This window comes from Cervus elaphus, chromosome 15 (assembly GCF_910594005.1).
Source record: "Cervus elaphus chromosome 15, mCerEla1.1, whole genome shotgun sequence".
NCBI classification, from domain to species: Eukaryota; Metazoa; Chordata; class Mammalia; order Artiodactyla; family Cervidae; genus Cervus; species Cervus elaphus.
In genome coordinates, this window is record NC_057829.1 from 26,337,351 (window position 1) to 26,478,550 (window position 141,200).

Genomic DNA, 141,200 nt, shown 5'->3' on the forward strand with positions numbered 1-141,200 from the left:
AGGTCAGAATTATGGCTTCCTTACTCTGTCCCACCTGGGATCCCTGCCCTTTCCTCTTCCTCCAGGTTCCAGATAGACATCTAGCTCAACCAGGAGCAGGTGGAGAAAGGAAGCTGTGGATACCAGCGGCTCTCAGGCAGGGTGCGGCCCCACACTGGCCCAGGAGGCTTCAGCTCCCCTGGCCCTGTGCAGGCTTCCAGGATACATCCAGATGGCCTCTGGGAGCACCCCTGGCCTTATCTGGCAGGGCCTGTCTGGAGAGTTAGCCTCTGAAAAGGTACTGGGTACTGGGAATTGCTGGAACAAAAAGGATGAGTGCTAGTGGAAGTCTATGGGGACCTGCTTCAAATACTGAAGCTCCCTCCTGGAGAAGACAGAGGGCAGGAGTGACCAGGATGAAGGACGGAATTCTCCACTGGAAAAGAAAGTGTTCAGAAGCTGGAGCCCGGGGCACAGCTAACAGGGTGATCCTGGCCCACTCTAGGGGAGTGTCTGTGATGGCATCAGGATCTTCCTTCACAGATGCCCTTGACCCCAGGGGTTTCAGGAAAAAGGTGTTGCCTGTGTTGTCAACGTCCTGCAGTCCCTGCCTCCCCTGGGGACTCAGTTACCCCAGAGACCTCGATTTCAGCTCAGGGACCCTCACTTTTTTCTCTCTGGGCCCTGCTTTCCTCCTCTACACTAGAGTAGTCCTGGTCTGGCCTCTGTTCAGCTGGAATTCCCTGTAAAGAAATGTAAATCTCTGCACCCAGCTGTTCTCCACACCGGAAGCCTTCCCCGCCCTCCCCTCCCCCCTCTGCCCTAGCCCTGATGTGCGGTTATTAAAACTACGTGTGGGCTTCCTGGTGACTCAGACAGTAAGGATCCGCCTGCAATGCGGGAGACCTGGGTTCCATCCCTGGGTTGGGAAGATCCCCTGGAGGAGGGCGTGGTGACCCACTCCAGTGTTCTTGCTTAGAGAATCCCCATGGACAGAGGAGCCTGGGGGGCTCCCTGGGGTTGCAAAGAGTTGGACATGACTGAGCAACTAAGCACCTGCCAGGCACACGTGGGCTTCTTTCACAAGATGCCTTCAGTTCCAAAGAGCCGCAGGCTCTGCCCTGAGCGGGTATGAGACAGTGGAAGGAGGCCCAGCAGGCTCAGCTAGGAGTTCTAAACCCAAGTCTGGTGGAAGCCGGCCTAGCCAGCAGGAAAGGGTCTCACCTAGGAGAGACGTGGGTTGTAGACCCTTGCTGACTTTGGGACCAGGACAATCTCCTTAACCAGATGCCTGTTAGTTCCTTTCAAAGCTAGAAAATGTCTTGTTCCTCATGATCTCATCATGATGTCATATTTGAGATTTTAAAGAATCTTAGCTGAGTAAATTAATCAGTGAATGGCACTGTGCCCAGACTTTCCTAAAGATAAGTATCACCTGGGGTGTGTGTAAACTACCAATTCCTGAGTCCCAGCTAGGCCTTCAGAATTAGAACTTGGAGAGAGACCTTGGTAATCTACATATTTAACAAACACCCCCTTGATTCTTCCCAGACAACTTTGAGAACCTGGATGAGTCTAAAATCTTGTTGCAGTTTGGAACTGACCTCTCTGCAATCAGTTTCCTCATCTATAAACTATGACTAGAGATACCTCCTTCCATGCAGATTCAATAAAGCAAATGGTAAAATCCTTTGCTAGCCCTTGTTTTTGTAAAGCCTTAAGCATACAGATATTATTATGGGTGCTCTGTGGTTGTCATTCAACTTCCCCAACCTGGGGGCTTGCAGGATGGGGACTGTCTGCCCTGTCCCTCTGCATCAGACTTGTCCCCAGAGGCAAAAGATGCCCTCACCCAAGTGATGAATACATAAAAAGCAATAAGGGACTTTCTGGTGCAGAGGGCACAGGTTCTATCCCTGGTCGGGGAACTAAGATCCCGCATGGCTGGAGAAAAAAAGAGAGAGATTGTGGTTACACAGAGGTATAATGGTCAGCCTGCCTCAAAACCCACGTGTCCTAGAATCCAGGTGGTCCCTGTTTAAACAGGGGCATTCAGCACCAGGACTGGGAAGGAACAAAACAGATGATCTCTTTCCCATACTGGACCAGGAGCAAGAAATTAAGCTTTATTCATTCCGTGTCCCCTCATACTATGTGGTACCTAGTAGGTGCTCAGTAAATATTTCAGTTAAAATAAATGATAATAATAAAAGCTAACACTTACTGAGCACCAAATACAGTAGGCATCCTGACAAACACTGCATTGATTTTATTCTCATCCTCACTTCAGAAATGAGAAAATGGAGGCTCCGAGGGAACCAGGTGACTTGCTCAAGGCCACACATTTACAAATGAAAACAGCCAGTCTGTGAAGGGCAGCTCTGCTGGTTACCCAAACCCATGCTTTTAGCCCTCTGGCTTTCCCAAAGATGACGAGGTGGACATGGGCTTGTGAGTGTGTGTGTGAGCGCTCAGTCACTTCAGTCTTGTCTGACTCTTTGCGACATCATGAACTGTAACCTGCCAGGCTCCTCTGTCCATGGGGATTCTCCAGGCAAGAATACTGGAATGGGTTGCCATGCCCTCCTCGGGCCTTGTACTAAGACTTAAGAAGAAAGAAAACCTCTCAAAGTTTTGTTTTTTCTAGAGTCTGGGAGCTGCAGACAGAGCTCATTTCTGATGTGTATTGGCCCAAAGCCGTGTGGGGACCTGCAAGAGGGATTCTGTCAAAGCCCGTTCATCACTGGATTTTTCCAGCTGGGGCACTCTTCAGGACAGAGGTTAACAGTCATTCTCATTTGTAAGAGGTATTTGTTCATCCAGAACCAGTTTCCTGCAAGAAGGACCAGAAGTGCCTTCTTCCCAGGAGGGGAATGACACCTTCTTGCTTCCCCTGCCCCAGACGAACTGACCGGCAGATCACCTGACCTGGGAGATAACCTTTGAGGGTCAGCCCAGCTAACTGGAGGGTGAGGAGCCAAGACCCTCGAAGTTCTCAAATGCTTTGCATCGGACCTTCTGGACCCTTCCTCCCTGTGAGCAACAGTGTGCTGGGTTAAGTGCTGGAGCTTTGAGGTCAGGCCACCAGGAGGCAAAATCTTGGACATATTAGATCAGTTACCATCTTGAAGATTTTGCTTGTCAGCTGTAAAATGGAAACAAAGAATAGTATTTACTTGACAGGAATGCTGTCAGCAGTAAATGTGTGTAAAGTGGCAGATTGGTCATTTGTTTATTCATTCATTGAACAAACCTACTTATCTAGGAGTCTCAGCAAGATAACTGCAGGTGTTAGGTTCTCAGGAAGTCAAGACAGGAAGACATTTCAGTCTGCACATATTTTTCCCCCTATTTATTTATTTTTGCCTGCGCTGGGTCTTCATTGCCGCACGTGGGCTTTCTCTAGTTGCCGTGAGTAGGGACTACTCTTGTTGCAGAGCACGGGCTCTAGGGTGCTGGCTTCAGTAGTTGTGGCACATGGGCTTAGTGGTTCTGCAGCATGTGGGATCTTCCTAGACTAGAGATTGAACCTATGTCCCCTGCATTGGAAGGCAGATTCTTATTCACTGCGCCACCAGGGGAGTCCCTCTGCACATATTTAATGAGCATTTCCTATATGTCAGTGTGACCCTGACTGTCTTGGCATATATGTAGCCTATAGAAGCCCATGTAATCCTAGTCACCCCTCCCTGAAGTTCTAAGGCATATAAGGTATTTCAGAGGTGGGGAAACTGAAGTACATAGGAATTAAATAGCATCATCATTTTGAAGGTGGAGGGTGTCTGCTTTATGATGCACCTCCCATGCCAGGCGCAGTCCCTGGTACACAGAAATCAGTAAGGATTTGTCATATGATTGAAGGAGGTCCAAATTCTCGAAACAGGTTCCCAAATCACACCTCTGCCTTTCATGTGTTCCTTCTCCATGCAACCTCCTGCTGTTTCCACTGTTATCTCTGATAAACTCCTTCTCACCTATCAAGACAGGGCTTAAACATTGTCACCTCATCTACAAACCTGTCACTAGCTCCCCAGGTTTTGGCAGAGTCCTCTTCTAACTTCATGGAGCAGTTGTCCAAGCTCTCGTGAATAGCTGCCACCAGACTGTGAGCTTCTGTGAGCAGGATGACTCCTGACTCTCTGAAGCTCCGGTTCCTGGTTCCGAATTGACCGTTGCTTGCTGTGATCCTCAGCTTAAATGAATGGATGGAGTCCTGCAGATGTGGAGGTGGGAGTAAGCACAGGTGTCTGGCATCCACCTCTAGTACTTGTCTCCAGTACTTTCTGGACCCCACACTGCTGGTCTTGGAGGGACTGTCTAGGTGCCTCTGTGGGCACACTTGGCTGTCTCTCTGTGATCTGAAGACCTCAGCTCTCTGCTACAATTCCCTTGTACCCCAAGTGCACCCTGGCCCCATGGAAATGCCTACCCTTCCCCTAAGTTCAAAGCGGTTCTTTCTCTGCCCAGGATGCTTCTACCTCCTCTTCCTTCACACAAGCTACACCTAGTTATCCCAGAAAATCCAGCTCAAGGGTCTCCTCTTCTATGTGGTCTCCTTCCCCCTTTAGGCTCTGGTCCCTGGAGCCCCTAGGAGTTTTCCACCAGGAACCTGCTGTCAGCTGGCTCTGTATTCTGCTCAGCCAAGGGCCTGGCCTCGGTAGATGGAGCTTGAAAACCTGCCACCAAACTACCTTGGCTGATTTGCAGTGTTTTGCCTGCTCATAACAGTGTTTTGAAAGGTTTTTATTTAGTTTTTGGCTGTGGTGGATCTTCATCACTACATGTGGGCTTTCTCTAGTTGTGGCAAGCGGGGGCTACTCTTCATTGCAATGTGCAGGCTGCTCACTGTGGTGGCATCTCTTGTTGCAGAGCACAGGCTGTAGGTGTGAGGGCCTCAGTAGTTGTGGCATAATGGGCTTAGTTGCTCTAGGCATGTGGGATCTTCCCGGCCCAGGGATTGAACCGGTGTTCCTTCCATTGCAAGGTGGATTCTTAACCACTGGACCACCAGGGAAGCCCTGAAAGGTTTTTCATTTAAATCACCAATGCTGAAAGTTCATAAGATTTCGCAAAAAATATTGAGTTAGCCAAAAAGTTTGTTCGAGTTTGTCCATTACATCTTAGGGAAAAACCCAAACATTTTCGACCAACCCAATAGTTTGTTTCCATCATTTGAAAAATGGAAAGGTCTAGGCCCTCATTTTATCAAGGCAAGTATTCCCTTAAGTTGAATAGGAACTACTTCATTTAGGCAGGGTCTCTTCTCTAAAGAGCACCACAGTCCCCACCACGCCTTTTTTCTTTTTTTTTTTCGTTTAATAATTTCATTTATTTATTTAGGCTGTGCTGGGTCTTCATTGTGGTGTGAGAGAGCAGTAGTTGTGGCACATGGGCTTAGTTGCCCCATGGCATGTGGATCAAACCCATGTCCCCTGCATTGGCAGGCGGATTCTTAACCACTGGACCACCAGGGAAGTCCCCCCGCCATTCCTTAACATACTGCACCCATGTGCCTGGCCTAAAGACAAATTACTTTGAGACCCCTGCTGTATGTTGGATGAGAGAAAGACAGTCCAGAATCAGTTTGGAACTGTAGACTCGGGAGTAGTCCACCTCATTGTCCTTTTCCACTGGGACTAACCCATGGATTGTGGGTACCTGGCCCAAGCTGGATGAAATAGAAATAATCTATTATTTAATAAGTACTTTCCATAATTGCTTGAATTATCTAATTTACCCTTCCTATCACTCCCACTAAAGAGATTGGATATTTACTCCCATTTTACAGATGTGAAAACTGAGGCTCTGAGGAGTTCGTCACTTTGCCCAGGATGGAGTGCCTTGCAAATGGTAAGGCTGTGATGGAAACTAAGTCATTCTGACTTTGGAAGCCAGACCAGATATTACCATGTCCCAGTACGGTCATTTATCACCTCCCTCACACGATGAGGCCTTTCCCCTGTCTAAATGGACCTCCTGCCCTCTGTCACGTCACCCTGCTCATTTCCTTCACAGCACTTCCATGGCTGGAAATTACATTGTTTACTTTGATACTGTTTGTTGATTTTTTGTCTGTTCCCCTCCCCCAGCACCGGGCTTTCAGCCAGACTCCTGTCTATTCAGTTCAACACTGAACTCCCAATGCTTAGCTCAGTTCTCAATAAAAGAACTCGGTATGTATTTGTTGAATGAATACTTTTAACCCAGTCCCTGGACTGGGGGACATGGAGGTGCGAAAGAGAGTTCTTTCTCCATCCAGTGGCCATCAAGACAATGTGAGCCCCGAGGGTTACCAGCTTTCTCTGGTTTCAAGTTCTTCACTCTCCTGTACGCATGTGGGGTACATAGTAGGTGCTCCATAAGTGCTCAGTACACCTGCTCTGGCATGCAAATGTCTTGACATCAGCGAGAGAACGCTTCCCTAGCGCTCCGGACTCCTTATGAACACAACTCACATCATTACACCTTCTGTGTGCGTTGCTCATGCCGCCCTTTGGCCTCCATCCTTTCCCCTGATCCTTGCAGGCTGGTCTAACCCTCTGAGAGAGTGCTGGCTGTGGATGGTGGAGCTGGTAGGGGCCAGGCCTGAAGCTCCTGCTCCCTTCAGCTCCCGTGACCAGACTCTCGTCCCTGGCCCCTTCCTGCAGGCCCCTTCCTGGGTGGAGCCCAGGCCCAACTTGTGCTTCCCACAGGGTCAGGAGGTGAAGGCTCAGCCTGCCCTGGGAAGCAAACAGGGAGACCACCAGGAGCTTCTCAGAGATTCCCACAGCACAGTCCGCTTCCCCTGCCTCTGCCTTCCCACCGCCCGACTGCCCTTCCGTGGACACTCAAGGCTCCTGACTTTGCTGACTCAGCTGAGCCTGTGCTGGGAGAAGGCTCTGTGCCTGTGTGCGTGTGTGTGCGTGTGTGTGTGTGTGTAGAGGGCAAGGAAAAGAATCACAACTAAGAACACTTAGGGGAGTGCTTACTGTGGGAGTAAGGCGCTCTTGGGGAGTACTTAGAGCAGGCCAAGTACTGATTCTGCTCAAGCATTTATGTGCACTATGAGCTCAGTCTCTCTCCAAATCACTTGACCATAATAATCTCCTGGGGCACTTATTAAAAGGAAAGGGAGTCCAAAAGGCATCGTGTACTATTTTTAATGCTCTTTTAAGCTGTAATAGCCTCAAAAGTCTAAATGATAGAAACTTACAAAAACCATCCGTTGATAGTTTAATTCAAAAAATTCCTTTTACACTTATTTAGTTTTGTGAATTTAGTGATATATTTTTAATTAGAACGATTCCAATCATATCATCATCATCTTGATTAGAGTGGAGGTTGTATATACGACTGGGTATAAGGAATCATTTAGCCACTAACCTCAGGGTTGGAGGGACCCAAGGCTGGTCCATCCCCCATTCACATCAAAGAACCCCAGACTTCAAAGGCAGCTTGAAGGGAGATGCACATACCTGGCTGGGCATGCAGGGGAGCCCCAGAGAGCTAATACAATTAACCAGAGACCCAATGGGGCAGATAATTCAATGGAAGCAGTTTGAATCCATTCTCACCCTCAAGCCTTTCATTCTGTGGCTACTGACAGAACCTCCAGACACCTGGGAATTGGGGGTGAGTTGGGGACTGTGCCAGATATGTGTCCATTTCATAGAGGGAAAACCACGTAGAAAGTCAGCTGTTACCTTTGTTCCTGGCATAGTGCTAAGTGCTGTGGACCCATGCCTTATGCACGACTCTAAGGAATTCCTTTCACACTGTGTTCTATAGGAATGGTGGTGGTTTAGTCGCTAAGTCGTATCCAACTCTTGCAACCCCATGGACTGTAGCCTGCCAGGCTCCTCTGTCCATGGAATTCTCCAGGCAAGAATACTGGAGTGGGTTGCCATTTCCTTCTCCAGGGGATCTTCCCGACCCAGGAATTGAGCTCGGGTCTCTTGCGTTGTAGATGGATTCTGTAGGTTTATTGATTCCTATTTTACTGATGAGAAAACTGAGGCCTGAATTGCTTAAACACTTGTGTGCATTCCAAGTTGCTTCGGTCATGTCCTACTTTTTGACCCTAAGGACTGCAGCCCGCCAGGCTCCTCTGTCCATGGGAATCTTCAGGCAAGAACACTGGGGTGGACTGCCATGCTCTTCTCCAGGGGATCTCCCTGACCCAGGGATCAAACCCAAGTCTCTTATGTCTCCTGCCTTGGCATGCAGGTTCTTTACCACCAATGCCACCTGGGAAGCCCAGGGTCAAGCTGGTGCCAAGCAGCTGAGCTGGAATTGGAGTCCAGATCTGTTTTGACTTTAACCTTCACTATCCTCCCTGTCACTCAGAGGAGAACAAATAGCTGCGGCCCCAGGTGTCCTCATCTTTCCTCCACTCTAGTGTGAGGGCAGGAGGTGTAGAGTGCTTTGGTTTGCCCACTTACCACACTCACATCTCGAGAACAGGGACTGACTGGGCAATCCAGTGCTGAGAGAGTGTGCCCATGATTCGAGATGTTATGTGCACAAGCTCCCCAATTCCCTCCATGCCCCTACCTTATCCTGTGGCTCTTCTCTCCATCCTCCATCCCCCAATCACCCTCGACAGGGAGCTGCAACCCCCTCTGCTGTTTCAGAGCCTGAGGACCAGGGTCATGTGGCTTGAGGGAGGCTGTGACTCCCCAGATCCAGTCTTGGCCACGCTGATTCCCCTCCCAGGGAGACCCTGGCCCGATGCCCCTTCCCGGCCTACTCCTGGCTTCCAGCACTTTGCCCTCCCCACTCCCACCCCAGCCCTCAGCTCCCCTTTTCCATCCTCCCTGTGGAGTATACCCCTCAGAACCGTGTTCCTCCCCACTGGTAAGAGGGCCCTGCTCAGCCTGGGAGATCAGTCAAGAAAACTCCCAGAGAGCAGGGTGGGAGGGGGAGAGGGTGTTGAACTAAGTCAGTACCATTTAGACTTGACAGGGGTGTGTGTGTGTGTGTGTGTGTGTGTGTGTGTGTGTGTGTGGAGGGGGGAACTAGGCCCTCCTCTCAGCTCAAGCCGGACCAGCATGTGACCTTGGCCACGCCGAATGGCCAGGCGGCCTCACTGAGCCTCAGTTTCTACATCTGGGATGGCCCCTGACTCTGTCCCCCACTTGGCCATCCTGGACTTGGTGGAGCTCTGAGCCCAGTGGGTGAAAGAGTTTCCTGACATTCAGGTCCTGCCCTGGGGGCTTTGCAGCATCTTCCTCCTCCCCTCATCCTAATCAGCTGATGAAATGTTAACAGAAATTTCCCCCTTAGTTCTTATATATTGTACCTGTAATATACATTAACTAATGTATAGTCACTGAAGAAAATTTACTACATAACAGTACACAGAGAAAAAGAAAATTCCTCTCTTATCCTGCAATCCACATGTAACCCTGGTTAGTATTCTGGGTATGTCCTTCCGGTCCTCCTCCACCCTACCCCCACCTCAGGCATTTATGTACACATATATCTTTCACTTAGAACAATCCACTGTGTGAACTGTTCTGTTCTGTAAACAGCTTCTTTCATGTAATCTGAACATCTTTTCAGGCCAACAGGCATCCTTCACCACTATCTAGAAGTAAATATTGCTTACTTTAAAAGACTGCCTCCACCGGGAAGCCAGCTGAGATTTCTCAAGTCCCATCAGCCCTCTCTCAGGACCCTCATATCATGCCACCTATTACCCACCTCCTCTTAGATTATGAGCTTATAGGGGACAGAAGTCTTCTCTGGACCCCTGCGTTCAGTGCCCGGTGTACAACAGGCGCTAATAGAGTACTTTTCTTAACAGAGCTTGCTTTCCCAAACAGGTTGCTTGCCGTCACTGGGAGGCGGCTGAGGCAAAGGAAAGGAGTACTGGACTTGGCTTCGAAGCCGCGCCCTTTACCGTGGGTGCCTGCCTCTGGTTTTGCTCTCTTGTTCGTGGAGGACAGTCCTAAAGGGATGTGTGCGGGGCGGTGCCCAAGTCTTGCCGGCGAGCCTGGCCGCTGCGCCCGCCCTCGTGGGAAAGCCGGCGGAGGCGACCCGGAGAAGGGCTAGGCAGCCAGTGAGCAGAGCGGCTGAGAGAGGAGCGAGAAAGGAGCGAAGAGAAAGGCCGCGGTGAGTGAGCGGAGGTGAGCCGAGCAGCGGGGCGCCCCCTCCCTAGGCCCGGTTCTGAGCGCCTCGGGTCCACCACTTGGCGCCGTTTCCGGCAGGTCCCTGGCTCTGCGCATCCTGGGGTCCCGGACGGGGACGGGAGCCCCACGAAAGAGGGACCCTCCGGAGTGAGCCCCCACCTGGGCCGAGTGGTCGAGGCTCTGGGGTCAGCGGGATGTGTCCTCTTCCCATCTATCCCGTCCCCTCTCTGGGCCCAATTCTCCTGCTTTGGGGGTGGGGGATGGGGGGCCGGCATGCGCCCACTCTCCAGGGTGGGGGCCCTGGAAGGAAGTGACGGCTCGGCGACGTCTGCACAGCCCCTACTTGGTGCCAGGCTGGCTCTGGGGTGGGGGCGAGACCAGTGGGGTGGGTCATCTGAGACTCCCGACCCCAGGGGAGCCCGGTTGACATTAGCTACCACCACGGTTTGTCAGAGCTCACCTGGAGACCCACCAAGAGAACACTTTGCACAGTTATCTCCTTTAGTTCAGGGCAGGTACTGAGTACTGACAGGTGAAGGCAGCTGGAGGTAAGTTACCTTGAAGCTAAGGAAGAGTAAGTTGCACACCCTTCCAAGGGTGTACCCTCAGTTGTATTTGTATTTTTGTGTGTTCTTTCCTTCAAACCCCCTCCCCTGACCGTTTAAGGTTCAGGCCCCATAACAAGTGGTCTGTCTGCTTCCTCTGCCACACTGCCCAGGGCGGTGGGGGTGGAGGATTGTTGGAGCTGGGCTCATCTCTCGCCCGGGCCTCCTGGCTGGTTCCTACAGTCCAGTCCTCCCAGGAGCGGCAGAGGTGCGCACAGGACTGCAGCACTTCCCTCAGTAAAACCCCCAGAGCTCCCGCTGCCTTGGGATCAGATACAAGCTCCCGAAGCCTGGGTCTCAGGCCCCCTTGCCCTCAACCTGAGCTGCCTTCAGCCCTCTTTGAGTTCCTGGAATCTGATGAGCCTTTGCCCTCACCTTCCCCTCTGCCCCAATGCCCTTTCTCCCACTCTGCCTAGCAAACACCAAATAGCTTTCAAGTCTTTGCTTAAATATGACCTCCTTGGAGAAACCTTCCCCTGCCACCCTATCTAAAGGTGACCTCCTCACACTCCCTCAGGGTGCCTTGTATTTTTCCTTCAGGGCACTATGGTCAGCTATGGTTACACCTTTCCTCGGGGGGCTCTTGGTTCATGTCTGCCTCTCCCGGAAGACTGAAAGCGCCACCAAGGGTGTTGGGTTTAACATCTGAGTTATTCTGTACCCCTGCACTTGGCGTGATGCTAGAACACCCGGGAAATAACTGTCGTGAAGAGAAGAGGCCAGCCGCTGAGGCCCCCCTGCTGCCATTTGTCCAGCAGGTGGCGTTCCAGGGCCGAACTTCATCAGTCCCCTGCCTCCAGGAGCTCCCAACTCCATTCTCCAATCTCACCCGCCCCGGCCTCGCCAGAGCTCTCTGAACTCCGCTCACTTCTCTGAGTCTTGGGGTTGCGAATCGTGGTTAAGTTTACCCTCGTCTCCTGCAGGGGGCTAGTGGCAACTCTCCTGCTAGAGGCCTTTCCTGCAGAGGCCAGATCAAACCCCTTTCTTTTCCCTTGATGCCTGCACAGAACTCAGAAAACTGAATGACCAGTGGGAAAAGCAAATGACTCAATCCCATGGAGAGAGGGTGCCCCTGGAGGTGAACATTACGGTTTGGAGCCTGACTGCCGTTCCAAGTTGCTTCAGTCGACCCTGTGGGCTGTAGCCTGCCAGGCTCCTCTGTCCATGGGATTCTCCAGGCAAGAAAAATGGGGTGGGCTGCCATGCTTTCCTCCAGGGGATCTTCCCGACTTAGGAAACGAACCCACGTGTCTTATGCCTCCTGCAAAGGCAGGCTGGTTCTTTACCACTAGTGCCACATAGGAAGTTAAGGTTTTGGCACCTGATTTCTGGGTTCCAATGCTTGCTCTACTGCTGACTAGTGTGAGACTTTGGGTGGATTACTTAACCACTTTGTGCCTTCTTTTCTTCCTCTGTAAAAATGGGAATAGTTCCTGCCTCATAGGGTGTTTTGAGACTAGAATGAGGAAATACACAGAAGTATTTAGGATGGTACCTGTGTGTAGTAAATGCTCAGTGAGTGACAGTTTTTACTATTGAACAATTCTTTATCCACTATGGAATCCCCATTCCAGATGTGGGAGAGACTGCCCGTGCTTGTGCATAGCGTGTGCACACACACACACACACACACACACACACACACACGCAGAGAAAAACACAGCAACAACACACACCTCTTCCAGCTGTGGGCTCAGGCAGGCCATGGTGCCTCCTTTGCCGGGACAGGGGAACCCAGCAGATGCCCTGTCGTCTTCCTGGCACTCTGCCTCCCGCATTCAGCGCCAGTGGCTTGGCAGGACAGTTGCCATGGCAGCAAGTGACCAGGCCTGCAGGCAGGGACAGTGGCTGGGCTTTGGCTGAGCTCTCTGGCTCTTTAAGGGGGTGGCTTCCTGCCAAAGCACAGGCTCTCCTGCTGCTCAGACGTCCAGCTGGCATGAGCAGCCATGGCCACACCCAGAGCCCACCAGTCTCCTTGCTCTGGGAACTGGGAGGCTGAGCCAGCCGCTCACCCTGGGTCTTCCCTCAGAAGCCCTGGAGGGTCGTGCCGGCTCCTCGCTGGCTTCTGTCTGTTTGTGGGGTGAATGAAAACACACAGAAATGAATTCCCTCTCACCACCTTGAAGGGTAAATTTTTGAGACATAATCTGACCTTCTCTGAAAATGGCCTGGTCATCCCACAAATTTTCATATCTACTGTGTGCCAGCCGTTGCTCTGGATGGAACCAAGATTTGAACCCAGATAGACACGTTCTTGCTGTCAGGTGCTGCCATCCTAGTAGGGACAGAAAGTCAGTAAACAAACAAACAGCCAGAACAAGGAAAGTATCAGTGATGGGTACTGGGCTGAGAATTTTAACAGGGGTACGAAATAGCAAGAGAATGAGAGGTTGCTCTAGGTGCAGACAACAGGAGCGGCCTTTCCAAAGAGATGACAGGTGAGCAAAGACCTACGTGGAAGGAAGGAAGATCAGGACGAAGAGCATCCTAGGAAGAGGGATCAGTGAGTGCAAAGACCCAAAGGAGGGACCACAGCTGGCCAGTTTGAGGAACTGAAAGAAGTTAGGCTGGAACTTAGTGGATGAAGGGGATGATGAAACATAACACATAAAGTGCACTGATGTGAAGTCATAACTGGATGAGTTTTCACAGATGTATACATCTGTGTAACCCCTATCTAGAGCAAGACATAGAACATTCCCAGCACCCCAGAAGGTGCCTGCAGGCCCCCGCCCAGTCACTGTTGACATTTACCCAGAGGTGGCCACCCTTCTGCCCTCGATCATCATAGGCTAGTTTTGCCTGTCCTAGGAGTTTGTTCAAACAATGGAGTCTTATGCTACCTTTTTCATTTGATCTAGCTTTTTTCACTCTCAAGTCTGATGTTCGTCCATGATGCTGGTGTATCAGTAGGTCATTCATTTTATTTGTTAGGAAGTCTTCCTTATGCCATCACACCACAATTCATCCACTGTTCTCTTGATGGACATTGGAGTTGTTTACATATGAATATTTGGGGCTATCCTGAATAATGCTGCTAGGAACATTCTTGTAAATGGCATGCCCAACCAGGTATTATATACATCCTTTCGGGATGTTATATACACTGGTGAAGGGTCAGTGAACTCTTTCATTTTGCAGGTGGAGAAACAGGCCCAGATAAGGGAATGGACTCACCAGGCAATCAGTGGGAGGGTGGGTGAGTGGGGAATGCTGCTGACCACTTTTTTTTTTTTAAAGGGTAGCTTTATTTATTTTTAAAATATTTATTTGTCTGCACTGGATCTTTTTTTTTTTTTTTTGCACTGGATCTTAGTTGCAGCAAGTAAACTCTTAGTTGCAGCATGTGGAATCTAGTTCCTTAACCAGGGATTAAACTCAGGCTCCCTGCAGTGACAGCACAGAGTCTTAGCCACTGGACCACCAGGGAAGTCCTCCTGCTGACCATTCACCACTCATGCTAGACAGAAGGCTCTGGGCCCCTGGTGGGGAAGAGGAGAGAAAAAATATTTTTAAAGCACCCACTATGTTTTAGGCCCTTCAAATGTATTATATCATCTATGCTAATCCTCAAAAGAACCTTACAAATTAGACATTATTGTGCCCGTTTTACAGATGAGGGGCCTAGTCTAGAAGCATATATATAGAGGCAGAATCAGGACTCAGGCAGGCTTGTCTGATGCTGAAGCCCTATTCCTCCATGGCATGCCACCACCCAGGGTGGTGAAAGCTCCATGTGCCAGGCAGGGCTGCAAAGGCCAAGTGCAGAACCTGCAGAAATGAGAAACTTGGGGGAGCTCCTCACATCAGCAGGATGTGCCAGGCAGGATGGGAAGCAGTGGGGAGAAATAGCCCAGGGCCTTCTGTTTTAAGCCCCCTGCAGACCCCAGCTGGCCTGCACTTCCCTGCTGAGGACAGCTCAGGGTTAGGTCAGATCACCAGACCTCAAGCCCCAACTCCATGGTTATCTTCCCTGTGATCTTGGGCCAGGCACTGCCTCTTGGTGCTTCTGGTAACTTCCTACCCTGCCCAGGGATTGGGACTCAGGATTTCCAGGCTTTCACTGGCCTGACAGGTGCCCTTTTTTCCAGGGGTCTCTGTCTCCCACACAGTGGTCTTCCTACTCAGATCATGACCTCGAGCTTCTTGGGAAGCCCTTTTGTGTGTGTGGGGGGGGAAGGGGTGGGATGGGGCAATTATTTTCCCCATTCTGTGTTTATTATTATTGTGGTAAAATATACATAACATAAAATTAACCATTTTAGCCACTGTTTTTTGGCCATGCTGCATGTGGGATCTTAGTTCCCTAACCAGGGTGGAACACAACATTTCTTGTATATTGATATGGCAGGAGAAATGTTCATTTCACAGAAGCATGGAGTCTGATGGGCTATAGTTCATGGAGTCGCAAAGAATCAGACATAACAGATCGACTAATACCTCACTTTCAAGTGAAATTCCGTACTCGTTAAACACTAACATTTTGAATAGTGGTTTTTGGAGGGAAGTTGGGAGGTCGGCGTCTCTGAGTGACCAGGGAGGAGCTGTGAGAGGAAAAAAGAGAATGTGGAACAAACGAGTGAGGAAGGCAGGGATTTGTGGCAGAAACTGGGGCGCCTAAGCAGACCCTGCCCTGTCCTGATCCTGCTGTCCTGATCTCCTGCCCTGGGAGCAGGGGGGTGGTGCTTTATTTCTTTCCCACCAGCCTCTAGCTGCCTGCACCACCCCCATCCTGGCCTCTCCCTCTCTCTCTACAGATAGTGGGCATTTTTAACTGCTTCACTGCCTCCTGCCAGCAGCAGCTCAGGCTGCACCCCCTTCAGAGAGTTGAAGGAGGGGGCGGTCACAGGCTGGAAAGTGTGGGGAAGGGGAGGCTCCAGAAGGAGACCTGTCTGCAGGTTTCTGACCTCAGATATCAGCTAGGTGTGAAGTCAGAGCCAGGAGACCAGCTTGGGGGTGGGGGAGTGGGAGGTGCTGAGTGATGAGAGAAAGAGAGAGAGAGAGAGAGAGAGAAGGGTTTCATTCTCTTCTGGACTCCCTTGGGAAAAAGCCCTGGGGTGGGGGTTGGAGGTAGAATAATAGTCAAGGCCTTTTTGGGTCTTGGAAGTTCCCACGGACCTTTGAAAGCCCTGGAGTTGTTTAGCTGGAGAAGTCTGTGGTCAGGGTCTGAGATGGCATTTCTTAAACATTTGAAAGGAAGAGCTATGTACCTGTGTACTGGTGTCCCAGGGTTGGGGAGACAGGACCAGTTGGGGACTGGCCGGGAGGTGGAGGTCAGATTCATGTTAGGAGGAGGAGGAGGGATGCTCTTAAGGCCAGCATAGCTCTGCAGAGGAGTCTCCCTAGAGAATGGGCTCCCGTCCCTGGGACAGTTAAAGTCAGGAAGTACTCAGGAGGCTGAATTCAAGGGCTCTGGAGTCAAAGATGGCTGGGGGACACTGGGCAAGTTCCTCAGCCTCTCTGTGCCTCAGTTGCTACATTCAAAAAATGAGGATGATGGTGGAATATGCTTTTCCACAGTGAGGCGTGGGATTGTGGATCTGAAGTCCAATATAGTACCTAGCTCTTATCACCCAGTGAAGGACTGGAGTATTGTGGGGAGCACTTGTGAGTGAGGTGGGGAGTTGGGTTAATCCCTACGAAGAGCCCATTAGCCCTGTTTTTCTGTGGAAGGAGAATCATGTCAGTGCCCTAGAGCTGTCTGAAGTTTGTCACTTGCTACTAAATGGGCAATTTGTCTCACCACAGATGGGGTCTGAGAAGAGTACCTGTGTTTATGTGCAAGGAAGAATTATTTATCTCACTTTACAGATGAGGAGACTGAGGCCCAGAGAGGCTCCTTGACTTGCCCAGTATAGACTTGGTAAGGCAGTATCTCGATGAGGGCTCGAATCTCCAGAAGCCTGGTCAGGGGCCCTGTCCACCCCACCTGCCCGGTCACAGCCCTTACCAAGCCTGGCCTCTAGGCATTCCGCTCAGTTGGAAGGGTTGCCTGCCTGTCTTGCTGGAAAGAAGGTGGGGTGAGGGGTACCAGGCAAGGTTAAGGAACTTCTTTTCCCCAAGGCCCAAGTGTGGACCCCCGCTTCCTGCTCTTGCCCCCAGAGAGGTCCCTGCCCAGGGCGTCTTGTGGACTTGTTACAGGGGACGGGGTACAGCAGGCTTTGGGGTCAGGAGAGCCACCCTGGGAGGGCGTGACATCACCACTCTGAGCTTCAGTGTCTGGGGAGATGGGAGGGACATCTACCTCTCAGGGTGGCTGAAAATGGCCAGCACCGTGATTCTGAGCATGCCGTTTGTAACCCAGAGCAGACTTGAGTCCAAGTGTGGTGTGGTGCAGAGGACTGGACTTTCTTGCTTCCTCTGCCCAAGGCCACCTCTCACAGTGGAAGCAGCTGTCCTGAAGTGTTTGGAGGGTTGGCCTGGCCAATTATACAAGCACTTATTAAGCTCCCAGCATATGCCGTGCCCTGGGCTGGGACGCAGTGATGAACAGTAGGCGTTCCTCTGCCTTCTGGAAGCTCACTGCCTAGTGGTGGAGGGGACAGGCAGGCTGACGGGCCACACAGGGGTGGCAGCCTCGAGGTGCGTTGCTCTGAGCTCCTTGCAGAGAACTTCCTGCAGGATGCAGTTAACTGACTGCCCTCAGCTCACTCCCCGACCCCCCACCCTTGGGATCCACTGCGGCACTCACACGGAGGCCGCCACCTCCCTGGGATCCTGGTCAGTGGCTGAACCCAGTGGGGTCCCTGAGCTTTTGTTGGGGATAGGAAAGGGGAACTTCATTTTTTAAAAATTTTTATGGGAGTGTATGTGTGTGTGTGTCAGTCACTCAGTCATGTCCAACTCTTTGCAACCCCGTGGACTGTGTGACGCTAGTGGTAGAGAACTTGCCTGCCAGTTCAGGAGACACAGGAGATGCGGGTTCAGTCCCTGGGTCAGGAAGATCTCCTGGAGGAGGAAATGACAACCCACCCCAGTATTCTTGCTTGGAGAATTCCATGGACAGAGGAGCCTAGCGGGCTACAGTCCATTGGATCGCAAGGAGTCGGACACGACTAAAGGGATTTAGCAATAGCTGATGTACAATGTTGCATTAGTTTCTGTTGCTGCTGCTGCTGCTGCTAAATTGCATCAGTCGTGGCTGACTCTGTGCGACCGCATAGATGGCAGCCCCCCAGGCTCCCCCGTCCCTGGGATTCTCCAGGCAAGAACACTGGAGTGGGTTGCCATTTCCTTCTCCAGCGTTAGTTTCTGCTATGCAGAAAAGTAGATCAGTTGGTCATAGACACATCTCCACTTGGAAAGGAGAGCTTTGAAGTTGGGTTGCCTGTTGTGAATCCCAACTCGGTCCCTTACTGGCCATGTGCCCTGGGGCAGATCATTGCCCCTCCCGAGCCTCCATTTCCTTACCTGCTAAGGAGGAGGTAAGGAAGGAGGAGGAGAAGACGCCTCCTGCCTCATGGGGCGGGGTGAGGCTGCAGTGGGTTCGCGCATGTGAACTGTGGCACGAAGGGACACTCAGCGTCTCCCTTCCCCTGTAGGGGAAAGACCATGCGGGGACGGTGGCCAACTGCCATCTCTGAATCTGTGCTCCTGGCTTCAGAAAACACCCTGGATTGGGGGGATTGTCTATGCCCCTCTGAGCCTTGGTCAGCACACTCTTGAGAATGGATGGCATCACCTGTTCCCCTGCCGTATGCAAGTGGGAACACTACATCCTGGCTTGGTCAGGGGGCAGGCCAGAATCTCAGCACAAAGGCAGGCTGCTGAGAGTTGGATTGGCCCATGGAAGTGGAAGAAGGCCTAGGAGTCATTTGCCCCAGTGGTTCCCAGACGCCAGACAGTTGACTGTTGCCTTAGAACCACCTGGGGGGCTTTCCCAGGCCCCAGGCCTGGACGCACTGGCTTAGGAGGGCGGGAGTGGTGCCTGGGAATCTGTGGTCAAGCCCCTCCCGCGGGTGATTCAAACGCACACATAGGCTGGCTGGGAACACCTGCCTAGTTCTGGTCCCAGCTTTACCCCTGACTGCCCAGACAGTGAATGTCTGTCTCGGATGGCCTGGAGGGGGCGGTTGTGGGGGGCGGGGGGTGTCCGGAGAGGCCTTCTAAACCAGCAGGTCTTCAGCGGCCTCCAGTTAACGGAACTGTGTGTAGCGTGCCATTATGCTTCTGAGTTTGTTTTGGAAAGGAAGGGACTCTAATGAGCTGGGCTATTACTCTGTGGCTTCGAGTTGCTCCTGCTCATGGCTGGTTGCCTCCAAGACAACAGAGGGAGTGTGGAGGGGGGCGGTGTCTGCCACTTCTGAGAAGCCTAACTCTAGGCCGTTAGGACAAAGAAGGAAACTGGGTCAGGAGTGAGCTCCTCGTCTCTGGGGACAGTCAAGCAGAGACAGGGACCACTAGCCCTCAGAGATCTTGTATGGGGGGGGGGGTCCCTCTAGGTCTGGTCTCGGAGACTTCATGTCTTTAAGATGTGTTTATTACATCCATCATATTCTGATGGAGGATGGAGTGAAATTGTATGATATCTGGGGGTTGCTTTAAAATACTCCAGAAAGAAAACCAAAAGAGAAAAAAAAAAAAAAAAGATAATGGTAAATGAAGCAAGTGTGGCAAAATCTTGATAACTGTCATATGTGATAGTGGGTATATAGTCGATTATGCTGTTTTCTACTTTTGTGCATATATAAAGTGTTCAAAATGAAAATTTAAAGTGACATTTATGAGGAAATTCTCTGGTGATCTAGTGGTTAGAACTCTGCACTCTCCCTGCCAAGGTCCCAGGTTTGATCCCTGGTCTTGGAACTAAGATCCCACTAGCTGCATGGTACATACAAAAAAAATTTATGAAAATGACAATTACTAGACTTTATCATAGATGCCCAGGGTTAAGAAAAAAACAAAACAACTGTACCAAAGAATAGTGAGTGGAGGGCAGGGCTGCTTCCCCTCCCCAAGCCTCCTCCTTACCTTCCCCAGGCCTCGACTATCCTACGAGGGCTGAGCCCTCTTCCCAGCATCTTTGGTAGCCTTCCAGAGATTAACCCCATGTGTACAACCCCATGTGTACAATGACTCTTTGCCATGAAATTCTCCAGGCCAAAATATTGGAGTGAGTAGCCTTTCCCTTCTTCAGGGGATCTTCCCAACCCAGGGATTGAACCCAGGTTTCCTGCATTGCAGGCAGATTCTTTACCAGCTGAGCCACAAGGGAAGCCCTGCAATACTGGAGTAGGTAGCCTATCCCTTCTCCAGTGGATCTTCCCGACCCAGGAGTTGAACTGGGGTCTCCTGCATTGCAGGCTGATTCTTTAGCAACTGTGCTATCTGGGAAGCCCCAGATCCCTGGAGGTGACTAAAATCACCAGTTTCTTATTTGTCCTTCAGAGACATTTAAAGTACAGTTGACTCTTGAGCATTGCAGAGGTTAGGAGTGCCCACCTACATGCAGTCAAAAATCATAGTGTCATTTAATTTATAGCCGGCCCCTAGCGGTATCCCCTGTTCTCCATCTCCAGATTCAATCAACCATGAATCTTGTGGTATGTATTCATGGAAAAAAAAATCTGCATATAAGTGGTGCCCTGCAGTTCAGACCCCTGTTTCAGTGGTCAACTGTAGTTTATGTGTGTATGTATATATAGGCTGCTGCTGCTAAATCACTTCAGTGGTGTCCGACTCTGTGCGACCCCAGAGACAGCAGCCCACCAGGCTCCCCCTTCCCTGAGATTCTCCAGGCGAGAATACTGGAGTGGGTTGCCATTTCCTTCTCCAATGCATGAAAGTGAAAAGTGAAAGTGAAGTCGCTCAGTTGTGTCTGACTTTTAGCGACCCCATGGACTGCAGCCCACCAGGCTCCTCCGTCCATGGGATTTTCCAGGCAAGAGTACCGGAGTGGGTTGCCATTGCCTTCTCCGGTACATATAGGCAACCCTCCATATCCACATGAGCTGATACTACTGTATATACAGCTGATATGTCTGTTACTATATAAGGGACTTGAGCATCTGCAGATTTTGATACCCAATGGGTCCTGGAACCAATCCCCTTGAAGGACAGTATCTCTGCAGCTCCTTAAGTGCTAGAATATGAGAGACTCTGTCCTGCAAGTTTCTCTCCTCCCTCCCCCCATCTCTCCTTCCTTCTCACCTCAACTGCAGAGTTGAGTAAATAATTTTCCTTAAAATATCATCATCAGTACATACAAGGCCTTTCTCTTACATTGTCCTCTTTGTTTCATTTCCCCTTCATCGCATTCCTTTTACTCATAGGCACCCGCGGTAGCATGTCTGGTAAATGTTTTTGCATAATGCACACATTCTCATTTTAAAAAAACAAACTGTGGTGATTTTTCTGTGTATGACTGTGGTTACTTTACATCAATGGGTATTGCATGGCTAATCCAGCTCTATTATTTTATCACAGGATACTGTGTTTTCAAGCTTGTTCCACATTTCTCTGTGTGCACCTGGATTGTTGGGTGTTTCTGTTGAAGGGGATTCTGTGGTTGGAATCCACGTGACTTATCTATTCCCCTAGAGATGGATGCCAGGGCTGGCTCCAGCACCTGTCCAGACCACAGCGCCCCCACTGGCTCTGTCAATGTCCACTCCTGAACTTCGCTCCCAGCTCTAGAGATCACTTTGTCAGCCCACATACATCTGCCTCGTGTTTTCAAATATCCGTATGGCATTTCCAGTTTCCTGGATGTTCTAGAGTTTTTCTAGCCTGTCATCTCTCTGTCCACAGACTTTTCACTTGTTTCCAATCTTGCACCATCTCAAACGAGGAATAACCCTCTGTGGTTGTTAATCTGCCAGTTGTGTGGGCACATCTCTAGGCTAAATTCCTAGAAATGGAACTGCTGAGGTGAAGAGTCTGTGCATGTGACATGTGGACAGACGCTATCAGAAAATGTGAGTACATCCCTTTCCTATCCTCTTTTGGCGTGAAGATTTCTTTGAGGCTCAGAGAGGGTGGGTGACTTGGTTGGAAAAACACAGCCTGTGAATTTTGGCACCAAGACTAGACCTCAGAAGGCTGGTTCTGGGCCAATTATCTTGCCAAGGCACTTCACTGGTTCCCATGTGTCCCAGGCTTTGGGGAGACTGGGATCTTCCCTGTAAGTCTGGGAGGTCTTGGCCTCTTATGGAATGTTTCTGGTAAGCAAGACACCTCCCTGCCCACCGATCTGGTGAGGGATCAGCCCAGGAGCTCTGTTCCTGGGGACCAGGTCTCGTCACCATACGAAGGCCTTGGGAAGACGCTGTCTGGCTGCTGTGACTCCCTTGACCCATGCCCCGCCTGCCCTCCCCTGCAGCATCTTCATAAATGGCTCTGTCAGAGTGAGACATCCTTGGGAGCCTGAGTGGTGTTGCTTGGATACAACTGGGCAACAGATCTGGGTTATTTAAGGGAGAGGGAGAGTGGGAGGGAAGGGGTGACAGCCTGTTTATTCAGGGATGGATGGTCTTCCTGCTGCAAGGTTTGGCAGACCCCCTCGCGCCCCCCCATCCCACCCCGCCTCATTAGTTTCAGTGTCCAGGGCCTGGGATTCTGCAGTGAGACCCAGCAGAAGGCCACTGGGCACTTCTTACTGATAGCAGTGGGGGAGGGGCTTCTCTGGTTTGGGAGGCACTAGCAGCAGCAGCAGCATGCAAGTAGGGGAGGGGGAGAAGGGAGGAGGTGAAGGCAGAGGGAGACACCTCGGAGGGGTCTTCTTTTCTCCCTCTCTTTTTTTTAATATTTATTTTTTATTTACTTGGCTACGCTAGGTTTTAGTTGCGGCATATGAGATCTAGTTCCCTGACCAGGGATCAAACCTGGGCTGCCTGCCTTGGGAGCTTGGAGTCTTAACCACTGGACCATCAGGGAAGTCCTTGGAGGGGATCTTCTGATGATGCTAGCAGCCATAACTACTGTTATGTTACTGAGCTTCTTCTTGGACAGCTAGTAAGGGCTTTAAATTTGTTAGTTCACCTAATCTTCTCTCTCTTTCTTTTTTTTCAGTTCTACTACTTTATTGCTACCAACCCATCTCCCTCCACCCTCATGCACACATGCTCAGTCATGTATCCCCATGGACTGCAGCCCACCAGGCTCCTCTGTCCATGGACTTTTCCAGGCAAGAATACTGGAGTGGGTTGCCATTTCCTTCTCCATAGTTCACCTAATCTTAAGTGAAGTTGCTTAGTCGTGTCTGACTCTTTGTGACCCCATGGACTGTAATCTGCCAGAGGAACCTGGTGTGGGATTTTCCAGGCGAGAGTACTGGAGTGGGTTGCCATTTCCTTCTCTAGGGGATCTTCCTAACCGAGGGATCTAACCCGAGTCTCCTGTGGTGGATGTGCGGAGTCTCAACCATTGGACTGCCAGGGAAGTCCCAATCCTCATTTTCTTTTTTTTTTTTTTTTTTTTTTTAATGTTAGTCACTCAGTCGTGTCCGACTGTGCAACCCCATGGACTGTAGCCCGCCAGGCTCCTCTGTCCATGGGATTCTCCAGGCAAGAATACTGGAGTGGGTTGCCATTCCCTTCTCCACCAATCCTCATTTTCTAGATATGGAAACAGAGGCTCAGAAAAGCTCAGAAACTTTCCTGAGTTCATATAGCTCAGAAGTGGCAGAACTGGAATTCAAACTCAAGTCTGATGCCAAAGTCAAAACAGAGCTCTTTACATCAATGAACTGGTAGGACATCCACTTCCACTCTGAACTAACTTGATCCCCCAGTACCCCAGTTCCCACTCCACCCTGCAGGAAACACATCATTTTGAAATATCAGTTTACTGGTCTGCCTGCCCTACAGACCTGTGAGCACCTCTGGCAAAGTGGGGTCTTCTCCCTGAGCCCAGGTTCAGGCACATAGTAGGTACTCAACATTGCTGCTTGGAGCTCAGATGCTTGAGCAGCTCACCTGGGGCAAATCCTCACTCTCTCCCTGATAGCCTTGCGGGGACCAGGAGACAGTGTCCTGCCACTGAGCCTTCTCTACTCCCACTGAACAGACCCAGAGCCTTCAGCGTTTCCTGGGGCTGGGCTCCAGATCTCTACTCCTGTGCAGTCTTGCTGGGAGTCAGCACACATGTTCCCCGGGCAGGTGTGACCTGATCAGCAGGCATCTACAGAGGTGTAGGGTAGGGTGGTGAAGGCTGCTAGGTATCTGTCCCTGTGTGGCTTGGGAAGGAAAGAAGCTAACTCTTTTAGTGCCCCAACTTTTCGAGGTTACAGCTACAACTGGGCTGGGCTGAACTGTGCGGGGAGGTGGAAGTAGGGAGCTGTGGCTTGGGAAACGGGGAGAGACAAGCTAGCTGAGCTGTGCAGAGGGACAGGTCAACACATGCGTGGGTCCTGGGCTTATGCGGTAGTCAGCACTGTCCCCTCATCCTCCTCTGAACCCCAGTGCAACCTTACACTTTGTGGAACATTATCACAGCCTGCCTTCAACCACGGTTATCCATCTAATAATGATGAGTACAAAAGCTACTCTGTGCCAGGACAGTGCCAAGTACTTTGAAGTCATCATCCCATTTAGGTCCCTCAACCAACCACCAGCTCAGGTGAGCGAGGAATACATCATGGGCTACCTGAGGGTTAGAGACGCCCATCATTTCCAAAGCGGCCCCACCAGTACACTTTTCTTTACTATTCTATTGTATTTTCTTCCTAGCTAAGTCACTTAGGAATGATCTTGCTTCTGTTGTTATTAATATTTGCTTCTTTATTGTATCCCCTGCCCCCACTCTACTAAAATGTCAGCCTCATGAAGGCAGGACCTTGTCTGCCTCATTCACTGCTCAAGGCCAAGGTTTTGGAATATAGAAGGGGCTCTGTGTATGTTTGTTGATTGACAGTGAATGAATGGGATATCTGTTGAATGGATGAACCAGGATTCTTTCTCCCTTTTCTCTCTTTTTCTTCTGATGGAGCACTCTCCTTGTAGTACTTGAGGAATGTTCTGGAGATAGAATCACCCTCCTTTCACCTGTTCTGGGCTCTCTTTAGTCAGGCTCTGAGTGGTGCTGAGGTAAGCCTCCAGGTTCTCTTGCCCTTGGGACCTCATTGTTCTCTGAAGCATTTTTGAACTGCAGGTCACAGATAAAATCAGTTTTGTACACTGTAATCAGTAAAAACAAAAAGAAATAGGATAGAATAGATTACAAAGTATCAGCGTGCATCACACGTAGTAAAGCTAAGCATTTTTAATATATTTATGTCTCTGTGTAGCTGGTGGTCCCAAAGTAAAAATATATATATATATATATATATATATATATAGTCCTAATGAGATGGATGAAACTGGAGCCCCTTATACAGAGTGAAGTAAGCCAGAAAGATAAAGAACATTACAGCATACTAACGCATATATATGGAATTTAGAAAGATGGTAACGATAACCCTATATGCAAAACAGAAAAAGAGACACAGAAATACAGAACAGACTATTGAACTCTGTGGGAGAATGTGAGGGTGGGATATTTCAAAAGAACAGCATGTATACTATCTATGGTGAAACAGATCCCCAGCCCAGGTGGGATGCATGAGACAAGTGCTCGGGCCTGGTGCACTGGGAAGACCCAGAGGAATCGGGTGGAGAGGGAGGTGGGAGGGGGAACCGGGATGGGGAATACGTGTAAATCTATGGCTGATTCATATCAATGTATGACAAAACCCACTGAAATGTTGTGAAGTAATTAGCCTCCAACTAATAAAAAATTAAAAAAAAAAAAAAAGAATAAGACAAACTTAACACTTAATTTATTCCTAAATATTTGAATGCCTATTCTATTCCAAGTACTATTAATGGATATAAAACACAACTCTTGCCTGATGTAATAGATCTCAGTCAAGAGGGAAGATACAACATTGTATATTTATATAATTATTTCTCATTGAAATTAAAATATTTCTATAGGGGAAAAATATATATATATATATATAGTACGTACATATGTGTATATATATTTGTGTATATATATGTATAATTGATTTACAATATTGTGTTGGTTATAGGCCATGATAATCTTGTGTTAATACAGCAAAGTGATTCATCTATATATATGTTTTTTTTCAGATTCTATCCCACTATAGGTTATAAGATATTGAATATAGTAGATCCTTGCTGCTCATCTATTGTATGTAAAGTAGTTTGAATTTGTTAAGCCCATATTCTTAACTTGTCCCTCTCCCCGCCCCACTCCCCACCATAGTTTGTTTTCAATGTCTGTGAGTCTGTTTCTGTTTTGTATATAGGTTCATTTGTATCATGTTTCAGATTCCATGTATAAATGGTTTGTCTTTTTCTGACCTCACTAAGTATAACATTCCATCCACATGGCTGCAAGTGGCAATTGTTCATTCTGTTTTATGGCTGAGTAATATTCCATTGTATAAGTATACATCTTCTTAAGCCAAATATTTTTTTTTTTTAATTTAAGTTTTTGAGTTTATATTATGACGGTGCTAGGTCTTTGTCGAGCTTCCCAGGTGGCTCAATGGTAAAGAATCTGCCTGCCCAAACAAGAGATGCAGGAGACTCTGATTCAATCCCTGGGTCAGGAAGAGGGATTCCTCTAGAGGAGGAAATGGCAACCCACTCCAGGATTCTTGCCTGAAAAATTCCATGGACAGAGGAGCCTTGTGGGTTAAAATCTACGGGGTCGCAAAAAGTCAAACACGACTGAGTGACAGCACGCACATACGGGTCTTCATTGTTGTAGTGACGGGGACTTCTCTACTCGTGGTGCAAGGGTTTAGTTGCTCCACAACTTGTGGGATCTTCCTGTACCAGAGATTGAACCCGTGTCCTCATACTGGCAGGAGGATTCTTAATCTCTGGACCATGCGGGAAGTCCCTAAGTGTGTGTTGATGGGCATTTGAGTTGTTTCCATGTCTTGGCTATTGTAAACAGTGCTGCTGTGCACATTGGGGTGTGTGTATCTCTTCAAATTAGAGTTTTCATTTTTCTGGATTTATACCCTAAAATGTATTTCTTACATTGAATCTCTGTCAAAAAAGTTTGAACCTATTGTGTGAATTTGGGAGGTAGGAGATGCTCTCCTTGGACCCAGACCCAAAGGAAAGCCAACCAATGAAATTAATAATCCTGCTGGTAATTATTAATATGATGTCAATTATTGGCCATGTATCCTGTGCCAAGCAGGAGTGCTCAGGTCCCAGCTTCCTGCACAGAGGTGAGGGGAAGGAGTCTGGAGCAAACCAAGATCCTGGGAACAAGGAAGGCTGTCTGGAGGAAGAAGAACCTGAACTCAGCCTCGAAGAACCCCTTGGTCCTGGCAGGTTTGGGACTGGGTCAGAGTGTGAGTTCAGGTGGCAATAATAATAATGATAACAATAGATTCAGTCAGTGAGCTCCGGCCGAATGCGAGCTCTGCCTGAGTGCCAGGCACTCCTTTAATCTTCCAGACATTTTCTGTTGGCATGAATAGCTCTTCATACCATTTTACAAACAAGGAAAAGAAGACTTGGAGAAATATGATGACTTTTACGGTAGGGGTCTCATAGTGGTAAAACTGCCAAGGTTAGGTCCAGGGCAAGTCAGCCCTCCTCGGAGCCTGGGTCTTTCAGCCTTGCACTGCAGAGGGAAGGGCCTGAACAACTGAGGGCTGCTGCATGCTGGTGGTGGGACAGTGGGCCTGGAGGGGCAGCCAGGGCAAATGGGAATGGTTCTGTGTTGGGGCTCAGAGACTTCCTGGCTCTCAGGGAAGGATGCAGGTTCCAAGACACCTGTCCTGGAGGGCCCATGTGGGTCCCAGTCTTGGCAACAAGGGGGAGCAGAGCCAGAACAGCACCGTCCCTGACTTTGTCCATTCCCTGGGCCGAGTGTACTCCAGCCTGTGGTGGGCTTGGCACACAGGGAGGAGCAGAAAGAGCAGTAGGGCCTGTTTCTCATCTTTTGTCAAGTCTCCTCTCTGTTGATTTGAACTCAGCTCCTCTGCTTTCCGGCGAATTGTTTCTGCCTGTCAGGAAATAATTCTTGGCTTGAGTGTTCCCACAAGGGAATTGGATGTTTGCACAGCTTATGGTTCTTTGTAGGGACTGAACTTGGGACTTGCTTGCTTGGGCAGAGGGGCTGTGGATGGCCACTGGTGATTCTCTTGGAAGCGTGAGTAATGGGGTGGTTTACTATCCTCTGCAGTCGCAGCTTGCCTGCTTTCGGATGGTGGTGAGTGAGTCTGTGTGTGTGCTACACTTGCCCACATACACACTCATGCTCACTTGGACAACCACACTCATGCCCACTAGACATACCCACACAAACATGCACATTCTCATTCACATCTCTGCAAACATACATGAGCAACACAAGTATGTATGTGTGGATATGCGTGTTCACATGCAAGCACACGGTTGTTGCAGGGCCACCACTTTAGATGATAAGGGGGTGTTCTGGGTGTTTGTGCATCTGGGGGTGGGTGGTGACAGTGATGGTGGGGTGCCGGGTGAGTAAGGGTGGGTCTTGAGCCATCTAGTTTCTGAGATCCTGTTCTGGGACCACTGATCCTTTATCAGGGGACTTCTGGGCTTCTGCTCTGAGCGTCCAGACCACTCGGGGGGCTTCTGTGGCAGTTTGCACTGAGAGCGTTGGCTCAATTGATGCTTCCCTTCTGCCTGGGGCTGGAGAGTGAAGGCAGAGTGGCTCCTTGTGGGTATGCCTAGGGCTGCCGTGTCCTTTTCCTTTTTCTCTTCTTCGACATTCAGTCCCTGTCCCCCTCCCAGGTGCCAGGGGTAGGGGGTGGGGAAGGAAGAAAGCCTGCAGGCTCTCTTGTGGTTGGGGGGAACCCCTAGGATGCTGCTCTGAGCAGGGACTTGGCAGAACCTTAGAGGCTGAGGGTGGATTGGTGAGGCTGGACACTGTGGTCTGGACACCATCTGTACTTGTCTCTGAGATAACCTCGAAACTCTCATCCTTTTACTTCTGGGGTCTATCAGCTGAGCCCGGAGGCTCTCTATAGGAGCCAGAAGGGCCGTAGTTCTGGCTCTTCTGGGGACATCTCTGTCCTTGGCTTTTTGTTTGATTCAACAAGAACACCTACTGTGTGCATGGTGAACACAAATGAATGAATCACCAATGTGCCAGGCACTGTGCTAGGGACCAAAAGACAATTCAGAGATGGACTTTTATCCTCCAGGAGCTCAGTCTAGAGAGGCAGCCAGCCACGGATCCCAGCACCTGAGGGAGGAGGAGGGATGTGTGTGCATGTGTGTATGTGTATAGGTGTGCGCTGAAGCACAGCCTTAGTACACAGGCGCACCCCTACCAAGGTCCTTGCTGCAAGGGCACATTATCCTGGAACTCAGCACCCTCCACCTGATGCAAAGTCTGAAAAAGATTTTGATGCTGGGAAAGACTGAAGGCAGGAGGAGAAGTTGGCAACAGAGGATGAGATAGTTGTATGGCATCACCTACTCAATGGACATGAGTTTGATCAAACTTCAGGAGACAGTGAAGGACAGGGAAGCCTGGCGTGCTGCAGTCCATGGGGTAGCAACATGGACTTATATGTTTGGTTGGTCGCAACAACTTTGTACATGACTTAGCGACTGAACAGCAGCAGCAGCACCCTCAGAATGGCAGGGCATTGGATGGGGAATCTGCAGGGGCAGGGGGCGGGGGGTTGGGCAGAAGAGGAAGGAAGGGAGCAGTGCCTAAGGATGGAGCTATAATGTGCCACGTGCCACACCAGGGCATCACACACCCCAGCTCCCTGACTTGTCAACACTTCTTTGAAGGAGGACAGGCTGTCCTCTGGCTGAGGAACTTGAAGACAGATTATGTCACAGACCACACAGGCAGTAAGGTATGTATCAGCCTGAGCCTTACTCTATTGGTCTCTGAAGGTAGGTCTGCTTCCCAAGACCACTTCTGGGCTTCCTCTGCTCCTCTCCTCTTCACACACCTTGGATGGGACAGGAGGAAGCCTACGCATTAAAAGAGGGGTAACAAAAGTAGTCATCTCATAGAATCATCCAGTGAAGTACTTGAGACCTAGGTGCTGGAGGCCTGGTAAGAGCACCATAAATAACAGCCATTCCTCCTGTCTTTGTTCTTAGGGCTCACAGGGGCTGCAGGGGCTGCATGTCCCTCTCCTAGCCCCGTGCCTTCTGGCCTGACTTTGGAGAGAGGGCAGGCCTGCACTGCCTTCATCACTGGGCAGACCTGGACTTCACTGACTCCCGCTCCATCCCTGATTGTGGGCCAGGCAGGTAGCCACAGGTGAGGAAGGCCCAGGTCCCCAGTGCAGGGCAGAGAGAAGGGGGAAGTGACTCACTAACCACAACAAATTTCGTCTCCCTCAGAAAAACCGTGGTGAGAGAGTGAACGCACGTGGGTGCCCTTGGAGGCGCGCTCCAGTGGAGGGCTGGCAGGGACTGCTGGGGCGTTCGGGTGGGCCGGGCTGGACTGTCTCCCCCTGTCAGCGGAGGCGGAGACAGGCCCTGCTGGGGGTTGGGATTGTGCCTGTCACTGCGGGGACAAAGGGACGTCTCCCCTTGCGAAGTTTCTGCCGGGTTTTTCCCTTTTTGTCTCCGGGTACTGAGGGTGTCCAAGGTTTGGGAGAAGCCCACCCCTGAGCGGACAGTCTGCTCTTTAAGGGCTCAGCCGTTGACTCCAGTGGCGGGGAGGTCCAGAGAGAGCAGTCGCCTAGCTCAGGTTGCACAGCACAGCGAGGATTCTTCCGGCGCCCGCCGAGGCTTGGCTTGGCTTTAAAAAGCAGAAAGCGGCGAGGGCCCGCCGATCTCCCGGGGAGCTGGAGTCTGGGCGGGGGTGTGGCGCCGAGAGCTTTTGCTTCTTTCTCCTGCCAGGGAGGCTGGATGTAGGGTTTGGGCTTCTTCCAGAAAGAGCCGAACTCTTGACAAGGGAAGCGGAACTGGTTTCCCAGGCAGTGTCCCCCGCCCCAAACTTTTCTTCCTAGGCGGAGGGTGGGCTGGCGGAGGGAGGAAGCGGGGCCGAAAAAGGTGGGGCCAGCCCTTCCTTCTCCACCAGGCTGCAGCGGCTCTGGAATGCCAATCCGGACGCTGCTTGGTGAGTGTGTCTTTAAATCCGAGACCCCCGCCCCCTCGGCGGCTGGGGCCGGGGCTCTGGCTGGCTGGGCGACGGCGGGCGCGGTGATTGGCGGCCCCGCCGGGTCCGCCCTCGGCGTGGGGGTCGCGGGGCACCCGGAGCCGAGCTGCGCGCTCCGGCTGGGGTGCGCGGCTCTCTACCGGGCGAGCGCGGCCTCCTGCGCTTGTGCCCTCGCCTCGTCGCGCCCGGCCTGCCAGCCTCCGGAGCCGCCTCTGCCCACGGATGGGCTGGGGAAGTTGGGAGGAGCGAGCCGGAGTCAGTACCCGGCGCGATCCGCCGCTGCCTAACTCGGCGCCCGCAGTTCGGGCGCCGCGCGTCTGCCGCAGGAGCGCGGATGCCCCCCGGAGCCACGGGCTGGCAGGTACCGACGCGTCCGGACCCGCGGCGGGCGAGGGAGGTCTGATGAGGGACTCTTCTGGGCACTCCCGGGCCGGGGCTGCTCCGACCACCCACTCCCCATTCCCTAGATCACAAGCTTCCCTAGGCTCTGTGGAGAGGAGAGATCCTGGCCCCTCCCACCGAAACCCGCACGGGATCGGTGCCTGGGAGAGAAGCGGAACCACACATATCAAACAGGAGTTATTGAGTCGTTCTGTCAGTCTGGCTCTGGGCTACGCACTTTCTCCAGGAGCTTTCTCTCCGACTGGGGTTAGATGTGGGATGGCGACACCTCCACCCCTGATGGCTGGTCCTTGGGCGAGACCTGAAAGCTGGGCTTCCCGTGCAGCTGCGGGAGGCAAGCCGTCTCACGTTCCACACCTGAAGTCCCTGGGCTCCTCTTTAGGCATTTGAGGTCCATGGAACCGGGAAGAGTCCAGAGATCCCAATGGGTGCAAGCTTTGATGTTGGGCCCCATCTAGTTCTTTCCTTCTGTAGGCCTGGGTCTCCCAGGGGAGCCCCTTTTTCATCTTCAAAGGTTTTTCTTGAAGGGGCAGGAGGCCTATCAGAAAGCAGAGTGCAGTGTCAGGAAGACTGCTGCCCTGGACTCTTAAAAGCAGCCAGGACGGTTGGAACATGTTATTACCTCTTAGGGAGTCAGAAATGGAAGAAAAGCTCCCCTGACTTCAGGAAGCTTCCAGCTTCTTGCTCTCTCCACCAGAGTTCCAAGCAACAACTCCTTGGCTTCCTGCAGAGCAACCTGGACCCAATGACTGAGCATCTCTTAAATGCCAGGCACTGGGCTCTGCCAAGGAGGATGGGAGTGGTGGAAGGAGTTGGGGGGTTCTCCCCTTAGGTGGCTTTGCCCCACGGGTGCGGCCAGGTGGGGGGCGGTGAGGCGGGGTGGGACACAAGGCATAAACACAGAGAAATTTCGTTACTATAGGGTTTCCATACCAGTCCTGGACTAATAGTAACAGTGGAAATACCAAGAGAATACACATGATTAATTGCTGAATGAGGGACACAGGCTGTAATTGCCAGGGAAGCTGGGATGCAGTTCTCACGCAGCCATGCGTGAGATATTCTTGTTCTGCCTCCATACCCCTTTCTGATTACCCTGCTGCTTAGGACCTCTCACCACCTCCAGGGACAGGGAGCAACAGGAGTGTGCCCCAGCCTCACTCCCAGTTGTTGTTTTTTTTTCCTGCTGACTGAAGCTATTCCGGACTTCAGGAGAAGTGTGTTTGGTTTTGGGGTCAGGCTGACCATAGGACCTTCCTAGTTTCCTTGGGGCTTTTGAGGTTTGGGGTCTAGATCCAGTCTTACAAGAGGAAGTCCTCACTTCCTTTCTGAAGAGCCTCTGTCTCTGGGGGCTGGGGATGAGCTTGGCAGGCTGGAGCCAGACACTGTTTCCTGTGAGTGCAGACGGACAGTCTTCCTCTTGTTGGCCATTGGGGTTGGAATTGGGGTGTTGGAAGTGGACAGGCCCGGCAGAACTGGCTTGAGGTTAGTGGTACCTGGGGCATCTCTGACCTCACCTCTGAGGTTCTCCTGTGCCTTGGGCTCTGCTCCCTCCCCCATCATCCCTGGCAAGATGTCCTGGAACACTTTGCAGAGGTGGCAGTGAACTCGTGCCTGTGGCCTTGGACACTGTTCTGGGAGTGGGAGTTGCTGAGCTTACCCTTTAGCCCTTGGCCGGCACTGTGAGTACTTGGGTGAACACATACCCACCTGCCTCCAAACAGGTGGCACCCATGGGGTCACCCAGGAACAGGTGGGGAATGCTGGTGTGGGCAGAGATGTGTGCGAACGTGTTCAGGTTTATAACTGCGTGGGCTGGGATGGTGAGGAACTGGATACAGTGGACATGAGAGCAGACACAGGAAGACAGTGGAGGTGGGCAAGCAACTCAGGGCACAGACACGTGCAGGGGCAGACAGCGGGGACAACAAATGGGCTGCAGATACTGCGTGGACAGATCTATGCCATCATGGAGACTTGCCTGGCACAAGTGGACAGATGTATTGTTGGGCCCAGAGGAGCACAGACAGGGATGTGAGCTGACATTCACTGACGAGAGACATGGAGCCACATGGATGTGACTTGAATCCCTGGGTAGACATGGAGTTGGCTGTGAGCACTTGGAACTCAGACACTTAGACCTGCTGAGTCACCTGGCAGCAGAAGGCAGAACACAATCAGAGGTGGGTACCAAGAACTGTGGTGCTGGAGAAGACTCTTGAGAGTCTCTTGGACAGCAAGGAGATCAAACCAGCTCATCCTAAAAGAAATCAACTGATACTGAAGCTGAAACTCCACTACTTTGGCCCCCTGATATGAAGAGCTGACTCATTGGAAAAGACCCTGATGCTGGGAAAGATTGAGGACAGGGGGAGAAGGGAGTGACAGAGGATGAGATGGCTAATGGCATCATCGATTCAATGGACATGAGTTAGAGCAAACTCCAGGAGATAGTGAAGGACAAGGAAGCCTGGCGTGCTGCAGTCCATGGGGTCACAAAGAGTTGAACACAACTTAGTGACCAAACAGCAACAACCAAGGTGTAGTCCAAGGCAGGCACTGTTGAGTTATTCCTGTGACTCTGTGTGAAAGCTGACTTGTTTGGGTTAGTGGCTGTGCAGGAGCTGAGTGGTGTGGCTTCATTTCTAGACTCCTGCTTTGGGGTTTGGAGACCCCAAAGGGCTCAGTATCCTCTGTTTAACCCTGAGAATTCTTTGACCTCCCTATCCCCTAAGTTGCAGGGCAAGGTGCATGCCTTCAGCACTGGCAGGGGCTCCTTGAACTTTGAGGTTCATCTCCTCTGGGTCTGCAGAACTTCCTGAAGTGAGACCGTGTGGCCAGGGTAGGGGAGGAGCCTGCGGGGGACTCTCCTTTTTGGCCCAAACCTGAGGGTTTCTTGCAGGGAAGGGACAGTCCCAGGAGGGGAGAGAAAGAGTAGACTTGCAGTTGGATCTTTGGTGAGACCTTTGCTACTAGTGTGGACTGCCCCTCCCCCAAACCCTGGACTTGTTCAGGGAAGGGCCCTGCCCTACCATTTGGCTATGGCCCAACCTGGAGATGGGAGATACAGCTGACACTAACTCACTGTGTTACCTGGGCAAGTTACTCAATGTCTTAATTAACTCGTCTTTAAAGTGCAACCCCTCACCTTTAACTGGGGCCAGTAACCCCTCACCCTTGGGGTGCGGTGAGGGTTTAATGTGAGTGGAAAGTGTGTGGCCGAGGGTCTGGCACAGAGGGAGCACTGTTGGTGGAACTTTGGTGACTGGACTTGCTCTGTGGCCAGGACTCCCCAGAGCTGGTCAGCAGCCAGGTGGCCAGGCCCTGGGAGGGTGAGCAGGCCAGCACCTCTGATTTGCTCTCAGCCCTGTGGGACCACTCCACGCTTGCAGGAGGCAAGCTGTATGAAGCTTGGGCCTGGCCTGCTGGCTTCTGGGAGGGGAGCCAGTGGTTTGCTAAGAATAGCCCCAAATTATGGCTCTGCCTCCCAGCGGACAGTTGTGTACCTCCTCAGTCTGGGCCAAGGGGCTGGCAGATGGGCCTTTTGTGTTTCTTGTAACTGGCACTCATCTTAGGGATGAGCTTGGGAGCAGCAGGCTGGATCTGGGCAGAGGCCTTGCAGTTCTTCCTGTCTTCTGCTGGGACTGGGGAAAGAGAAGGCCCAGGGAGAACTAGCTTTTAAAATCCCCGAGTTCCTCTTCCACTCAGAGCTTGTCCTGACAATTGACTGTCTTCATACCTCCAATACATCTTAGTGATTAAGATTACTAGGTCCGGAACCAGACCACTAGGATCTGAATTTTGGCTTCCGCTCTCACTGGCTCTGTGGCATTGGGCAACTCACTTAACTTCCCTGTGCCTGATTCCCTTGTATAACAGGATTAATAATAGTAATGCCCTTAGAAGAATGCCACAAAGATGAAAGGAGGTAGCATATGGAGTGCCCTCGCGGCAATGTGTGGCTCATAGTAAGTGCTCAGTAAAATTCGGTGCTGCTGTTACCATGATTACAGTGATTTCACCAGAGCGACAGGCCTGTGAAACCACAGGGGCCAGGCTGTTTGCACAGTGCCTCAAGGTGGGAGGGCGCTGGGATGCTATCTTGGTTCCAATTCCTGGCCTTTCATGCCCCAGGTTCAGTGTGAGGTGCAGGGGACCAAAGGTGAGTGAGACTCGGTCCCTGCCAGGTGAGAGAGGCACCCGGGTACATTCTACCATTGGTACCTTCTGGGGGCCGTGTCTGCTGTGGTTGGAGCTGAAGGGAGGGAAGGGCTTGCCTGGGCGTGAGGTAATGCTTCCAGTGGACTTTGAAGAGTGGCCAAGAGTTTGCAAGGATGAGCAGGGCTTCCCAAACAGAATGAGCAGCCCATGCAGAGATGTGGCATCTTGGCATGTTTAGGGAACATGAGCAGATCCACAGACCTGGGGGGTGGGGTGGCCAGGCTCAGCATTCCCGGCCTGTGATCTGCTGTCCCTCCCACACTGGGCTCAGAGGCAGTCCTGGCCTCCTCCTTTGGACAAGAGAGGCCTGGAGGCCCCTCCTTTTACTTTAAGGAATCACCTTTGCTGTCTGTCTCCCCATTCTCCAGGGGACCTCCCTGGCCTCTAATGAATGCCTGCCAGCCCTCCCTGTGTGTGTGTTGGTTGTTCAGTCGTGTCCGACTCTTTGTGACCTCAGGGACTGTGCCTGCCAGGCTCCTCAGTCCATGGGATTCTCCAGGTGAGAATACTGGCGTGTGTAGCCATTCCCTCCTCCAGGAGATCTTCCTGACCCAGGGATTGAACCTGGGTCTCCTGCATTGCAGGTGGATTCTTTACCATTTAAGCCACTGGGGAAGCCCTGCCAGCTCTCCCTGGGGCCCCTCATTTTTGAGCTGGGGGCTCCAGACTTCCCCCATTGCAGCATCAACCTGGCTGTTTTTGCTCTTAGCTGAGATTCCTATAGGTTAACAGATCCCCTTTCTCAGGAATGAACTGAGGCCTTTGAAACCTCTCCTAAGGAGTGAATGTCTAATAGTGGAATTCCTGGACCTTGGAAGTTGTTTTATTTTCTATACCTGACATGTGTACTGGATTTTCAGCCCCTGCTTGGGCTGGAGCTGAAGCATGCTGATGAAGGAGAGACATGGGGCATCTGGGGTTACCTCCATGCCCGTGGCAGGCAGTAGGGAGCATCTGGGAACTGGGTGTGCCGCTCCTGACCCTGTGGGCTCCCAGGGAGTAGGGCTTTCGGAAATTCCAGGCCGAGGGAGGGTGTGGTGTTAGGACGGCTGTGGGTCCATGGCTGGGCTTCCCGCCCTTGCCCATGAGAAACAGGCCCCACTGCCAAGAGGCTGGTGCAGGGGCATTTAGGGGGGAGAGAAGTGGGTGCCCTCAGACGACCCTGGGCTTTGCCGGCCTCTGCGTGCTGCTGGGACCTAGGTTTTGCATGTCTGCAGGCAGTGGCCTCTCTCCGGGCCCTGCCCAGAGTGGAGGACAGGGCCTCTGGGTGTTTTTGAAGATTCTGTTTAGAAAGCACAGAGGGGAACCTCTCCTCCTCTTTTCTTTTCCTGCAGAGCTCAGGAAGGCGTGAATCCCTCTCCTGCCAGTCACAAAGAGGCTGGTGGATGTGTCTGCTCTGACTGCTGTCCTGTAGTTGCTGAGTCCTTCTCCTGGGTCCCTGAGGTTGGTGCTGACCCCTCATCTCCCTAGGGCCCTGATTGGCAGGGCCCAGAAGACCTCATCCAGCCTGGATCTGATTGGGCCCATCCCCACCCCCATCCTGGCTTTAGCCTTGGTTTGACCACTTTCTTGCTGATGCTCGGCCCCTGCCACGGCTGCAGCCCTGTCTGTTGATGGAGTTCAGAGCCTTCGGGAGTCCCTGCAGGTGCTGCTCCGCTGGCTCACTCCGGGGCCTGTGGGGAAGCTCTGGTTTTCAAATGCCCCAGAGAAAAACGCCCAGAGCCCTCCCTGGAGGTAGAGGGCCAGCATTGCAGAGCCTTCTGGGGAAGTCCGGAGCAGGTCTCTCACCTCTCCTGGGCTCTAAATCAGGTCTGAGGTGCAGGTGGATAAACCCGGGACTAGCAGTTGACTGCTTCCTCTGAGCCCAGTTTTTCCATCTGCAAAATGGGCATAACAATTTTCCTTGTCTACTTAAAAATGAAAAAAAAAATTGAGGTGTAATTCACTTGATATAAAATTAACCATTTTGAAGTACAGCTGCAGTGGCATTGAGTTTATTCCCAATGTTGTGGCACCACCTCCGTCAAGTTCCAGGACATTTTCATCACCCCAAGGGAGACCCCTTCCCCATTAACTGCTGACTCCCTTCCTCCTGCCTCACTTAAGTTTTATTGGGGTGTGCATACCATAACATTCACCCACCCTACAGGTGCAGCTGGCTTGGGTGTTGGTGAGTGTCATGGGCATGCAGCCCCCACCCCAGTCAAGTGTGGGAATGCTTCCATCACCCAGAAGTTTTTTGGGGCTCCCCTGCAGCCAGTAGTTACTCCCATGCCTGGCCCCAGGCCACTTACCTCCTGTCACTCTGGTTTTGCTTTTTTCTAGATTTTCATGTAAGTGGACTCATCTAGTTAATAGGTATTTTTTAAAATTCTGCCTATTTTATTCAACATGATGTTCTTTTTTTTTTTTTCAATTTAGTTTTGGCTGCACTGGGTCTCTGTGTGGGCTTTCTCTAGTTGCAGTAAGTGCAGACTTCTCTGTAGCTGTGGTGCCTGGGCTTCTCATCACAGTGACTTCTTTTATTGTGGAATACGGCCTCACGGTTCGAGGGCTTCAGTAGTTGTGATGCTGGAGCCTAGGTGCCCCAAGGCGTATGGGATCTTCCCAGACGGGGATTGAATCCTTATCCCTTACATTGGCAGGCAGATTCTTTGTTTTTGTTTTTTTTTTAATTAATTTATTTTTTATTGAAGGATATTTGCTTTACAGAATTTTGTTGTTTTCTGTCAAACCTCAACATGAATTAGCCATAGGTATACATATATCCCCTCCCTTTTTTATCTTCCTCCCATCTCCCTCCCTCCAAACCCTTTAGGTTGATACAGAGTCCCTGTTTGAGTTTGCTGAGCCATACAGCAAATTCCCGTTGGCTATCTATTTTATGTATGGTAATGTAAGTTTCCATGTTACTTTTTCCATACATCTCACCCTCTCTTCCCTTCTCCCCACGTCCATAAATCTATTCTCTATGGCAGGCAGATTCTTAATCAGTGGACCGCCAGGGAAGTCCTCAACGTGATGTTCTCAAGTGTCATGTCATGTGTTCTAGGAGTGTATTCCTTTTTTCGCTGCTGGATATGTATCCCAGTGTGTGTAGGGCCCATAGCTTGCTTACCAAGTTCCCAGCTGATGGATGTCTACCCTGCTTTTGAAAATGTTTTCAGTTAAAAAAAAAATTAAGTAGTTATCTTTACAAAGGATTCGGGTAGTAGCTTCCTAGAGAGAGGGAGTGAAATGTGAAAGCCCTTCCCTTCCTTACTTCCTCTCTTGGCCCGAGGCATCTCTCTCAGCAGTTTGTGGATATCCCCCAGTCATCTTTTCCGTGCCTCTGTGTGCATTTGTGTAGTTTTTATTTGGGGACATAGACAGAATTGCACTTGGTCCATGGCTCTGGGGCCCACTTCTTCACTTAGCGCTTTGTCTTGGGAGTGTTGCCAGCACAGTTATCCAAGTTCTACACCTTCTCTGGGAGCCATCCCTGAGCTGGGGTCCTGGGCCAGGCAAACAGGTGTCTACTCCTCCCCCTCCTCTGGCTCCAAGCTGGGGCTCGATCAGCCTTTAGGGGAGACAGAATGAAGGCTTTGTGGAGGTGGTCGATTCCAGGCAGGTTTCTAGAGGAGGAAGGCATTGGGACAAAAGGGGTCAGCCTGTTATGGGTAGACGTGCACTCCCGCTGGCTTTACCAGGCCTCCTACGCAGCAGCTGCCAGCAGGGGCTTCCTCTTCCTGTGTCTGTGAAGTGTCGCTGGAAGGACTAGGCTGAAGGAGAGGGAGGTTTGCCGGGTGGACAGAAGAGGGACTGAGGCCTCCCTTCTTGTTGCAGCAGAGTTGCCTCTTGCTGAGGCTGGCTGCAGGCAGCATGCTTGGACAGGGACGCCCTCCTGCGCTGCAGGCTGTGCTGGGCGTGTGTGGGTGGAGGGCGGGGATGGCAGCTGCCTCCCCAGGAAGGGGGGCTGCCAGTGCTCCTGCCTCCACCACATCCCAGCCAGCTGGGTCACTGAGGTGCTGAATCTTTATTGTCATGCATCCTCCCTTGACGCTGCCTTTGATGTATACAAGAATCACATTCCCTGCATACTTAGTGACATTGGTTGTATTCACTGTTTTTAAGTTTTTCCCAATTTAATAATTCAAAACAGTGCCTTCATACTGTTCAGAAGGTAGGGATCTTAAGTTGTGGTGTCCTAGGGCAGCCACCTGCTCACCTAGGGAGGGTTTAGCTTGTGACTTAGGGTTCCCTCTTAGCCTCTTCTGGCTCCAGAGCCCTTGGGGGCAGTATAGGGGGAGGGAGATGTGGAGTGGGCCAGGCAAGGAAGCCATGAATAGGTGGATTTGTTCATTTCTCTGATTTCTCCAGCCTAATGCTGTTCAAACCTGGGTAATAGGTCGACTCCCCTTCCCCTGCTCTTAAAAATAGCTTTATGGAGATTTAACTCACATACTGTACAATTCAGGCATTTAAGGTTTACAATTCAGTAGCTTTCAATGTATTCACAGAGTTGTACATATGTCACTACAGTCTCATTTTACAATATTTTCATCAGCTCAGAAAGATAACTTGTACCCATTAGTCATCACTCCCCATCCTACAAGTTTACTTTTTCTGTCTATAGATTTGCTTATTCTGGACATTTCATATAAATGGAATCATAAGTATGTGGTTTTTTTGTGGCTTTTTAAAGGAAAAAAAGCCTCACTGTTTATTTGAATTTTCTTAGAATATAACTTAAAGGTACAAATATAAAACTAGGTGTAAGTGCCTTAGACATGTTTACATGGTTTTTACATAACTATAAAGCGAGCATGAGATAAAACCAGAGTGAAACTAATAAAACCAGAAAGCCAACCCATTTCAAATGAACATTGTTAATTTAATTGGAAGGATGTGAACTGAAACGAAATTGCCATTGTTGGGTTGATGGCAGAGAGCTGGCGCCTTCTGTTTCCCCTGCTTCTGTCTCTTGTGCCTGCTGTGCAGAGGGGCCTTAAAAAAGGGGCTGGCTGGCTGGTTTGGGGTAATTCTGATTACAGTTGTCCCTCCACAGCATCTTTGGCGGTGGGATTGGTTTCAGGACCCCCACCGATTCCAAAGTTGGATTCTGAGGTCAAAGGAGCTGAAGTCCCTTATGTAAAATGGCATAGTATTTGCATATGACCTATACATATGCTCCCCTAGCTTTTAAATCATCTCTAGATTACTCATAATACCTAATATAATGTAAATGTTATGTAAATAGTTGTAAATAGAATGTAAATACTATGTAAAAGTTGCCAACACACAGCAAATTCAAGTTTTGTTTCTTGTAACTTTCAGGAGTTTTTTTTTTTTTTTCCCAAATATTTTCCGAGGATGCAGAACCCAAAGATATGGCTGGCTGACTGTACTAACATTTGAGCCTGAACTGCCAATGAGTAATCCCCAACTGTCTGTTTTAATAGAGCATCACTTGATAACCTGGAATGCTGGCTCGTTTGATCAAAGATAAGGCTGAAATAATGGTGTTATCGAAATCTACGCATTATGGCTCTTCAACCCACTCCTGGTGGGAACTTAGCACAGAGGTGGGCTTTGCTCTGTTGACGTGGATGAGCATAGCCCTGACTGCCAAGAGACCAGGCTTTTGCACTGGGCACGTCCAGGCCGCTATGGGCTAGAGGTGGCTCAGTTCTCCACCCTACCCCCCTTCTCTTATTTGAACCACAACCTTTGTTTGTGCAGTGATGTCATTTGGCATTCACAAAGAAGGAACTGAATCGTGAACGCAGGAGCAGGCTCGAGCCCTAGATTGCACGGAAGCACTTGCCTGGGAGAGATAGTCATTTGGAAGCATGGACATGCTCTCAGTACTTTTCCTATGAGGTGACATTCATATAACATAAAGTTAACTATTTCATAGTGTGCAGTTCAGTGGTATTTTGTGTATTCACAAAATTGTGCAAATGTCACGTCTACCTAATTCCAAAATGTTGAAAAAATTTATTTTATTGTGGTAAGAATACTTAACATGAGAACTACCCTCTTAACAAATTTTTCGGTGTATCATATCATTTTTGACTATAAAGACAATGTTGTGTAGCAGATCTCTAGAGCTTATTCTCCTTGCTTAACCGGAACTTCGTGCCTGTTGATTACTAACTTCCCATTTCCGCCTCTGTCCAGTGCCTGGCAACCCCCATTCCACTCTGAGTTTATGAGTTTGACTATTTTAAAACAATTTTATTTTATTTATTTATTTTTGGCGGGGCTGAGTCTTTGTTGCTGCGCGGGGGCTTTCTCCAGCTGAGGTGAGCAGGGACTCCTCTTCCTCTGGTTGTGGAGCACGGGCTCAGTAGTTGTGGCTCGAGGGCTTAGTTGCCCCACGGCATGTGGAATCTTCCCTGACCAGGGATCGAACCCATGTCCCCTGCATTGACAGGCAGGTTCTTATCCACTGTACCACCCCTGGAAGTCCCGAGATTGACTATTTTTGATACCTCACGTAAGTGTAATCATGTAGTATTTGTCTTTCTATGACTAGCTTATTTTACTTTGCATAACAACCTCAAGTTTCATCCACGTAGCATACTGCAGAATCTCCTTCGTTTTAGTATATGTGCTGCCAAAGTGAGCACAGCAGAATCTCCTTCATTTTAAAGATTGAATAATATTCCCCTGGGAAGCACCGACTGGCTTTGGTGGTAAAGCCAGTGGTAAAAGAACTGGTGGTAAAAAAAAAAAAGAACTGGTGGTAAAGTGGTAAAGAAGTCGCCTGCCAATGCAGGAGACATAAGAGAGGCAGGTTTGATCTCAGGATCGGGAAGATCCCCTGGAGCAGGGCATGGCAACGCACCCTAGTATTCTAGCCTGGAGAATCCTATCGACAGAGGAGCCTTGAAGGCTACAGTCCATGGGGTCGCAAAGAGTCGGACATGACTGAAGTGACTTGGCACACACGCACGATATTCTCTTGTATGTATGTACCACATTTTCTTTATCTGTTCCTACATCAGTGGACATTTGGGTTGCTTCCACCTCTTGGCTGTTGTGTCTAGTGCTGAAGTGAGCATGGGTGTTATGCTGATACCTCTTTTGAGATTCTGATTCAGTTCTTCTGGATAAATACCCAGAAGTGGGATTGCTGGATCGTCTGGAAGTTCCATTAATATTTTTAATTTTTAGGAACTTCTGTGCTATTTTCCATTCCCACTGACAATGTGCAAGGTTTCCAATTTCTCCACATCCTTGCCAACATTTTGTTGTCTCTTTTTTTGATAATAGCCATCCTAACAGGTGTGAGGTGATATCTCATTGTGCTTTTGATCTGCATTTCCTGGATGATTAGTAATGTTCAACATCTGAGACATATTCATCACCTCAAAGGAAACTCTGTATCTATAAAGCAGTCACTCCTGATTACCCGCTTCCCCCAGCCCCTGGCACCACTGATCTGCATTCTCTCTCTATGGATTTACCTATTTTGGACTTTTCATACAAGTGGAATCATACAATATGCGACTCTTTGTGTTTGGATTGTATTGTATGAATATGCCATGCTTTGTTTATCAGTTTATTATTTGATGGACTTTGGATTGCTCCTCCCTTTCAGCTGTTGTACCTAGAACATTTGTGTACAAGTATTTGTTTGGATACCTGTTTTCAGTTCTTTTGGGTATGTGCGTAGGAATGGAATTACTGGGTCATATGATAATTGTATGTTTAACTTGTTGGGTTTGATATTCCTGAATTGGGGCTTCCTTGCTTGCTCAGACAATAAAGAATCTGCCTGCAGTGTGGGAGACCTGGGTTCAATTCCTGGGTCAGGAAGGGACCCTGGAGAAGGGAATGGCAACCCACTCTAGTATTCTTGCCTGGAGAATCCTGTGGACAGAAGAGCCTGGCAGGTCCGTGGGGTCACAAAGAATCAGACACCACTGTGCGACTAACACTTTCACTGTTCTGGGATTAGGTATCTGTGATGGTTGCACAATAATGTGAATGTATTAAATACCACTGAGTGGTATAATTTATTTGTTTGTTTTAATATTTTTATTTATTCATTTGGCTATGCCAGGGCTTCCCTGGTGGCTCAGTGGTAAAGAATCCGCCTGCAATGCAGTAGACCTGGGTTTGATCCCTGGGTTGGGAAGATCCCCTGGAGGAGGGCATGGCAACCCACTCCAGTGTTCTTGCCTGGAGAATCCCGTGGACAGAGGAGCCAGGTGGGCTACAGCCCTCGGGGTCTGAAAGAGTTGGACATGACTGAGCACAGTTCAGCCCCCTGGTCCCTGATTGGGATGGTGGGTGTGAGCTGCCTGCCACCCCACCTTACCTCATCCTGGCGCTTTGCAGCTTCTAAAAGAGAGGTGCTCACTGTGAAACTCAGTTCCCTCAGTTTCCCCACCTGTGAAATGGGTCTGTGAGCAGCCAGTCATGGCCGTGGCCCGGGCTCTATGGGCAGCAAGGCCTGTAGCGGGTCATACATGCAGCCGTGACTTCCCTCTGGCCCCCCTTCCCCTCTCTGGCTTTCACACTGCTTCCCAGAGGGAGCCACACAGGCTCTGGATCAGCTCTTCTTTCTTTTCAGGTCCCCAGGCCCTGTGGCTTCCATCTGAGATTGAAGTAGAGACTGCAGCCCCGCACCCCTATCCGTCCGCTCACTCCTTGCTGCCCGTGGCTTCCCTATGTCTCATCTCCGGGAGTGGCGGGCCCGTCCTCTAGTTGTTCAGGCCAAACCTGAAGTTGCCCATGGTTCCTCTGTTTCTGTCACACCTCAGTAAGTCCTCTTGGCTTCACCTTCAGAATGGGTCCAGAGCCACACTGCAGGTCCGAGCCATCAGGATCACCTGCGTGGTTGTGGTGGACTCCTAACAGGCTGTTGGGTTCTGCCCTTCTCTTTTGCCCTGTCTGCTGAAAAGACTGTTTTAACACAGCAGCAGGGTGACCTTGTTGGAATGTCAAAGTCAGATCAGGACAGTTCTCTGCCCCAAGAGCCCCAGTAGTTCCTCATTTACCTGCAGTGAAGGCCAGTGTTCTCCCTGTGGCCTCCATCTGGTACTCACCTGCTCGCTCCCACCTGGCTCCAGCCGACTGGCTGCCACATGGCTCCCTCACCACAATGGGAACCTTAACCGCGGGGCATTTGCATGGCTGACCCTGAGCAGGGATGCTTGTCCTCCCCAGCGTCACAAAGCTTGCCTTGTCACTTCCTTCTCCTCTTTACTCAAATGTGAAGCCTGCCCTGGATACACTAAAGTTTCATACCTCATCCCCAGAGCCTTTTTTTTTAATCACTCATCACCCCCTGATATACCATATATTTTACTAATTTATAGTTTATTTCTGTGTGTCCAGCTAGCATGTATGAAGCAGAAATTTTATTCTGTATTGTTAACTCCTAGAACAATGCCCTTTATATAATAGTTGTTGTTGTTCAGTCAGTCCTGTCTGACTCTTTGAGACCCCATGGACTGCAGCGCGCCAGGCTTCCCTGTCCTTTACCTTCTTCTGGAGCTTGCTCAAACTCATGTCCATTGAATTAGTTATACCATCCAACCATCTCATCCTCTGTTGTCCCCTTCTCCTCCTGCCTTCAGTCTTTCCCAGCATCAGGGTCTTTTTCAGTGAGTCAGCTCTTTGCATCAGCTGGCCAATGTATTGGACCTTCAGCTTCAGCATCAATCCTTCAATGAATATTCAGATTGATTTTCTTTAGGATTGACTGGTTTGATCTCCTTGCAGTTTAAGGGACTCTCAAGAGTCTTCTCCAGTATCACAGTTCAGAAACATCAATTCTTCAGCATTCAGCCTTCTTTATGGTCCCACTCTCACATCCATATATGACTACTGGAAAAACCATAGCTTTGACTATAATACGAACCTGTGTTGACAAAGTAATGTCTTTGCTTTTGTAATATACTGTCTAGGTTTGTCATAGCTTTTCTTTCTCGGAGCAAGTGTCTCTTAATTTCATGGCTGTAGTCACCATCTGCAGTGATTCTGGAGCCCAAGAAAATAAAGTCTCTCGCTATTTCCATTGTTTCCCCATTTACTTGCCATGAAGTGATGGGACTGGATGCCATGATCTTTGTTTTTTGAACGTTGAGTTTTAACCCAACTTTTTCACTCTCCTCTTTCACTTTCATCAAGAGGCTCTTTAGTTCCTCTTCACTTTCTGCCATAAGGGTGGTGTCATCTGTATATCTGAGGTTATTGATATTTCTCCCGACAATCTTGATTCCATCTTGTGCTTCATCCAGCCTGGCATTTTGCATGTTGTACTCTGCATATAAATTAAATAACATACTCCTTTCCCAGTTTTGAACCAGTCTGTTGTTCTGTGTCCATTTCTAACTGTTGCTTCTTGACCTGCATACAGGTTTCTCAGGAGGCAGGTAAGGTGGCCTGGTATTCCCATTTCTTCAAGAATTTTCCATAGTTTGTTGTGATCCACACAGTCAAAGGCTTATAGCGTAGTCAGTGAAGCAGAAATAGATGTTTTTCTGGAACTCTCTTGCTTTTTCGTTGATCTAGCAGATGCTGGCAGTTTGATCTCTGGTTCATCGGCCTTTTCTGAATCCAGCTTGAGCATCTGGAAGTTCTCTGTTCACATACTATTAAAGCCTAGCTTGGAGAATTTTAAACATTACTTTGCTAGCATGTGAGATGAGTGCACTTGTGTGGTAGTTTGAACATTCTTTGGCATTGCCTTTCTTTTGGATTGGAATGAAAACTGACCTTTTCCAGTCCTGTGGCCACTGCTGAGTTTTCCAGATTTGCTGGCATATTGAGTGCAGCACTTTCACAGCATCATCTTTTAGGATTTGAAATAGTTCAGCTGAAATTCCATCACCTCCACTAGCTTTGTTTGTAGTGATGCTTCCTAAGGCCCACTTGACTTCACATTTCAGGATGTCTGTCTGGCTCTGGGTGAGTGATCACACCATGGTGGTTATCTGGATCATGAAGATCTTTTTTGTATAGTTCTTCTGTGCATTCTTGCTACCTTTTCTTGACATCTGCTTCTGTTAGGTCCATACCATTTCTGTCCTTTATTGAGCCCATCTTTGCATGAAATGTTCCCTTGGTATCTCTAATTTTCTTGAAGAGATCTCTAGTCTTTCCCACTGTATTGTTTTTTCTCTTTCTTTGCATTGATCACTTAGAAAGGCTTTCTTATCTCTCCTTGCCATTCTTTGGAACTCTGCATTTAGATGGGAATATCTTTCCTTTGCCTTTTGCTTCTCTTCTTTCCTCAGCTATTTATAAGGCCTCCTCAGACAACCATTTTGCCTTTCTTTTTTGAGGGGGTGGTTTTGACCACCATCTCCTGTACAGTGTTACGAATCTCCGTCCATAGTTCTTCAGGCACTCTGTCTATCCTGTCTAATCCCTTGAATCTATTTGTCACTTCCACTGTATTTGTATTTGTCACTTCCACTGTAAAGGGTTTGATTTAGGTCATACCTGAATTGTCTAGTGGTTTTCCCTACTTTCTTCAATTTAAGTCTGAATTTGGTAATAAGGATTTCACGATCTGAGCCACAGTCAGCTCCCAGTCTTGTTTTTGCTGACTGTATAGAGCTTCTCCATCTTTGGCTGCAAAGAATATAATCAGTCTGATTTTGGTATTGACTGTCTGGTGATGTCCATGTGTAGAGTCATCTCTTGTAGATGCCCCAGAGACGTTGGTAGAATGGCTGCATCAAGAGGGAGTGATATGGCCCATTTTATAGATCAGGAAACTGAGTCTCAGAAAGGTTGACTTGAACCTAGTCTCTTAACTCCCAGCCCACTGCTCTGTTGCTGAACCATAATTCCACCTCCTTCTCCCTGTAGCCCTATTTCCAGGGACAGCCATGCTAAGCCTCTTGGGTTTGAGGCTTCCAGGCTCCCCACAGAAGCTCCCTGTGTTAGCATGGTGACTATGGAGTTGGCATTCATGTAGGTGAGGGAACAGCAGGCCCCATTTGTTGAGTACTCACTCAGTGCTAGGCCCTGGGCTCAGCAGGTTGGATGGATTTATTTCTCAGTTAAACCTCATAGCATCCTGAGGAGGAGGATTTGTCATTTACCTTCTTGTGAGTTGGGCCTGGAGAGTTTTCCTGTGGAAGTAGAGAGCTTTCATGTGGCCAAAAATGAAGAGGATCTGTAACTTTCTGAACCAGTGAGGCTGTAGGGAAACTGGCCCTCTTAACTGACCCTGGTTGCTGTATGGATTCCTACAACCTTGTGGAAAAGTAATATGGCAGGATCTACTCTAGTTTTTAAAATGCACGTGCCTTTTCATCAAAGGAGTCCAAATTTCAGTAGCCTATCCTAAAGAAGTAGAGCTATCAGGATATAAGACTTTGCTCCAGAGACCACACTGTCTCCTTTCACTTCTGTGTCCTCCTCATGGCAGGACCCTGGCACGGGCTGCATGCTCTGCCTGACCTGCTTTTCACGTGGCCTGAACCTCCCTGTTCTTTGGATGCCAGTGACCATCATATCTCTGTGACCATCATATCTCAAATATAGATGGTCCCCAACTTACGGTGGCTTGACTTAGGTTTTTTTGACTTTCTAATGGCGTGAAAGCGATGCATCCATGGAGAACTGTATTTGGAATTTTGAGTTTGGATTGTTTTCCTGGGCCAGCGATGTGCAGTGCATTCTTCTCGTGATGTTGAGCAGCGGCAGGTCCATCAGCCATACTCTCAGGAGGGTGAATAATCAAAACATATGTTACCTGCATGTAACAGCTGTTCTGCATCCACGCAACCCTTTTGCTTTTCACATTCAGTGCCCTATTGAATAAATTACACGAGGGATTTGGGATTCGACATTGTTACAAAATATATAGGCTTTGTGTTAGATGATTTTGCCCAACTGTGAAAGTGAAGTGAAAGTGAAGTTGCTCAGTCGTGTCCGACTCTTCGCGACCCCATGGACTGCAGCCCACCAGGCTCCTCTGCCCATGGGGTTTTCCAGGCAAGAGTACTGGAGTGGGTTACCATTGCCTTCTTCCAACTGTAGGCTGATGTAAATGTTCTGAGTATATTTAAGGTAGGCTAGGCTAAGCTACAATGTGTAGTGGCTAGGTATGTTAAGTGCATCTTTGATTTGTGATATTTTCAACTTTTGATGGGTTTATTGGGACATAATCCTGTTGTAAGTTGAAGCTCTATATGTCTTTTCCTGTCTTTTTCTAGCTGAGCATCTCAGCCTTCGGAGCCCTCATCATAGTGTACGCAACGTGTCATTAGTGTATTATTTGTTGATTTCCTCCCTCCCATCCTTTTTCTCTGTTGTGGGAATGTCTGTTCTCAGATGCCTATCTGGTTGACAGGGTCAATAGTTAGTAACTATCTGTTAAATGAGTAGTGATACAATGAAATGGCACGTCACCATTAAACAGACAAAGTTGGAGATCTGTGTAATTAACTGTAGGGGTTTTTGTGTTGTGATGTTAAGGGAAAAAGTCTTGTTATAGAAGGATGCTTAAGTGCTGGGCTCAGAGGGGGAGGGGAAGGGCATAGACTTTTTCTTTATGTGTTCTTGTTTGACTTGTGGCATTAATTACAAATTTCATGATGAAAAGTTTAGTCACCAACAACAAAATCACAAAAGAAAAAAAATCATATTCAGTCAGGGGGAGCTTCAGAACTTGAACCCTGGTCCTTCTGACCCCTAGCCCATGTTCTTATGCACCACGCAACATGTCTATAACCTTTCCACATCTGGCTTCTCAGAGTCACCTCACTGCCGTTCTCAAGACAGAGTATGAGTTACTAGCTGTTTGTGTTTTATTTTGTAAATTGAGATATAATTTTCAGACAGTAAATCAGGGTATAGTTTGATGAATTGTTGCAGGTGTATCACTTGTGCAACCCATATCCAGATCAAGATGTAGAACATTATCAGTGGCCTGGAAGGTTCCTGGAATCCTTTCCCAGCCAGTTACTGGACCCTCCCATTCTGTCAAGTGGCCATGCTTCCAAGTGCATTTCAAGGACTAGTCTTGTTTGTTCTTGAACTTTATGAATGGAATCAGACAGTATGAGGTATTTTTATCTGGCTGCTTCTGACTTCTTCCTTTCAATGTGAGCCCTGTGATTCATCAGTGATGCTGCAGCCTGTTCCTTTTCTCTGCTGTGTGGTATTCCATTGTGTGGATGTATCACTATATGTATATATATATATATATATGTTTTTTTTTTTTTTCTGTAGCTGGACTTTTGCCTTGTTTCCAGTTTCAGAGGGATTCTGAGAAAAACTGCTGAACACTCTTGCCATCTCTTGATGGACACAAACACTCGCTTCTCTAGGATATAGATTTAGGGGTGCTTGCTGGGTGATGGGGTAGAATCCTGGTTTTACAAGGAAGGCAATGAAGGATGTTTCAGAAGATCCAGAAGGGGAAATGACTTGCTCAAGGTCACATGGTGACTCATGGGGGAAGTTTCAGTCTATCCACCCACCCCGCCAAGGCCTCTCACCCATGGTCTTACCCACTTTCTACCCCTGGCCTGCTTCTTCCCAGCCTTGGTGGGTGTTGGTCAGACCCCAACTCATACAGGAAAGAGCCTGGCTGAGGCTGCCTCCTCTCAGCCCTCCCAGGCAGCCTTTTGTCTTTTTGTTTCGCTTCCTCCACTCAGGTCCGTGCTACTAACTTCCTGGCAGGTGGTGCCTTTAGCTTTTCACATACCTGTTCCAGCTCTGGATCCTGAGCTCGCCAAGGAATATGAACATTCACAAAAAATTTTCTTAATGGGTCTTAAATTTTTTATTGAGGTAAAATATACAGACCATAAAATGTACCCTTCTAACCATTTCAAAGTGTACAATTCACATTGTTGTGTAACGCTCATCACCATCCAGAACTTCTTAGGCTCCAGAGCTTCTTAATTTTCCCAAACAGAAACTCTGTGCTTATTAAACACTAACTCCCCATCCCCTGCAGCTCCTTTCTGTTTTCTGTCTCAGCGAATTTGACTTCTCTAGGTACCTCATAGAAGTTGAATCATAAAAGTGGAATCTTTTGTGTCTGGCTTTTTACACACTTAGCATGTCTTCAAGGTTCATCCAGGTTGGAGCATGTGTCAAAATTTCTTTCCTTTTGAAGGCCTTAATTGTTCTTTTGAGCACATTTTAAAGGCACCTCGGATCTTCAGGATTGAGTCAGGGGATCAACTTGACAGTGTGAGTGAGAAATAAATAACATTTATTCGCATCTACTAGGCGCCAGCCCTTCCCTTCTGTTGTCTCGTGTAATCCTCACCACATCCTTATGGAATAGGTACTAATATTATCCTCAATTTACAGATAAGGGTATCAGGCTCAGGGAAGCTCAGTAACTTGGCCAAGGTCACACAGCAGGTCGTTGGTTAGCTGGGATTGGATGCTGAGTCTGCCTGCCTGCACAGCCTGTGATCTGAGTCCCCACCAGCACCCAGGGCAGCGCCCAGCCCAGGCTTAGAGGCATTCCCTGATCCTTCTCATCAGCTGATGGGAGCTGAGTATGGAGCCGACGGGTGCCAGCTGGCGCTGAGGAGGCTGTGGCAGCGGCCCCTCCTCCCTGGCCTGGGTCCCCCTTCCTGGGCCCTGGCTTCTTTTGAAAGTCCCTTTGTGAAGCAGCGTTCTTGGGCCAGACAGGGAGCTGCAGGGGTGGGTGTGGGCCTCAGTGTCCCCTGCACTTCATCCGGCACAAGCCTGGCCGGGCAGTCACCAGCAGGATGTCTCTCTTGGCAGATCTTGCTCTGGACAAATAGCTACCAGGAGCTCTGGGTTTGAGAGGATAGATAAACAGGAAGAGGGAGAAGCTTAGAAATATTTTTCTTCCCCTTCTGTGCTCTGGTGTTTGCTCCCCACTCTTTCCTTGGCCACTGGAAATTTGAGGTGGTGGAACTCTTCACCTCTCAGAAACCACACTGAGGCTGGGGAGCAGAGGCTGGCAAGCTTTAGGTCTTAGGGTTTCAGGTTTTGTTTGGCCTCATGGGCTGGGGTAAGCCTGGGTCTGGCCTGGGTTTGAATCTTGGCTCTGCGATCTCTTTGGCACGTGATCTAAGTTAAGTCACTCCACCTCACTGTAGGTCAGAATGGAGAGATAACAAACTGAAAATGCATTGAACATGGGCTGTGGGTGCTCAAGTGGCGTGTACAAGGATTATCATCTCAGTTAATCCTCGTAGTCCTCACAGTCGGGCAGGGGTTTGTCTTTATGTGACAGCTGTTGAAGCGGAGAGGTCAAGTGTTTCTGTCAAGGTCACAGGTGGGGGTGGTGGAGCTCACAGGAACCTAAGTGGCTATGTACATGAAAAGAAAGTGAAGTCGCTTAGTCGTGTCCGACTCTTTGCGACCCCGTGGACTGTAGCCTACCAGGCTCCTCCGTCCATGGTATTCTCCAGGCTAGAATACTGGAGTGGGTTGCCATTTCTCCTGCTATTTTATCAGTTTGGCATCTGGTGCAGACCCGGGCACACTGGACTATAGGTAGTATGAATACCTTTCCGTTCTCTTTTACAGAGAAATCAAGTTGAACTGGGTGTGATGGCATGGTGGAGTAAAGCCTGCTGAGTTCTAGGCCCCAGACATCCCCCTTGCTAAGTTGGCGCCCCTTAGGTTGCCTCCTCCATGCAGCCATCTTGGGTTGACACAGGGCATTGTCACGGCTCTCTCCTATTGCCTTGGCCTGGACAGCTCATCTCACCCCACAGAGCAATATTCTTACTCTCTGGCATGGTCCCCAAGACACTGGGGACTTAAATCAACCTTACCCTATCCTGTATTCGGGCCTCACAAGGCCAGAATGATATCACTTCCTAGGAGGCTCTGCACAGTGCCAAGCATCTCTTTCTCTATGCTGTTCCCTCTGTGCCGAATGACTTTCTTATCTGTTATATGTTGCTCATCATTCAAGGCCCAGCTCACCCAGCTCAGTGGCCTCCTCTTCCAAGAAGTCTTCCCGGAGTTCCCAACTCTGAATTAGCGTCTCCCTCCTCTGTGCAGCTCAGAGCCCCTCCTCTGTTGTCAGCCTCTCCGAGCCTCACTTTTCATCTGTAGGTTGGGGAGCAAAGGACAGAAGGAGAGGAGAAAGCCTTCATTCTCATGCCCTGGCCTGTGTAAAGGTGGCCGGGGTCAGTGAAGCTTGGCCGCCTCAGGGTTAACTCCCTGCCGAGCCAGGGGCGGAAGCAAGGAGGACTCAGTGTGACATGAAGTCACTTCCCCGCCTGGGGGTCTGCCGTGTGCCTGGCCTTCCGCAGTAAATCCTGTTTCCTCCTGGGCTTCTGTGTGCCCACCCACTCCTGGCTCCCATGACCCTGAAGGTCGTCAGCAGGTGGGGCTCCCCATGGAATGTTTGGCCTGTCATTCATCCGGCGAGGTCACTTCCTGTCTGGATAAGCCGGCCACTTTTCCTGCCACAGCTTTCCATGTGGGGGTTTCACAGGAATCATGAGTGTGGGGCCCAAGGGAGGCTACCTGAGGTCAAGTTCAATGCCCAGCTGATGCCTTTTATTCTGGGGGCGCTGAGACCCAGGGAGGGCAGGGCACTTCCTGAGGTCAGGACTCTGGACCACACTGCAGTTGTAGGGCCTCTGTGGGTTTCCCCTGGGGTCGCAGGCCTGCAGGGTAAAGGCAGGCCCAGCCTCCCTGGGCCTCCTTTTCTTCTTCTGCGGAACCTGGGGGAGCCTGTTGTCAGATCTGCCTCGAGAACTGATGTGGTCAGCCCCAGACATCCTTGACCTCGTTTAGACCTCACTTCGCTGCAGAGACCCTGAGTCTCATAGAGGTTCAGGAACTGACCTGGGTCTCTGTTGGGAATGGTGCTGAGGGTCTAGCCAGGTCTTTCTGACTCTAAAATCCTGCTTTCTTCCATCTTCCAGGGAAGGTATTTATCTTTTCCTCAGTGACAACTCAGGAACAACCTCATTCTTCTGACCTTTTCCTGTAGATCATGGTCTTCTTGGGCTGTAGAGTTGACAGAGAACCCTGGTTCCTGGCATCAGTGTAGTGTGCGTACTGTGAATGTTCTTTTATCCCCCCTCTTTTTTTCTTTTTTCTGTAAATAGTCTATGTTCACATAGGAAAATCAGAGAAATAAAAGATATGCAGAAAGGTTAGGAAAATCATCTGTGGTCCCACTTCCCAGTGATAACCACAGTTGACCATTCATGTTTGGAGATTTGTTCTTCCAGACATTTTTCTTTGTGTATTGTGAGTGTGTGTGCTGTGTACAGGATCCCTCTCTCCTTTTCAATGGGACAAAGCTCTAAATTGCTGTTCGGTGTCTTTTCCCCCCCCAAATTAAACATACAGTAGATATTTTCCTATCAGTAAATAAAGGGCTCCTTCTTTCTTTTGAAACTCTCAAGTTGGAGTTTAACAACACATCACAGATGGACAGCTTGATGGTCATATGAATTGAGCACAGCCTTCAGAGCTTTACCAGGTCAAAGAACATAATTCCTGCAACACCCTGGCCCCGTACCCCATCGCCACCCCCTCTTTCCTGCTCCAGACGTGACTTCCAGCACCATGCACCAGTTTGGCTTGATTTTGAGTTTTAGATAAATGGAATCATATAGTGTTTGCTTAGTTTGGCTTCTTTGGCTCCACAGTCTGTTAGCGACGGTCATCTGAGGTTCCATCTGTTTGAATGATGATGTGATGACGTCTGTGGTATGTTCAACTTCGACCACTGTTGGTGTGAGAGATGTTTCCAGTCTTTGACTAATGTAAACAAAGCTGTACCAAACACCTTTGTGGCCATATCTTTGAGTATTTCCTGTGACTCAATTGAAAAATTGCTGAAGGGTTGTACATTTTTAAGGTACTTTAGCATTATTGCCAGTTTGTCCTCCAGGGAGCAATACCAGTTTACACCTTGCCCTGTCCTTAGGAGGGCGCCCATCCCTGGCACCCTTGCAGAGACCAGGTGTTTTCACCCTGCTGAACCTGTGAGGCCATGAAAGGCAATACGTGGCAGCCACTCCCAGTTTTAAAATTACAGCTTAGGGTGAATATCTTTTCTCACATTTATCAGTCATTTGTATTTCTTCTTTGTTGTCTCTCTCTTTTTTTTTTTTTTGTATGCTTTACTTTTAAGATATACTTGTCTCATTTAAAAAAATCCCTCCATATAAAATGATAATAATAAAAACATGTTGAAAATATTTTTATCCAATTTGTCAGTTGTCCTATAACTCTGGTTTTTCTGTGTTAGATGAAACCTGATCATTTTTTTAAAAATTTATTTTTAATTGGAGGATAATTGCTTTACAGCGTTGTGTAGTTTCGGCTTTGCAGCAGTGTAACTCAGCCGTGAGTATACATTTATAATCCGCCCCCGAGCCTCCCTCCCCACCCCCAATCCCACCCCTGTGGCTCATCACAGAGCACCGGGCTGAGCTCCCCGTGTTACGCAGCCACCCCCCACTAGTTACCTGTTTTACGCTTGGTCATGTATCCCTCAAGGCGTCCCAGTCCCACCCTCTCCTCTGCTGTGTCCACAAGCCCCTTCTCTATGTCTCCGTTTCTATTCCTCCCCTGCAGATAGGTTCATCAGTACCATTTTTCTAGATTCCATATATATGCATTAACATATGATATTTGTTTTTCTCTTTCTGACTTACTTCACTCTGTGTAACAGGCTCTAGGTTTGTCCACCTCAGTTCAACGGACTCAAATTTGTTAAAAAGCTGACTATTTTATAATGTAGTCTGCTCTGTCAATATTTTACGATATTTATCCCCTAGCATTTTGCATGGGAAGTTCTTTGCCGCCCCAGGATTATGTAAATATTTACTCATGTTCTCTTTTTTCACTTCTCTGGTTCCCGTTGCAGTGTGTCATTGTTCATCCTTCTCTGCTCACCTTGGGGGCGTGATGCTAGGTGACGGACAGCTGAGTGGTTAAGGGCATGCATGCGCTTGGAGGCTTTTGGCCACCCATGTACCCTTGAGCAGATTACGCAGTCTCCCTGTGCCTCAGTGTCTGTACCTGCAAAAAAATGGGATGCTAGGCCACAATAACCAGTGGGTTATGGTGGGGGTGAAACCATGGCTATTTGCAAACTTTTTAGTCTCAATACTGCTTCTTTTATACTCTTTATACCCATCTTTTGTACCCTTTTTATACTCTTAAAAATTGAAGCCTCAAAGAGCTCTTGTTTATGTGGGTGATATATTTATAAATTGATATTGGCCATGTTAGGAATTAAAACAGTATATTTAAAGACATACTTATATATTCATTTCAAAATAACAATAGCAAACCCATTATATGTTACACATAAATAATTTTTTTTTCTGAAAAATAACTATGTTTTAAATACAGTGGGATAAGTGGCATTGTTTGGCCAATCTATAAATCTCTTTAATGTCTGATTGATTAGAAGACAGCTGGATTCTGATATCTGTTCCTGCATTTGGTCTGTCATGATATGTTGATCAGTTGAAGTATAGGAAGAAAATCTAGTTTCACACAGGTAAGTCATTGGAAAAGGCAGGAGTATTTTGTTAGCCTGAGGATATTTTCCTTTGACGCTACATAAAAGTAATAATTTCTTAAAGGGAATATAGAATCTGAAAGCACATTGATGAACTTTTCATATTTTGTTACATTAAAATTCATTGGACTCTCTGGTACTGTGAATGGCTCTTTGACCAGGTGTGGTTTGGTAACATATATCAGTGATTGGGAAAATACTGGTTCATTGAATTTGGATCTTCCAAATGTGGGACAGTTCATTTCATCATATCCCACAATTGCATGTGTTAGCATCATCAATCATATCATTGCAATATCTTTTTGTTTTAGGAAGCTTTTAGATTCACAGTGACTGATTCAGGTTTTCCAGAATTCTAATTTTTCCTTAAATGTTCAAACTTATCACTGGCAACAAATGCTGTCAGTTATTTTCCTTGAAGGGATAGGCTCACTTTGTTCATTCTGGAGAAAATGTCTACCAGATACCCAGTTCTGAATACATTTTTTTGTCTGTCATCCATTCTTTTGTGTAAAAGGGATGCTCCACGGACAAAGGGGCTGCTTCAGCCGACAGTGCAGACCAGTTCATGAGGGTTTATCTTGCAGACAGCTGTCGTGTGCTGGTAACCAGCCCACATGCTTCTTCCCAGGTCATTACCCGCATTATTGAAAAGATATGTACTTCACTGCTCTATCAAGGACATCCTTAAGCAACACGCTGGTGTATTTTGTCATCACAATTGACAACCAGCCCAGTCTGGGGCCACTGCTGAGCCTCCTGCTGAGTGTCTAGCACTTTCACCCACTGTGGCCTTTGCTCCTCATGGTGAGACAGGCAATGATGTCTCAGTACCTGAGAACACTTTGACCTTGCGCTTCATTCATTGGAGCAGGAGAGTTCTTCCTGGTCAGGGTCTTCCCTGCTCAGGAAAGTGAGGCAGATGCACAGGGAGGTGAGGGAGAAGGCTAGGATGCCCCCGCTCCTGACTCTTTCTTCCACTGTCTCTGTGACCGGGCAGGTCTCTGGACCTCAGCTGGCTCTCCTGTAAAATGAGAGGGACAGACTGGAGTCTCAGAGGTGGGTGTGACTCTAACTTAAGATATATGTTGGTGCTTAAGGGGAATTTAGACCCTGTCCCGTGTCTGCATGTGTGTGTGCTGGATGTTGGGGGATGAGACCCAGGGCTGGGGGTGGACTGGTGTGAGTCCCTGCCCTGGGCCCAACTGAAAACCTGAAACCCCCCTCTCTCCCCTCCTCCCCAGCTCTCCCCTGGCCCCACAGTAGGGGAATCCTGGAGCATGGTGACTTCCTCTGTGTTTGTTCTGTGGCTGAGACAGATGTTTCCTGCAGCTGGCCACTCAGCCTCCTGCCCTATTTTTAGCTCCATTGTTACCCGCCCCAGGCATCTGGCTGCCAGGGGTCCGTGAGAGGCTGTGGCCCTGGAAGGGGCACTCTTCCCTGGGTCCAGCTTGTTCTCTGCCTGCTGCCAGGTCCCTGGGTTAAGCTTCCCAGTGTCTTTTGGGAAAGTGAGGCTGGCTTCAGGGGAAATGGGAGCGTGATGGGTGGACAGTGCAGTGGAAACGGCCCAGGCTGCGGAACCAGAGGCCTGGCTCTGTTATGTCATGTAGTGAACTCTCTGAGCCTCAGTTTTTCCATCTGTTAAATGGCACAAAAGCTTGTGTGTCTGCCTTTCTCATAGCGTTGTTCTGAAGCTGAAATGATAGTAGATGTGCAATTCGTTTAGCACAGTGACATTCGGAACCTACAACTATTGTGGATTCTACCCTGGGTGGGGGGTTGGGGGGGCGGTGCAGAGGAGCGTCAGATCCAGAGTGGGGAGATGAGGCTTATACTTACCAAACACCAGTCCAGTGGGTTCAAGGTCAGGGTCATTTGGGGTCCAGGCTGTGTGTTGGAAGGTTTGGAGGGGAAGGGGACATTTCCACTGCATGGTCTTGGATGGCATTCCTAGTTGTAGGACCAGGAGGGCAGAGGCATGGAGGCAGGGAAGGGCCAGATGCATGCTGGGAGATTCCAGCAGTCAAGGGCCTTGAGCATCTCTGGCCAGCAGCTCTGGTGGTGCTCCTCCCTAGGAGGGGCCCCACAGTGGGTCTGGGGACCAAAAGCTTGGCAGCCCTCTTCCTGGGCTGGCGGTCAGCACAGCAGCTCTGCTTCTAGCTGTTTTATACATTGAACTTCTGTGAAAGATTGATTTTGCACAGAGGGTTGAGCTGCTAAAATCTCGTCCTACCAATCTTGACCAGCCCTCCTACTTCCTAGGTGGACATCAAATGTGACCCACAGAGGACTAGGTGGAACTTGAGGCTTCTCAGAGAACCTGTGCTGGAGGGGAACATCTCTTGCAGCTTGACCTGCTCCTTCCCATGGGGCAGCTGAGACCTTGGCTTTGCCTGGAGTATCAGGGGTGTGGAGAGTAAATAGGGGATGGTGAGGGTGGGAACGGGAGGCTGGAAGGCCAGGCAAGGGAGTCTAGACTGGAGGCCATAGGGCTGGGACGGGTGGGGACAAACCCCAGAATTGGGTCATCATTCTTCCCAGCTCCTTAAAATGATGCTTCAGGTCCCTGTGGCATTGCTGGAGGTCAGAAATGGGGTTCAAGTGTAAGTTCCCACTGGCCCTTTGGAGCCCAGTCCCTGCAAGCAGCCAGGAGAGTGTTGGCAGGGTCAGGGCCCTCGGTGTGGTGTCAGGAGACTGTAGGTTCTGCTGACCTTGAAAAGCCCAAATGGCCAGCTTCTTGGAGCACCGTTACTGGGCATGTGAGGATATCCAGGTGCTTCTAACCCTGCTCTCTCCGGGGCCCCCCCACTACTCTTAATCCTAGATGGAGAGGAGCTTCAGCCTGTTTCAGGCACAGAAGGAATGTCCTTCCCAGGGTTGACTGACACCTCCCCGGTGATGTCTATACTCCCCTCCTGCTCGACAGAACCTATAGGCAGGGTGCCTCCCAGCCAGATAATACCTGTTTGTTTTCTGCAGAGTTCTCCTCATCAGAAAGGCCTCGAGAGGGACTCGGAGAGACTCCAGATGGGGACACTTGTGGTCTCTCTCTTCCTTTTTGGAGGAGTGGAGCCCAAGCCTCTATCTACAGGGTGGAACAAACATTTAGCAGCTTGGAACCTTCTAGATTTCTGCAGATGACTTGGAGAAGGCTTCTGCATCACATGGTCTGTCAGTCAATGGTGGCGTGACATTTGTGCATATCCTCAGCTACCCCATGGGCCCTGGTGGCCATGGACAGCGTCTTCTGTATTCCGGGAGCTGCTGTGGCCCCAGCATGGGCTGGACTCACGGGATCCTGGTGTTGTTGACCTGCCTGAGCACGACCAGAGGGAACTTGATGTTCTCCTGAGAAAGGAGGAAGAAGGAAGTTGTGCCTTGCCGCTTGTGGTCATTGAGGGCCGTCCCTAAAAATAACAGAGTGCATTAGTCAGGATTAGATTTGGCTGCGAGTAATAGGAAAAGCCAAATGACAGTGGTTTACACAAGATGGAAGTTTATTTCTGTGTCCTGTCCGAGCCCGGAGCTCTGCGGTCCAGGCCATGATGTGGTGATTCTGCTACACAGATTCCCGGGGTGTGGCTTCATGTGCTCACAGCTCAAGACGGCTGCTAAATGTCAGCCATCATGTCTGTGTTCCAGGCAGCAGGCTGGAGGAAAGGAGTAAAGGGGGCTCATAGGGAAGGATCCGGAATTTGCAAAGGACTCTGTCCCTCATGTTTCATTAGCTAGGATTAGTCACCTGTCCCAAGTAGCTGTGGGGGAGATTAGGAGTGTGGCCCTTGCTGTAGGCAGCCTCACTCTCAGCTAGCTGCCCTATCCCTTGTCTGGTTTGTTTAATACAGATGAAGGGAGGGGGAGGGGCTGAAGGCAGTGTGGGCATTCCTTTTTTTGGGGGGGGCTATGCATCTTGTGGGATCTTAGTTCCCCAACCTGGAATTGAACCCATGCCCCTTGCAGTGAAAGCACAGAATCTTAACCACAGGACTACCGGGGATGTCCCCACTGTGGGCATTTACTGGAGGTTTTTCCCAGGCTAAGAAGCTGGGCCAGTGGTTCAAGGGTGGCAGAATCTCCACCAGGGAGATTTCTTTGGCGGAGGCCAGTCCTGCCTTGGGACCAGAAAGCCACATACATGCTCCAGGACAGGAAGGGAAGCAGGGGCTGAGCCCAAGAGAGAAAGGCTTTCCAGGGGCTGGAGCCAGCCCCATGGAGTGGTCACAATGAGGGAGGTGGGCCACCCTCTTCTCAGAGGGTTGGTGCATGCTGAGACAGTGTGGCCCTGTCTGGGCTGCTGGGGCCTGGGGGAAGAGGACACGCTTGGGAAAGATGGAAGACCCACAGGTGCTGGGACACAAGTGGACCGGATACGGCGCTTGTGGGGCTGACCCAGGACGAGGGCTCAACCTGGAGCACTGTCCCCATGTGGCCCACAGGCCTGGACGGTAGTAGGGGCATTCCGCAGCCCCCTCCTGTTGGGCATATTTGGGTTCTCTGGAGATCTGCAGTTGGATTGGAAATTCCTTGACTTTCAGGTCCTAGCGGCTAATGAGAATGGAAAGAGAGAAAACTATAGGGCTCAAGTACTTTGCATGTGCGGACTGAAGACTTTCTCCTTCCAGATGAGATGCCTTCTTTGAGGCTTCAGGGAGGGGAATGTGTGGAAAAGTAGCTTCTTATAAGGTAGCTAAATATTTAAACATGTTTTAATTTTAAAAATACTTTAAATACCAATTTTTATTTTGAAAAATTTCAAACCTACTGAAAAGTTGAAAGAAGAGAACACAAGTTCCTCCTCACCAGTTGCTAGTATTTGTTCCCTCTCCCCCTACTCCCTAAACCATATGAAATTCATAGATGTCAGGATCCTACAACTGTAAACCCTTCAGCTTGTGTCTCCTAAGAATGAGGACATTCTCCTCGTTCCCACATTTTGACATCCAAGGAAGTGAGCTTATTTATCCAACAAAATATAATCTATGTTCAGATTTTCTGACTTCTCCTCAGGATGCCCATTGTAGTCCCCTGCCCCATCTCCAGTCTAAGGTCCCACCACATTGGCAGAGCGTCCTCTCAGGACAGCTGGCCCACCATGGGGAGCCCCTGAGGTAGGGGTTCCCTAAACCTGGAGGCAGACAACTAGGGGTGCTGGAAAGGGCCCTTTTCCTTGCTGAGCGTCCCAGATTCCAGGAGCCTGCAGGCCCTACTGGAGCATCTGGTGACACGTGCCAGGGTCTTTGCTGGCCACAGAGCAGGCAGCACCCCCTCTCTGTTCTCCACCTGCCAGGTGAGCTGAGAGGGAGGCTCGTTTGCCCCTCATTGAGAGTGGGGGCCTGCGGTTCACCTGCAGCTTCCCCCAGCCCAGGGGTCCACCTGTAGGGTGATCCCCTTCCTCTGACCTTGGCCCCTACTCACTGCAGGTCCTCAGCTGGCTGCCCAGTTGCTCTGTCCCGCCTGCCTTTGTCCCACTTCGAGTTCCATCTCTGGGGGCTCCCCGTCATTTGCAGGCTGAAGTCTGGAACTCAAGGCCCACCTCACAGAGGCAGCCCACTGCTGAACACATGGCTTTATTTGCAAACATTCATTCACCTTCTGATTTTAACTTTTAACCTTTTTTTTCAGTTTAGAAAAAATGGAAACATTTCAGAAAGATATTCAGCTGGTGAAGGTCTCCTGTGATCTCAGATCCCAGATAGCTTCATTTAATTTTATTAAAATATTTATTTCTTTATTTGGCTGCACTGGGTCCTAGTTGCAGCAGTGGGATCTTTAGTTGGGGCATGCAGGAACTAGTTTCCTGATTAGGGATTGAATCTGGGCCCCTTGCATTGGGAGTGCGGAGTCTTAGTCACTGGATCAGGGAAGCCCCTTTTAATTTTTTTAAATTGACCTCATCCTAGTTTTAAAGAGGCTAAGGAGCAGAGATTGTGTGAAGGGATGGGTCTGGGTGACCCGTCAAAGACATGAGGTGATGGGCCACGCAGCAGAAACTAGATTTCTGCCTCTGCTAAAGCCATATGAAAGTGAAAGAAAAGAAAGTGAAGTCGTTCAGTCATGTCCAACTCTTTGTGACCCCATGGACTGTAGCCTACCCGGCTCCTCCATCCATGGGACTTTCCAGGCAAGAATACTGGAGTGGGGTGCCATTTCTTTGTCCAGGAGATCTTCCCAACCCAGGCATTGAACCTGGGTCTCCCGCATTGTAGGCAGCCTGGGGAAATAAACATAGCCGGCCCTGCTTAGCGGTTTTCTTTTGGCAAAGTGAGAGCCATAGACCCTGTTCACCTCCCTCGAGGGTTGTCAGGAGCAAAGACAGAGAAACAACAAAGACACAGAAAACCCCGCCAGGCAGTAGGAATGGAGTGATTTTCATGGGAACATGAACGACCACAGGCAGAGGGGGCGCAGGTGGCAAAGGCATCGAGCTGAGGGTGTGCAGGGGGACCAGGGGTGGGTGAGGTGGGGGCTACACTGGGTGGGGGTGGCCTTTGTCCAGCTTTGAAACTACTGCAAATAACCATACTTAAAAACATTCCCAAAGTAATGATGTTTGTTGTAGGAGATTTAGAAGTGGTGAATAAGCAAAAAAGAAGATAACCATATTCAGTCCCTCAGCTCAGAAATAAGTACTATAATGTTTAGACATCTTTCCATCTTATGTGCCTGCTTGTTGAGTACCATCCTTGGTCCCATCAACAAGGAGCTGGCCAGAGTGAGAGGGTGAAGTGATGGAGCCAGTTTGTTCCCTTAGCAAGTATGTGTCTGGCTCTTCCCTGGAGCCAGGCAGCGGGACCCAGGACATAGGATACCCACTGCTGGGAACAGCATGCCGTGGAGGAGAATGGAGAGTCCCATTTTGTGATGCTCACAATGGGCAGTGGGAGCTGAGAGATGGGGGTGGGTGTGTAGTCAGGGAGAGCTTCCTGGAGGAGCTGGCAGGTAGGATGTGGAAGGGTGGGGAGGAGGGCAGTCCTGGTGAGAGTGCAGGGTGGGAGCATCTTTCCCCACACCCTCTTATGTGGGCTGAGACCTGGTCCTTGATGCCAGGTGCTCTTCTGTGGTCCTGAAAGATGCCCCCAAGTTGTCACGTGTTCATCTCAGAAATGTTTCCTGAGCATCTGCTGGGACCCATGTGCGGTTTGGTGCTGGGGCCAAGCCGTGGACACATCAGGCACCAACCAGCTCTTGGGAAGTTGGGGAGGCTGCTGCTATAGACATAATCCCATCAGTGAGGCAACTGAGAAGTAAAAGGTCATGAGCAGGAGAAGTGCTGAGGGGGTGGGGTGTGGACAGCCAGTATTGCCAGGACCCCAGAGAGGCTTCTGAGGCGGGGCATTTGAGCCAAGACCAGGGGAAGGGGCAGCCACGTGAACAAGCTAGAGAGTGTTCCAGGCAGAGGAGTGGTGGGTGCCGTGAGGAGGAGGGCCTGTGGTGTTGGAAGGAGGAGGTGGACATGGCCTGCGGCTGGAGCGTCAGAGCCAGGGGAGGGGGTGGGGGCCTGTCCGCGGGGGTAAGGGCTTTGCATGTCATTGCATGATGGACGGAAGTGACACGACCTCCGTCTGAGTGCCCTCTGCCTGTGGCCGTCCGTGTTCCCATGGTAATCATTCCATTCCTGCAGCCTACTGGGGACGTTCTGTGTCTTTGTGGCTTTTCTCTCTGTGCTACTGACAACAACCCTTAAGGGAGGTGAGGCAGGGTTTATGACTCCCACTTTACAGAAGAGGAAGCAGCTAAGTAGGGCGAATGACATGATTTAGGGCTTTAAAGATCCTTCTGGCTGCTGCTTGGAGGATGGGTGGCAGGGGGACAGAGAGAAGGAGGAAGCCTTCTTTCCTGGAGGCTGCTATCGTTAGACTAGTCAGGGGCCAGTGACCAGCAGTGGCAGAGCAGTTGGACCGACTAAGGATGTGAGTGGGTTTTCGGAGCAAAGAGAGGACTTACCCAAGGTTCCAGAGAAGAGCTAGACTCTCGGTTCTTTTCTTTTTTTAAAAATAGTTTTATTTAAAAACATTTAAAATTTTTATTGGTTGTGCTGGGTCCTCATTGCTGCACGTGGGCTTTCTCTAGCTGCACCGAGTGAGGGCCACTCTGTAGTTGTGGTGTGCAGGCTCCTCATTGCAGTAGCTTCTCTTGTTGCAGAGCACAGGCTCTAGGACATGTGGGCTCAGTAGTTGCAGCTCCCGGGCTCTAGAATAATGGCTCAGGAGTTGGGGTGTACAGGCTTAGCTGTCCCACAGCGTGTGGAATATTCCTGCACCAGGGATCAAACCCGTGTCTCCTGTGTTGGCAGGCAGATTCTTTACCACTAAGCCACCAGGGAATCCCCTCTCTTGGTTTTTGATTAAGACCAGAAGCAGATTGAAACTTTCCTAGGTGGCTTACCAAAACAGAGTGAAACGGGGAGACTTAACGACTGTGTGTTTCTACAGCAGGGCAGGTGCTGTGGCCCAACCCCGCTTGGCCCTGTTGTTTGCCCAGGATGAACGCCAGGGCACTACTGAGCCCACTTATTCCTCCAGACTTTCCTTTAATAGGCAGTGTCTGGATGGGGCCCTGGTCCTGGCCGGGGAGGTTTAGACCTGGTACCAGTCTGCGGTTACAGGGAGGGGACATGGAGAAGGTAGGGAGAGAGTGCAGGGGGCCTGGGGTCTGGGGTGATGCGAAGGGCAGCTAGTGAGCTGTGCCCTCGCTGTGTGTTGGGCTGCGTAGGTGTCACATTAAACACATTCATTTACTTCATCCCCAGATCATCCAGTTAGGGAGGCAGACTTATAGTTGGGGTTATAGAGTTTATGGTTGGGGAAACTGAGTCTCAGAGAAGTTAAGCCATGTGCCACATGACTAGTATGCGGTAGGGATGGGAATTTCAGCCCCAGAGTCCACCTTTCACGTTAAGTTTTCTGTCTGTGTCTGTGCTTAGTTGCTCAGTTGTGTCCGACTCTTTGTGACCCCAAGGACCGTAGCCCACAAGGCTCCTCTGTCCATGGAATTCTCCAGGCAAGAATACTGGAGTGGGTTGCCATGCCCTCCTCCAGGGGATCTTCCCAACCCAGGGAGCAAACCCAGGTCTCCCACCTTGCAAGCAGATTCTTTACTGTCTGAGCCATCACACTGAGTTGAAATCACTGTATCTCCCAACTAGACGTGAGGATATGGGGGAGTTCTCACTTTTCTATCTGTTGAATGGAGATGCTAGCACTGCCTTCCTGGGGTTTCCTCATGCCCCACACAGAAGGTTATGAGTTCATACCTGCTATAGTCACTGGGCTCAACTTTGAGGAATCTGAGCTGACCCAAGGGACCCTCAGGGACCATGGAGGACTTGAGACTCAGCAGCATTGTCCAACAGGAATATGGGTTTCCCTGCTCTCCGAAAGTAGAGTGTTCCTGTGGAAGTTTTGTTAGCTGAAATGACGTTAAGCGGAGACAAAATTACCTTAGGACACCTCTTGCTAATGGATGCGCAAAATGAATGGATATAAAGCACAGATGCTGACCCTGTAGATCAGAGCTCTGGGGCTTGATGCTGAGATGCAGAGAGTGGTGCCAGGAAGGAGTTTGGCAGGGTCACTCTTCCTGCATGGGGTGCGCTGCCTCTGTCGTGTCTCCTGTGAGACAAGTCTCAATGCTGTTTTTATCTTCCACTTTTTTTGTGTGTGTGTGAAAGCAAAATCCTCTTTGGATTTCTTATGGTTAGTGAAAACAGTTATTAATATAGGTCTTTGGGAAGAGCAAAGTGGCATAAAGCGAACTTTCAAAAAGATGGGGGATACCTGTATAAAGTCAGCCACATGTAAATTAATGGTTTACAGTGTTGTGATAGTTTCATCATATGTGTCTTTTTTTTTAATTGATTAAGTTTTTGGCTGTGCCATACAGCATATGGGGGTCTTAGTTCCCTGACCAGGGATCAAACCCATGCCCCTTGCAGTGAAAGCATGGAGTTATAACCATTGGACCACCAGGGATATCCCACATGTCATTTTAAATAGCCACATAAAAAAGTAAAACTAAATAGATGAACTTAATTTTAGTAACATATGTTATTTAATCCCAGTAATGTAAAACTACTATAATTTTGACATATAATCAACTGAACTAAACATATAATCAATAATACTAAATTGTTAATGAGATGTTTCACTTTTTTTGGTACTAAGTCTTTGAACTCTATATTTTACACTTGCAGTGCATCCCAGTTGGCAGTTACTGTATTGCACAGCGCAGCTCCAGAGTCTGATTGATGAGTGTTAGTCTGACATGCAGGCTAACAGCTGATTTTTATGGAGCACTCACTGACTAGGTCCTGTTCTGCAGGCTTGTCTAATTACACGGTGGACCCTTGAACCCCACAGGTTTGAACTGCGTGGGTTCGCTTATGTGTGAGTTTTTTTCATAGATACCCGCTGCGCAGTCTGTGGTTGGTTGGATCCATATACTCGGAACTGCCGGTACATACCTTAGATTGCACGGAGGGTCAGCGTCTCTAACCTTTGTGTTGTTCAGGGATCAACTCTATTGTTACCCTCCATGGCAACCCCACAGCGGAGGAACTACTACTGTCCCCATTTCACAGATGTGGCAACTAAGGTCCAGAGACGTAGCTTTGAGGTTTCACAGTGGGTGAGTTCTGGAGTTAAGGAGGAAGAGGTGATGGGAAGGAGCGAGCTCCTCTTGTATTTAACAGATTTACTTAGGTAAACTTCATATAACAGAATTCGCCCATGTTAAGTATGCAGTTCAGCACTGGCTAATGTATGTAGTTGTATACCTGCCACATTCAATATATGGAGCAATTCCATCTCCCAAAGGTGCCCTCAAGGCCCTGTGTATTAGACTCCCCTGTCCCTGACAACTATCCATCTGCTTTCTGCCCCTAGAGTTTTACCATTGCTTGATGTCATACAAATGGGACTATGAGTTTGAAGTCTCCGAGGCTTGGTGTGTTTCTCTTAGTGTGATATTTTCAAGGTTCATCCCATATCATGTGTATATCAGTTACTTTTTCCTTTTTAAAAATTGCTGCGTAGTATTCCATTGTGGGCTTCCCTGGTGGCTCAATGGTAAAGAATCTGCCTGCCAATGCAGGAGACGTGGGTTCAGTCCATGGGTTGAGAAGATCCCCTGGAGAAGGAAATGGCACCCCACTCAAGTATTCTTGCCTGGGAAATCCTGCGGACAGAGGAGCCTGGTGGGCTACAGTCTACGGGGCTGCAAAAGTGTCACACACAACTTAACGACTAAACAACAACAATTTCATTCTATGGACGTGCACAGTTTTTTCATCTGTTCACCAGTTGATGGACTTGTGGGTTGATTTCTGTTGGGGCTGTAATGAATAATGCTGACATGGTTTCATTTCTCTTGGGTAGTTATCTACCTGAGAGTATAAGTGCTGAGTCACGTGGTAAGTGTCTGTTTAAATTTGTAAATGTTTGTTTAAATTTAAAGTGTCTGTTTAAGTTAAACTACAAAGCTGTCTTGCAAAGTGGCTGTGTGATGTTACACTTAAACACCATGTCTCCAGTTCCTCCACAGCTTTACTAACCCGTGATGTTGTCGGTCTTTTCAGGTTTGTCATTCCAGTGCATTTTGCTAATGATGTAAGATGCTGAACAACTTGTATATGCCTGTTTGACATGCGTATAGACCTTCAGATCCTTTGCCATTTTACATTGGGTATTTTGTTGGCTTAACATTGAGCTGTAAGAGTCGACACCTCTTTTTTGTTGCTGCTGTTGTTCAGTTGCTAAGTCACGTCCGACTCTTTGTGACTCCATGGACTGCAGCATGGCGGGCTTCCCTGTCCTTCACTGTCACCTGGACTTTGCTCAAGCATCCAACCATATCCTCTGTTGTCCCCTTCTTTTCCTACTTTCAATCTTTCCCGGCATCAGGGTCTTTTCCAATGAGTCGGCTCTTTGTATCGGGTTGGGAATAAATGAGATATGTTAGCTGCTTTGCTGTCAGAGGTCCACCCATTGGTCCTCCTGGCATGCCCCTGGGTCAGTACTGAAGATCACTGGCTATCTCAGGTACCTGCTAAACCTCCCCTTTCTGCTTACCCCAGGTAGGCTTGGGAATCACATACTTACCAACAACCCCTGACTTGGCCAGCAGTATAGTGTCTGCTCAGTACAGTCTCCCTGTGCTCACAACAAAGGCCCCCCTTTGCCTCAGGCTGGAGTCAGCACGCCCAGCCAGGGGACTTGAGATGGGGGCTGGGAGCCTCGGGTCCCCCTTCTGTCCTTATGACCTCTTCCTTTATGATTTGGAGCTCATCACTTTTCCCCTCTGGACCTCAGTTTCCTCATCTGTAGAAAGAGAAGGTTGGACTAGTTGACTCCAGGGATATAGCTACTCTGAATCTCTGCTTTTGGTGGCTTGGTGATGGCCATTTGTGGAGGTTCCTGTAGTCATAGCATTCCTTAAGGCAGGACTTGGGATTTTGCAAGAGGGTCTGGTGGGCAGGAAAGGCAAAGAAAGGAATGGGGCAGAATGATGGCTGGCTCAGGAGCAGATGTCCAGCTTTCTGCTTCAGTTGGAAGAGCCAGACTCTGCTTTGGAATAGCCACCATTCATCTTTTCCAAGCTCACAGGGTTTGACAAGCTGAAGATCATGGTTTCTGTATCATGTCCAGGACAAAGGATAGAGGGGAGCTGGTGGTTTGAATTAGACATGAAGAGACTGAGACCAGAGTGGTCCCTGGTCTGATAATTATGTGGTGCTATGAAGGGAGTCATAAGTGCAAGCCACGTTTCTAGATACTTGCAAGAGCCGCTGTGTGATGTGAAAACATCTCTGAGCTCAGTGGTGACCATGTCCTGGGCTCTGAGACATGACACGGGCAGCCTTCACTCGTGATTGAAGGAAATGCTTACTTTTAGTCAGAAGTTAGGAAAATAAGGCATAAATGTTTGCAAACCGTCCAGGCTCATAGACCCTCCTATCTTACTGTCTAGTCTTATCCTAGTCTACCCCTGATTCTCCTTCTAGCAGAGAATTGAGCAGTAGGGACCTCCCCCACATCTGCCCTTGCTGGCCCCTGGCCCTGGCCATGGACAGCAGTGGTGTCACTGCTAGGGCTGCCAATCTTAGGAGCCAGACCCTTGTGGAAGTGGCCTTCAGACTATCTCATCCTTCACTGTCACTTTATGATGGGGACACTGAGGCCCAGAGGGGAGAAATAAGTTGCTGAAGTTCCCAGAGCATGGGGCCTGCAGGGTGAAGGGCCCTGTACTGGCGAGGCTCACTCTAGCCCGAATTGAAAGAGATTTTGGGGGAGAGTTGCAGAGTGATAAACCTGGGAAGTCTGGGGTTTCCCCCTCTTGTAGACATTTTGGAGACAGGTCAACTTTCAGAGGCCGCAGTCCTTCCCCCACTCCTGCAGCCTACAGCTGTGCACATCTGTACTGTGTCTGGGCTGTCCTTTCAGGGACCGGCTGGGGCCTGTCCTCGCCTCTGAAGCCTGTGAGACACTAGAGCTGGAGCTGTGGGGGCGGCGAGGTGGGTGTCAGGCCCGGCCTCACCCCGTGGGAGCAGGGCTCGGCTTTGGCCTGGCAGCTGAAGCCAGCTGTTGCCTCCTGCGGTTCTTTCCCATGTCCATCCGTCACTCCCTCCTTTGGGACAGCCACTGAGCCCATTCTTGGAGGCGGCTCTTCCCACCCCCCCGCCCAAGGCCTCTTTGACCCAGGCTGCTGCGAGGGGTCTGGGGAACGTTGGGGAGCCATGGAGAGAAGGTTCTGGCTCTGCTGACAGTCAGCAGGAGATCCACTGTGGAGCCCCTCACCTTCTCTGAGCGCCTGAGTTTCTGTTTGGAAATAGAGCCTTAGTCCTTCCACCTTCTACCAAGAAAAAAAGGAAAAGAGAGAAAAAAGAGAGAGATTGGCTCAGGTGTGGAGAGCTGCGACGAGGCTCTTATAAACACAAGGTGTGCCTGTTAGCAGAGCTGTCACACGCCTGCTGGGAGTTGTCGAGGATGACAAGGCTGGGCTGGAGAGAGAGGGGACCCTTTCCAAACTGGAGAAGGAGAGGTGGTGGTTTGGGGTGCTGGGAGGGACGGAATGAGTAGTCATTCTGTCTGGGTGACTCTGGGAAGAGGGAGACTGAGGGCACGGCCCTGGAAGGCTGGGGGAGCACTACCTTGGAACCAGGAACTCTGACCCCTGGAGGAGTAAGGCTGTGGTGAGCTCAGCCTTCAGAGTGACCTGCTTCCTGGGCTTCATGCTGACTCCTGACCCCACCATCCCCTTCCTGAGATGCTTCTGCTGCTTATGAGAGGGGAGGGCTGGGAGTGTGTGGATGGTGGGGAGCAGGTGGTCCCACTGATGGGGAGCAGCTCATGCCCAGATTAGGACAGCTTGGGGAGGGGAGCAGAGGGGAGCCATCTGGTTCTAAGGACTGTATTGTCCCTGTGCTTTCAGAATGGAGGGCTTCCTTAGATGCTCAGATGGTAAAGAATTTGCCTGTCAATGCAGGAGACCCAGGCTCAATCTCTAGGTTGGGAAGATCCCCTAGAGAAGGGAATGGCTACCCACTCCAGTATTCTTGCCTGGAGAATCCCATGGACAGAGGAGCCTGGCGGGCTGCAAAGAGTTGGACCCAACTGAGTGACTGACACTCAGGGTGCAGGTGGGAGTGGGAACCAGCGGGGCAGGGAACCGCCTCCCCTCCCTGATCCTGGGCCATCAGTGCCGTGGGGACCACCTGCTGCTGGGCTCTGAGAAAGTTCTGTGAGCCTCTGTCTCCTGTGTCTGTCACCCGAATTCCCAGCCCCTTCCCTCCCAGCAGCCCTGGTTCTCGGACCCCTGAGCCAGTCTCCCCCACACCCTCTGCCAGCTGCTAGTGGCTCTCCTGGCCTGCTTCTCCAGCCTTTCTTTTGTTTTAAGTAGGTTTTACTACCCAGTGTTCAGAAAATGCAGATAAGGAAAAAGGAGAAAATAAAAACTGTCTGTAATGTCATCACCAGCTGATGACCTAGGTTAGCGTCTTGGTGTGTGCCCTCCCAGACTCTTCTGCTTTGTGCTCACGTATTAAAATGGATTATATCCTGTGCTTGCTTTGCAGCCTGTTCCTCTTCCCTTCTGGTTGCCTAGCTATCTTTCCACATCAGTCAATATATTTTTAAGGCTGTTTAACATTCCACCTTAGAGATGCCCCCTAATTTATTCGACAAATACCCTGTTGCAGGCCGTTTCCAGTGTTTTGTTACTATAAATAACATTGCGATCAACAAAACACCCTTGTAGCCCACTCTTTGCACACATCCTTCACTACTTCCCTAGGAGAGAGCCCTGCAGTGGGAATTGTCAGACCACAAGGATGGCCCGGCATGCCGGATGTCGGGCAAAAGCTTTGGCTGTTGAGATGTTGGTGATGTAGACGTTGTTGATGTTGAGGTTGTTGTTGATGGAGAGTTCAGAGGCCTTGATCTGCTGAGAACTCACCCAGTCTGGACTTCCCTGGCCTCTTTTGTGACATTCACAGCTATGTTCTGTTCCCATCCAAACCCTTCAAAGCCATCTCCAGGCTTCCCTCTGCCTCTGGTGACAGCCTTCCCTTTCTCCTGGTCTGGAAGGCCTGGTCTCCATATGGCCTGACCCAGGTACTTGGAGCCTTGGGTCCTGACTTGGTGGGGATGGTTAACTCCTTTCTAACTGTCTTATCTTCACCAGGGAGGGGTAAACTGTAAGGGGTCAGGGCCGTGTCTTCTTGGCTGCCCATGTCCATAACTCTCCCCAAAGCAGTAGCAGAGGGCCAGGCACAATGGTAGGCCTCAGCCAACATGTGCTTTGCTGAGCGACAGCTGCGGGGTGAGTGGGCCCTCTCTGGGCCTCAGACTTTGTTCACAGGGCAGAGGTGAGGGGTGGGCTGGGTGCCTTCCTGCTGTGACTTTTCCCATCCCCTCCTTGATCGCACCTCCTCTTACCCCACAGGTCTTGGGTCCTGAGGCTGCCAGCAGACTATGGGTACAACGGCCAGCACAGCCCAGCAGACGGTCTCGGCAAGTGCCCCCTTTGAGGGCCTCCAGGACGGTGGCTCGATGGATGGTCGGCACTCACTCAGCGTCCACTCCTTCCAGACCACAGGCTTGCACAACAGTAAGGCCAAGTCCATCATCCCCAACAAGGTGGCCCCCGTCGTGATCACGTGAGTGGCAGGACAAGTATGACCCTGTTCCCAGAAGACCTGGCCAGGGGGAGCTGCCTGGAGGGGTGGTGGCATACAGCACTTAACGTCTCCAATCTGCTTCCACTGAGGAAGACACTGAGGCCCAGAGAGGTTAAGCAGTTTGTCTGGAGTCACACAGCAAGTGGGTGGCAGAACTGCTGTCCTTTGGGTTTCTCTTAGCCCATATTACTTATCATGTCGTGGTTGCCAAGGAGTGTAGGAAAGGGAAGAGTGGCTGGCTGGGGTGAGGTTGGGACGCATTTTTGAGAGTAATTTTTCACTGAACTTTTTAAAAGGAAGTTTATGTACTTAGATACATAAAATTTAGATATTTCCCCCCCACAGTCTGTAATTATGGTTCAAAACTGAGGTTGACACCAGGCTGTTAAAGGGCTTTGGGCTGAAAAAGCTGGAAGCTGTTGTTGGTCAACTTTCCTAATTAGGCCTTTCAGGGACGTTCCCAGAGGCGACTGAGGGTTTGTTCTGGCCCCATACTGTGGGAGACCTGGACACCCTGGGTGTGTCCTGTGGGCCCAGGGAAGGAGCGGGTGCCGAGAGCCTGAGGCCAGGGAGCCGGAGGGACATTGGCTCTGTCTCCTGGTGAGTTGGGAAGCCTTGTCTTTCCTCGCATCCTCCCACTGAGTGCTCTGCCTTTGGACCCCTCCAGGATAGAGGAAGGTAGACATGATTAGCTAAGCACTGGATGTGTTCCATGTGGTGACGTTTGGTGGAGGCCTAGCAGATGGGGCCTTCTGTGTAAGGAAACCTGAAGGAGTGATAAATCCGGCCTGCTGGCTTTGGGGCCTGACAGGAAAGCTGTAATCATAATACATTACTTTGCTCACGATAAGGGGAGGAAGGAGATGTTAAGTAAAAGGGACTTGATATGGAGTCTTTTGACTAGCACACGGCAGAACTCGGTTTGGGTCTTGAGCACATGTGTTGGAAATCCTGGGCCCAGCTCTGCCTCTCCCCTGCCCAGTGACCTTGGGCAAATCCTTTTCCCTCTCATAAAGGCTTAGTTCCCTTATCAGGATATATGGGGATGACATTCAAAAATTTAAGCATGGCATGGCTCAACATTCTCTGGCCTGCTGTAAAAACCCACTTCAGTGGTATTGTGCGTGCCTCCTAGAGCCAACTGTGACCTAGTGATCCTTGCGGTGTAGCTTGTTTGTGGTAGAAGGGACCTTAGAAGATCATCCAAAACTGGGGCTGTCAAACTGTATCCTTCAGGCCAAATCAGGTCACCGCTGTTTTGGTAAAGAAGTCTTTGTTGGGACACAGCCACGCCCACTCATTTGCATATCATCAAAGGATGCTTAAGGCTGCAGTGGTAGACTTGAGTAGTTGTAGCAGACTGCGGGGAGCCCACAAAGCCTAAAGTGTTTACTGTCTGGTCCTTAATAGAAAAGGTTTTCTGACTCCTGATCTAATCAACAGCTTTTTTAGGTCAGATATGAAAACTGACCTAGATATGGAAACTGAGTTTTGGGAAGGCAGGATTTGCCCGCCATGGGTCGTGTGTGAGAGGGAGACAGAGCTGGCTGAGGGAACCCAGGTCTCATGATTCCTGTCTACTGCTCCCCACCCTACTCATTCCATCACCCTGCCTATCCTTTTGTAAAGAGATGTCAGGCCCCAGATCGTGAGCCCTGGGAGGCTGTGTCTGATTCATTGTTATAATCAGCACAGAAGTTTTTTTGGGTCTGGAATGCACAGCCCTCCCTCAGGTTTAGCATCTTCAGAAATCTTTCTGTTTTGTTTGAAATGGCCCTGGGTGGAGGTAGAACTCTTGCTTGTAATAGTAATTAGATTACTAGATGATTAGAGTCCCTGAGGCACTTACTTCATTAGTGCTTTGTTTTCTCACAGCAGCCCTTAGGACGTGGGAATTACTGGAGATACTATAGACCCGAGTAACTTCAAAGCCTTGGAGCTGAAGTCATACCCAGGCCCCAAGGCCTGTGTCTTGAACCACTGCACTGTACTGTGGGATTGTCAGTGTGGGGTCTCCTCTCAGAGACAATCTGATGGAGGGACCATCTGGGGCCAAAGTAAGCCTTGTTTAAGGAGGCTTTAACCAAGACAGAAGCTTCTCTCTACACAAAAGTCCAGGAGGTATTGCAGGCTGGGATGACTGCTCCATAATTGGCCAGGCTCCTACTTTTGTTGCCTTGCCATCATCAGCATCTATCTCCTGCCATCACTTTAGGGTGCTTTCCAGAGAGGAGGAAGGAAGAGTAGAAGGCATACATCTTCTTTCCTTTAAGGGAATGGCCCAGAAGTTGCATACTTCTCCTCACATCCCATTGGCCAGAACTGAATCACATGATCACACTAGCTGCAAGGGAGACAGGGACTTGTAGTCTTCAGCTGGATGGCCCAGTCACAATTTCAGGGAACTATTGCTGAGGAAGAAGGGGAGAGTGGATATTGGGGGACAGTAGGCAGCATCTGTCATAAATGCGTGTGTGGGACGGGGTGGTCCTGCTGTGGGCCTGGTGAGGGTGGAGTGTATCCTGGCCACCGTGCTTGCCTGACACGGTCTGCATCCTGCCCCTGCTAGGTACAACTGCAAGGAGGAGTTCCAGATCCACGATGAGCTACTCAAAGCCCATTACACACTGGGCCGGCTCTCAGATGCCACCCCCGAGCACTACCTGATACAGGTGAGGTCAGGCCTGCCCCTCTCTCTTCCTTCCTGCCTCCCACCTCTGCCGCCCTCCTTCCTCACAGGCTCCCTCCCTAATCTCCCCCTGCTTTCCCCATGGCCTCCTTCTCTGCCTCACCCCATCCTCTGGGACGCTGATCCCACTTGATCTCACTCTCTGATACCTAGGGCCTGTTCTTGCTGCCCCGTGGAGACCCTGCTCTTCTGTCCCCATGTGTCCCCTGCCTGGCCCCAGCCTGGCCACACCCCTCCCTCTGAGCACCGAGGAAGACACACATGGAAACCTGAAGGGCTTGGGGCCCCAGACTGCTCTTCTCAGGCTAAGAATCATCATCCCATTGTCTTTTGAAGTTTTAGGACTTCTTTGGTGCATAGATAGAGATGTAGACATAGATGTACATCTATCTAGATCTATCTTTTTTTTTAACCTTAAAATACCCCCTGGAAAGTAAAGTCTCCAAGGGCAGATGAGTTTTCATGTGTCTTGTTGACTGCTATAGTCCCAGGTTCTAGAACAGTGCTTGGGTAATCATGTAGGTGCTCAAAAACAGTCAGGGAATGAATTAATGGTAGTCATGATGATTAAACTGTATTTGTTGAAAGAGGGTCTGGGTGGGAGGTAGTGGTGGATGGGTAGGTGGGTGAACGGGTGGATGAGATGACTTCATGGTTTCTCTTTGCCCGGGGATGAATCTCCTGGTTCCCCCTGCTCTCACCTGATCGCATTTTTCTCTGTGGTCTCTGTCCCCAGCTGGGGAAGGGAGAGACCTGCCCATACTCAGAACTGCAGGCCCCTGGGAAGTGGCTCACACCTTTCTCCTAGTTGGCTACTGGTGCCCCAGCTGTGGTTCCCTACTTGAACCCCTTTTCCATGACCTTCCTCTCTGGGTGAGAGATGTTTGTCTTCTGCCCTGGGAGCTGCAGGCGCACCCTACAGGCAGCTTTGGTCTTCAGTTTCCTGTCCCGGTAGTGCTTCTCCCTGCTGTCCTTCCTCAAGTCCTGGCTCAGATGCCACCTCCTGCATGAAGCCTTCTTTGATTCTCCTTCAGGAAGAGTTGTCTTCTCTCTTCCCACACTATATGACACCCTTCCTGGCATCAATAGTATTTTGTCTACTTTTCCCACGAGTCTGCAGACAACCTGAGGACCATGTCCCCCACTCCGGCTCCCTGCTCCCCATCCTCTGGGGCCTGGGATAGAGCCTTGTCTGTAGCTGTCCCTGCGTCATCTGAGTGACCCTGTGGCTCTCCCCTGCCAGGGCCGCTGCTTCCTGGTGCGGGATGTCACTGAGAAGACGGACGTGCTGGGCACCCTGCAGAGCTGTGGGGCCCCCAACTTCCGGCAGGTGCGGGGCGGGCTCGCTGTGTTCGGCATGGGACAGCCCAGCCTCTCGGGGTTCAGGCAGGTCCTCCAGAAACTCCAGAAGGATGGACACCGGGTAAGCATGGCCATTTCCCAGGCAGGAACCAGTCCCCAAATCTGGGGAAATGGGTTTCCCGGAGGGGCAACTTCAGAGGCTCTGGAGGGCCCTGGCCATGTTATGGGGGAGGTGGTGAATGGTGACCAGGGCCAGGCCCTGCCAGGCCCTGAAAGTCCATGGTGATTGTGCTCAGCATGACTGGGAAATTCTGGGCAAATGTTTATTGCATTGTCCTGTATGGACATGGGAGCCCTGAGGTCAGAAGCCCCTCGGTACACCCATAGAGTGATGATTACAGCCAAGACTTACATCCTCATGTTGACCCTACATGGGTGGGGAGATATTGTCCCATTTTACAGAGGAGAAAACTGAGGCCACAGAGGATAAGAAACACAGCCCCTGAGTGGTGTCCCAAGACCCAAACCCAGACCCCTGGACTCCACGTGTCTGCTTTACATGACTCCTTTCTCTGCCTGCTGTGGAGACGGGGTTTTGAGTATCTCCAGGACAGAGGTGGAGGGTCCACTGGCATTGCAGGCTCGTAGTGGGCAGTCTGATTTAACCTGGGTGAAGGTGGAGAGGCTTTAGTGAACCAGAGTGAAGAGGGGGTGTTAGCTGAGCGTGGATCCCATTCCATCGTCCCAGCAAGTTCTCTAGGGTGGAGCCTGCCCACCTAGCTGCCCCCGTCTGTATGGTGCTCAGTGGCTAAGCGATCGCATGGTGGTGGTGGGCATTCATGTCTTCAGCTGATGTTTACCAGCACCTGATTTACTCAGGGCTCTATGCTAGGCTTTGTGGGGACATGAAAATCACCAGGACATGATTCTACCTGCAAGGGCCCTGTTGTCCACAAAGGGAGAAAGATGTAGAGAGGAGGGAGGGTCAGGAACAGGTGGCATTTGGCCTGAGTTTTGTTTCTGGGGTAAGATTCAGGTTGCAGGGGCAGAGTGGGGTGATGGGCCCTCGAGGAGGTCCGGGGAAGGGGCGGTGGAGTGGGTGTCCATGCCGGATAGTGGTGATGGCTTCTTCCTCCTTGGGTACCCGGCAGGAGTGTGTCATCTTCTGTGTGCGGGAGGAGCCTGTGCTGTTTCTGCGAGCTGCTGAGGACTTTGTATCCTACACGCCTCGAGACAAGCAGAATCTTCATGAGAACCTCCAGGGCCTTGGACCCGGGGTCCCAGCGGAACGCTTGGAGCTGGCCATCCGGAAGGAGGTGAGGGCCACCTGTGTGGGTGGGAGGCCGCCCTCCTGGTGGCCTTGGACACCTTAGCTGAGCCCCAGCCCATCTGCTCTTACTGGCTCATGCTTGCCCCTTCTGCTGTCCCACCTGGGTCAGTGGCTGCTGCAAGGCCAGCTCGCGGGGCACCAGGGTAAGAACTTCTCTTCTCAGCTCTGTTTGCCTCCTCTCTTTCCCCACCCTGCTTTTCTCCTCCAAACTCAGTGTTCTTATATAGAAAAGGGTCTGGTGGAGGGCAGAGAGCACTCGACTGAAAGTCCCAAGACAGGTTCAGCCTTCCGTGAGCTGTGAGGCCTGGGCGGGGCCACCTCTCTCCCTGGGCCTCTGTTTCTGAGGTTCCTCTGACCTCCTCCTTCACAGCGTGGGGACTTGTCCAGGTCTCTGAGGCTGTTCACACGCCACAGAGCTGTGTAAATAGTGTGTAGGGGTCATGTGTCCCCCCTCCTCCGAGACCTCCCCAGACAGGCGCAGAGGTCGCGCCGGCTGTGGTCGTCTCCCCACCTCTTCCTCAGGCCTCGTCCCCTCCAGCTCCCAGCTGACCAGCCTCCTCCTGTCCTTCAGTCTGGTGGTTTGGCCAATTCCTGCTGCCCACCAGGCAGAGCCCTTCCAGCCTGACCATGGTGTGGGACGCATCAGCTGAGGTGTGGGTGGCTGCCCTCGGGCCAGCGGTCACCCTGGTCCCTCCAGCACTCCCAGGGCACAGAAAGCACCTCTGGCTGTAGTTCTCCCTGGAGGGCAAGCAGCCTGTCCATGGCCTCCGTGTGGCTTAGGTGCCTCCAGAGCTGAGCCAGCAAGGTCCATCATGGCCCTCTGGCCCCTGGCCTCCATCTAGATCCATGACTTTGCCCAGCTGAGCGAGAACAAGTACTACGTGTACCACAACACCGAGGACCTGCGGGGGGAGCCCCACGCCGTGGCCATCCGGGGCGAGGACGATGTGCATGTGACTGAGGAGGTGTTTAAGAGGCCCCTCTTCCTGCAGCCCTCCTACAGGTACTGGCCAGGCCTGCGCGGAGTCCCCAGCGTGCTGGGCGTGGGTGCTCACTGGGCCTGCTCTCCTGGTGCGGCCTCAGTCTCACCGTCTGCAGGTTGGGCTGAGTCCGCCATGCCTGTGTCTCCCCCGGGAATGGTGGATATCTGGGGTGTGGGGTGTGTGGCTTACCTGATGGGCTGTTCCCTGTCACCTGGCAGGTACCACCGTCTGCCCCTGCCAGAGCAAGGGGCCCCCCTGGAAGCCCAGTTCGATGCCTTTGTCGGTGTCCTCCGGGTAAGTGGCGACTGGAGGAGTGGAGGGAGCTTGGTGGGGTGCGCAGGTGCTTGGAGAGGGGGTCTGTGTCAAGGCCCTGTCTCCTTGGAGATGCCTGGGTGGCCGTGTCTCCTGGAGGAAGGCCGAGGGGGTGGTGTGTGTCTGTGTGAGTGTGCAGTTGTGTGCTGTCTAAAGGCAGAGTCCGGCACGGAGTGTCTGGAGGACTGGGCTCTCTGGCTGTGGCTCGGCTCCTCACTTTGTTGTGTGATCCTGGATGACTCTCCTAACTTTTCTAGGTCTCAGGTTGCTCATTTCTTTATTAGAACTAAAATTTTTTACCCTCAGGTCTTCAGCTGATACTTCCTGAGTACCTGTGTTTCGGTCTGTGCTCCCCTGGGAGGTGGCCTTATTGAATTTGCAGTGTAAACTGCATAGCAGTGTGGCTGTGGCCGTGTGTCCCCTCTGAGTAGGTCTCACCTCCAGGGCCTCGCTGAGCCCCCTGGAGCCTGGAAAGGGGGCAGAGTCTGTGCTCCTGGGGCAGGTGGAGCAGACTGAGCTGTGGGATTTGGCAGAAGAGGCTGCTGGTCTGTCCCCATCTTGCCACAGACTAGGGGGGAGGCATCGATGTCGTGATGCCCCTCCACCCGCATCCCAGCTTGGCCCTCAGCTGAGGGCTTTCCGGTCACACCGTTCCCTGCTTTTCGTGGTCCTTTCCCAGGAGACCCCCAGCTTGCTGCTGCTCCAAGATGCCCACGGGCCTCCTCCTGCTCTCCTCTTCAGCTGCCAGACGGGCGTGGGCAGGGCCAGCCTGGGCATGGTTCTGGGCACACTCCTCCTGTTTCGCCGTGGTGGGGCCGCCTTGAGGCCGGAGTGAGTGGTGTGGGAGCCAGTGCCCCAAGGGGCTGCGGGGATGGGGGGAGGAGGCGGCGGGCCGCCCCAGGATGCTGGGGACACATCAGAAACCCAGAGCTACAGCTGGATATTGGGCATCGGCAGCTCCTTTCCTGGTTCACATAGACTTCCCTGGGTGACCTGGAGAAGGTCACTTGACCTTTATGGGCCTCGGTTTCCCCAGTGGGGCAAAGGCCCGTTGTTTCCCCACCTGATTTGGAAGGGAAACTTGAGCATGTAGTCCAGTGCAGTCCAGGTGAACGGGAGGGTGTTGACGGCGGCCTTCGGGACTGCTGATTATGCTGTTGTCCCTGCCTGTCAGGGCTGCCCCTGTGAAGACCAAGCCGCTGTCCATGGAGCAGCTCGAGGTGGTCCAGAACTTTCTCCACACAGTGCCCGAAGGGAGGAGGATGGTGGAGGAGGTGAGCGAGGGGAGTGGATGAAGAGCTGGGGGCGGGGTGGTGGGGGAGCACTCGCTGCCCTTGCTGGGGCTCTCTCCTCCTCAGCCCTCCCTTCCTGACCAGTCATTCTCTTTGGCCCTCTGTTCTTTTCTGCCTCCCGCTGTCTTTCCTTGGCCCTGCTCCCTCCCTGCCTCTGTCCCCTCTCCCCTGCCCTGGTCCCTGGCACCAGGTGGACAGAGCCATCGCCGCCTGTGCAGAGTTGCACGACCTGAAGGAAGTAGTCCTGGGAAACCAGAGGGAGCTGGAAGGCAGCCGGGCCCAGGTGAGGCGCAGAGAGCTGCTGCTTTCCCTGGGTGAGGCCTGTTGACTGGCCCCTTTCAGCCTGGCTTTTCCTGATTGCTGCTGCTGCTTCCACGAGTAGAGAGCAGTTTTCAGAGGAAGGGGAGATGGGGAGCTGGGCCTGCAGGAAGAGAGGAAGTTTACTTTTCCTGATTGGGACCCCTCGCTGCAGAATAAACAGGATGGAGGAAGGGGCTGCTGGCGAGGTGCTGGAGACTTCTGACTGCAGACGCTTTCCAGGCTGCTCCAGGCCCCCTCTGCAGATGAAACACTTGCTGTTTCGTTGGGAAGACTGGGGTTAGGTCTAGCCCATCTTCTAGAAGAGCGATGCGCTCTGGGCTGTCTCAGCAGGCCTGTCCCGGTGCTCTAGAGAAAGGAGGCTGGCTTGACAGTGTTTGCACACAGCTCATGGAAAGAATCTAAAGCCCACAGAGCCTTTTTCTTCTTTCATGCTTAAAGAAATATCATTTAAAAGCAATACTATGGAAAATTGAGAAATTAGAGAAGAAGTAAAACTGCCCATCATCCAAGCACAGCTACTCTGAGCATTTTGGGCTGGCTTCCTTCAGTTTTCGTATTTCTGATGTTCTTTTGTAGCTTGTCCAGGCACATTTGCATCCTGTTGTTTCATGTAACCCTGTCTTTTCCATGTCATACCTGCTTGTCGTCGTTGAGATTTATTGCTGTGGAACCAAAGCCATTGCGAGGCCCAGCCTTCCTTGGCCTGATTACCGGGCTTCTGTTTCCGGCTTGGCCACCTACAGGCATGTGGGCCTGGCCAACCTCCTTCACTGCTCTGTGCCTCCGTTTCCCCACACATAAAGTGGGGCCACGAACAATAACTGCTCCATAGGGTTGTTGTGAGTTAGGTGAGCTCAGGCCATAAAGTCTCAGAAGGGAGCCCAACAGAGCAGCTGTTCCTGAGCGTTCCCCTGCTGTGATGTACAGGCCCCTTCCTGTTGCACAGTGGGGTCACCAGTGTACCTACTTTGCATTGAACTGCTTCATGCAAATGAGGCTTTTTTGTATTTAGGATTTTTCCCCTTATAAGGTCTGGATTAGGGCTTGACAGACTATGGCCCACAGGCCAAATCCAGCCCACCACCTGTTTTGATAAATAAGTTTGGTTGACATGAGGTCTCGCCAATCCATTTATGTGCAATCTGCAGTGGTCGTGTGCTGCCTTGGCAGCATCGAGCTGTCGCAATACAGATCTGGTGGCCCGCAAGCCTAGAATATTTACTGTCTGGCCTTTTATAGAAATAAAAGTTTGCTGAACTCAGGCCTAGATTCCCAGAGGTGGGATTAATCTTCATCCAAGGGCATGGCCTCTTTTTTTGTGCCTATACGAATCTCACTTGCCCTCCAGAAGGTGGTGCCAACCCAGCAGGAGAAGCCTGAGATCCACAGGTGAAGAGAAGGACCCTTGGAATTCGCTGTGACAGCCCCCCTGCCCAGTAAATGCTGGGGCGGGGAGGGTCACAGCTCTTAGGCGGGGCCTTTGGCTCAGGGAAGGGTGTTTATACACTTGATGCTTCAGCACGGATTGTGTGGGTGCTGCTGGGACCATGCAGCGAGGCCCAGCCTCTCTGGGCACAGCCTCATCGAGAACTGGAATGCTTGGTCCAGCAGCAGCTGTGGTCACCAGCAGCTCTCTCTGAACATGGATGAACCACAGCAAATGGGCTAGAGTTAGATGCTTGCAGGAACTTCCAGCCTGGCAAAACAGTGTCATGAAGGGCAGGATAGATTGCCCTCTAGGGATTTCTGAGGCTTAACTTCCAGGGATGGGGTTGGGTGGCCTGAGCTGCCCCATCTTTACCGCTGGCCCTTCCGGGTCCCTCCCTCTCAGGGAAGCAGCAGCCAGCACGGTGTCCAGCAGAGGGCGCTTCAGAGCCTGGAGCGGTACTTCTACCTGATCCTGTTTAACTACTATCTCCATGAGCAGGTGGGGCTGGGGGATGAACGGACACACGCCCCCTTCTCCTGGGGCCCCTCCAGTCTCCCCACTTGGTGACTGGCACGGGGTCGCTCTGTGGGGCTAGGGAGGGGAGTGGGGACGTTTGTTGCTTTCAGAGGAAGGTGGGAATGGGGGAAGCAAAGAGGGACCCAGATAGAGGGACAGTCCCTGAGCAGGTCAGCCCAGGAGAGGCCCCATCTCTCTTTCCTCTGGGTCCATCTCTGTGTCCTTAGCCAGGGCATCGGGGCCTGGAAGGATCTCACTCCGGACATCCTGTTCCTCTTTCCCCACCCCCTTGCCCCTGCTCTGGGCCGTGATGGGTGTCTCCCGGGTCCCCCACCACGGGGTAGGCAGGAAGAGTTTGGGATGGCCCCGTGCCCCTGAACTCCCATCTCTCTCCTTGGGCTGCAGTACCCGCTGGCTTTTGCCCTCAGTTTCAGCCGCTGGCTGTGTGTCCATCCTGAACTGTACCGCCTGCCTGTGACGCTAAGCTCGGTGGGGCCTGTGGCCCCCAGGGATCTCATCGCCTTGGGCTCCCTGGTGAGTGTACCTGACTGCTGGGGAAGTGGGAGTGGTGTGGGCTGGCCCTGGGGCTGGTTACACCCCTGATTCCTGTGGGGTCGGGCTAAGCATTGCCCTCGATGATGATGGGTGATGGGACCTGCCTGGGAACAAAATGGGACCATTCTCAGGCCTTAAGAAGTGCTTGCAGCTCTGGTTACTGGTCAGTGCCTGCTCTTCATTATCAAACCTGAGTGCTCTGGGCAGGGAGTGAGGAGAGCTGTTTCTGGTAGCTTTGCCGCCAGTGTCGCATCTTTGAGTCTCAGCTTGCTTATCCGGAGAGTGGGCACCATCGTTCTTGTCCATGCCAGGGTGGTCATAAGGCTCCAAGCGTGCAAAAGTGCTTTGTAAACTGTCAAGTGCTGGTCTTATCCTCCCTCCCCCACGCCCACCTGGGGCCAGGCTCTGAGCCTCAGTGGCTGCTGTGGGTCCCAGGCTTGCTGCTGTCCTGACAGGGGGCAGATGACCTCGTCTCCCCGGATGCACTCAGCACCGTCAGAGAGATGGACGTGGCCAACTTCCGTCGGGTGCCCCGTTTGCCCATCTATGGCACGGCCCAGCCCAGTGCCAAGGTGACCGCCCTGGGGGGCACACTTGTGGGGATGGGGGAAGGTGATTGAGCCCTTTCACTGATGGCCCCCCTGTCCCCCAGGCCCTGGGGAGTATCCTGGCCTACCTGACTGACTCCAAGAGGAAGCTGCAGCAGGTCGTGTGGGTCAACCTGAGGGAGGAGGCCGTGCTGGAGTGTGACGGGCGAACCCACAGTCTGCGGCGGCCTGGGCCCCCCATGGCCCCCGAGCAGCTGGAGGTGGGGCTCTCCTGCCTTCTACCACCCCTATGTTGGAGGCTTTCTCGGGAGCTGGCCTGAAAGGGTCTTCAGAAGCTTGTATGCTTCTGTTGTACAGTTGGAGAAAACGCCCCGAGAGGAGTGTCTCAGGGAGTGACTGATTCAAGGCTGTCATGCTAGCTCTGGGTCTGGTTATAAACCTGGAGGCTCGAGAAGGGGCAGTGATAGGCCCAAAAGCCAGGACTGTCCTGGCCGTAGCCGGCTCTGGTCTTTCAGGGCTGGCCTGGGGGTTGCCTTGTGGCCTGAGCACTCTGTCCCACCCTCCCCTAGAACCTGGAGACCCAGCTGAAGGCCCACCTGACCAGGCCTCCCCCAGATGCCGAGGGCCCGCGGACCCACAGGTTCCAGACGTGCCTTACGATGCAGGAGGTCTTCAGCCAGCACCGCGGGGCCTGCCCCGGCCTCACCTACCACCGCATCCCCCTGCCCGACTTCTGCGCCCCTCGCGAGGAGGTGAGAGGGCCAAGCGGCTGAGGCCTCTGGGGCGGGGAGGACGCCCTCGCTGTCTCCCTCTGGCCTGGGTCTTGGCTGTGGGCACAGCTCCCTGGAGGGGCAAAGAGCTTATTCTGCATGGTTTCAGAGTGGCCTCCGTGGTTTATTCATGCCTTCCAGGGTTTGCGTTTATGTGTGTGTGCGCACACGTGTGTGTGCATGTGTTTTCTGTGATATAAGTGTTGTGGGGTGGGTGAGCATGTCTGTGCTGTTGGTGGAGTCTGTGTGTGTTCAGAGTGGTTGTGAGTGTGGTTGTGGACTGTGTATATGTGTGTGTGTGTGGTGGGTCTGTGTCTATGACGGGCTTGTGTTTCCCCTCACTTGGCTCTGTGGTCTGGTTGCCTGTAGTTTGTTGCCCCCTAGTGGTCATGTGCTGCAGTGCTTGGCGGAGGTCCAAACTGCCCTGAAGCTGGGACCTGGGTTGGGTCGCAGTAGGGCGGGGGGTCCACATGCAGGCTGGGGGCACAGCACTTGGGAATATGTACGTCCTCCCTGGCGGGTGGTAGCACCTGGAGCCTCAGGTGTGTGCTTGTGTGCGCTCACCTGTCCAATGCCAGGTTACATGGGGGTGTGGCTGTTTACACGCACATGGTACCTCAGTGAGCTGAGTGTGTGCATACCAGGTTATGAGCCTGACACGACCAGGCACTGGATGGGCACTCCCAGGGCAGCTGCCGGGGTTGCCATTGGGAGGGACGGGCCGCCTTGGGAGTCTGCAGCAGGAGCACCCACTGACTCCAACCTCGGTTTCCCTGTGCAGGGTTTTGACCGGCTGCTGGGGGCCCTGCAGGCTGCCCTTGCCAAGGACCCGGGTACTGGCTTCGTGTTCAGCTGCCTCAGCGGCCAGGGCCGGACCACGACCGCCATGGTGGTGGCTGTGCTTGCCTTCTGGCACATCAGAGTATGTGAGGACAGGGGTCTGCTCCGGCAGCGGGGGCCAGTTGGTCCCTGGGGACCTCGGCAAAGGCAGGAGGGTCTGGGGGCTGAGCTGGTGCCTGGTGTGGTCCCAGAGGCCCCTCCCATTAGCCCTGGGCAGATGACATGTGGGCTGGCAGACCCCCAGCGTGGGCTCTGGGCACGGGGCTGTGGGAGGGTGCAGTCTGGTAGCTGGCTCCCAGTCCCAGCGGCTGTCCTCTCTCAGGGCTTCCCCGAGGTGGGCGAGGAAGAGCTCGTGAGCGTGCCTGATGCCAAGTTCACCAAGGGCGAGTTTGAGGTGAGTGTGCCCCCTAGGGTCCCCGGGGGACACCTGCGGGAGGAGAGAGGGTGAGTCTCTCTGGCAGGTCTGGAGGGATGTTCAAAGCTCCTCCCAAGGCCATCACCTTCTTCTACCTCCTCGTATCTGTGCTTCCCTGTCTCCATTTCACAGATGAGCAAACCAGGACACAGGGTAGCTTGGCTCTGGGCCCTGGCTGATGGCTGTGTGAAGTGGGCTCTGGCCCTCTCCCCTTTCTTCCTGGCCCTGCTGCTGGGTGGCTGTGTGCCCTGGGGAGGCCACTGGCCACTATCTTGTCTGGGTAACATTGACGACCGCCTCACAGGCATCTGGGGCCCGTCTGTGGCTGGTGACCTTGTGCAGGGCCATACTCCACCCCACCCCGTTTCAGTTCGGGGTCCTGGATAGACGCACTGACCTTGCACATTTAGCCACCCGGGTACTTACCCCTGCCACGTGTCATCCCTCCTGACACCCTGCAGGCATGGCAGTGTCCCTCCCTTCTTGCAGACGGGGCATGTGGGACTCAGGCGGGCACGGGGCCGCCCAGTGTCAGCGTGGTGCTCAGCGCCTGCCTGCCTGGCCAGCCTCGCCAGTGCCCCCTCCCGCCCTGCCCCTCCCTGCGTCCTGACGCCCCGGCCTCCGTGCAGCTCCTCAAACTCACCAGGCGCTGTCAGCCTCTGGGCCTTTGCATATGCTTTTCTCTTGCCCTGGACTGCTTCTCTCTTCTTTCTCCTGGCTGATTCACAGATTCTTTTCCTTTTATTTTTTTATTGTGGTAAAATATGCATAATATAGAATCTGTCTTCTTAACCGTTTTTCAGTATACGGTTCTCTGGCATTAAGTACATTCACGTTATTGTATGGCCTTCACCACCATCTCCAGAACTTTTTTTTTTTTCCCATTTATTTTTATTAGTTGGAGGCTAATTACTCTACAATATTGTAGTGGTTTTTGTCATACATTGACATGAATCAGCCATGGATTTACAAGAACTTTTTCCTCAGGCCAGATTCACCATATCCCCTAACTCCCCATCATCCCACCCCTAACCCCTGGGAGCCACCATTCTACTTTCTCTCTCCATGAATTTGACTATTTTATGTACTTTCTGTAAGGAGAATCATGCAGCTTTTGTCCTTTTGTGACTGGCTTATTTCACTCTACATAATATCTTCAAAGTTCATTCATGTTGTAGTATGTGTCACGATTTCCTTTTTCAAAAGGCTGCATAACGTTCCATTGTAAGTACTGACCGCGTTTCATTTATACATTTATCTGTCTCTGGAGACCTAGGTTGTCCTCTCCTTTTGGTTATTGTGAGTAATGCTGCTGTGAACATGGGTATACACATATCTGTTTGTCTCTGCTTTCAATTCCAGAAGAGGAATTGCTGAATCAATTGGTAACTCACTGCCTAAGTTTTGAGGAACTGCTGTATTATTTTCCATAGCAACTGCACCGTGTACATTCCCACCAGCCAAGTACAAGGGTTCCAGCGTGCATCTCCACATTCTTCCCAACACTTGTTGTTTTCTGTGTGTTTTTTTAATAGCCTTCCGAGGAGGTATGAAGTGATACTTCGCTGTAGTGTTGATTTGTATTTCCCCAATGACGAGTGATGTCGAACATTGTTTCATTTGTTTTAAGGCCATTTGTTTATCTTCTTCAGAGAAATGTCTGTTGCGCTCATTTTTTATTTAAGTTGTTTTGTTGTTGTTGAGTTGTAGGAATTCTTTATATATTTTGGATGTCGGTTCCTTATGAGGTATGTGATAGTTTGGTGGGTTGCCTTTTTACTCTGTTGATAGTGTCCTTTCATGCAAAAGTTTTCAATTTTTTTTTTTTTTTTTACTACACCATGCAGCATGAGGGATCCTAGTTCCCCAGCCAGGGATCAAATCTGCACCCTCCTGCAGTGGAAGTGTAGAGCCTTAACCACTGGCCCGCCAAGGAAGTCCCAAAAGTCAAATTAGATTTTTTTTCTTGTTTTCTGTGCTTTTGATGTCACGTCCAAAAAGTCATTGCTAAGTGCAGTATTATGAAGCTTTTCTTCTAAGAATTTTATGGCTTTAGCTCTTAAGTTTAGGCCTTTGATCTATTTTGAATTAATTTTTGTGTATAGTATAAGGTTAAGGGTCCAAGTTTATTCTTTTGCATGTGGATATCCAGTATTTTCAGCACCATTTGTTGAATAGAATGTCCTTTCCCCACCTAATGGTTTGGCAAAAATCTTTTGACCGTATACACGACGGTTAATTTCCAAGTCTGCCAGTCCTTCAGATGTGATAGTTAGAACTCTCTCCATTCACATCCAGTCCTATGCCAGGAGCTCTGTATGTGCTTCCTTCTCCACCCTTCACAGCCCCCATGGGTTAGGTGCCCTGGCTGCTCCCAGTTGATGCAGGGAGCCAAGCTCATCACCCTAGAACCGCATCAGAGATGGGATGGGACCAGAGCATAGCCAGGAAGTCAGCCTCTGAATCTGTGTTCTAAAGTTATATCCTGTGACCCAAGGATACTCTGTACCCACCCTCACCCATCTCTAGCATCCTCATGTCTAGACCGCTTCCTCTGTGATTAATTCAGGTCTGTCAAGCCCACAGTCCAGTGGGGAGCATTTAATAGAGTGTGAAGAGGGCTGAAATAGACATTGGTGCTGAGGGCTGAGGGTATACCTTGGGGGAGTCCAGGAGGGCTTCGTGGAGAAGGTGATATTTGAGTGCATTTTAGAAGGATGAATGAGTCTGCCTGGGGCTGTGGGGAGGGGTAGTATGCAGAGAGGATCAAGTGTGCAGAGGAGGGCGTCTGGAAAGGGCAGGACTATGGGAGGCTGCGGTTGGGCAGAATGGAAGGGTTTGAGGTGGGGGCCACTGATTGTGAGGACCTTGGAGGGCCATACTGTGTGTTTGATCTTAACCTTGAGGCCAGCAGGGAAATAGGGGAGGTCGGGATCAGAGTCTTATGCTGGAGGGCCAGTGTGTGGAGGAAGGCATGGGGAGGGGAAGCTGGGGCCTAACTGAGGATGGGCCTGCCCAGTGAAACAGGAGCCCAGTTCCCACTGGTTGGTCTTGAGGACCAGTAGTGGTGAGGCAAAGAGGGAGGCAGCAGGATGACCTTGGGTTTCCGGCTGGAGCTGGTGACAGCCAAGGAGAGGAAGGGGAGGAACGATTTACCAGGAGAGGCTAAGAGTTTGGTGCCTTGCATTTGAAAAAGCTGCAGCCCTCTGCTGGGGAGCTGCCCCTGGGTCATGCTGGGGGTCTGCCTGTGGTCCATACTCCTCTCCAGTGAAGTGTCCCACCCAGAGCTCGGAATCCAGGCATGGATTAGTCCAGAGGTCCTCCCTCTCCTCCCACTGAGCTGTATCTCCACCCCTGCCAGTGTGCCAGCTCAGGGCCAGTCCCTCTGAGAAACACAGGGATGAGGGAGATCTACCCCCACACCCCAGCCCAACCACCATTGTGATCCTGCTAGGATGCAGCTGTGGAGGTGGGTCAGATTAAGAGAAGGGCTGAAGAGCTGAGTTAGTCAGGTTTTGGTCTTTTGTTCATTTAGCATCATCCACGGAACACCTCCTAGGTGGAAAATCTTGCTCTTGGGGGGGTCAGGGAGCTTCTTATCTGGTGGGGAGTGGATGTGAGCAAGTGAGCACGTGGGTACATGAGATGGATAAGTAGGTGGCGGTTGACTTTGGGGCTCTGAAAGGACTATGTGGGCTTTTGGGGTGGGTAGACTCAGAGGGCTCCAGGAAGGCATTGGGCCCATAGGAGGAGTTCTGAGTGAGGCTGGGAGGCAGGTGGGGTCAGACACTGGGGGACCTTGTAAGACGTGGGGGAGCTTTTGGTTTTTATGTTGAGTGTAAGGGAGCCAGGAAGAGATTGAAGGTGCCCAAATAGGAAGCGCTCACATTTATACTTTTGTAAGGCCTCTCTGGGGAGGGGGAGGGGCTGCTGCAGTGGGTTGGGGGTGCTGGAGGCCTGGATCGCTGCTGGCGCAGGGTGTGGGGGTGCAGGGTAGACAGTCAGAGCAAGATCCACAGCAAGTGACTGGGAGGGTAGCTGGGAGGAGCCCTGCACTGCAGAGCGTCCTTAACTGGCCTCAGCCTCCCCAGGTAAAGGGAACGCTGTCCACACTGGGTTTCCCAGAGCTGGGTGTCCCCAGAGTGCCTGCAGGGTGGAGGGAGAGCCCGTGGGGCCCCATCTTAGGCTTATCATACACCCGCTGGTCACCCCGCCAGCCCCAGTTACATGACAGTTATCCATTTTATGGATTAGAGTCCTGGCTAAGGCTCCATTTGAGGCAGGGTTCCTACTGCTTGAAAAAATAAGCCCCTTGGGAGCCCTGGCCTCCGAGATACCCGGGAACGCCCTTGGGCCCTGTCCCTGTCTGAGAAGTGAGGGGCCGTTAAGGCCAGCACGGCCCTTAGTGTGGGCGAGCCAGTTGCTGGCGCTGGAGGCCCCCGACTTGGTTTTCGTTTGGCTCATCCTTCGCCTCTGGCCCCAGGTGGTAATGAAGGTGGTACAGCTGCTGCCCGATGGGCACCGGGTGAAGAGGGAGGTGGACGCGGCGCTGGACACGGTCAGCGAGACCATGACGCCCATGCACTACCACCTCCGGGAGATCATCATTTGCACCTACCGCCAGGTGAGCCCCGGCCCACGTGCCGTCCCCGCGTGCACAGCCCAGGAGGGGGCTGACCTGCGTGCGAGGTGGCTAGGGCGCCCCACAGGACCCTCAGGGGCTCTCAGTCCCTTCTCCGCCTCCTGGAAGTCAGGGTGATCTCTGACATGGAAGCATGCCCAGCCCTGACTTTCCCCACTGGATTCTGCAGTGCTCGGTGGGGTGTGTGCAGGCGTGAGGTTCAGAGGATTCGGCAGCTGCTGTGGCCCTGGGACCCGTCAAGGATGTGACTGCTCAGAAAGAACACCCTGTCCTCATCCCTGTAGTGCCAGGCATTCACCCTCCAGTTTCTGGGCCACAGGAGGCCCTGGGGGTCCTAGGGAGGAGGCAGGTGGGTGGATGGGGTCCTGGGGAGCAGCTGTTTAATATCCGGCAGGAAAGCCATCCAGTGTTTTCACAGCTGATGCTGCTTGAAGGACTGAACATTCAATTATACAAATCAGAAGTTTTCTATAAAAGTCCAGATTTCATATAAAAATTCAGAGTTTTAGCTGATCTAGAAAAAACAAGCCCTCTCGGCAGCCATGGTCCCAGGCACTCTGTCGCACGTTGCCTGGCTGGTGCAGTTACCCAGCCCATGGGGGCTGCTCTGGCCATCAGACTCAGGGGCCTCTGGCCTCTGTGTGGAGCATACTGACCTGTCTAATTCTGTTCCTCTCTGACCCAGTGAATATGATTGTCTGCTGGGCAGAGGTGGGTGCTGGCGTGGGAGGGGACAATTGTGAAGGGAGTGGGAGCTTTGAGAAGACTGTTCCCCAAGTGAGTGAGCACCCCCCTGGGTGCTGACCTGCGGTGGGGCAGCGGTCCCCAAGAAGGGGCGGCTCCGAGCCAGCCCCACGCTCGGCCTTCACTGGGCACCCGTTGTGAACGTCTGATCCAGGCCAACCTTTGCTCAGGGTCACAGATCAGACCACGTTTGGGGGAAAAGGGTGTTTGTCTGGAGGCAGGCCATCTGGGGTCAGGTTATGCCCAGGGTCAGCGGTCAGTTGGAAGGGATACCAAATTTGGGGTGGGGAAAGTGGTTAAGGAGCTTCAGCCTTTGCTGAGCTTTGAAAGATGGACTCCTTTTCCCCACGGCCAGCCCCGCCCTTTGGAGTCGCCTGTGGGTCTCCCTCATGGCGGTCTGGTACTCTGCCACCAGGTGGCGGCAGTGAGCTGGGAGCCTGAGCTCCTGCTCCAGAGACGTTGAGAGCAGAGAACCAAGCTTCCACTTCTCTGTGTAGCCAGAGGCCTGAGTCGTAGGAAGGGAATGCCTAGCTCTGCTTCAAAGTACCGTAGGTCCCCTCCCGATGCTGACCACACTCAGTCAGAGTACCCCTCTTCGCAGCCTCTTCCTCTGGCCCTGCTAGCTCTTCTCTGCCTTTGGGCAATCCAGGGATCCGCCCACCCCACCAAAGCTGATAGACCCTCCCCTCCTCTGAGCTCTGCAGTCATGGATGTTCACTGTGGGGCGCACAGAGGGTGCAGCAGGGGGCATCCGGGGGGCATGAGCCTCGGGGAGAGAGGAGAGGTCCCACAGAGCAGGCCTGGAACCGTCCTGATGTAATGAGAGCCAGGGGAAGTTGCTTCAGATGGGAGGGACCGCATGGGCAAAGACCAGGAGCTGGAAAAGTGCAGAGAGGTCAGAGGTGGTGAAGGTGCTTCGGTGCCCACGAACACAGTTGTGTTGGAAATTGTCAGAGATGGGATTGGATGGGTAAGCTGGCTCTGCTCTGTCGGCAGTGGGAGGGAAGGGTGGTGTGGCTGGAACTAAGTATAGTAGATGCTCTGGCTGCCTTTGGAGTTTGGGGTGTTTTAATGGAAACAGAACCAGCGGAAGACTCTCGTTCCCTCCCCATCAGATCTGGCCACTTACCCCTATTCCAAAGGCCAGGATGGTGCCAACCTCTGCTGTGGGAAGAGGGGAACCCCTGAACCCCATCCCTGGTGTTGGTGGTTGGGGAATGAGGGCCTGGGACAGAAGCAGGGTACAGAGTCATTCCCCAATGTGGCCACCAGGTGGCCCCGGTGAGCTGCACTTGGGCTAAACTCAAGCGCTGACGAGCTGAGCGGCCTGCTGCTGCTGCTGCTGCTAAGGCGCTTCTGTCGTGTCTGTCCCTGTGCGACCCCATGGACGGCAGCCCACCAGCCTCCCCTCTCCCTGGGATTCTCCAGGCAAGAACACTGGAGTGGGTTGCCATTTCCTTCTCCAGTGCGTGAAAGTGAAAAGTGAAAGTGAAGTCGCTCAGTCTTGTCCAACTCTTAGCGACCCCATGGACTGCAGCCCACCAGGCTCCTCCATCCGTGGGATTTTCCAGGCAAGAGTACTGGAGTGGGGTGTCATTGCCTTCTCCTCGATGGGCCTGACACCCTCCAATTCAATTCTTCTCACCCTGGCTGTACAATAGATTCACCTGGGAGCTTTAAAACAGGCCCATGCCTGAGTTCCATCCCCAGAGAGTCTGATTCAGTTGGTCTACTAGGGATGGGGTGGCCAGGGCATGGATCTTTTCCTAAAGTAACTTAGATAATTCCGAAGAGCAGTTAAGGTTGAGCACTGCATACTCTAAGCCAGGGCCCCCAACTTTAGGAGTTTCCGGAGTACCTGGAGGATGTTAGATGCACGTTGCTGGGCCCAGCCTGACCTTTTGCTTCTGTAGGTCTGGGTGTCTAGCAAGCTCCTAGATGCTGTTGCTACTTTTGGGCGGGGGCCACACGGGGGGTCTAACATGTCGTGTCTTGCCCTCTTGCTCTCTCCTTTGCTTTTAAAAAAATATATATATTTTATTGACGTATAGTTCACTTAAAACATTTCAGGTGCGTAGCAAGGTGATTCAGTTATACATGTACATATATATCATTTTTCAGATTATTTTCCATCACAGGTTATTATAAGATATTAGCTATAGTTTCCTTGCTCTCTCCTTTCGTAACAGTTTTTTTGAGCTATGACTCATACACCACACAAATCACTTTACATAAGTCAATGGTTTTTAGTGTATTCACAGAGTTGTATAATCATCATCACCATAATCAAGTTTAGAGTATTTTCATCGCCCTAAAAAGAAACTTTCCATACCCATTAGTTATCATTGCCCCATTTCCTCCCTTCCCCCAGCTCTAGGCAACTACCAGTCTGCTTTCTATTTCTGGGCATTTGCCTATTCTGGACATTTCATATACTTGGAATTATACAATATTTAGTCCTTTGTGACTGGCTTCTTTCACAGAGTATAGTCTTTTTGAGGTTTATTCTAACTGTAGCATGTATCAGTATTTCACTCCTTTTTATGACTAAACCTTCTTCTTGTTGTATGGATAGATCCCATTTTGTCTCTCTCTTCATCAGTTGATGGACATCGACTGTTTCTGTTTTCTGGCTATTATGAGTATAAAGCTGCTATGACATGTATTTGTGTGGACGTCTTTTGTAGGAGTGGAATTGCTGAGTCATATTATAACTTTAGGTTTAATCTTTTGGGGAAACTGCCAGACTGTTTTCCAAAGTGGCTGTGCCATTTTATATTCCCATCAGCAGTGTGTGAAGGTGCCAGTGTACTGCATCCTCACTATTACTGGTGATTGGCCTTATTTTAAAATTAAAAAAAATTATTTATTTATTTGGCCATATTGGCATATTTCCTTTGCATGACTTGTGGGATCTTAGGTCCCTGATCAGGGACTTGAACCCACATGTTCTGCAGTAAAAACATGAAGTCCTAACCACTGGACTACCAGGAAATTCCCTGGAAATTGTCCTTTTTTGAGTCTAGCCACCCATGATAGTTGTGGTCCAGACGATTAGGTGGCTTCTTACCTGGTCACTGAGGACTTTTGTGAGTGAAATAGGACCTGAAGTCCTTGCCTCCTGTCCGTCTCTCTGCCTCTCTAGGAGACAGTGACTGGGTGCTCTGGCAGTGTGGAGTGATGGGTTTCCCTAAGGTCCATGAGTGGGGGTCAAGCAGATCCAAGAGGAAGGGGAAGTGGGGTGCTCTTGCTGACAGAGTCAGCTGGGAAGAGGCAGGGATTCAGTTTGGGGAGTATTGCCATCTTAACAATAGTCACTCTTCTAACCCGTGAAAATGAGGTATCTTTCCATTTACTTAGGTCTTCTTTAATTTCTTACACAATGTCTTGCAGTTTCCAGAGTGTAAGTTTTGTACTTCCTTTGCTAATTTTATTCCTAAGTGTGTTATTTTTATGCTATTATAAGTGAAATTGATTTCTTAATTTTATTTTTTAGTTTGCTATAAAAATTTTATTTTTAGTTGCTACTGTATAGAAATATAACTGGTATTTATATATAAATATATATATATGGATCTTTTATTTTGCAATCTTGTAGAACTCATTTATTAGTTTTAATACTTTTTATTAGTGAATTTCTTTGAATTTTATGTATACAAGATCATGTCATCAGCAAACAGAGATATATACTTTTGTCTTTCCAATCTACATGCCTTTTATTTAATTTTCCTTGGTAAGGTCTTCATGTACAATGTTGACTAGAAGTGGCAAGAACAGACATCTTTGTCTTGTTTCTGATCTAAAGAGGAAAGCTTTCTGTCTTTCACCATTAAGTATGATGTCAGCTATGGGTTTTTCACAGATATCCTTTGTTAGACTGAAGAAGTTCCTCTGCATTCTTAGTTTATTGAGTGTGTTTTTTAATGAAGAGATGTTAAATTTTATCAAATGCCTTTTCTCTTTCCATTGAGATGATTCTTTGGCTTGTGCCCTTATTCTGTTGGTGGAGTGTATTATTGGAAATGATTTTTGGTTTTTAAACCAAGCTTGCATCTGTGGGATAAGTCCTTCTTGGTCACGGTGTATGATCTTCTTTATGTATAGCTGCATTTGGTTTGTGGAGGATTTTTGCATCAAATTCATAAAAACTACTGATCTGTGGTTTTCTTTTTCTATGATGTGTTTGTGTGGTTTGGCATCAGGGTGATGCTGGCCTCATACAATGTTGTGTATGTGTGTGTGTTAGTTGCTTAGTCATGTCTGACTCTTTGTGACTTCACGGGCTGTAGCCTGCCAGTCTCCTCAGTCTGTGGAATTCTCCAGACAAGAACACTGGAGTGGGTTGCCATTTCCTTCTCCAGGGGATCTTCCTGACCCAGGGATCGGACCCAGGTCTCCCTCATTGCAGGCAGATTCTTTACCGTCTGAGCCACCAGGCAAGACACCCATACAATGCTACCCTCTAACGTTTACAGATGGGGATACAGTAGCCTAGAGAGGGAGAGAGGGTATCCCAAGTGTGTTAGTCAGCTTGAGCTGGCATACCAGAATCCCACAGACTGCGTGGCGTAACCAAGAGAAATTTCCTGTCTCACGGTTCTGGCGGCTGGCAAGCTCGAGACCAAGATTCTGGCTGATTGAGTTTCTAGTGAGGGCTCTCATCCTGGTTTCCGTACAGCTGCCTCCTCACTGTGTCCTCACATGGCCTGCGCGTGTGCGTGCGTGTGTGTGTGTGCGTGTGTGTGTGCGTGTGTGTGCAGAGACGGGGGAAGGCAGGAGGCTCTCTGGTCTCCTTTCTTATAAGGACGCTAATCTCAGAGGCCATCTAATCATAGACTCCAGAAGTGCTGTTACAGAACAAAGACAGGGCCGGAAGACCTTACCCCTTATTTCACACACCAGTTTAAACAAAGGGAAGGACCTTTCAAGGGTTGCCAACACGTGATGTTGTTAAATGTGTTCATTTTAAAGGAAGAAAGGAAGGAAAGGAGCGAAAATGAAAAAACCCAACTACTATCTAACATGGTTGGTGTTTTATAAAAGAAAGGTTATTTTAATACCAGAAAAGTAGAGTGAGTGTTCTCAGAATAGAGGACAGGTCTTGAAGAGATTCATATGTCTAAATGCTTGTGGACTTAGGGAACTGGTCACAAACCTAGACTTGGGACTTGCAGCTTTTGGCAACGAGGCCGCTGTTTACTTCGAAAGGCAGCATGACTCCTCCAGGGTCACCCTGCACCTGCCCTGGCCGGACTGGACCCAGAGTCCCTGTCCTGCCTGGGGGCAGGGTGACCTGAGCTGTCCCAGCGGCTTCCAGACTTGGAGCATCTGGCCTCCTGCTTGTGTGTGTGTGTGTGTGTGTGTGTGTGTGTGTGTGTGCGCGCGCGTGTGCATGCACCCTGGAATGAACTTAGTTATGATCGTCAATCCCTGTGTGGATGGGAAAGAAGCAAGTGAGATTGTCCTGGGTGGACTGGCGGAAGGATTGAGGATGTGGGAGCTGGCGGGAGCTGGGTTCTGACAGGGCCACCTTCATCCTCTCTGGCCGCCTGTGTCCCCCACCTGCCAGGCTGGACTGTTGCTGCTTCCTGGTAGGGCTGTGTGTGGGAGTGGCAAGGGGACTGGACGCACAGGGCTTGGCTGGTACAAAGTAAATGCTCCAGAAAGGGAGCCCCAAGGATCTTTGTGGGGCAGTGTATCCTGTGATGTTCTTCCTAGCTTTAAACCCCCTGAACAGACTCTTAGATTTTGGTGCCAAGGGGACTTAGAGAGCATCTGAACCCTTTGTTTACAGATGAATAGAGGAATGGCATGCCCAGGGTCCCACATGAGTTATCATAGGCAGAGCAGAGGTGAGAGGCAAAGACCCTCACTCCCAGCCCTGAGCCCCTCCCCTGATGCCCTTGACCTCCAGTCTTGGTCCTTGTTGCCCTGGTGGGCTGTGGGGGCTTGCTGAGGCTCCGGGAGGCAGCTGCTCCCTCTCCCCTTCCCCCTGATGGACTGACTCCTCTGGAATTTGGCAGCTGTGTCTCACTTCTGGTACGTGGCTCTGTATTTAGATCCCTGCCCTCCGGTTTCAAGCTGGAAGCCCTGAGGTGCGCTCCAATGGAGACCGCAGTTGTCTGCTCTGAGCAGGCCATGGTGCTGCATGTATATGCTTGTTTGCCCAGTTAGAGCCCCATAACCTCTGCCTGGCAATGGGTGTGCCACCTACATCAGCTTTCCACTTGCCTGGGAACATTCCAGGTCCAGTCCACACTCTGCTCACCTCAAGGTTTCCTCCCAGGAGCCCACCGCCTTGGGATTCTGAGACCCTCTGCAGCACATGGCTCCTCGGCTTCCTGCCCTGCACCCCAGAACCCCCAAACAGTGCATTTCCCTTCCCTGCCAGGTCCAACAGTCGGCTTACACCCTAATCCCAAGCAAGTAAGAAAACAACTCCTGGAACTTGGCGAGTGCACTTCTTCTGGCAGTAAAACCATTTCAGGGCCCTTGTTGGAGACAAGCAGGAGGATGTGGAGGTTGCTGCTCTGTTGAGGATCAGGAGGGATCCTGATCCTGATAATTGGAGTGTGTGTGAGTCTCTGCACAGTGAGGTCACACAACAGTGATGAGGACTGTTTGTTGCTTTTTTTGTGGTTATGGGAATGATATCAGACCATTACCCAGTCTCCCAGGAATGGTTTCAGTTTGCCTTCCCTTTCTAGCCTTTGTGCCTGTGCACATATTTCCTCTAACAGGAGGATCGTGATATGTGCCCAGGCGGTCCTGTGAGTTCACCTGGATGATGTTCTTGAATTGAAATGTGCACTCAGTTAGCACATGCTTACTGAGTGCCTATCCTTTATCTGGGGATGGAGTAGTGAGTGAAGCTTCACTGAGATTACCTTCTGGTAGAATGAGGAGAGGCTCATTAATAAATAGTTGGGGCTCATGGACTTTTTAGCCTGTCTGTTGAATAGCCATTATATCCCCATATGTGATGTCGGCACGATAACGTGGTGGAGTGGACATGTCCCAGCATCCCCTGCTCTTCCTGTGGAGGTGGCCCATGAGATTGCTTCCTGTTGTTCTCTGAGCAGGTGATGGTACCGTGGATCAACAGCATGTGCTGCTCTTTCATCCACGTGGCTTATTTCTGTAGGCTGATTCTTAGAAGTAGGATTATTGACTGAATTGAAAAGTAGGGACTTATTTTTTGTAATTATTTTGGAAAATTTCAAAGTAGGGAGAATAATTCCATGAACCCTTGTGTTCCCAGCTTCAGAAATCAAGACCAGTCTTATCTCATCTGAGGCCCTGCCAATGCCACCTACCACACTCTCTGGATTATTTTGAAGCTAGTCCTAGACTGAATATTACCTTCTCTGAAATATTTCAGCATATACATCAGAGAAGGGATCTTTTAAAAAAGACCATCATAATTCCATTATCACACCTAAAACAGCAGTGATTTCTCAGCCTGCAATACCTAGTCGGTGTTAGATTTTCTTACTGGTCTCCCAAGGTCTTTCTGCAGTTGTATCAGGACCCAAAAGATCCACAGGTGGCATTTATCTGTTGGGACCTTAAGTCTCAATGAATACAGCACATTTCCCCTCCTTTCCTCCCCTGAAGTGAATATGATGAGGTAACTGGTTATCTTCCCGGGCGTCCCATAGTCTAGATCTTGTTGATTGCTCCACAGGGTTTGGTTGAGCCTGTGCTGCAGTCTCTGTGCTTCCTGTAAACCTAGAAAATTGGCTCCATCAGATTTGGCTTGGTGTTTGGCCGGCACAGTCGTGGGTGATGCTGTGTGCTGCCGCTGCCCTGGAAGGCCCTGTGGTCTCTCTCGTGAGCTGGCAGCCTCTGGCGCTCATCTTCTGGATTCCTTATTTTATTGAGGGTTTACAAAACGGTGATATCTTGGCTCTCTCATTCCCTCTGCATTAATTGATTGCAGTGCTTCCAGAAAGGGACTCCCCGCAAATGCTGTGAGGGCAGGAAGGCAAGGCCAGTGCTTGCTTTTCCCTAGATTTGCCATTCCCAGAGGAGCTTTGGGAGATGCTTCTCTGAAGCTGAAGGGAGGGACTTAGTGAGCCCTAATGTTCCTGAAGACTCGGATGGCCCTGGAGTCTGTGTTGAGGGTCTGGGGCTGACTAGGTGGGGGTGGTCTGAGAGAGGGGGTGGTGGACGGGAGGCTGGGAGTTGCTGGAGGTGGGAGGACCCAGGCCCCATGTGTCCTTGGCCAACTGGGAGGTATCCTTGCCAAGCTGACTGTACATTTTCACATCCATGGTCTGGCTCAGGCTTCACTGTGTGGCTGTGCCTGACCAAGGCAGCCTGTAACATTACCTGTGTTTGAGGAGGGGAGGCACTGGGCTTGCCTAAGAACACACAGCTGGTAGATGACGGCGGGAGGAGCGTGAGACCCCAGCCCCTGACTCCCAGGTCAGGCCCTGTCCACTGTGCCCCACTGCTACCCAAGGAGGAGAAGGCACCATTTCCCCTCCCTTGCCCACCTCCAGCCCCACTGGGAGAATAGTATGACCTGGAAACCATGGCCCCGGCCCTTGTATTCCTGAGTAGGGGAAGGAGGCCAGAAGACAAGAACCCATCTCAGACTCAGGTCATGGCTATAGAAGGGCATGGGACCAAACCTGCACACACATTTTCCATAGAGACAGACCTTCCCTGATATAGCAGCCGGGGCAACTCTCTCCACTGAGGCCTGCTTCAGGCTGCTGGGCCTCTGGGCTGCAGCTCATGATGCCTCCTCCATTCCAGAGCGTCAGTGAGATTGGGTCAGGGCTCGATCACCCCACGTATGTGAAGGGGCCAGAATGCTCAGGGTGTTTCAAAAAAAGTACCTCAAATGGAAAAATTAAAGAGAAAATCCTTTGAGCTAAGCCACTTCACGAAGTTGGGGTAGAGGTGAGAAGGCTGGGCCCCTGACTGAGGAGAATCCAAGATGGCCACCATCCCGTAGTGGTGACACCATCTGGTGAATGAGTTGTTTCCTGCTGGGCCTGGGAAGGGAAAATATTTGTGACAGAAACCAAGGTCAGGGCTCCTGCAGGAAGTCCTGTTAGAATCATTAATGCCAGGGGTACTTTTCCTTAGCCTTGGCTAGTGATGTTAATTCTGTATTAGTTCTGTGTTTAAAGCAGTATGGTGTGTCTCTCTTCTGTCCCTTCAGAAAGAGGTTGAGGAAAATCTGAGGTGAAGGTAGCCACAGAGGGAGATGTAAAACGTCCCTTGGTCTCAAATTGAGGTTTCTTTTATAGACTGATGCTTTAACTTTGAGCTGTTCTTTTGAGTTTCCTGAGAACTTCCCTCTCTTTCCTTGGGTCCACAGAACAGCTGGTGAGGAGGTGAGGGTGGGTTTTATTAGACCCATTTTCCTGAGGAAGACACTGAGGCCTAATGAAGTTTTGTGACCAGCTGAAGGCAGGATCAGAACCTGTCTCCCAACTCCTTGGCCCACCTTCCTTTCCCTCACTGCCACAACCCAGGAATGGTTCTCTTGTGGCAGAATAAAAGGGTTGGCAAGGAAGCCACCAGCCCTTCCTGGATGCACCACCCTGGGTTGCTAAGAGGTCAGAGAGGTCCAGCTCAGCACCCCAAGGACTAAGATTATTTCTTAAGAAAAATGTAGAGAGAGACAGCTCTGGCCCTGACCCCCACATGGGGTCTCTCTCAGTCTCTCCAAGACTCTGGCTTGGCCAAAATTGTTCCTTGGAGACCTCATTCCGGTAGGTAAAGTATCTCAGGTCCTGCAGTTAGAGCAGTCCTGGAGTGCTGTGAGCTGTCACGTAAAACGTGACAGAAGGATTGTTCCTGAGACTGTTTAACATCGGCCCAAAATAGAGCCAATGGATTGGTGAGCAGCTTTCAGATGGAGTGGGTGTTTGTAGTCTGTGTGTAAGCGTGAATGTATGAATGAGTGTGAGTAGGCTCATGTTCTCAGTCTGAGACCTCCTTTGCTTTTCCTTCTTTCCCATCACATGGCTGAGCTGGAACTGCTTCCATCCTCTAGGCGTACTTTCCTGGTTTCTTCAACAGCGTCCATCCAGTGAGCACTGATGGTGTGCCAGGCATGGTTTTCGAGCAGGCACCATCAGACTTGGGATTTTCAGTGGTTTAGAAGGGGTTCACATCTCAGCCCCAGGATATTCCCCCCTCTCCTGATACCTAGCCTACAGCTGCTGTTGTCAAGTTTGTGATTGTTGCTGGAGTTGACTCTTTCTGCTGATTGTCTCTGTTCCATGCACAAGGGCTCATCTCTGAAACCCTGACTCACACCCTGCCTGGCTCGAGCAGGACTCCATGAACGTCTGCCCGTGAGTGGATGGAAGGGGGAAGAAGGAATAGTCACTGTGTGATTAAATAGGAAACTGGCCCCCACCATCTCTGTACCTTTTGGTTCTTTGTCTACATTGTTGGTCTCCAGGAGAGGGCGCTCTTCTGCAGAGACTGAAAGAGCCCTAGTAGGGGTTGGTAACCTGGGTGTTAGCCCAGGCTCTGCTGGTAACTTCCGGTGCAACCTTGGGCCCATCGCTTTGACCTGCCTGGATCTCTGTTTTTTCATCTGTCACTTGGGTTCACTACTGCTGCCCAGCCTGCTTTAAGGGGTGGTGGTGAGCCCCAGCCTGGGCACGGGCGATGTGGGGGTGGGCTGTAGGGTAGCTGGGACACCAGGCAGACTCCCTGGGTCGTGTGCAGGGACAGTGGGCTCCTGAGGCTGGCACCGTATCTGGTCAGCCCTGAATCCCAGAACCTGGCCTACGGGTGACAGTGTTTGTTGAATGAACAGCACACAGAGAAGCCCATAGTGCCAAGTTTAGCTCCTTCATGCTTTGAAAGTGCTGATCAAAATATGACATCTTCAGAAAGCCAGTTACCCACATCTGGGCTGAGGGCCTAATCCCTCTTGGGGATTAGGTGTGGAAAGCTTCCTTGGGCTTGAGGCCTGTCTTCCCCACAGGCCTGAGGATGGAGTCTGTAGGGACTCATGTGGAGCCCCCAAGGAGAGGGTAGCATTGAACTTGGAGAAGAAGGGTGGGGTCTGAACTCGGGAACCCTGCCCTTAGGAACTGCCATCTTTCTTTCTTTTCTTTAAAATATTTTGGCCGCATATTTCGGCATGTGGGATCTTAGTTCCCTGACTAGGGATTGAACCCATGCCCCCTGCATTGGAAGCTTGGAGTTTTAGCCACTGGCCCACCAGGGAAGTCCAGAAACTGACCATCTTTGAGGGCTGTCAGTCACCTGACCAACCTGGACCCTGCTTCAACTGGAGAGCAGTGGTTACCAAAGCAGGGCTTGTTCTTGGGGAGCAGGCTGGGAGAGGGCAGCAGGGGGCTCTGGTAATGACTCCACGTTCCTGCAGGCTCACTCTGCTGCAGAGTGGGGAGAAGAGACGGCAGGGACGGGGGTGAGGGCAGCGGCAGGGAGGCCAGCAGGAGCTGTCCCTGAGATGTGGTGGCTTTACTGGAGCATGAGAGGTGGGCAGCTTCTGGGGGTGTGTTGATGGAGAGTCAGTGGGATTCTCTGATTGGTTGGATGTGGGGCTGAGACCTGCCGACTCATTGGAAAAGACCCCGATGCTGGGAAAGATTGAGGGCGGAAGGAGAAGAGGGTGACAGAGGATGAGGTGGTTAGATGGCATCACCGACTCAATGGACGTGAACTTGGGCAGACTCTGGGAGATGGTGAGGGACCAGGAAGCTTTGTGTACTGTGGTCCATGGGGTCTTGAAGAGTTGGACATGACTTGGTGACTGAACTGAATGAAACTGGGGCTGAGAAAGGGAGAGGTCGAGGAGGAATTTCAAGTTCAGGCCTGAGCAGTAGGAAGGATGGAGTTTCCTCTAAGAGGACAAGTTATGGGCGGGTCAGGTTTGGGGAGGATTCCCAAGGTCCGTTTGGGGTGCGGGTGGAATTGTGGAGTCTGAACTGTATCCATGTGGAGCTCATGAGCAGCGGTTGCACGTCTGAGTCCCGATGCAGGTGTGTGTGTGTGAGTCCCCAGGGTCCTACCTGCACTCTCGGTCCTAGGTGACACTGAAAGGGTGACAAGACCAGGAAGTGAGTGTCCATTGACTAGTCAGGCACCCTCTGCACACTGGGCCCCGTTCAGACACTTGGTGCTGTGGTAGGGAGGCAGAGATGGAAACCTGGTTATAATCTGATGTCTTCCCTGGCTTATCATTGTCTTGAGGAGACCAGTCATGCCTTGGAGAAGCAGTCAGAAACCCTCATGATGGGACTTCACTGGTGACCCAGTGGTTAAGACTCTGAGCTCCCAATGAAGAGGCATGGGTTCGACTGATCCCTGGTCTGAGAACTAAGATCCTGCATGTCGTATGACATGGCCTATGGGAAAAAAAAAAAGAAACCCTCATGATGGAATGTATTGTAGTAGTTAATGAATTGGTGCAGAGAATGGGAGCCAAGAAGGGAAGGTTGTGGGACTGGATGGTTCAGAGCCTTGGGAGAACAGGGGCTTGTCCAGGGCCTGGAGGGACAAGATGAACATCACCTGGCCAGGCGAAGGGAGAGCATTCCAGACAGAGGAAGAAAGAGGGTAAAAGTACAGCTGCAAGAGTGAGGCAGGGAGTGGTTGAACTTGACTGTGGTGAAGGGGGCTAGGGTGCTGGTAGGAAAGCTGGAGTTTTGGAATTCATGTCCCAGCTTAGAACGCTGCGACCTTGCTGAGCCCCATCTGCAACATGAGATGTCCCTCTTCCCTCACGGGATCGCTGCAGGGCATATCAGAATCTCATCATCAGATCTGCATGAACATGCTCAACCCAGTACCTGCACTCAGGGGCCCTGTACGCACCTGGGGAGGCTTTCCGGCCCTGCCTCTGTGGGGCTCTCCCAGGGGGTCCAGCGAGCAGCAGAACGTCAGGGAAGCCACTGCAGGTGCCCCCGGGGCTCTTGCTGATGCTGGGTAGAACGGAGGCGTGAGAAACCTGACCTACCCAGCGCCTGGGCCAGCTTTCCTGGGCCCTGTCTATTTCAGTGCTCAGTCCCCAATGGACGAAGAAACCTTGTCTGCTCTGCCACAGCTAATGACAGCCTGGCCTGCCAGGCCACTTAAAAACAGCCACTATTTTTATCTACTGGAGGCGGCTGGCCTGTCTTCCGCCCCAGACAGTGCTGACATGGGGTGATTTTGAGGAAACCAGGGCTCTGCTAGGAAGGTGAGTCATTGTCTCAAATCATGGACTACGGTCTGGCAGGATGCACCTAAGGAACCTTCCGGTGGGTATCAGGCGTCACCTTGACCCAGTGGTCTGAATTTAGAGATAATTCTACCCTACCTTCCCAGTAGGACTCAGAAGGAATCACTTGACCTCTTCACCCCAGATGGTCCTCAGAATCCTTGCTGGAGTTTCAGGGCACAGCAGGATTGTGTTCCCCCCAGCCGCAGAGGGTACCAAGAGGATAAGGGCTGGTGCGGCTGTGCCCCTGGGCAGAGCCCCTTCCTCTTCCAGGCACCCGTCTTGCCTCGATCTCGCCATCCGGCTGCGCTGGGTATTTGCTGATTGTCCTCTGCCTCCCCCAGACCACAGGATCTCTGTAGGTAGGGCCTGTGTGTGCCCCGCCTTTGTGCCGGGCCCCCACCCCTGTTCCATGAATGGTTGGACCCATGTGGCTCCCCAGGGCTTATAGGTGTTTCCTCGTACCATACCTTACTGAGCTATCTGACCCCTGGTGATGTGGGGCTGAAAGTTAAAACGGCAGAACTGGGACCAGAACCCAGTCTCATCTCCTAGGGAGTCAAGGCATTGGCTGTGGTCCCCTCGCCCCAGTGGGGCCCCATTCACTGTCTGCCTTCCACCCCTGCTCTGTTCCCAAGGCTCCAGAGCTGCTTCTGGAAGGTAATGGGAGGGGCCAGCTGTGCAAGTGACCATCCACTCCCGACCCTGGGGGCAATGAGGACGGAGGCCCCAAAGGCTGAATCACCTGAGGCAGAAGTGGGAGGGTCCCCAGGCCCCGCGAGCAGGTCTGCTCCAGCTCACTGTTCAGGGTGCTGTGGGTTGTGTCACGTCTTGGGTAAGGGCCCACCTGGGAGCCTTCCCGAAGGAGATGCATGAGGCTGACATTGTGTGCCTGCATGGGAAGGCTTCCAGCTGTGGCCCAGCTGTTAGGAGACTGTCCTTCCTGGTTCCTGGGGGCTGGGAGTCATCTATGCCCTCCCCTGGTGCTCCTGGTGCCTGAAGGTACAGCCACTATGCCGCACCCTCTTTCTGGAGCAGAGAGGGCTGCTGTGGGCCCTGGATGGTGGCCAGGCCTGGAACGGTGGCGCGGTGGTGAGAAGAGGGAGGGTGCGAGATGAGGTGTGGCGTTCAGTCCTCGGGGCTTCCCCTGGGTGGCGATCCATCTGTGGTGGGCTGAAGGGGCACACTCAGGTGTTGGGGTGGACACCCTACAGAGAGGGAGCTGGCCCTGTATGTCCTGGGCCTGTGGCCCAGCTGCCTGCCAACCCCCATGCTGAGGAGAACCTGGAGAGGCCCCCTAGTAAGCCTCCTTCCTCCTGAGCATCAGTCTCCTGGGAGTCCTCCATTAACAGGTCACCCCTACTCTCAGACCTTCAGTGGCTCCCCAGTGCTGAAGCCACAGAGCTCAACCCTAGCTCTATAGAACTGCCCAGGGAACTTTTCACAATCCAAAGCCCAGGCCCAGCCTATGGAGATGCTCGTCTGGTCTGGGGTGGGGCCCAGGCATCTGCATGCAGGGTAGCTGATTAGAGGGCGGCTGTCTCAGCCCAGGGCGGCTTCCAGTGGGTGCTAACCCATCCTTTCGCACCTTCCTTCCAGCCAAGCTGGCCCCTTCCCGATGCCCACGTGCCTCGCACCACTTTCACCTCTGTCTTCCCCTTCTGGTGCTTACTGTCCATCCAAGTCCATGGAAGCCCTCACGGTCCAGCTGCATCCATGCTTTCTGGGAAACTATCTTTAATCCTTTGGCTGTCTCTTTTCCCTTTAGCAGGGGCCTCATGCTCTTCTCCTAGAATGTGCTTGGGGGTCACTCTTTAAAAGAGTCTATGTCTCATCCCAGCCTCTTCCTTCCCTGAAGCACTGTACCTCTTGCTAATTCTGTTTCTGCAGTCTTTCTATGACCTGTCCCCAGCCTTGGGGAGAGTGTGTGTGTGTGAGAGAGAGATTGTGTGTGTGTGTGTATGTGTGCAGTATGTGTGTGACTCTGGTTGTGTGGGGGGTGTGAGTGAGGGTGTGTGGTATGTGAGTGAGGGTGTGTGGTATGTGAGTGAGGGTGTGTGGTATGGTGTGAGTGAGGGTATGTGGTATGTGTGGTTGTGTGGGGTGTGTGTGAGGGTGTGTGGTATGTCTGTGTATACATATATATGTATGAGTGTGGGTGTGGTGTGTACAATTGTGAGTCTGTGTGGGATGTGTGTATGTGTGTTGAGTGTGTGGGGTATGTGATTATGAGAGTGAGTGTGTGTGAGGTTATGTGAATAGCGTGTTTGTATATATGTAGAGTGTGTATAATGTATATGTAGAGTGTATATATGATTGTGAGAGTCTGTGAGTGTGTGTGGTATGTGTGACTGGGTGCATGTGGTATGTGAGGGGTGTGTGTCTGTATGAGTGTATGTGTGTTGTGTGTGATTGTGAGGATCTGAGTGTGGTGTGTATATGAGAATGTGGTGTGTAAGTGGTGTGCGTGTATGAGTGTATGTGTAGTGTGTGTGATTGTGAGAGTTTGTGTGAGTGGTGTGTTTGTATATGTGTAGAGTATGTGGAATGTATGGTGTAAATGACTGAGAGAGAGTCTGTGAGTGTGGGGGGTGTGTGTGTGTGGGGTGTGTGTGACTGTGAGGCTCTGTGAGTGTGTGGTGTGTGTGTGAGAGTAGGATGTGTGTACATGTGTAGAGTGTGTGTGGTATGTGGTGTGTGTGAGTGTGTGTGGGGTGTGTGACTGAGTACCTCTGGTGTATGAGTAGGGTATGTGTGAGTGTGTGGTGTGTGTGGTGTGTGTGAGAATGGGGCATGTGTACATGTAGTAGAGTGTGTGTGTGAGGATAGGGCGTGTGTACATGTGTATGGTATGTGTGGTGGGGCATATGTACATGTGAAGAGCATGTGTTTGTGTGAGTATGGGATGTGTGTACATGTGTAGAACGTATGGTGTGAGTGTGGGGCGTGTGTACATGTGTAGAGCATGTGTGGTGTGTATGTGAGGATGTGGCATGTGTACATGTATAGAACGTGTGTGGGGTGTGTGTGTGTGTGTGTGAGTGTGGGGTGTGTGTGGTGTGAGGATGTGGCGTGTGTACCTGTGTAGAGCATGTGTGGTGTGTGTGTGAGTGGGGGGCGTGTGTACATGTGTAGAACGTGTGTGGTGTGTGGTGTGAGTGGGGGGCGTGTGTACCTGTGTAGAGCATGTGTGGTGTATGTGTGAGTGTGGGGTGTGTGTATATATGTAGGGTATGTGTGATGTGTGTGGTGTGAGGATGGGGTGTGTGTACATGTGTAGAGTGTGTGTGGTGTGAGGATGGGGCATGTGTACATGTGTAGAGCATGTTTGGTATGTGTGGTGTGTGTGTGAGTGTGGGGCGTGTGTACATGTGTAGAGCGTGTGTGGTGTGTGTGGTGTGAGGATGTGGTGTATGTACCTGTGCAGAGCGTGTGTGGTGTGTGTGGTGTGAGGATGTGGCGTGTGTACCTGTGTAGAGCATGTGTGGTGTGTGTGTGAGTGGGGGGCGTGTGCACATGTGTAGAGCACGTGTGGTGTGTGTGTGAGTAGGGGGCGTGTGTACATGTGTAGAGTGTGTGTGTTGTGTGTGGTGTGAGGATGTGGTGTATGTACCTGTGCAGAGTGGGTGTGGTGTGTGGTGTGAGGATGGGGCATGTGTACCTGTGTAGAGCGTGTGTGGTGTGTGTGGTGTGAGGATGTTGCGTGTGTACCTGTGTAGAGCGTGTGGGTGTGCAGTGTGCTGGGGTGGGGATGAGCCCCCACTCTGACCCCCGTCCCGTGCGGTCCGTCCTCCAGGCGAAAGCGGCCAAGTCGGAGCAGGAGGCCCGGAGGCTGCGGCTGCGGAGCCTGCAGTACCTGGAGCGCTACGTCTACCTGGTGCTCTTCAGCGCGTACCTGCACCTGGAGAAGGCCGGCTCCTGGCAGAGGCCCTTCAGCGCCTGGATGCGGGAGGTGAGGGCGGGGGGCCGGGGACAGGCTCCCTGGCGTCCCCGGCGAGCGGGCACAGCTCCCATGTCGCTCCTCCCCACGGCGAGGTTGTGTCCTGTTCAGCTCTGGGCCCGCACACAGCGTCCGCGCTCGGCAGGCGTGAGTGAGGGATGAGGAGGAGGAGACAGCGGGGTGGGGGCTGGGCTGGGCCCCTGCTCCCTGCGTCCCCGAGGCCGTGTCACCTGGGTGCTTCACGCCCGCCGCTGTGTCCATCCTTCACCTGTGCCCTCGCTTCCTGCTCCCCGCCGCCTTCCAGCCATGGCCGTGGACAAGGCACTGAGCCCCTCTGAGCCGCTGTCCTCAGCGTCACCACGGAAGTGCTGTTGGTGCAGTGGGCGCCACCTCAGGAGGCCGTGGCGGGGACTCTGAGATACGGGCACTGCCTCTGCCGCAGCTCGTGTCAGCAGGCCTGCCTCACGTGGCCACTGCACACTCCCGCTCTGCAGAGGAGGAGTCTGGGCGCGGAGGGGTTCAGTGCCGTCTTCATAGCCAGCGCTATAGCTGTTGGCTCCAGAGCCCACCATGTCCAGCCTGGGACAGACATGTCTCGGGCCACCTGCTCCCTCCCCTCCACTTGGCTCTTCCCGGCCTGGCTGGTTTTAGAGGCAGAGCTGCCGCCTCGGCACCTCTAGGGTAAGAGAAAGGTCTCCCTTCCTGCTTGGCAGGGTGGCCTGTAATTACCCCTCCACTGGGACGCTGGCCCCTGCTGACCTCACCGGCCTGTCCTGGTGGTTGACATCTGGACTCCAGGCTGGAATTAGCTCCCGTGGGCAGGGTGGACGGGAAGGCAGGAGTGACAGGCGTAGGGAGGATGTGGGGCTTCTTGAGCTGCGCAGGTGGGGTTGGAGCTGCGAGGGGACAGAGGCCGGGAGGCCCCTCCAGGGCCCAGTGCCCGCGCGGGTGGCTGCTGGGTGTTTGGTGGTCCTGATGTGGGGCCACCCTCTTGAGCAGGCCTGGGCTCAGCTTCCTCTTGGCGGTAGTAGGGGACCTAGGACACTTCTGCTTGGAGAGCTGAAATAGGGGGGTGGGACAGGGGCTGGGAAGGAGCTTGATCCCCTCCCCAGCTGAACCTGGGTGGTGGGTCGTGGGAGATGTCGAGGTTCTAGCCTCGGGGGATGAGCGAAGGGGCAAGGGGTGAGGGTTGCCTGGGGATGTTAGTTTGGAGTGGAGCCTGCATCCTCGCCATCCCCAGGATGGTGGGGAGAGAAGAAGGCTGGTCGTTGAGTGGTTTGAGTCTAGGGCCAGGGCCCGGGCCCTACGGCTGTATGGAGAGTGTCTAGGGAGGCCTCAATGAACCGGCCTGAGCTGAGGCCCTTGGTGGGCCTGCTGGGTCCACAGTCGGAACTCATAGCAAAAGGGCTCTTGCCGGCTGCTGCTTCCATGCTGGCTTCCCCAGCGCTCCCCGCGGGCCCAGCTGTAACACCAGGAGCAGCTGGGCCTGTGCTCCTGAGTGTGCCCTTGGGAGCACCGGGGCTGAAGGCACGGGGCGTGCTTGGCCTCCCCCTCTGCTGTCCGCTTCCTACCTGCCCTTACTGCCTGCCGAGCGCTTTCTGTGCAGCCCTCCACGCTATGCTCTGCCATCACAAGGGAACGGGAGCTCGGAGTAGTTAATAGGAATCGAGATGCAAACTCGTGCAGGTGGCTGAGCTGGTGGGAGGCAGTGCTGGGCCCCAGACTCACACATGTGTCAGCGGAGCCCAGTGAGGGGTGTGACAGAGGAGGGCACGGGACCCGGATGACACCCTCCCTCCCCGCGAGCACTGCCCCAAACTTTCCTGTCCTCACCAGGTGGCAGCAAAGGCCGGCGTCTACGAGATCCTCAACCAGCTGGGCTTCCCCGAGCTCGAGAGCGTGGAGGACCAGCCCTTCTCGAGGCTGCGCTGCCGGTGGCAGGAGCAGAACCGTGGCCCCGAGCTCTCCGCCGCAGGGGACTTCCTGTAGGAAGGGGGCTTCCTGTGGGGTGCGCTCCCCCTGCCCCTGCTATCACCGCCTCCCACAGGGCCACCTCCCTCCCCACGTGGTCTGGGGGTACCCAATGCTCTTTGCTGGCAGTGGCCCTGAGAAATGACTCCTCGGCTTCCCAGAGACCAGGGTGGGTGGGGATCCCCTTTTTGAAAGAGTTGTTATAGGATAGTTGGCGCACAGTGATGCCTTGTGGATGGCCGCTCCGGGAGGGCCTGCAGGGAGGCCTGGTGTGGCATCAGCTCTCCAAGGAGCTCACTCCCCAAGTTGCCAAGCCAAACCTCTCGCCACTTCCGTCCTCCGCTCTGTCCTGAGCAGTTCCGATGGCCCCTGGCCTAGAGCAGCCCCGGCCAGTGCTGGTTCCTTTCTTGCAGCTCTCCCACGTGGCCTTTCCCCTTTTGCTGCCTGAGCGTTGCCTGGTGGCCCTGGGCTCCCTGGGAGGTGGATGTCACTCTGGCTAGATGTGTTACCTTAAATGCAGTTTTCCCCAGGGTTCTTGCCTCTCATTCCTTGTCTCAACCCCAAGCCATGAAGAAGGACAACCACATTCCCTATGGGTTCAGTGGAGGCCTCTGCCCCTCCTGCCTTTGCCCCCTCCCCTCTCCTGGGCTGGCAGGACTGTAGAGGTTTCCATGGAGCCGAAAACAAAAGGGAATCCCTCTTGGGGTTGGAGGGGGCAAGAAAGAGCTCCCAGAAGGTGCATGCCGCCCTGTGGGAGAGGCCTGCTCCATTTCCCTGGGAGCATGGGGGGGAGGTCTGGGGATGCACCTCCTCCCTGCCCTGCCTGGCCCCCCAACAGTGGTCTGAGCCCCCACCTGGTGTGGCAGAAGCTGTGGGGACTCCTGGGTGACCCTGAGTGAGCAGTGGGGTGTGTGAAGGTGGGCCAGGGATGGCACGAGGGGGCACTTGGATTGCAGGCCATCCTCGCTGAGCACCCTCGAGTTGCCTTGTGATGGGAGCAGAAGAGGCCAAGTCCTGCCAGTTTGGCAGCTGCTGGGACCAACTCTGTGTGGATGGTGGGAGGGTTGCTCGGAGAGGCAGGTGGGTGTTGAGCTGAGCCTGTGGCTCTCCCTCTGGGGACTGGTCTCCCCCTAAAATGCAGGGGCTGAACGGTGTGGACGCTGTCCCCCTGGCCTGGCTCACTGGGGCCAGGCAGGCCTCTCTTGGTTGGATACCAACACTTGGGCAGAAAAACAGATGATGTGTCACTGGTCGTGGTATTTTGAAAAGGTGGATGAGGCCAAAGTTGTTCACGTCTACCTAGTATTGGAAAATTTATGACCATTTTGGCTGAATTCTTTTGCAAATCTACTGTATGTCTTTTCACTACCTTTTTAGATTTGTTGTTTTTGGTTTTATTTTTGCATGTAGTAATAAGTGTTAATTTCTCTGCAGACAAGGTCTAGATGAGGGGTCAGAGATCAGGGCTGAACTGGGAGGGATCCTTTATGTTCTCATGGTTGGCCCTGACTTTCAGCTGTGCTGGGACTACTGGCCGGTCACATCACCTCTCTGCCTCAGTTTCCCCATCTGTAAAATGGGAGAATAATACTTGCCTACCTACCTCACAGGGGTGTTGTGAGGATTCATTCGTGATTTTTTTTTTTTTTTTTACAGATCTTTTGAGCATTAAAAATGGCTAAATGTGAAGTGCACCTGGCTGCCAGTGTTTTTTTGTGTGGGGCAGGTATTACAGAACTGATCAAGCTGGGGTCCCTGTTCCCTCAGAGTAAGGGTGGGAGGGCAGGGCGAGCCAAGAGCACCTGCCCTTTGTACCCCTGATTCTCAGAGAAGGTGGGTTTTCCTGGATATCATTCTCTTTCCTTCACATCCCCAATCATGTATGCCCATCTCATTCTGGATGCCCAGGGCTGACATGCTGAGGAGCCCCTTCTTGAAGAAAGTAGTGTAACAGGCTAATTCACACTAAAGTGTGAAGGACTGTTATAGTTAGGGAGATGGAGCAAAATTGAATTTCATGGGCTATGAAGCAGAGTGAAAGCAGAGTGGTCCTCAGCCTCTACTTCCTTTTCGCATCCCTGCAGGCTCTTCTTGGTCCCTTTAGGCCCCCAAAGGCTCAAACACATTTGTGTTGAGAAATGGATGTGTAAAGAGGCAGGAGGGAGAGTGAGGCAGGGAGAGTGCAGACCCAGGCTTCTCCCTAGGCTCTTCCAGGATTAGGGGGAATCAGACCCTCTGGGCTGTGATTCTGAGGTTAGCTGGAATGGAAGTTCCAAGGTCAGAATGGAATCCAGAGCCCCTACCGCACTAGGGTTGGTTTTCTCCCCAGCCTGGGTGAAGGGAGGCCTCCTGGGGTTACTTCCCAGCGCTCTGAGTCCAAGGATGCTCTGTGTGGCTTCTGAATGTGAGTACAGTGGTGTGTATACCCATGTGTGTGTGTGTAAGTGTGAGGCGTGGTTCTGCACTTCTCTGCCTGGGATGAAGGGATTATAAACACATGATCAGTACAAAGATCTGGGATTCTTGACAGAGATGCGGCAGGCTCTTGGGACGACCTGGACTGGGAACTGGAGAGCTGCCAGGAGAGCCCCAAAAGCCCTCTGCAGCATCCACGGGGTACAATGCTCTGGTCCCCCCTCAGGAGGACCAGCTGCAAGAGCAGTCGGCACAACCTCCAGCCATTGCAGCTTCGATCCAGCGCTTGCCAAGGCTGCGCTCCATGTACAGCGCTCTCCCAGACGATGACTGAGCCCGGCAGGACTCTGAGCCACTAGCCACACTGTTTCTGCCTTGGCAGTCTTGCCTGGAGCCTCCCCACTGGTCTGGTTGGGCGTTTCTCAGACCACCCTGCTATGTGGGGCTCTTCCTTGCCCCTCTATTTTCATGGGTGTCAGACCTGCTTCGTGGTTCTGTAGGCTCTTCCTGCCTTCTTCTGCTTCCTCCTTCATCCTTCACGGGGGTTTCCACAAATAAACCTCTTGCAAGTCTAATCCCACCCTAGTGTCTGCTGCTCTAGGATCTGAGTGACACACCCTCACCCTCATCTTTGTCTCTCTGGGCAGCTGCTTTGTCTTTCTTTCTGGTGAAGGCGGCCTTCTCTGGCACTGCTTAGGGAAGCCACCAGCCTGGTTTCCAACTTCATATGGCATAGTTCCAGCCAGAATCAGTTGTCTTTCTCTCTCTTTGCACCACCCTGCCCTTCCATCTCAAGTGTGGGGCCACTGAGCCTGTGGACTGTGGCTGGAAGGGCAGGAAATGATTGCTTATCTTCCCTATAGATGAGGGTGGGGTGGGGAAGGCAGGATAGGCGCTCAGTGTGATCTGGGTGGATCACCCCCAAATCTGCATATGGCAGTGCCAACCTCTGATTATTTTCTAAATAAAGGGAATGCCCATTATGAAGGTTTTTCGAGATGCACCTCATTTGTCCTCCAGAAATGTCCTCTTTGATGGTCTCAAATAGCAGTTAATGAGCTTAGTGTTTCTCCTGCCTGGCCAGCACTGCTATTACATTTTTTTTTTTAACTCTATTTTATTTTGGAGTATAGCCAGTTAACAGTGTTGTGATAGTTTCAGGTGGACAAAAGGGGCTCAGCCATACGTGAATATGCGTGTATTCATTCTCCCCCAAGCTCCCCTCCCATCCAGGTCTATTACATTTATTTTAAAAGTTCTTAATAGTTTTATGGCTCAAAATAGAATTTCATACATGTTTAATTTTATATTTTGTTTATTTACTTATTTTAAAAACTGAAGTATAGTTGCTGTACAGTATTATACACTTAAGATATATAGGGATTCATAATTTTTAAAATTAATTTTAACTGAAGTATAGTTGCTTCACAATGTTATATTAGTTTTCATAATTTTTAAAGCTTATACTTCACTTAGAGTTCTTGTAAAATATTGGCCACATTCTCTGTGTTGTACAATGTATGTTTGTAGCTTTTTCTATGCCTAGTAGTTGGTACCTCTTACTCTCCTACCCTTGTATTACCCCTCCTCACTTCCCTCTCCCCACTGGTAACCACTTGTTTGTTCTCTACGTCCATGAGTCAGCTTTTGTTTTTTGTTACATTCACAGGTTTGTTGTCATTTTTTAGAGTCTACCTATAAATGGTATCATACTCTATTTGTCTTTCTTTATCTGATTTATTTCACAAAGCATAATATTCTCTAGGTCCATCTATGTTTCTGCAAATGACAGAATTTCATTCTTTTTATGGTTGAGTAACATTCTATTTGTGTGTGTATGTGTGTGTGTGTGTTTAGACACACACAGACTGCATTTTCTCTGTCCAGTTGTCTGTTGACGAGCACTTGGATTGCCTCCATGTGTTGGCTGTTGTAAATAGTGCTGCAATGAACATTGGGGTACGTTTGTTTGAATTAGTGTTTTTGTTCTTTTTCTGGATATATATTCAGGGGTGAAATTGCTGGATCATATGGTAGTTCTATTTTTAGTTTTTTGAGGACCCTCCATACTGTTATCAAAGAGACTGTCTCTTCTCCGTTGGATAGTTTTGCCCCCTTTGTTGAAGACTGATCGGTCGTAAGTGCCTGAGTTTGTTTCTAGTTTCTCTGTTCTGTCCCACTCATCTGTGTGCCCAGAGAGTGTCTGACTCCAAGCCTGCACTCATTTTAGAGATGGATACTGGTGCCAGCTCTGTACTGAAATCCTCTGACATTCTCAGTGATAGGAGAGAAATGTCAGTCCTGCTGGAAGCGTGCCTTTGCTGGGGCGGGTTAGGAGGGGGATGAAGGGAAAGAATGATTTCTTTGAAAACCCTCCCATGAGGTCTTGTGGTTCTCAGACTCGATGCTTTTCAAACCCTTGTGTCCTTTCAAGAGGTTCCCCTCAACACCCACAAGAAGGGCTTGTTTCCTATGAGTCACTCTGATAGATTATCTGTTACAGGGGCTTTTGAGTTTCATTTTGTGCCTCCCCTTAGCGTATTTTTTTCCCTACCATCTGCCCACCTCACCCATTGACATGCCGTACATGACAGAGTGGCCATGCTATCCAAAAGTAATTTTCGTTCTTTCTTTGAACTAAATCAGACGGTCTTCTGGGCTGAATTAGACACCAATAATTTATGAAAACACCCATTTCTCCGTTCCCACCCTAACATTTGAGGTCACCAGTCTTTTTAATTTTTGCCCATCTGATAAGGGAGAAAACTTTTATTTTTATCTTAATATGATTTTCCCAATTACAAATGAGATGGAACATCTTTTTAGTCCTTTGTTGGCCATTTGGATTTGCTCTCTTATATGTTTGCTTATTTTTCTACTGGGTTTTTAAAAAATTAATAGGCATAAGATATTAACATAATCTGTTTCATTTGTAGGTAGCTAGATCTACAGCCAGTTCTTTCTCCTAGTTTATCTGGTCTCGTAATTCTTTTGGAGTGTCTTTTGTCAAATTTTTGTATTTTGTATCTTGTGTCAGCAGACCTTCTCTACCCAGTATTATTGATCTAATTTCTGTTTTTCTTTGATCACTTGTACAGTGTTGTCCTTTATGTTTCATTCTTTAATTGATCTGGAATAAATGTGAGTGACATGAGGTACAGAATATAATTTATTTTTTTAAAAATGGGTTTCCAGTTGGCCCACGTTAATTTATTGAGTAGCCAAGGTTCTCTACTCCTTGAACTGCAGTCCTCGTCATTTGATGGGTCCATATGATAGACATGTGGTTACCATTGCCTGTAGCATTCGTTCATCATCCAGCCACCATTTCTGACTTTCCGTCCTAATTTTAAAAAATCTTGACTGGATTTTTAATTTTTGAAATCTTTATTACTATTTTCTGGCCTTTTACTTTTTCTTGGGTCAATTTTGGTAAAACACCAACATTTTCCCAGAATAACATATGGACATCTGTCAAGAATTTCAAATTTATTAATGTAAAGTCATATGTAATATCCTCTTAAATATTTAAAAGCCTCCTCTGCATCTGTGGGGCTTCTTCAGTGGCTCAGATGGTAAAGAATCTGCCTGCAGTGCAGGAGACCTGGGTTCAGTCCCTGAGCTGGGAAGATACCCTGGAGAAAGAAAATGGCAACCCACTGCAGCATTCTTGCCTGGAGAATTCCATGGATGGATGAGCCTGGTGGGCTGCAGTCCATGGGGTCACAAAGAGTCTCATCTGTGACTATCTTCTTTCTCAATTTTAATATTTGTGAATATCTTACATATTTTTCTTGGTTACATTTGCAGGTTTTTCTATTCAATTGTTGCTTTCAAATAAGCTATTTTAATTCTTATAAATGTGAATACTGAGAATTTGTGATCACATAAAGTAATAGAGGTGAATTTTTGCTATAGTAATGCTGCTTGATTCTGCGAACCTCTTCTGAGTAATACGCCAAAAATCACATCATGATATCTCTTTAAAACATTAAAAAAAATTTTGGATTAGCTGTCAATCCAGGGAGTACACCTATAATTATTTTGTTTTATTTTTTTAATTAGTTAATTTATTTATTTTACTTTACAACATTGTATTGGTTTTGCCATACATTGAGTTGAATCTGCCATGGGTGTACATGTGTTTCCCATCCTGAACCCCCCTCCCACCTCCCTCCCCATCCCATCCCTCTGGGTCATCCCAGTGCACCAGCCCCGAGTACCCTGCCTCATGCATCGAACCTGGACTGGCGATTTGTTTCACATGTGATAATATACATGTTTCAATGCCATTCTCACAAATCATCCCACCCTCGCCTTCTCCCACAGAGTCCAAAAAACTGTTCTATACATCTGTGTCTCTTTTGCTGTCTCGCATACAGGGTTATTGTTACCATCTTTCTAAATTCCATATATATGTGTTAGTATACTGTATTGGTGTTTTTCTTTCTGGCTTACTTCACTCTGTATAATAAGCTCCAGTTTCATCCACCACATTAGAACTGATTCAAATGTATTCTTTTTAATGGCTGAGTAATATTCCATTGTGTATATGTACCACAGCTTTCTTATCCATTCGTCTGCTGATGGGCATCTAGGTTGCTTCCATGTCCTGGCTATTATAAACAGTGCTGTGATGAACATTGGGGTGCACGTGTCTCTTTCAGATCTGGTTTCCTCAGTGTGTATGCCCAGCAGTGGGATTGCTGGGTCATATGGCAGTTCTATTTCCAGTTTTTTGAGGAATCTCCACACTGTTCTCCATAGTGACTGTACTAGTTTGCATTCCCACCAACAGTGTAAGAGGGTTCCCTTTTCTCTACACCCTCTCCAGCATTTGTTGCTTGTTGACTTTTGAATAGCAGCCATTCTGACTGGCATGAAATGGTACCTCATTGTGGTTTTGATTTGCATTTCTCTGATCGTGAGTGATGTTGAGCATCTTTTCATGTGTTTGTTAGCCATTTATTTTTGGCTATGCTGGATCTTCATTGTTGCATGGGCTTCTCTCTAGTTACAGCGAGCAGGGTCTACTCTCTAGTTGCACTGTGTGGGCTTCTCATTGCAGTGGCTTCGCTTGTTGCAAAGCAGAGGCCATAGAGCTCTTGGCTTCAGTAGTTGAGGCATGTGGGCTCAGAAGTTGCAGCTCCTGGGCTCTAGAGCATGGGCTCAATAGTTGTGGTGCACAGGCTTTGTTGTGCCATGGCAGGTGGGATCTTCCTGGATCAGGGATTAAACTCCTGCCTCCTGCACTGACAGGCGGATCCTTTACCACTGAGCCACCAGGGAAGCCTTCCTGTAATTTTTTTTTAATAAGCGGAGAATTGGAAAACACCTGAATTGCAAAAGGATCTATTACCTGGGTATTGGAGTCATTAACTCTCTCATTTTCTGGAAAATATGCTTCGAAAAGTTTATTAAGATTTGTCAAGTGACTACTAATTATATCTCTCACTCTGAGGTACCCTACCCCCTATATAAATTAAGATACACAAAATAGATGAGAAGAATATTGTTCATTTAAAAACTCTTTTACAAATACTCCAATCTTTCTCTTTTCACACTTCCATTAAGTTTTAAAAACAACTTTATGGAGGTATAATTGACATACACTAAACCACAAAGTATATAATTTTTTAAGTGTTGACATATATACACACCTGTGAAATGATCCTCAAGTTAATGAAGTCAAGTTATTGAACAATGTCCATCATCTCCAAAAGTTTGCTCAGGTCCATTTGTTATTCCTCCTTTCCCCCTTCCCCATCCCTCTCACCAGGCACACTTTGATCTGCTTTTTGAAATCATAGATTTGTTTGCCTTTTCCAGCATTTTATATAAATGGAATCATCAATTTGTACTCTTTATTATCTGGCTTCTTTCGCTCAGCATGATTATTTTGAAATCATCCATGTTTAATATATGTCAATTGGTCATTCTTTTTGCTGCTGCATAGTATTCCATCATATGGCCATACCTTCAGTTGGTTAATCCAAATTGTTGCTGGGTATTTGTTTTAGCTAGTACAAGTAAAGCTATTATGAACATGTGGAGGTCTTTGTATGGACATATATCTTCATTTCTCTTGGATAAATACTTAGAGAATGAATGATGTGGCATATGTATGTTTAAATTTTTAAGAAACTGCCAAACTATTTTCCAGATGGTTTCATCCCCACCAGCAGCACTTGGGAGTTCCAGTGCCTCCACACCTTTACCAACCTTGTATTGTCAATCTTTTTAACTTTAGTCATTCTAATAGGTGTGTGTGTTTCCTACCACCTTGTGGCTCAGCAGGTAAAGAATCCGCCTGCAATGCGGGAGACCTGGGTTTGACCCCTGGGTTGGGAAGATCCCCTGGAGAAGGGAAAGGCTACCCACTCCAGTATTCTGGCCTAGAGAATTCCATGGACTGTATAGTCCATGGGGTTGCAAAGAGTTGGATGTGACTGAATGACTTTCACGTCACTTCACTTCACTTCCTACCACCCACCCTCCCAGGTCACATTTTTAATTTTTAAGATTTTCAATTCATTTCTTAGGGAAGCCTAAAAGCATTATAAGCCTCATTTCTTTGAAGACATTAACATGGTGTGGTATGCATGCTCAGTTGTGTCCGACTCATTGTGACCCTATGGACTGTCCGGCTCCTCTGACCATGGAATTTTTTTTCCAGGCAAGAATACTAGAGTGCGTTGCCACTTTTTACTCCAGAGGATCTTCCCAACACAAGGATCGAACCCACATCTCCTGTATTGGCAGGCAGATTCTTTATCACTATACCAGCTGGGAATCCCCTTGAAGACATTAGTTATTTGTATTTGGAGGCTTACTCTGTTAGCTCTGTTTTATTGGATGTTACTTCTTCTTTTTTTTTTTTTTCAGCCTTTTTATTTTTTAAAATTTTTTATTTTATTTATCTATTTATTTTTATTAGTTGGAGGCTAATTACTTCACAACATTTCAGTGGGTTTTGTCATACATTGATATGAATCAGCCATAGATTTACACGTATTCCCCATCCCGATCCCCCCTCCCACCTCCCTCTCCACCCGATTCCTCTGGGTCTTCCCAGTGCACCAGGCCCGAGCACTTGTCTCATGCATCCCACCTGGGCTGGTGATCTGTTTCACCATAGATAGTATAGATGCTGTTCTTTCGAAACATCCCACCCTCACCTTCTCCCACAGAGTTCAAAAGTCTGTTCTGTACTTCTGTGTCTCTTTTTCTGTTTTGCATATAGGGTTATCGTTACCATCTTTCTAAATTCCATATATATGTGTTAGTATGCTGTAATGCTCTTTATCTTTCTGGCTTACTTCACTCTGTATAATGGGCTCCAGTTTCATCCATCTCATTAGGACTGATTCAAATGAATTCTTTTTGACGGCTGAGTAATATTCCATGGTGTATATGTACCACAGCTTCCTTATCCATTCATCTGCTGATGGGCATCTAGGTTGCTTCCATGTCCTGGCTATTATAAACAGTGCTGTGATGAACATTGGGGTGCACGTGTCTCTTTCAGATCTGGTTTCCTCAGTGTGTATGCCCAGCAGTGGGATTGCTGGGTCATATGGCAGTTCTATTTCCAGTTTTTTGAGGAATCTCCACACTGTTCTCCATAGTGACTGTACTAGTTTGCATTCCCACCAACAGTGTAAGAGGGTTCCCTTTTCTCCACACCCTCTCCAGCATTTGTTGCTTGTGGACTTTTGAATAGCAGCCATTCTGACTGGCATGAAATGGTACCTCATTGTGGTTTTGATTTGCATTTCTCTGATCGTGATTGATGTTGAGCATCTTTTCATGTGTTTGTTAGCCATCTGTATGTCTTCTTTGGAGAAATGTCTGTTTAGTTTTTTGGCCCATTTTTTGATTGGGTCATTTATTTTTTTGGAATTGAGCTTCAGGAGTTGCTTGTATATTTTTGAGATTAATCCTTTGTCTGTTTCTTCATTTGCTGTTATTTTCTCCCAGTCTGAGGGCTGTCTTTTCACCTTACTTATAGTTTCCTTTGTAGTGCAAAAGCTTTTAAGTTTCATTAGGTCCCATTTGTTTAGTTTTGCTTTTATTTCCAATATTCTGGGAGGTGGGTCATAGAGGATCTTGCTGTGATTTATGTCAGAGAGTGTTTTGCCTATGTTCTCCTCTAGGAGTTTTATAGTTTCTGGTCTTACATTTAGATCTTTAATCCATTTTGAGTTTATTTTTGTGTATGGTGTTAGAAAGTGTTCTAGTTTCATTCTTTTACAAGTGGTTGACCAGTTTTCCCAGCACCACTTGTTAAAGAGGTTGTCTTTTTTCCATTGTATATCCTTGCCTCCTTTGTCAAAGATAAGGTGTCCATAGGTTCGTGGATTTATCTCTGGGCTTTCTATTCTGTTCCATTGATCTATATTTCTGTTGTTGAGTTTGATGTTTGTTTTTCATGTTGCTGGTTTTCCTCAGTGGTTGCTGAGTTTGGTTGTGAGCTCATCTTTGTCTTGAGATTTGAGGTTATCCTGTTTGTGAGACCTGTGACTCTTTAGCATGTCCCAGGCGACTGACTGCTGGGCAGGGATGAGTGGTGCTGGTGACAGTGTGTGCTGGTGGCTGTCCTTCTGGCCGAGGGTGTGTATCAGCCCTGGGCTGCTGCCCAAGTGCCCCACTCACTGCTGCTACCTGACGTCACACTGCCCTGACCTGACCTGGGCTCCTCAGGGGGCACAAGGAGAGCCAAGTTCTCCAGCCACCTCTGCTGAAATGCTCCAACCTATGTCCTGATGGGAGTTCAGGCTTCCTCCTGCCTCCTGGCTTGGCATCTCTGAGCTGAAATCTTCTTCAAAGCTGGTTCCTCCTCTCTCAGAGGCTTTCACCTGCATGACTTGTGGGCTGTCATCTCCCCTGCCCATCCAGTTCCGTCAACCTCTGTCTCTCAGGGATTCCTCACCATTTCTGACCCCTTCTTACTCGAGCACTGGCATAGAATTGAACAAATAAATACTTTAAATGATATTTTGAGGACTGTGGGTTGGGAGGGGGAAATGAGAACATATGCTCAATCATAATTTATGTATAAAAATAACTCACTATGTAGCTGTTGCCCTGTAATAATTAGGATTCTGACAACAAACTTTAGGTCCGACTGTGAAGAGAGTTTGATGAAAGGACCACTTGCAGAGGTGTGGGCAGGGTTAAGGTGCTCAGGAACTAGTTACAGGGGGAAGCTGTAACTGTCCCTAGACCTAAGGGGGCAAATGGATGGCACTGTGTTACCCGCGCCTGCCACAGGCATCTTCAGTGGACTCGGGACCATCCAACAAACTGAGCTGAGGAGCGGGTAACCATGGCCAGAGCAGCATCATTGAACGTGCGACTGATGGAAGAGGGGCAGATGCTCTCCTGTCCTCTGATCTCCCATCAGTACCTTCCTTTGATTGCAGGGGGCACCAGTGACATGGGCCACAGGGTGGGTCAGCCTCTGGAGAAAGGGAGTGGAGAGAGACAAACAGGAGGGCCAGTGCAGCCTCTTCCAAGTGCTTCTGGTATGCCATCACCTCCAGTAGTTCTACGACAGCCCAAGGAGGTAGGCACGTTCCTTATTTTACAAAAGAGGAAGCTCAGGCACCGTGATCCAGTGCCTGAGCTGGAGGTATTTTCCTTCTGCTCTTCCCTTTGCTTTTCCTCCTTTCTCTAGCCCACTGCTCCTTACGGTTCAAGTTCAGTTTGATTCAGGTCTGCTCACCCCCTGCCATCTAAGTGCCCTTAAGATACCTAGAGAAAGGATTCTGACTTCTCAAGATGTTGTGCACACATTACCTCCAGCGTTTCATTACAAAAATTTCAAAAGTACAGTCAGGTTGGAAGTATTATATGCAGAACAGTCTGTACCTCTGTGCCCATTTCTCAAAAACACTTTCACACTATTGTCCATCAACTTGTCTAAACCTCCTCTAACTTGTCAATTCCTTAAAGCTTCGATCCCCAACCTTTTGGGCACAAGGGACTGTTTTCACAGAAGACAGTTTTTCATGGACTAGGTGTGGAGGGGATGGTTTCAGGATGATTCAAGCACGTTACACTGACTGTGCACTTTATTTCTATTATTATTACATCAGCTCTACCTCAGGTCATCAGGCATTAGATCCCGGAGGTTGGGGACTCTTTGTATCTCTGGGTCTGTGATGGCCTGGTACACGAAATGTGGTCAGTGTATATTTGATGAGTTGATAATTCACAAGGCATTTGGTGTTTCTCAGGAAAAGGGAAGGAAAGTTTTATTTATTGAATACCTATGAGTGGTTTTCATACATCATGTTGGAGCACTGAATTCATTATTTCACCAGAGCCGCCCAAATCAGACGAGGCTGGGATTACGATCTCTGTTTTACGAGACCAAGAGAGGTTCTGTAATTTACTCAAGGCTCACGTCATATCCCTAAGGGATCTGGGATTCAGGACACCAAGATTCGCTCGAGCCCATGCTGGTGACTCAGTGCCTTCTCTGCAGCCTAGAGGCTGCCTGGGGCTGGGGGCTGTGTTTGTGCATTGCTGAATGTCCCAGGACCTGGCAACTAGCAGGTACACTCAATGTTTTTGGAAAGAAAGAATGAATGAACCTTTGCTGAGTATTTTCATACTGCTGGAATATGTCATTCGCTGCTGGATATTCATTCGCCATGGGAATATGACACCTAAAGGGAGCTCGTACACCTCTTCACTTAGCAAAGGAGGGATCTGAGGCTGGAAGGGCAATGACAGCCAAAGTCATGCAGGGACCAGTGTGCTGACTCCCTGCAGCGCTCTTTCTTTTCCCTTCCTCTCCAGATCTATCTGAGCATCTGGATTGGTACCACTCACTAACCCAGGGCCTGGAGACCCACAGAAGCCACCTTTCCTAAGGCTTCCCAGGCCCTAGCTCATAGCACCTGTCTTTCTTCTTCTTCACTGAAGATCCCCATGGGCTTCAGATGCTTGAAGTTGTGTGTGAAATTCTGTTTATATACTTAGCTCAGGAGGGGATCCAGTGTTTGTAGCAGGCTTTCAAAGCAAATACAAAAACTGTGACTCCCCCAAAGTGGGTGGGGGCTCCTGTATGTGTTTCTCCAGTGGTTCCCCAACTTCTTTTTTTTTTCCCCCCAACTTCTTGATTGCAGAGACAAATAGAATTTTTCAAAGAATATTAGGTTGTAAATTTTTGCAAAGTTGCCCCACTAAAAAGGAATGAACCCCTCTTACAACACTGTCATATCATAACAGGGTATTTTTAACCCCTCCAAACAAGGACAAATTCTCTGGGGGATAAATATCATGGGCCTTCCAATTAGATGCAATAGCTGTAACACCGTACGTGGCCCTTATTTTGCTCACATTGCTCTTGACTGAAGTCAGTGTGGGCCAGCCTTTGGGAATCTTGCCCTCCCCTGAGAAGCAGCTGCTTAGAGCTTGTGTACTGGTGGCTGTGTAGAATTCTCCTGAAAGGCACCCCCTACAGGTGGGTGTGCGTGGGTTCTGTTGGATCCCTGGGTGGCATTTCCACCAGTTTGACTGCCAATTGGCATGAACTCTGGTCACATGGGGAGGTTATGTTATTGTCTGTTGGCTTAAGTTTTCTCACAAGAGTTTTGGGTGTAATTCTGAGGAATATATGCTCTAAGTGACAAAAGCAATCTCCTGTCCCCAGTTCCCTGGGAAAGGAAGCCCTGGGTGGGGGCAGGGGGCTGTGGCCATGTGAGATGACCCTGCTTCCTTAGGGTTGCCTGGGTCCCTGTGTCCATCTTCTGCTGATGCAGGAGCCAGGCCTTTGTCCCTCCTGCCTCAGATTCCTCTATCAGGGCATTGGGTGGTGTTCTCTCTGGCGAGGTGCACCCTCTCCTTGGCCGGACGGGCAGGCTTGCGGCTTCATGAAGAGGTTTTCCAGGGAAGGTATACTGAGGAGGGACTTGGCCGCAAGCAGGAGTGTCTCGGGGCAGAGGTGGGAGCAGCACAGGCTGCTGCAGTTGGTGGTGGCTCTGTGGTTCCTGTGGTACCACACTCGGTAGCATCTCTGTGAGTGTTTCTTGAGTGACAGGTGCTATTGAGCATCTCCTGTGTATCTGACAAATCGCTGCAGCCCCGTTTCTGCGTCTCTGAAAGGAGCTGACAGTGCTCTCCTGCTCCACACCCTGACTTGCTGCGCCAGCAGGATTCCCTAGCTGCCTGTGGGATCTGGGGCAGGACAGGCATCCACCTGTAACTTGGGCCCCTTCCCGATACTGCTGCTGCACCCGACGTGTTTGTAAGGTGCTTCTACATCCGGTCCTTTCCCTCACAGGAGCCCACGTGTGATCTTAGACCCTGCCCGAGCTGTCAGTGTGTCCAGGCGACGTGAGGAACAGCAGATCCAGAGGGGAACCTGCTTGCTCAAGGTCACGTAGCAAGCAAGGGCGTAGCCTGCCACACACATCTGGTCTGGGAGGGCTGTGAAAATGCGCTTCACTCCAGGTGGTACCAATAAAGGCCCTTCTGCCCAGTTTGATGATGCAACGAAACAGTAAACAAATGCTTTTTGGAAGCAGTTGGGGGACATAATTAGGGAAGAATGGACCAGAGCATCTAAATCATTGAACTTTTTCAAGGAAAGCCCTAGTGTTATTTTCAAATACACTACAGATGAGAACCAAGAATAAACTACGTCTGGACCCAGCCAGGGCCCTGCAGCACCTGCTTAAACACCAGATAAGAATCATGCGGGATTACTCGTGGTTTGTAAGCTGATTTGCACGGTTTGCTTAATAAGCACGCTTACATGGTTTTAAATGGTTTCTAAAGGACTTGAAAGCAGTTTGCGTTCTTAACAAAGTTAAAGAATCCCCTGCCATGTCATTCGCCCTGCAAATTGATTCAGCAAACTGTATTTTTGTTTTGTTTTTGAAATCATAAACAGATGCTTATGTTTAGACTGCTGGCTCCAGCTTAAACACAGGCTTTCTGTTTCTTCTCTGCCCAGCTTGCTTTTAAGGGGCAGGGAGGGGGGTTCTAGCTGGGTCGGAGTCCTGTCCCTAGGCCCTTCCTGTCAGCTGCCTTCAGCAACTGGTTGCTCCCTTAGCAGTTGGCCTCCTGGGAGAGGCGAGGGTTGTAGGAACTGAAGGGAGCGGCTGATGAGGACTGCGGCCTTCTAGGTCAGTGTATGTGGCCTGGAACAAGTCCCACTCCTGCCCTGTCTGTGGGGTCTTTGCCTGGCAGCCGAGGGGGTTAGAGTGACGGAGAAGCACGGTGCCTGACACAAGGATGCCCAGGAAATTCGTGCCCCCTGCTTTCCCTCCAGGCTCCCTGGAACCCCCAGCCAGCCTTCCCCACCCTCTTCTGGTCCAGAGGGTGGGCATGGGAGCTGGGGGTCTGGTTCATTGAGTGCCCCAGGGAGGGGAACCAAGTGCACCCCTCATTCTAGCCCCTGGAGAAGTGATGTACAAAACTCCAGGTGTCATTTCCAAATGCCAAGGAAGACAACGGGGGACACCAGGGTGGGCTAGGAGGCTCCCATGTAATGTGGACCAGAGTGGAGGAGCGAGGAGCCAGAGGGGAGGGATCCTGGTGAGCGCCCTGTGCCCCGGCCAGGACAGGAGCGGTGACTGAGAGCACCTGGGCACTGCTCCAGGCCTGCAGTGGTGAGGGGTGGATGCCCGGAGAGGACAGTTGGGGGGGGTGGCGAAATGGGAGCAGAAGCAGGACATGCCCAGCGCCATCGGCAGCAGAACCCCTGGTTCGAATCTCTCCATTCCCAGCATAAGCAACTGGGAGACTTTGGACAAGTTCTCAAATCTTGGTTAGCTTCGACTTCCTCACTTATAAAGTAGGGCTCTTAGAAAAAATAAATCATGCATGTTTACACAGCACGTGTCTCATAGTAGGCACTTTAAGAAGTGGTCGATAAAGGTAAAACCAAACTAGAAACCTTGAAGTCTCCTCCTCACCTTGGTGTTTGTCATGAGCTTGTGCATGAGAGTGGGGTTGGCTCTGGTCGGAAGTCCCTTCCTCCCAAATATTGGCTCCCCACAACTGGGGGTCTCAAGTTGTTTCAAGGTGAAAGGAGGAAGAGTATAGGTGGAGTTGGCCTTTTGGGGGGGTCGGGGCCATGGGGGGCAGTGGGAAGGGAGGAGCAGAAGCCTTCTCTCCAGCCCATCCTCAACTCTTCTTTTCCAGGAGCAAGGCTCCAGTGCTCGCTCTCCCACCCTCCCTGGTCTCTTTGTCTCCCCCTCACAGCTCACAGTTACATGAAGCAGGGGGGAAGATATGCCAACATTCATTCATTCAGCAGTATCTGTTGAGTACTTGGTAAGTGCCAGGTCCTATTAGAGACATGGAGGCAGTGATGATCAAGACAGTACCATGCAAAAGAGTCTCAAAGCCTAGTGACAGCCCCACCCATTTGGCTTTCTTCACTGCGCCCCCACCCCCACCCCAGGGCGGAGCATTGCTCTAACAGGGAGTTCTGGGAGGGGTGGCGGAGCAGTGAGTGGGGCTAGGTCCTTGGTGCTTGGAAGGCTTGGAGTCTCATGACCCTACCATGAGCGTGAGGTTGGTCTCCCTAATGGTGGAGAGCTGAGTTGGATCTTGTTTTAGGTCCTGACCTGACAGATGGGAAGGTAGACACAGGAAGGTCAAGGCAGAGGCCAGCTGAGAAGCCAGTGGCGGGCTGCAGGAAACAGAGTGGTGGTTTCTCAAGAGGTTAAACACAGAAATACCATATGACCCGGCAATTCCACCCCTTGTTGTTTGTCTAAAAGAAGTGCAAGCAGGGACTCAAACAGAAACTTGTACGCAGCGTTCGTCATAGCATTATTCACAATAGCCAAAAGGTAGAAACAACCCAAATGTCCATCCATGGAAGAATGGATAAACAAAGTGAAATATCCATACAGTGGAATATTACTCAGCCATAAAAGAATAAAGGCCTGACACAGCTGACGATATGAATGGACCTTGGAAACATTATGTGGAATGAAAGAAGCCAGAAATGATAGACAAATACTGTATGATTCCAATCATATGAGGTACCTAGAGTAGGCAAACTCATAGAGACAGAAAATAGAATAGAGGTTACTAGAGGCTGAGGGAGGGGGAGTTATTGTTAATGGGAACAGAGTTTTTGTTGGAGATAATGAACAAGTTTCAGGTATAGATGGGCTTCCCTGGTAACTCAGAGGGTAAAGCGTCTGCCTGCAGTGCAGGAGACCTGGGTTCGATCCCTGGGTCGGGAAGATCCCCTGGAGAAGAAAATGACAAACCACTCCAGTATTCTTGCCTTGAGAATCCCATGGATGGAGGAGCCTGATAGGTTACAGTCCACGGGGTTGCAAAGAGTCGGACACGACTGAACAACTTCATTTTCACTTTTCTTTCTTTCAGGTATAGATAGACTCATTGGGAAGGACCCTGATGCTGGAAAAATCAAAGGCAAAAGGAGAAGGGGGCAGCAGAGGATGAGATGGTGAGATAGCATCACTGACTCAATGGGCATGAATTTGAGCGAGCTCTGGGAGATAGTGAAGAACAGGGAAACCTGGTGTGCTGCAGTCCATGGGGTTGCAGAGTCGGACATGACTTAGCAACTGAACAACAAAAAATACAGGTGGTGCTTACACGACATTGAGAATGTAATTAATGCTACTGAACTGTATGCTTTCAGATGGTTAAAATGATAAATATTATGCTCTGTACGTGCATGCTTAGTCACTCAGTCATGTCCGACTCTTTGGGACCCCATGGACTATAGCCCACCAGGCTTCTCTGTCCATGGGATTCTCCAGGCAAGAATACTGCAGTGGGTTGCCACTTCCTTCTTCAGGAGATCTTCCCAACCCAGGGATAGAATCCGGGTCTCCTATATTGTAGGCAGCTTCTTTACTGTCTGAGCTACCAGGGAAGCCCTACTATGCTCTGTATGTTGTCTTATCATATTAAATTTAAAAAAAAGTGAGTGGCCGGTGGCATCAGGGAATTGCTCTTCCTGAGAGCATCCCCCTAAAGTGAGTCTTCTTCACATGAGGGCTTTGTGTGGTGATGGTTGGGAAGACTATGAGGACAAGACGTTAGGAGAGATGGTGCAGAATACACTCTGGACATCTCAGGAGTCATACTGTGGGACAGCCAGAGACGCGTGCTCCTCAGCTTTCTGGGAGACCTCATTTATAAAACAAGGATGAATACATCCATTTTGTAGGGCTGCTGGGAAGATTAAATGTGTTAATGCACGTATAGCCATCAAAATTCTACCATAAGCACTCAAGCACTTATTAGTATTTTACTTGTAGTGTTAGTAAGAGAAAAATAAGGGTAGTATAGAGGCAAGGAGAGGCAGTAGGGGGTCTCTCAATTATTGCAACTTGGAAAAATGCCTCACAAAATGAAGTTTCATGAAGCCCCACATTCCCGTGGGAAAAGGATCGGCAGAGGTGGGAGTGACATCCTTAGTGACGGCCTCCATGGAGGCGGGACCTTGGGGGTAGGTCCCCCATCCACCAGGTGATGATTCCTCTGAATAGAGAGGGAAACAAATATGTTTTCCTCGGGGGCCAGCCTTCTTTCATGGCGATGGGTCTCATGGGGAGTTTGGGTCTCCCGGGGGAAAGTCAGTGTCCTGCCAGTAAGCTGACGTCATGGGCCTCTTAAGAAGAAACAGGGAACGGGCTATTGTGGAGATTAACTGCGAGCTCCAGATGTGCAGTCAAGCCCTGCAGTAAACAGATTGCCATTATAGTCTGCAAAACAATAGCAGCTGTTCTGGTTTGGCCGGCCAGGGTTGCAAATCTGGCTTTGTGAAGAGAAGCGCCTGTGGAGCAGTACTTCTGAGAATTGGCGGCGGGCGGGGGGAGGGGGGGGAGTGCTTGTGGGGTTTGCCCACCCAGCAGATTTGGGGTAACAGGGCTGTCGGGTTCTTCAGCCACACCCACTGAGTGTCAGGGACCAGCCAACTTGAGGACTTAGGGTCAAGTCCCTCCTAGCTGGAAAACCACGCAGAAATCATTGTTCTAGCACCTTGTTCTACAGCTAGGACCTGGGGGCCTGAAAGGAGTTTTATGTGATTATGAGGTACAAAAGAGAACTGGTTGGGGTTGGGGCTCAGCGTTGGATCAAAGCCAAGGTTCATATGGTTGAGTCTCTACGGCCAGTCTGGGGCGAACCTGTGACTGGAGTCATTTCACTGCCGCCTGGATTGGCTGTCAGTCCTTGGCTGCTCTTGAGGACCCTGTCTGTGATGGAGGTTGGTCTCTTTCTGTGCAACACTAACCCTCATCACCCCGTGAGAATCTCACCTGTGACCCTGGCCTCATCTGTGCCACACCCACCCGCCACCCTATCACCCCCTCCCTAACAGTGAGAAGCCAGGCAGATGCCCACTCTGCCCCTGTCTGTGCGTGTGGCTGTCTGGGCTGTGGAAGTCTTGGCTGGAAAGGACCTCTTTAGGCAGGGGCGGATGGGGGAAGGAGAACTCCATGAGCAGATTAAGGTGGTGGGCCTGGCCCTTCTGGGATCACAGCTTGCCTAGACCAAGTGGGTACCAGCTGTGCCCAGAGAAAGTGCTGCCCCAAGGGGGCAAGTGCCTCACTTGCTCAGTGAGGAAGGGCTTGGTGGGGGACGGGGTGGGGGCAGAGTTGATCAGGGCAGAATGTGGGTCACACTAGGGGCTTTGAACTTTATCCCAGGAGCCACAAGGAACCAATGAAGAGTTTTAAGTGAGGCAGTGGTGTGGTTTGCTTAGCTGGGTTTCCCCAGAGACAAACCTTGAGACAGGGATTTGCCAATGAGTTGTTTGTGTAGGAAGTGATCCTAGAAAATACCCCATAGGGGAGTGGAGAATTGAGCCAGGGAAGGGAGACAGCCAAGCAGGTCACCATTGTGGATACTGGAGCCTAACCCTGTTGGGAAACTCTGGGAGTCGCTAAATTTGACTATATCCCTTGGAGTTATCCCCACCTCCGCTCCAGCCCTGAGATGGAGGGAGCTGGGTTATTTATATACCATCTCCCATCAGGCATTGGTTGAGGGCTGTTCTGGGCTGAGTGGGGCATGGCATGATTCCCCAGCACTTCTGGCCTCACCCTGGAGCCCTCAGGCAGAGAGGCAGGGCCAGCCTGCAGTGGGGCTCGGGGGATCCGGCAGGGTGCGGGCACCACTGTGGCTGTCGGCTGGAGGGACAGTGAGGGGTAGACAGGAGCCTGGAGATCAGTGAGAAGGTCACAGGAAGACTTGTCCAAGCAAGAGATGTGGATGGCCTGGGCTGGAGAGGCTGTGACTGTGAGCAGAAGGGGGCGCATGTCAGGAGGCTGAGTTGGCTGACTCTGGTGACAGATGTGGGGGAATGATCACTGTAGAGAGGATTCACAGCCTCTCAAAGCTGCAAGGGGCCCTTGTGCCTCCCCTCGGGTTCTCTCCACCCCCACATGGCTGCTCTCCAGCAGATCCTCCCCTTCTCACACATGTCAGAGACACTGACACGGTCGCCGCACCAGCTGGGGCCACACCTCAGAGACCACGAAGTGTGTCTGCAGGGAGATAAGTGTGCTGTGGTAACTGCTTAGAAAACAAAACCTCGGCTGTTGTCAACCCGAGCCCCTAGTCTTGGAAGAGATCACTTGAGCCCAGGTGGCAGGGACAGGGGGGAAGGACTCCAGTGCCACCAGCAGAGTGCCGCCCTGCTCCACGAATCACTTCCACGCACGCATCATCTCCCCATCAGACACAGGCCATGAGAAGACAGACGCTCCGCATGGCTTGTTCACTGGCCCTAGGACCCGGTTGACAGAAAGTGCTCAGTAACCGTGGGTGAATGCTGGAATCTGTGAATAGTCCCTGCTCTTCTGTGCTCCATGCCCTGGGGAAGGGAGTGTTGGGAGCAATTGAGTGTGGCTCTAAGGACAAGGGCCTACAGAGTGGAGTGGGAGGAGGGTTGGGAAAGGGGGTGGCGTGTTGAAGCAGCAAGGGAGAAGATGGAATGGTGTCATCACCAGGGTTTTTAGTTGCCAGAAATAGAAGCCAAGTCTGGATGAAATAAGTAGGGAAATAATTTAGCCCTAACTAGTGATGGGTGGGAGGTGATGTATGGAAGCCCAGCTCCCTCCCTCCCAGCCGGGATAGCTCTTCGTTGGCTCTGGTTGCCCACATAGTAACTTGCTGGATCATGCCTCTTTTATGGCCACCATCCCTCTCCTGGCCTACTACCCCTCTCCCCTACTGGGCTCCCTGGGGTCACTGCCCACATAATTGCCTGGTCTCAGCATCAGTTTCTGTAGGAATCCCATACCAGAGCCAGTTGCATCCAACTGGTAAACCAGTCACATGTCTTCTAGTTGCAGGGGAGGTTAGAGAAGAAAGAATAGGGCATTTTCAGCTTCTGGGGCGAAGTGGTCCTTCTTCCTACCAGACTCACTGGTATGTCATCAGCGCCCCTATAGGAAGCTGTCCTAGTCTGTTCTGGCTGCTATAACAAAATACCACAAGCAGGTGGCTTATAAACAACAGAAATTTATTTTTCCCAGTTCTGGAAGTCCAAGATCAAGGTGCTAGCAGATTCAGTGGGCTTGCTTTCTGGTTCATAGAAGGTATTCTCTCACTGTGTCCTCACATAGGGGAAGGGGCCAGGGATCTTTCTGGGGCCTCTTTTATAAGGGCACTAACCTGCATTAAGAGGGCTCCACCCTCATGACTAATTGCCTCCAAAGGCCCCACCTTTTAATATCATCACCATGAGGATTGCTATTTCAATACATGATTTGTGGGGAGACATAAACATTTAGACTATAGCCTGGGCATATTCAAATTATAATTTGAGGAGGGTTTATAAAGGGGTCTTTCCAGGTATCCCTAGTGGTAAAAGAACCTGCCTACCAATGCAGGAGCGTGTGAGACAAGGATTCGATCCCTGGGTTGGGAAGATCCCCTGAAGGAGGGCATATCAACCCACTCCAGAATTCTTGCCTGGAGAATCCCATGGACAGAGGAGCCTGGTGGGCTACAGTCCATAGGGTCACGGAGTCGGACATGACTGAAGCAACTAAGCATGTGCATGTGTATTTATAAAGGGCCTCTTGACAAAGGTGTAGGGGGCTGTCAAGAAGCCGAAGGGACAGTGTAATAACTCAGGATTGGTAGTGGTGGAGCAGTCACCATCCCTAGGTCTGAAGGGATGAGGGGAGGGAGCAATGTCTGGAACACAGAGGGAGACATGCAGAGACCTCCCAGAGAGGAGTGGCGACACAGAGACAGTTAGCCCAAGCCACCTCATTTGTCTCTGAGACCTCGCTCCCTCCCATCTCCTGCCCACTGACAGGCTCAGATCGGCCAGCCTCCGGGCCAGAGCAGGATGGAGCAGGGTGAGGATGAGATGTGGAGGGTGGATGGGAGACATCAGGCACAGCAAGGAATTTCCTGAACAAGCGAGGGGCCCCAAGTGTGACAAAGTGTCAGTGGAATGTCAATTAAAGTGTTGCATTGAAGCTGAGGGCTTCTTGGCTGCCCTGCAACAGCATCAACAGTTCCTTTCCCTTGGTAACACCACCCCTTTCCCTGTGGGCCCTCCTGTCCGAGTCCTGCTGGTTTCTCCAGAGCTGTACTCCAATGGAGTGCCCACAACTCACAGAGGCCTGGCTTGGCCACTGACCTCTGCAGCCCCAGCCCAGACGTTTCTTCTGAGCCTCTGTTTCCTTAAATGCAAAACCAGGAGGGTTAATCAGATGACCTCCCAGGATCGCTTCTATAGCACTGACCTTCTGGGAAGGCTCACGACCCCCTTCCAAACAGTCCTGGGAAGGGAGTAAAACGCAGATCATCCTTTCAGGGAAACCAAGGCTCAGGGGGACTTTCTGGAGGGCACTGACCATGTGGGGCCTAGACCCAGACTGCCAATCTCTGGTCAGAGCTGCTTCCGGAGCCAGACCTGCCCTGGCCCCACTCTCTTCAAGGGTACGGCCCATAGCCATGTTTATTTTCAACAACTAGAGCAGCCAGAGTGAAGCTGCATGATTTCTCTTGTGCTCATGTGTGTGTGTGTGTGTGTGTGTGTGTGTGGTTGTGAAGGGAAAGGTGTAAGAACAGCAGTTTCAACCAGGCTTCTAGAGCTTGCCAATCCCCCTGCCCCACTTGGGGATTCAGGGTCAGTGTACTGTCACTGCTGGGCTTTTGAGCCTGTGGGTTCACAGACCTCAAAGGGCTTAATTTGTAGGGAGTTTCAAAGAGATCCAGGAGGCCTGTGCCAGCAGCTCTGATCCCCACTGATAGCGGCCCTGCACAGCCAAATCCTACCAGGTCTAGGAGGCCGCCCACCCCATGGGCCTGTGTTCTGAGGCCTGTGTTCCAGGCACATGAAACTAAGACCAGGTCATGTTACATCACAGCCTGAGGCTCTGAAGGTTTCTTCATGCCAAGGCCAGGAGCCCTTGAAACCACTGCCTTCTCCCATAGAATTGTAGGACGCAGAGAGCTGTTAAGTCAGCCAGGTTCTGAAATTAGAATTTTCAAATGATTGCTCTGGAACAATCATGACCTGCGTACATGTCCCCTGGCTTGTACTGTGCTTGCCCATGTTGGTTTATTTTTACAAAGTGAAGTGAATTGCCAACACGTAGAAGTCAAGCTGGGATTTCTGGTTACTTTAAGGAATTAGAAAGCTTGGCATCACCGGGCTCACATTCCTGCCTGGGAACCTTTGGTTGTTGCAGAGATGCCCCTCCCATCCCCTGACCCTGGATAAGACATGCCCTTCAGCTCATACTAGTATTCACCATTCCCTCTTATCTCCCTGCGAGAGCTGAACATCCACTTGTGTTTATTACTGTTTACGCTACTCTTTCTCGAATCAGAGAGTTATGAGGAGACAGATATTTTGGGTCCTCCCCGTTTCCAACAAAATTGGGAAAACAGTTATATTACTTGCCTGCCCCTGGGGTCAACCACCTGTTCTGTTGGGTCGGGTTGCTAAGGTCGAAGTTCATCTCCAAGGCTGTGTCTGGTCTCTGTCCTTCCCTCTGCTACCAACACCACCATCATGGTTACCATCACATCACATTTATTGGTCAGACTGTGTACACAACGAGACGAGTCAAGACAGACTTGGATTTTGGCTAAGAGGCAAAGCTCGGTGGGCCAAGAAAACAGAGCAGCTGGGGCCAAAGAGGTTAGGTCTAATATGATGAAGAATTCACCATGCTAGAAGAGGGGCTGCAAGGGAATGGTGCAAATGACACCAGGCAGCCTGGCGGGAACAGCCTCCTGGCTTTCCGCCCTGTTCCTGACCTGTAGGGAAGTGTAGCAGTGGCCGTAGGGCCTAACTCAGCTCCACCTCCTTTCCTGGGCTCGAGAATATTGAAGAGCTAAGGCAGTTTGGACAGGCCTGAGGGCTGGCCTGTAAATTCAGCCACCTCATTGGGAAAAAAAAGAAGAAAGTCTCAGTTTTCCATCTGTCTAATGGAGAAATGGAGATACAGGCCCTCTGGGTTCCTGCATGGAACCTTTCCAGTTTGCACACAGGTCCTCTGAGGACCCGCTTCTCACCACACTGGCCCACTCCGGTTTCCTGGAGGGTCCCCCAGAAGCCCTTGGGGGGCATACTGCAGGCACCTCTCCCCCATCAGGTGAGGCAAGCATTTGGCCTGGTAGGAGAATTTCAGGTGACCGTGGTTCAAATGGCACGACACCTCATGTGAGCCAGACTTTGGGGTGCGGTCACAAGTGCCGAGCAGGTCATCGTCCCAGCCATTGTCTGCGTCCCAGACCTGCACTCTCAGGGGGCCCCCAGTGGCCAGGAGCACATCCCCGAAGTCCAGCCGCGTCATCCACGTGGGGTTGTTATTGTCCCATACTGTGGCGGTCCTCTGCTCCTGGCCGCCGAAGAAGACCTTCACATAGGCGTCCGTGGCAGTGATCCAGTCTCCCCACAGACCTGATGCCTTGAAGTTCATGACCTGCAGGTGGGCCAGGCCCCTCTGCCGGGGACAGCAGTCTTGGGTGGTGGCTGCTGAACCAGGGCACATGCACTGGCATGGGTTCTTTGGGTTCTTGTGCTGCCCTGGGGGGCACGGGCGGTTGCAGTCCCTCCAGCGTGCCCTGTCAGTCACGTACTTGCTCACGGCCCGCCTGAGGGCCTCCCGCCGTGGGTTGTGGCTCTCCACAAGCATGTGCAGAGGCTCCAGCGCGTAGTCCACCAGGCCAGGGCTGTCCTGCAATGAGGCCACCCAGGCTGAGAACTGCTCGGGCCCAGCCTGGTTCCCGAAGAGCAGGTCATGCATGGTTGAGTGGTGGCCACCATCAACACTGGAATGGCGTTCCCGGTAGGCCTGGTGGAAGGAGGTCCCCAACTTGTGCTGCTTCTTCTTCTCCTCACATTCCTTGAACGATGACGAGGCACTGGCGCGGCTGCTTATGCTGACCTCAGCCTCGACAGCCAGGCAGTCCTCGACCTCGTTGGCCGTGAGCCCCTCCAGGGCCAGCTCACAGGTGCGCAGGGCAGTGAGGGCTGAGGTGCGGCCGCCCAGCTCCATGGACCGGATGAAGTGGGTTCCGTAGCTGGAGATAAGCCTCCGGTAGTCGGGCTCGGTGGAGGTGTTGAAGTGGGGGGGCAGCATCTTGAGGGCCCTCTTGAACTCAGGGTGTACTGGGGGAGTGTGCACCAGGTGGAAACTGAGAGGTGAGGAAAACAGCCGGTGAGCCCAGTGGTGGGCCCCTTTCAGTAACCCCCTTGAGATTGCCCAAGGTCGTATTAAGTGTCAGAGCTAGGACTTGAACTCAGGTGGCCTGGCTCCAAAGCCCAAACTCTGAATCACCAATCCCGCAGGGAAACCCACTCTGCCCATTGTCCCTTGGTAACCTAGATAGTTTGTATAGGTATTTCTGTTTTCCTTACTCAGAAAAGTTTGTTTTTTCTCTTTATTTTCTAATTTTAAAAGCAATGATACCTTACTGTTGGTAACCTTCTGGCTTTGGAACCTAGTCCTGTGGACTTTGTCTGTCTGTCTCTTGGACTGGGTCCTGTGTGCCCAGGCTCCTGACAGCTCTGGCCAGGCAGTCAGGAGGTGCCCTCTCTCACTGTGTGGGAAACATGGCCTTCCATGAGAGAAATCAGGGTCAGTGACTCTAGGTCCCATGGAGACATGCATTTCTCAGGGTGACGAGGTCCCTGAGGACTTGGGGCATGTCTACTTTTGTTCAACTTGTAGTCATAATTCCCAGCACAGAGCCTAAGAAGGCAGAAATGAAGAGTGCTGGAGTGGATGAAACAGGCCCAGAGGAGAGAAGGACTGAGCTGGGTCTCCTGCCCACTGGAAGGTGACGATGCCCGAGAAAGAGGGGGCTGGGCATCTCCTCCTGGTGGAAGCACCCTCCGGTCCCCACCTTACCTCCAGGACTCCCAGATCACCCTGAGTTTCCTATGCCTTTTCTCAAGTCCCCTCCACCCCCAGTGCTCACCTGTAAAAACGACACTCCACTAAGTCCAGGCTGAAGCGGTACGTGTCCTGGTGAGTCTTCTGGGCGGCGAAGTTGGCAGCCTGGGAGTGGGAGCCCGCCACGGTCACGCGCACGTTAGTGTCTGTCTTGGGAGACACGTCTAGCCCCACCTTCCAGTCATTGCGAATGCTGCTGGCCGCCTCCCCCGCCACATCCTCGGTGGAGCGGCCCTCATACTTGACCACCTTGCGCTTGCAGCCCGTTCCGTGGGCACGCCAGCCGGTGATCGCCAGGGGCAGGCGCTGGGGGGCATCCTTCTGCAGGGCATTGCGGCAGAGGGTGCAAGTGCCGTCGGGCCGCAGGAAGTGCTGTGTGTCCACTGGGAACGAGCCTGAGCGCTGGAGGGTGGTCACGTCCACGCCCTCCCCTGCCAGCCAGGAGCCTGGCACAAACTTGCGGGCGCGCTGGCATTCAGAGTGTGCGGCCGTGTAGCAGGGGGCAGGGGCGGGCGTGGGCAGAAGCAGGAGGATGCCGAGGAGGAGCCCTCGGGTGGCCATGGAGCTGTGGAGACAGGGGGCATTCGGTCTCCCAGAAGCTGTGGGCAGGGGCATGGAGGGTGGCCAACGCTTCCTCCAGCTGTAGGTTATCAGGACATACGCAGTAGAGAGGGATGGAGGTACATCCTCAAGTCACTGAATGTCAGAGCTGGTATGGCCTTTACAAGTCTGGTCCACCCCCTGCATTGTCCAGCTGGACCCAGAGAGGGGAAGGGACTTGCCCAAGGTCACACAGCCAGGCGGAGACCCTTGCTAGGATTTCAAATAGGAATCCAGATGGGTGGTTTTGTCCCCAGGACCGCAGCTACTGTTGGTGGAAAGGGGTTTTGCGTGCAGAGGAAGGGGGCAGAGAGTAGTTGGAGCAGATTTGAGGAGGAATCTGGGGAATCTAGGGGAGCCTGGATTCTGGAGAGGGATCATTTTGGATTCAAGAACAAGCCGTGCTTTCTTTACCCACCCCACCTTTCTCGCTGCCCCTCGCCCCACTCAGCCATTAAGCCCTTAGCAGTATTGGGAAAGAAATGAGGTTGCGCATCACCATCTTCCTCCCCGTTGCGCAGTGGGGGCCTCTCTCTGAGCTCATGGAAGAACATCAGCCTGAATTCTAGGATAAACGCTGCCTGAGCACTTGCGTCCCTGGATCCAGTGTGGGGAGGAGTCATTCAGTTTGCTCTCCTCCTGCTGCTCATCTCGTCTTTGGCCTTCCCTGCCCCGCTCTGCAGAATTCTGCTCATATCTTTGAGCTGCCTATCACTAAATGCTTAGCTGAAAGGTTCTTCCTCAATTGGAGGTGGCTTAGGAGCCTCACCGGGGCTGCTGTGAACTGGAATCTCCGCTCTATCCCTGTCCAAACTGAGCTCCTCAGGGGCCGCTCTCCTCTAGCACCTACCAGGGACAGCAGCTTGTCGGAGGTCCAGGGGATTATGGAGGGCAGGAATCTGCCCTGCATTCTAGCTTGGAGCCTCCCATGCCTTCCCCAAAGGAGTGGCAAAATTCCAGGCAACACAGCAGGCCCCGGGGAGGTAAACAGGAGAAGGGGAGTCTTTGGAATGCCCTCAGATCATCTCACTTAGGGAGCCAGCATGGTTTATAACTTTAAAAAACTGAGTCTTGGGACCTTCCTGGTGGTTCGGCAGATAAAGCTCTGTGCTTCCACTGCAGGGGGTGCAAGTTCCATCCCTGGCTGGGGAGCTAAAATCCCACATGTTGCGTGACGTGGCAAAAAAAAAAAAAAATTATTACTCATTTCCACCCTGACCCTCATCATATTATCTCCCAGGGAGCCTGTTTCTGGGCTCTTTTAGTTTTAACAAGCATTTGAAGGGGCCTTCATTTTGTATAACAGAAAACTGAAGCCCTGGGAGGGCGTGAGGCTGCCTAGTGAGTCAGTGGTAGAGCGCAGTCTAGACACAGGCCTCTTGTCTATGGGTTACAGCACTTCCTGCTACATCAGGCTCTTCCCCTGACAGGCTCTTGTGCCCGTCTGTCCCCACCCAGGGGCTCCCAGCCTCCCTGGCCCCCTGCTTCCTCCCTACCTGGAGTCCTGTGCTGAGATGCTCCTATGCAGACACCTTCTCTCCCCACGGACAGCTCCTGAAATGGTGGTGCAGCCCCCCAGGCAGGCTCACCACACAGCTCATCACCCAGGCCACAGCTCACATCATTTCTGCTTCCTGCCCCGCCCCCACCAGCTCTAGTCACGGGTCCCTTGTGCTCTCCCCCCCCGCCCACCGGCACCCACCCTGTCCTCACCTCCTCATCCGGCCTGCTGACAGCCCTCAGGAAACAAGCGGTGAGGGCCAGAGGCTCATCTGCCAAGCAGCGCTGCCTGGGGCATGGGGACCCGGGGCAAACAGGTGGGGTTTCGCGGGTGGAGCAAGAACACAGGGGTCTGAGAGCTTTGAGATTCAACTCGGGAGTTGATGACAGGCCAGCAGGAACAGTTTCCCTGCTTCTCCCCGCAGCATCGCATGTGTGAGCTGTAAGAGGCAGTATAAAGTAGGAGCTTGGGAACCAGGCCACCTCAGCTTGGGCCAGCTCGGTTGCCCGATAGCTGTGTGGCCTGGTCAGCGTCTTTAGCCTCTCTGTGCCTCAGTTTCCTCATCCCAAAATGGGGGTACTCTTAGTGTAGACCCCATGGGTTATGAAGATTTGAAGGGTTACTATGTGTGAAGTGCTCAGACCAGAGCCTGGCCCTCCGTGAATATTAAAGCATGTGACCATTCCTTCTTCCTGGGGCAGTGGGGAGAAAATAAATTCTTGTTCAGACCTCTTTGCCCACTTTCTGCCCACACCTGAAGCCCAGCCCCAGGGCCAGGTTCTGGACCTCACACACATGTGCCAGGACAGCGTCTCCTGCTCCTCAGTCTGTGAGGAGAACCAGTGGCCTCGCTGGTCTCCGGCCTGAGCGCTAGCCCTGGTCTGGTATAGTACCCATAGCGTGGATGGGTGGACAGCTGTGTGACCCTGCTGGGGAGAGCGATGTGGGTGGGACCAGGGGCCCGGGGTCTTCTCCAGCTTTTGTCTTTACCAGAGGTTTCCATGGGTTGAGTGACTCACAGAGCAGCTTCTGGGGGTGGGGGGCAACATCATAGTTGTCTGAGGTGGAGATAGCTCGGTAAGTGGGGGGCCGTTCTTGTGAGTTCACCCTCCAACCGCATCAGTAACAGGAAAAAATAGCCACAGGCCCCAGACCACGTGTGACACCACGGGATGGCTCATTCCTCTGAGTTTATGCCCCCTGCTGCGTCCCCTGCTTTTACGGGAACTAGGGCTTAAGCTGTCTTCTCGAAACCCAACCCTATCTCCTCCCCACAATGTCCCCCTTTCTCTCCTAGAATTTGCAGCCTCCTGACCCCCTTCTAGCTCCTGCCCGCAGCCAAGATCAGATATCCAGGCTGTGGAGTTTAGTTTTGCCTGTGTTCAGAAGACCAGCTTAAAGAGCGTGGAACCCTGTAGAAAATCTGTAGGAAGACAAAGGGGAGATGGGGAGACTGGTTCCAATCCCAACTTCAATGCAGGCTTGCTGTGTGACTCTTGACCATAGAGTTTTCACACCTTTCTAGGTTAGTTTCCTCATCTATAAAATCAAAGGGAGGACTTTGAAGTTTCTAGGGATCCTTAGGCTCCTAATGATGAAATGTGCCTTTAGCAGTTTTCATATGGTATATAAAGTAGCTAATGTCCAAGAGATGCTGGTGAGGGGCAGTCCATGAAAGAGCAGTGATGACATTGACATTTGCAACTTCTGATGAGTGCTGTCCTCTCCAACTGAAACTTCTCACTTGAAATGTGTTTTAATCACAGTTTGTCCCGAGAGACATAAGTTGCAATTTTCAGAAACCATCTGTATGGTTTATTGTTAACAACTCTGTTGAAATATAATTCACATACCATACAATGCACCCATTTAAAGTATATAATTCAGTGCGTTTTAGTGTATTCACAGAGTTGTGCAGCCATCACCACCATCAATTTTAGAACATTTTCATCATTGTCAGAAAAACCATGTACCCATTAGCAGTCACTGCTCGTTTCCCCGGATACCAATCTACTTTCTGGCTCTGTGGATTTTCCGTTTAACTGAATCATACAAGGTATGACTTTTTGTATCTGTAGTATTATTCCACATACTATTTCCAAGGTTGATCCAAGTTGTAGTATGTGTCAAAACTGCCTATGTATCAAAATTGCCTGCCATCTATGGCTGAATAATATTCCGTTGTATGGACATACCACATTTGTTTATCCATTTATCATTTGATGGATGTTTTGGTTGTTTTCACTTTCTGGTTATTGTGAATAATGCTGTTATGAACATTTGCATACAAATTTTTTTTTGTGAGCATATGTTTTCATATGTCTTGGATCTACCTGCAGGAGTGGAATTGATGGGTCTATAGTAACTCTTTAGGAACGATTTTCCTATGTGCACCATTTTACATTCCCACAAGCAGCGAATGAGGTTCTAGTTTCTCC

The 141,200-nt window shown here is 50.8% G+C and overlaps 2 protein-coding genes across 6 annotated transcripts; one reads left to right on the forward strand and one right to left on the reverse strand.

The window, feature by feature from the left end:
* Positions 1-30,595: 30,595 nt before the first annotated feature.
* PALD1 (phosphatase domain containing paladin 1) lies at positions 30,596-111,545 on the forward strand. Of its 5 annotated transcripts, none has more exons than XM_043925623.1 (21): positions 30,612-30,739; positions 36,736-36,844; positions 71,808-72,021; positions 74,612-74,714; positions 75,975-76,154; positions 77,185-77,349; positions 78,206-78,366; positions 78,565-78,640; positions 79,338-79,489; positions 79,833-79,932; positions 80,141-80,233; positions 82,103-82,198; positions 82,622-82,750; positions 83,227-83,343; positions 83,424-83,579; positions 83,889-84,071; positions 84,871-85,011; positions 85,252-85,323; positions 89,828-89,968; positions 107,737-107,892; positions 109,717-111,545. In XM_043925623.1, the coding sequence occupies exons 3-21, from the start codon at positions 71,837-71,839 to the stop codon at positions 109,867-109,869; spliced, it is 2,559 nt and encodes an 852-aa protein (XP_043781558.1). In that variant the 5' UTR covers positions 30,612-30,739; positions 36,736-36,844; positions 71,808-71,836; the 3' UTR covers positions 109,870-111,545. The 5 variants fall into 5 exon arrangements, with proteins under 5 accessions (XP_043781559.1, XP_043781558.1, XP_043781560.1 ...); XM_043925621.1 differs by lacking the exon at positions 30,612-30,739 and adding an exon at positions 30,788-31,139; XM_043925624.1 differs by lacking the exon at positions 36,736-36,844 and having other exon boundaries at positions 30,596-30,739.
* Positions 111,546-134,273: 22,728 nt separating this feature from the next.
* PRF1 (perforin 1) lies at positions 134,274-138,897 on the reverse strand. The gene is made up of 3 exons (XM_043926791.1): positions 138,758-138,897; positions 136,687-137,226; positions 134,274-135,900 (listed from the first exon to the last, which is right to left on the reverse strand). The coding sequence occupies exons 2-3, from the start codon at positions 137,220-137,222 to the stop codon at positions 134,772-134,774; spliced, it is 1,665 nt and encodes a 554-aa protein (XP_043782726.1). The 5' UTR covers positions 137,223-137,226; positions 138,758-138,897; the 3' UTR covers positions 134,274-134,771.
* Between the last annotated feature and the right edge of the window lie 2,303 nt (positions 138,898-141,200).

Coding starts and splice junctions, on each gene's coding strand:
- PALD1 (XM_043925624.1), top strand. CDS start 71,837: ATGGGTACAACGGCCAGCACAGCCCAGCAGACGGTCTCGGCAAGTGCC. Junction 72,022..74,611: donor GTGGCCCCCGTCGTGATCAC/GTGAGTGGCAGG, acceptor TGCCCCTGCTAG/GTACAACTGCAAGGAGGAGT. Junction 78,641..79,337: donor CCTTTGTCGGTGTCCTCCGG/GTAAGTGGCGAC, acceptor GTCCTTTCCCAG/GAGACCCCCAGCTTGCTGCT.
- PRF1 (XM_043926791.1), bottom strand. CDS start 137,222: ATGGCCACCCGAGGGCTCCTCCTCGGCATCCTCCTGCTTCTGCCCACG. Junction 135,901..136,686: donor GTGGAGTGTCGTTTTTACAG/GTGAGCACTGGG, acceptor CTCACCTCTCAG/TTTCCACCTGGTGCACACTC.